Here is a 133,816-nt window from a genome sequence, read left to right as displayed (position 1 = left end):
ACTAAAGACCCTCCATAACACGGCATACCATACAACAAACAATATCACCTCAGAAATTACTATAGACGAAACAGCACACGTGTCCACAGCTCACCACACAACACTACACACAGCATAACTCCAAACAACACATGCACAAGTGCAAAATACACATCACTGCATGCTATACGACACGTAACACTACAGACACACACTACAATATTACACAACACTACAGACAGTATAACTCCAAACAACACATGCACAAGTGCAAACTACACATCACTTCATGCTATACGACATGTAACACTACAGACACACACTACAATATTACACAACACTGCAGACAGCATAACTCCACACAACACATATACAAGTGCAAACTACACATCACTGCATGCTATACGACATGTAATACTAAAGACACACACTACAATATTACACAACACTACAGACAGCATAACTCCAAACAACACATATACAAGGGCAAACTACACATCACTGCATGCTATACGACATGTAACACTACAGACACACACTACATTATTACACAACACTACAGACAGCATAACTCCAAACAACACATATACAAGGGCAAACTACACATCACTGCATGCTATACGACACGTAACACTACAGACACACACTACAATATTACACAACACTACAGACAGCACGAACACGCCACACCGACAAAATCAGACATTGTACTCAGTCTCATTCAGGATATTGTCCTTGATCTTCAGGGGAGAAGCAGAATTCTATTTGTAAACTTCCTTCGTTCCAAAACGGGAAAGAAGAATCTGCCGTGAGATTGCATCCCAAAATGTTCGCTAGACAGTGTGGCTGTCAGCAGACAGAGGTGTTGGGAAAAGAATTATCAGGATCCTGTTTTTTTCATAACAAAAGTGCAGTGCTCGAAAAAACACCACAAAAAACAATCGGCAATTAGGCGGAACGTATTATGGGCTATACATTATTCATTTCAATTTGAAACTTCTCACAGTGTCCTAGCCATGTTGAATGTGATCGACTGACACTGTGACTCACCCATGTTGAATGTGATCCACTGACACTGTGGGTCATCCATGTTGAATGTGATCCACTGACACTGTGGCTCAGCCATGTTGAATGTGATCGACGGACACTTTGGCTCAGCCATGTTGAATGTGATCAACTATCGTCCTGACAAAATATTATTATTTTTCTTTGATGACGTTAAACGTTCACATGAGATAGTTCTGCTCTCTGAAAACGGAGCAAGTGTTTTCAGAAGACTAATAATTCATAAATGGGTCATTACAGTACAACCGGAAATTATTGAGAATTTAAGATTGTAATTTATTTTTTTTCACTCATTACTCACGTATTAAATGTGAATAGTAGCAGAACATAACTCCAGATTCAAAGACAGGTGAACAGTTAGTATTTTGTCAAGTCACCATGGGCAGCAATGCAGGCTTCAATGCGGCGGGGCATACCACTAATCAAAGAAGTTAGAAAGTCGTGGTCCATGCTGTCCCAATATCGGACCACCTCTTCTTTCATTTCAGCCATATTTGTCAGATTTTTCTTATTGACACTTTCCTTCATAAGTCCCCAAACATTTTCTATTGGATTTAGGTCAGGGCTATAGCTTGGCCAATCTAATAATGTCATATTTTGGGTCCGAAACCAGGCCTGTGAATGCTTTGAACGATGTTTTGGGTCGTTGTCCTTCTAAAATCCAAAACTTTCCATAGAACACGTGAGCAGATGGAAGTAAATGCCCCTCGAGAATATCTGTGTACCGCTCACTGTTCATATTCCCTTCAAATACACAGAGGGGTGTTGCCCCTAACACAGATATGCCACCCCATACGTTAAATTTCGGACTGTACTTTGGGAGCTGATACAAAGGTTTTTCAGTTTGTTTGGTCCAGAATTTCAGTGTATTAGGAAACAGCCACACAGAACTTTCATCTGAAAAAATCACATTGTCCCAGTTAATATTTCTATGCTGTAAGCACCAGTTCAACCTTCGCTCCTTTTGTTTAGGTTTAATGATCGGTGATGGAATTCCTCGACTTTTCTGCCAACCCATTGCATGCAACTCAGTTCTAATTGTCTCCTTACAGACAGCCACAGTTCCTCTATTAATCATATCCAGCCTTAAGTTTTCTAAACCCCTTCGTTTGTTTTTAGAAACAAGAATACCAAGCCGTCTCCTGTCACCGACAGTCAATTTTCTGGGCCTACCTGCGCCTCCCTGGTGCTCAATGCCATATCAATTTGCAATATTTTTCAAAACACGATAAACAGTGGACAAAGGGATGCCTGTTCTACTTGAAATCACTTTAGCTGATCTGATGTCCTTGTTATAACACTCTAAAATCAACTTCCCCTTCTCTAAATCACCAATACTGAGGATCACTGAAAATGTCGTCTGCTAGCAAATAAAGAAAGGGGGATAACTCTTCACAAACTAATGAAAAAGGATTAACGGAGTTGTCTCTTGAATGAAACCAAACACTTGATAGCTGGTCAAGGTTGTTTATACTAGAAATCCAATTAAACATATTCCTAATATTCTCAATAATTTCTGGTCATACTATATATACCGTCTGTGTTAACATAATGTAACGGACAGCGCAGAAGAAAGGATATATATAAATATGTAGTCATTGGTGGTGTGAATGTATTCCAACTTTGTATTGATGTGACCATTCATTATTCATATATCTGTGATTAGTAACATAGCCTACTTCAAAGGAATATTCCCTACGTTTGTTACCGGGTCTGGCAGCAGCTTTAATCAGTCGGAATAATTCCTGAGACCAATATCATGGCCTTCACTGAAATGTCTCGCAACATGCAAGGGTGTTTCTTTTTCCGATATTAAAAGCAACAATTTGAATGTATCAAAGGTTCCCTGTGAAATACTGGATGCTCCAATTCCGGTTATTTATAGATTTCTTTCAACTCTGTAATAAGAATGTGGTAATATTACAAATAATTTAATCTTTTGGTAAAACCTAGCTCAGAACAGAAGATTGTTTTCCGCCATTACACTGATTGAATGGGTGGGTTTTTGGTATTCCTTCGTCTGTTCAATTTCCCAGAGTGGAATTGGATGTGCGGATTTTATCACAGGATTGTGTAATATTTGCTATGTCCGTGGTAATATATGTAATTATGTCAATCTTCCCGATTATTTTGGAATGCTGGATCAACTCGCAGTGTAATAGCACTGGTTTTCTGACTTTTAATAGTACACCTGATTTAGTTATAGCAATAACACTGGGTAGTAGTAAGATATCAAATATAACTGTAAATATCTTCTTTCAACAGGGCTAAATATGATAATTTCAACGTTTTTAAAAGCCTTCTGGTAGACCCTGATAAATGACTCTTTCTATTGTCAAAATGTGAATGTCGACAGGTGTGATAGGTGAAGTGTGATTTATCTGGAACATGGCTGACAGAGATAGCAGATAAATATTCCAAGTCGAGGAAATACAAAGTCACGCTAAAGCCACCATGTCAGAGATGCGATAGTGTCATTACGTTTATCAAATCAGGGCATCAACTTGCATTCTTCAAACTCTTTCTCCCCTCCTTGAAATCCCAACTTCCAACATTCAAACTCTTTCTCCCCTCCTGGCAACTATCACTATCACTCCCTTTCTTCAAATCCCGCTCCCTCCTTTAAAACCATTTTCTCTTCACCGACAATCCTGCCATGGTACGATGCCTGCATCTGGGAGAGTTAATGCTAGAAGTCTATACATAAACAGGGTCGGTGAGGTATTATTGAATTCATCCTCGCGCAAACAAAATTATTTCAATATTAATGGAAACTGCTATCTTACATGACGCATTAGGATTTTTAATGATGAAACATCGTCTCCTTTGTGACATGAATGCACCTAATAATGCTGTTTGTTATGTTAATCATAACACACCCAAAACAACCTAGTGATTAAGTGTGTGCAAATGTTGATAATCAGCGAACGTGGGCCTTTCATTTCCTTTCATCATTTGGTCGTCATTTAATAATCCTCTGTGTGTCTCAACCAATATGAAGATAAAGCAATGTCTTCCGTCTTATCTCAACTCAACCAGAACCAGATCGATAAAATGCCCTATTTATGAAATCAATTATCATTTGTACTATTCTTTCTGAACATCGTAAAATCCATAGACACGGATGTTGACGCTAATCAGGACACTGCCTCCCGCTGGGGAAGTAGAAGCAGTAGAAGTTGAAGTGGTGACAGCAGCAGAGGTAGTGTTAGTAGTAGCAGGAACAGGAGCAGTAGTAGTAGTTACAGCAACAGTAGCAGTGGTGGCGGTGGTAGTAGTAGCTACAGCAACAGTAGCAGTGGTGGCGGTGGTAGTAGTAGTTACAGCAACAGTAGCAGTGGTGGCGGTGGTGGTAGTAGTTACAGCAACAGTAGCAGTGGTGGCGGTGGTGGTAGTAGCTACAGCAACAGTAGCAGTGGTGGCGGTGGTGGTAGTAGTTACAGCAACAGTAGCAGTGGTGGCGGTGGTAGTAGTAGCTACAGCAACAGTAGCAGTGGTGGCGGTGGTGGTAGCAGTAGTAGCAGGAGCAGATGTTGCAGTAGAAGGAACAGTTACAGCAACGGTAGTAGTAGCTAGTAGTAGTAGCTTGGACAATAGTAGTAGTAGTAGTAGTAGTAGTAGTAGTAGTAGTAGTAGTAGTAGTAGTAGTAGTAGTGCATGCTCAAAGCGCTAACACATTATTGTCAGGCATAACCCAAGCTGCACGTTAGGCGCTAGAAGGTTATAGTCACATGATTTATCCCACCGGGTACCCACTTTCTGCTGGGTGAACAGAGGCACCCATCCAAGGGCTCTCCGCGCCTAACGTTGCTTAACTTCAACTGATTGTGACCTGAGCTCTATGCACGTACATTGCCACACATCGCCACAGATAGTGTATGTACGCAACGAGAGGTGTAGCATATTCTGACGATGTGGAAGAAGTGTGCGTGATAGAAGTGGTAGTAGCGTCAGTAGAACCCACAACATGATACGAAAGCAATATCAAATATCCTGATCATGGGGAAGCGTCCCTCTCATGGAAGCGCCCCGTGTCACTGGAACACATTTTCCCCACAGAGTGATTATCTATGAGGTGCCTCACAGACCGGCGTTCCTATATACTGTACAGTGTAAATAGAGAGCTAAACGTCACCATCTGTTTCTATTGGCTATCGTCCTGCTAGCCTCCGTCCACCTTAGTCTGTATTTCATTCGTTATCATCACGATAACATCAAATATAATTAATACTGGGACTGTTATGTCAATATGAAGTCACGCACGGCCGGTGGCACCGGTTCGTATTGTTAGCGGTAATAGTAATAGTAATAGTAATAGTAATAGTAATAGGTGCAGTAGTTTCAGTAGCAGCAGTAACACCAGCAGTAAGTAGTAGCTGTAGTAGTGGCGGTAGCAGAAGCAGCAGCTGCTGTAATAACAGCATCAGCAGCAACAGCAACATCACATACCTGGTTGATTGAACAATCAATTTCGTAAATAACGCGGGACAATAAAAATCACCGTCATTCTCGTTGTACATACCGGTTGTATTCACTATTACTACAAGATTACATTTTCTATAAAATCAAATCTACATGTGAGAACACTGACGGAAGAACTTCCAGTCTGACATTAACCTCACCCCCAGCGGATCGAACAGGAGTGGGTAATGTCGAGGGACAATGTGACTCCTTGTCACCGCTGAAGCTCAAGGACAGAAGTTCACCAAAATGTGGGGAAACATGCTCTCTTTCGCCACCCAGTAAACCAGCACGGCGTGGATAATCCTTTGTTATCCAACAATCGCTGTTGCCAAACACAACAATTAATCGAGACTCGCGGAAAATTTTAATTAGATCGCCTCCGGAGACTCTGTTCATGTTAAGAGTTTTAATGTTTCATGACAGTTTTGAAAGGTTGAACAAAGCAATCCTGAGCGGCTTCGCTGAGTCACACACTCATTAATAATTCGCCCGAGAAAACTAGTCTGTTTACTGGAGTCTAAGAACGCAGCGCTGTACTAGGGACAGGAGCGGGTAAGGTGGAAACAGAAACAACTGAATATATTCTGGCAGATTGGTGGATACGATTTTAGGGGTGGGTACGGACATTGGGGTGTGGTCGGATACAGACATGGGGTGTGGGTAGGGTGTGGGTGGATACAGACAGGGTGTGGGTGGGTGGTAAGGAGGTCGAGGTGGGTGGATACAGACAGGGGATGTGGGCGGGTGGTAAGGAGGTCGAGGTGGGTGGATACAGACAGGGGATGTGGGTGGGTGGTAAGGAGGTCGAGGTGGGTGGATACAGACATGGGGTGTGGGTCGATGGGTGGATACAGACATGGGGTGTGGGTAGGTGGGTGGATACAGACAGGGGTGTGGGTAGGTGGGTGGATACAGACAGGGGCGTGGGGAGGTGGGTGGATACAGACAGGGGTGTGGGTAGGTGGGTTGATACAGACACGGGGTGTGTGGGTAGGTGGGTGGATACAGACATGGGGTGTGGGTAGGTGGGTGGATACAGACAGGGTGTGTTGGTGGTCGAGGTGGGTGGATACAGAGAGGGGTGTGTTGGTGGTAAGTCGAGGTGGTGGATACAGACAGGGATGTGGGTGGTAAGAGGTCGAGGTGGTGGATACAGACAGGGGTGTGGGTAGGTAGGTTGATACAGACATGGGACGTGTGGGTAGGTGGGTTGATACAGACACGGGGTGTGTGGGTAGGTGGGTGGATACAGACATGGGGTGTGGGTAGGTGGGTGGATACAGACAGGGTGTGTTGGTGGTCGAGGTGGGTGGATACAGAGAGGGGTGTGTTGGTGGTAAGTCGAGGTGGTGGATACAGACAGGGATGTGGGTGGTAAGAGGTCGAGGTGGTGGATACAGAAAAGGCTGTAGGTAGGTGGGTTGGGATGTCGAGGTGGGTGGATACAGACATGGGCTGTGGGTAGGTGGGTGGATACAAACAGGGGTGTGGGTAGGTGGGTGGATACAGACAGGGGTGTGGGTAGGTGGGTTGATACAGACAGGGTTGTGTGGGTAGGTGGGTTGATACAGACAGGGTGTGGGTGTTCGAGGTGGGTGGATACAGAGAGGGGTGTGGGTGGTAAGGAAGTCGAGGTGGTGGATACAGACATGGGGTGTGGGTAGGTGGGTTGGGAGGTCGAGATGGGTGGATACAGAGAGGAGTGTAGGTAGGTGGGTTGGGAGGTCGAGATGGGTGGATACAGAGAGGGGTGTGTAGGTAGGTGGGTTGGGAGGTCGAGGTGGGTGGGTACAGAGAGGGGGTGTGTGGTAGGTAGGTGGGTGGGGAGTTCGAGGTGGGTGGATACAGAGAGGGGGTGTGTAGGTAGGTGGGTTGGGAGGTCGAGGTGGGTGGATACTGAGAGGGGTGTAGGTAGGTGGGTTGGGAGGTCGAGGTGGGTGGATACAGAGAGGGGTGTATGGGTAGGTGGGTTGGGAGGAGGTCGAGGTGGGTGGGTACAGAGAGGGGGTGTAGGTAGGTGGGCTGATAGGTCAGAGATGGGTGGATACAGAGAGGGATGTGTGGGTAGGTGGGTGGGGGGGAGGTCGAGGTGGGTGGATACAGAGAGGGGTGTAGGTAGGTGGGTTGGGAGGTCGAGATGGGTGGATACAGAGAGGGGTGTGTGTAGGTAGGTGGGTTGGGATGTCGAGGTGGGTGGGTACAAGAGAGGGGTGTAGGTAGGTGGGCTGTTAGGTCAGAGATGGGTGGATACAGAGAGGGGTGTGTGGGTAGGTGGGTGGGAGTTCGAGGTGGAGTGGATACAGAGAGGGTGTGTGGGTAGGTGGGTTGGGGAGGTCGAGGTGGGTGGATACTGAGAGGGGGTGTAGGTAGGTGGGTTGGGAGGTCGAGGTGGGTGGATACAGAGAGGGGTGTATGGGTAGGTGGGTTGGGAGGTCGAGGTGGGTGGGTACAGAGAGGGGGTGTAGGTAGGTGGGCTGATAGGTCGAGATGGGTGGATACAGAGAGGGATGTGTGGGTAGGTGGGTGGGGAGGTCGAGGTGGGTGGATACAGAGAGGGGTGTAGGTAGGTGGGTTGGGAGGTCGAGGTGGGTGGATACAGACAGGGGTGTGTAGGTAGGTGGGTTGGGAGGTCGAGGTGGGTGGGTGCAGAGAGGGGGTGTAGGTAGGTGGGCTGTTAGGTCGAGATGGGTGGATACAGAGAGGGTGTGTGTGGGGTAGGTGGGCTGTTAGAGTCGAGATGGGTGGATACACAGAGAGGGTGAAGGTAGAGCAGGTTGGGAGGTCCGAGGTGGGTGGATACAGAGAGGTGGGTGGGTAGGTGGGTTGGGAGGAGTCGAGGTGGGTGGATACAGAGAGGGGTGTGTGGGTAGGTGGGTTGGGAGGTCGAGATGGGTGGATACAGAGAGGGGTTTGTGGGTAGGTGGGTTGGGAGGTCGTGGTGGGTGGATACAGAGAGGGGTGTTGGTAGGTGGGTTGGGAGGTCGAGGTGGGTGGATACAGAGAGGGTGTGTGTGGGTAGGTGGGTTGGGAGGTCGAGATGGGTGGATACAGAGAGGGGTGTAGGTAGGTGGGTTGGGAGGTTGAGGTGGGTGGAAACAGAGAGGGGTGTGTGGGTAGGTAGGTTGGGAGGTCAAGGTGGGTGGATACAGAGAGGGATGTAGGTAGGTGGGTTGGGAGGTCGAAGTTGGTGGAAACAGAGAGGGGTGAAGGTAGACGGGTTGGGAGGTCGAGGTGGGTGGATACAGAGAGGGGTGTAGGTAGGTGGGTTGGGAGGTCGAGGTGGGTGGATACAGAGAGGGGTGTAGGTTGGGAAGTCGAGGTGGGTCAGATAATGTGGTTGAGTGGTTGTGACATGAGTTGGTGTGGGGATGGACACCGAGATGTGGTGTGGGTTGATGCGGTTAGTGTATCCGAATTCTGAGGAGGATGGATACAAAGATGGGGATGGACGGATACGAAGGGGCTTGGCTAGAAAGTCACGATGGTGTAGGTTAAACCGAAGATTGGGTAGGGTGATAAGATGATGATGAGGTTTTGCGAAGAGGAGAGGGTTGGCACAGACATCATAGTGGGGTTTGTTTGGGGGTTGTTGTTGTTTTTGTTTTGTTTTGTTTTGTTTGTTTTTGTTTTGTTTTTTGTTGTTGTTGTTTGTTTGTTTGTTGTTGTTTTTTTTGGGGGTATTTGTTGGTTTTGTGGGTTTTGTTGGGGTTTTTTAATACTAGCGGGGAATTCCTTTTCCTATGCATTGTTTGAATCAGACACTAACATGTACATGATTGCATGTAAAGACAACTGGATACCACTCCAAAGGACATTACATCTAGAAAGATTTGTCATATTCAAAATATTCACATAAGTTTCTACTGTACGCTCTGAATACAGGTTCGTTATAATTGCATCAGAATTCATTTTAGCAAGAAACGATTTTCGAAAAGAACAGGTCGAAGATAATTATTCGTCTGTGCTAACATAGAATTACAATCTGATATAAATATTTCACAATAACATTCTATTAATGGTGTATTTTACGTGTTTTTGTCAACTCTTTTTATCGTCCACTGTATCGTCACATCTGTAATTATCTTCGATTAGAATATAAAGTATGTATGAATACAAAATATGGTATCGGGAGATTATTATGCTTCTAATTTCCTGCAGCTTCCATCAATAAACCACTGCTTAGGGCTATAACTCTCAGACATTGTCAGGCGCCGTTCCCAGACACATCGGACAGCCACGAGCACCTGCAGGCAATGACGTCATAGCTTGAGCGTCAAACAATAGACAATGATTCTTGAAGCATGATCTCCAGATTGCTTTAGATGATGCCAGTGCAGAGGTTAGGAAATTGAAATGTGAACATTGCGGATAAAAATCAGTTAATGCTGTTTTAATCTAATTGTATTAACAATGAGATCAGAATTATATTGTTTTTATCCAAATCTCTGATAACAGTTTTCCGTTTCAGAATACGTTCAGATTCCAAAACACAGTTTTATGAGAGAAAAACATAAGGATATTAAAGGTTAAGTCGTTGATATGATAACTGTAGGCAAACATTAGATCACTATTAAGTATTTCATTAATAGGGTATATTTCTTGAAAACAAAATTACTTTGCGTTCACTAACCGTCTATGTAATATACGCTTTGAGATTTAAAGGCACGAAACATACACAAAATGCATCTCAAAGACAATTATGGTTATACTACCAAAAGACGTTACGAATATCCAAAGATTAGCGACAGATCCATCAAGACACCTGATCTGGCTTGACCATCAACACCTGGACCTGATCTGGCTTGACCATCAACACCTGGAGCGACTGGACATCGTGGTTAACGTTTTGGCTGGCCAAACCTTGTGCAATTCCCAAAAGGATTATTCTGTGTAAAGCCCATTCTTGGTGTCCCGCTCCGTGATATGTACTACCAAAGTTTGCTGAGGATCACTGTTGTAAGACGAAATACGTCAAATTGTGTACATCTGTTGAAATAGCAAATACAAAGGCACTCACGGAACAAGTCCGCTGACATATGGCACACAATACCCAGTAACACGATGAGACCAGTGGTCACTTAGACCACCCGTCACATTGAGAGTATCTCACATTGTGACACGACGATCTGTGAAGACAGTATCTAGATTCATCAGCAAAAGCCGCTGGAGCCCAGACCCGGTCTGATGTGACCTTCAGTCCACCTGCCTGCCTGCCTACATAGCAGTGGGGTGCACGTGTACTCCGATACCAATCACTTGCTGAGTGTAATCCAGTGACTGACAGTGTGAGCATGGATTTGATTCCCTGTGTGGTAGAACTCAGAATCGCTGAGTACCAGATCCAAACACCTGGTGTTTATTCTCTGCCCTGCCAATCTCACTTTGACTCACACCAAAGACGTTTGTAAGTTGGCGTAATGATGACACAGTTTAAACATCCCTTGTAATCTTCGGTCGTCGAACGTCGACGCGGAGGGACTTTATTGCATGCAGTTGCTGAAATCCTCAGCATCTATATGTCGTGATTTCTGATAATGATGAGCAATGATTCTGTGACGATACGTCCAAACATAGGTTTTACAACAGTTGGTACACGCCGTGTCCACGACTGTAGACATTGGCCCAGTTAACATTGGTATCATATTGTGCTTACCCATCATGGAGTACCGGGACATTTCAATCATTATTTATATAACATTTGTTTTCCTTTTGTATTATCAACTGATCATGAACTTGATCCCAAGCAAACTTTGAGTAGAAATATTACGAAAAGAGGTGTAAAACTCACTCACTCATACATCAACAACTAAGTGTTGCTGCCGCTTCAGCGGATCCTGCAAAAGAGGATGCAGGATGCTCATCCCAGTGTTGAAGCACAATCATCATGTTGGCGTATAAATAGATACAACGAAACCCATTAATACAGTTACGCATATTGTGCTAACAAACCAAGAATGTCTTCTGAACAACGTGCTGACATTTGGGAGTTTAGTGCAGCCATTCCACTAGGCTAACGCTTAATCCCTGAATATATAATTATAATTTTGATAGCAACAAATAAACCCATTTAAATTGAAAGGGGCCGAAGGCAGACCAGAGATTCAGAACCTGTGAAAATTTAGACTTGCTTCATTTAGGGCTTTCATTGCAGGGAGGGCTAGGCATAAGGGAAAGTAATGTGGTTCAGGGACTGTGAGACAGACTACCATTCCACCATCCACACATCTACTCGCCGCCCCCATGCCCAGTCCGTCCCTTCACACTTGTTGCTGCTGCTGTTGGTGTTGATGCTGACGGATCAAATGACGACGTAATTTAATCTGTTGCATATACATTTACACAGTACATGGCATGTTATACTGTTCAGACCACTAAACAATAAATCCTGAGTCTCATTTTATAGATTGCCGTCATGAGTTATCTGTCTAGTAGCCCAAACAGTGCCATGTCTAATTGTCTGTGTCCGGGATCACAGCACAGTACACAGTGTCTATCAGTAAATCGATTTATTACAACAATGTGGCAACAAAAATATATCAACCAACTGGCCTCGTTAGTAAATTAGGTCTTAAATACTGGTCCCGTTGGAGCAACTATCCACTGAAGTGGATAACAGTTTATTTATTTCACGGTATAGTTTTGAAATACGTTTGGCGGACATATTGACACTGACGATCCGCCTACAGCTGATGATATCACACGGGTTTGCTTTGGAACTCAGCCAGAAAGAAAACCCTTCGTGGCCTATGTGTGATAACCCCGCTTCCTGGGCCAGAACTCCAGTAATAAAAACATCCTCAAGATGGATTAGTCTTAGATTCGGCAAGACATTCAGTAAAAGTTGTAACGCTAGTTTGGACATGACGTACCCACCCCCGGCAACATAAGGGGGGAAGGTATCTGCCGGGAAGACGGTATAAGGCACTGACCACTCGTCCCTAGGGTCTCTTATGACCCGAGCACTTGAACTGAGAGCCCCCAATATTTGTTTTGATCCGATGACCCCCCTCCTCAGCTCACTCAGTAAATATGGCACATTTAAATAAATGTCATCATCACACTTCATGTAATACCGAGTCCTGGGCACGTTCTGCACGACCCAATCCATTCCTTTAATTACTTTCCGTGAAAGATTCCTGTAGTCTTCGACAACATCAACTTGGACTAAATCCCCGTGTATTACAACTTCCCGTCTTATTAATTCCTGCCAAGAACCATCAGTCGTCGTCCCGACTAGAAACACGATTGCCGCACCACCCAAATGTTTGACATCGTTGCCCCATGTTGCCCTTATCGTCTGCCTCAACTGCACGTGCTCTGGATGCGAGCAGACGACAATTACCACAGTCAAACTAGACGCAAATCGAAGATCAGTATGGGAGTCAGATAAGGAGTGATTTTTCTTTTTATCGATTTTGTGTTTGGTATCATCGAAACCGAGGTAATTCCGTTTTTTAAGGAAATCCCCATCCTGTAGAGAATGGCGAAATAACAAATGTCTGTCATCGAGTTCCGATATGCCTTCGTCTACCGCCGTTTCCTCCACAACGCTCCGGATCGAACCCAGCTGGCTGTCCATTAGGAAAAAACACAAAATGCACAAAACAATTACACAGATATTTTTTGTCTTCCGAATCGACAGTTGTGGCCTCCGTCCCTTAAGAAATAGGCACACTTTCATTTCCAACTTGGTAAATAACCTTCGCACCAATCGATTAAGTAGATCCAAAACGCCTCTCAATGGACACAGACAGGCTCTCTTCAGCATGTACAGCATTGGGAAAAACACACGGATAAACATCCATTGTCAGGCAGGAGATAACTTCACTAAAGTTCACACACAAAAAGTAAGATTACTCTCTCCAATCAATTAAACCAATCGATCAGCCCCACAACCTAAGTTCATGCCTTGTGAACTCAGAACACATCCAGGATATAGTGGGGCACATGCTAATACACAGATGACATATTCCAAGTTCTTTTAAAAGCTATAAATATTTGATCCTTGTACACCAATTCAGTCCAGTTCAGGGAATTAAATATCTCCCAGTTTAAAATCCGTGAAAATGGCAAAAGGACATCCCTGTAAGCAATGCACTGATCTTGAACATTCACTTTGAATTATGTCGGTTAATCAAACACATACAAATCCCATATCGTTTGAAGCTGACACAGTCATTCCCGAAGTAAAGTCGCTGTGTAGTGTTGTTGCCGCCCCGTCAGTGATGTAACTGCAGCCGCCGCATGTGCAGTTGTCCTACTCCGTCACAACTCGAACAAAGCACCAGGCAAAGGGCACCTGCTATTAACTGCCTTTGTTCACCTGTGATCGGCCAAACGTTTTGCCGGTGAAGCAGTTCATCCTTGTATTAGCGCCCACCGATCCGTCAAACAACAGCTGGTCGTGGTAGATGAATACTTCTCTTTTCTTTGCAGACTGTGCATTAAATATGACTGAGTTCTAAGGAGTCCTTGAGGGTTTTTTCACACCACGGTCGATTTAAAGGCTGTATTTGCTTTTTCTTACACGCAAACATCTCCAAAGCACATTTAGCTGTTGTTTAATGGTCCTATGACAAGTCATAAAAATGGGACTTGTCTTTTCCAATACTGCCCTTTTTATTCGAGTGTACTTGGATAAAGCTTCTTGTCCGACTGCAAATCCTAGAAATGTGCTTCAGCCCATGTTCTCGGGTTTAAATGGACACATCAATCGATCCAGCTCTTCCAAAGTAATTCTGTGACCGATATGTTCGGCCCTGCCTCCATTGTCTATCTTATTTCATATCCGATACATTTGTCTTCTAACGTAGCAGATGGACTTGCAGCTAATCCTCCAAGCAGGCCAGTAAATCAGACTCAAAAGTATTCCTTACTTTTCCAGCACCCCGGGACAACTGCCGCTTGTCCTGCCCCTCCGCCTCCGGCTTACATATGAATCACTCAGTCCTCCGTCTTCATCCAAACAATAGTAATTAGCAACAACCCAGTGATCCATGACTTTGCTTCGATCAATGAGAAGACTCGGTATAATAACTGGATGTCAAACCAAGTTAGCCTAATTGCTTCCCCTGCAGTTGATGCAACAGTTCCCCTAGTGGCCGCTCTTTAACTAATCGATCTGAGCGTGTTGCTCGAGATATCAAAGATTGCATGGACAGGCTAGATTTTCTCAGTGAACGCTCGGCGCCAAAACGCGGTCTCAGGCATTCATCAGAATCGGACTTTTCCAACTTTGATCCATCAGCTTGCCCCATCAGTCATAACTGTTGGAAGAATCTTTGTCGTCTGCTCGGCATTAAAGGCGGGAACTGCAGCAAGCACTGGAAATTTATGTTGTACATATCGTGGAATTCCCTTCACGGCATTGAGCATATGGGAATCGATTATGTGTGAACGGTGGATTAATGGTCTCAAATGTCGCCGAGTCTGTACGGGGAAGCTTGCCAGTAATGTATCCTTGAACTGTGTCTTTCTGACACGTTTCCCTGTGTGTCATTGGGTGACGCCCGATAAAAGTTCAAATCTTTCGTTTTCATTGTTTACGTGGATTTAGTCATATTCGAATGGACTTTAGCAAACGTTTAATAGGTCGATCCTTTTCGCGTCTTTTTTAAGACTGTTAAAGTGTACACTAGGATAAAATTAATACCCTGAAATATCTATAAGTTGTTATCATGTCAACCAATCTCGGATCACCGAAGAGGCGCGAGGACTGGAGGCATATATATATTAAGCTCTTTCTTCAGTTTTTAGTTTCTATATGCCGTGAAAAGCAGTTCAGTTATGACTGAACCATACATAGCGGATATTATAGGTTGTAAGACTGTCATAATAGCTCAGCATACATACCAGATACTACAGTCAGTTGCCATAATAACACTGTGGGCATACCAGATACTACAGTCAGTTGCCATAATAACACTGTGGGCATACCAGATACTACAGTCAGTTGCCATAATAACACTGTGGGCATACCAGATACTACAGTCAGTTGCCATAATAACACTGTGGGCATACCAGATACTACAGTCAGTTGTCATAATAACAACTGTGGGCATACCAGATACTACAGTCAGTTGCCATAATAACACTGTGGGCATACCAGATACTACAGTCAGTTGTCATAATAACACTGTGGGCATACCAGATACTACAGTCAGTTGTCATAATAACACTGTGGGCATACCAGATACTACAGTCAGTTGCCATAATAACACTGTGGGCATACCAGATACTACAGTCAGTTGCCATAATAACACTGTGGGCATACCAGATACTACAGTCAGTTGCCATAATAACACTGTGGGCATACCAGATACTACAGTCAGTTGCCATAATAACACTGTGGGCATACCAGATACTACAGTCAGTTGCCATAATAACACTGTGGGCATACCAGATACTACAGTCAGTTGTCATAATAACACTGTGGGCATACCAGATACTACAGTCAGTTGCCATAATAACACTGTGGGCATACCAGATACTACAGTCAGTTGCCATAATAACACTGTGGGCATACCAGATACTACAGTCAGTTGCCATAATAACACTGTGGGCATACCAGATACTACAGTCAGTTGCCATAATAACACTGTGGGCATACCAGATACTACAGTCAGTTGTCATAATAACACTGTGGGCATACCAGATACTACAGTCGGTTGCCATAATAACACTGTGGGCATACCAGATACTACAGTCAGTTGCCATAATAACACTGTGGGCATATCAGATACTACAGTCAGTTGCCATAAAAGTGAGTGAGTGCGTTTAGTTTTACGCCCCTTTTAGCAATATTCCAGCAATATCTCGGCGGGGGACACCAGAAATGAGCTTCACACATAGTACCCAAGTTGCCATAATAACACTGTGTGCATACCAGATACTACAGTCAGCCATCATTATATACCACTATGGGCATACGGATTTGTCTGGCAGAGGCTCCAACATTGCTACCCAAACCACACATACCCTTTTCCTCTCTGAATAATCTGATCAGGGCCCTCCTGGGGCCTTCTTGATCTTGAAGACCTAATGTACATAGGTACAGACTGCCTAACAACTTAGTCACAACAAGATCGGTACGGAAACGAATGCTATTTCCATCAGATGAGCCCGTTTTTGTAACAAACACAAGGTCGAGCTGAATTTATATTCAGTTGACGCGAGAAACAAGAGTAATTGCAGCTGCCCCAACCCTGCTAACTCTTCGGTCAGTGTTTGTATTAATAACTGAACCTTCACACCCCGCGAAATTGGTCATCGGAGATTTGAGATGAGGGATCGATTTGGATACGCGCATAATTTAGGAACACAGTTATTCCGGCTAGTACTGCTGATATTTGCAAATGATCTCTCTGGGATGGTTTAAGGGGCTATATAAGGTACCATATTACGCTAATGACAAATGCCCCCATTTCAAGACGCGGAATGCTACTATGGCGTGGTTGAATTTCAAATGGAAGTAAGGTTGGCAATTTTGCATCATTCCCCTTAAGATGTTTTTGAGTGGAATAATTTTATTCTGAAAATATCAGATTTCACACAGAGACGGAAATATGGAGCTTAGGGAATTCAATTCCTTGAAGATGCAATAAATTGTCCTTTCTGAGACCTGCCTGCAAGTGATCAGAGGAACGGTTCTCATGTCACTGTAATGAATATTCCGATTTTTTTTAAATGAAAGAAAACTCTGCAGCACATCGGTTCTAATTATGATTTACCGTCTGGATTTTTGGCATCTGTCGTCTTTAAATTATAGGACATAACATCTTTAAAAGACAGATCTGTGCCTTTGGGAGAAGCCACTGTAAATTAATGTCAAACAAAACTTTGGTGGTCATGCTCGTCATTAACCCCCACGCTGTTGATAAAGTACAATTTTTAGGGGAAGAGCTTTTCCTGGACTACACACCAGGCCCCGATTTCTCGAAACAAACTTAACTTTTTACTCAAATTTCAAACTGAGTTTGACAATTTGAAACAGCTGAATTTTTAACTCAACTGCATTTTTTAAATTAAAAAGCCCAAACAACTGAAGTAATCTAATTACTAAACTCAAATTGTCTACTATGTTTGAGTTTTAGTATTGATTTCAGTTTATTCTGGGAAATGCATTTTTCTGTGTTTTCTCAAATTTTAGTAAAAACTCTAACTTAAGTCAAAACTCAGACTTAAGTTTGTTTCAAGAAATTGGGGCCAGGTCAACACTGAACATTGCGCGTCACGGTGCAAATAGACTAAAGACTAAAGACAAAAAGGCGGTATTATAGGCGGAGTTCGATTGAATTAAATATCGGCATGTTGTTTGTAAATGTGCGTGCGTGTATGTGTGTGTGTGTGTGTGTGTGTGCGTGCGAGCGAGCAAGCGAGCGTGCGTGCGTACGTGCGTGCGTGCGCGCACGCACTTAACAAGTGTGTGCATATCTCAGGGTTTCATCTTGACCAACAAAATTAGGGGTCCACAGTACCCCCACTTGCTAATTTCAAGAGTCTTCACGTGAAGTCCAAGCGTCCTGTAAGGTTATGCAATGATGTGAATAATTCAGTGAACAGTGAAAATTATTGTCCGCCCCACATTGCTGCGTCGCGTAAAACCATAGTACCTGTGTCTCCCTTTGTGTGTGAATGTCTGTGTCTGTATCTGTGTCTCTATGTGTGTGCCTGTCTGTATGTGTGTGCGTGCGGGCGTCTGTGTCTCTTTATGTGTGTGTTACAAAATGCGTGCGTATCTGTGTCTCTATGTGTGTGCCTGCATGTGTGTGTGTGTGCGTGCGTGCGTGCGTCTGTGTCTCTTTATGTGTGAGTTACAAAGTACGTGCGTATCTGTGTCTCTATGTATGTGCCTGCCTGTATGTGTGTGCGTGCGTGCGTCTGTGTCTCTTTATGTGTTTGTTACAAAGTACATGCGTATGTGTGTGTGTGTGTGTGCCTGCCTGTATGTATGTGCATGCGTGCGTCTGTGTCTCTTTATGTGTGAGTTACAAAGTACGTGCGTATCTGTGTCTCTATGTATGTGCCTGCCTGTATGTGTGTGCGTGCGTGTGTGTGTCTCTTTATGTGTGTGTTACAAAGTGCGTGCGTATCTGTGTCTCTATGTGTGTGCCTGCCTGTGTGTGCGTGCGTCTGTGTCTGTATCTGTGCGTGTTACAAAGTGCGTGCGTATCTGTGTCTCTCTCTATGTGTGTGCGTGTCTCTCTCTGTGTGTGTGCGTTCGTGCATCTGTGTCTGTGTTACAAAGTGCGTGCGTATCTGTGTCTCTCTGTGTGTGCCTGTATGTGCGTGCGTGCGTGCATCTGTGTCTGTGTTACAAAGAGCGTGTGTATCTGTGTCTCTGTCTATGTGTGTGCCTGTCTCTCAGCGGGTTGGTGTGTACGTGTGTTGAGTGAACGCAAGGGAAAGGGCTAACCATGTAGAACAGCGACATGACTCTTGGTTACTGCAGATAACCAGAAACGATTCGGTAATGACGAACATTGATTCACGGAGTTCACATGATATACCTATTTTGAACACAACGGTAGATAAACTGATTGTATATTTTACATGACAGAAGTGGGTGAAGTTTTCGGGAACAAAGTGCAGTCGGCCGTGAGATTGTTTGATTAACTAAAGCGACGTAAAATCTTATTCTGTTTTCTAAAAGGATAGGTACGTGCGATTTTTACGTCCCCTTAAGCACAATTCCAGCAAATAATTGACTCCAAGAATGGAGTTCACGCCTTCGACTCATGCGAACATATGGAACCCGGATGGTTGAACGCTCCAACAGCAAGGCTACCAAGCTGCACAGAGTAAGATAATGCTTTTTTTCCAAAGGTTTAAATGTAATAATAATAATAATAATACACAAGATTTGTATAGCGCCTTAATTGCTTATTTAAAAACACTCTAAGTTAACATATAAAATACTGTTATACAGGTGGTATACAAGTGATGCTAAAAGATGAAACATCTAACACATGGTAAAACACATACAAGGAGTAACATTCTACAGCCAGGGATTCATTATGTGGAATAAGCAGCTTTAAAAGATGAGTTTTAAGAGCTTTCTTAAAATGTCCAGTGAGGAGAGAATTTCGGTCATTGTAGACTGTTCCAAAGACTGCTGTGTTGTCAAACATCTGTGGCTACGTTACTGTGCGTGTCTTTGGTTGACAGAGTCGGGATTCAGATTCTGATCTGAGTACCTGGCTGGATGATATGTAAAGCCTGAACATTGCATACTCAAGATCTTATGATGACAAATACAGCTGGGATATTTAACTATACCCTGAACATTGTTGATGACAAAAGCTGGGATATTTAACTATACCAGTTGTAATCACTTCATTTCCTGGAGAGCACAGGCATACAATCAATCAAGTCGACACTGGTTGAAGCAAATCAATATTGTCTCGTAATTAATCCTCCATTGTTATCGATACTAATGTCATCTGTGTTTTTATAGCAAATGTCTTCCGAAAATAGTATTATGCTGCGAGCGGAATTTGTCAGCTATCAGCAAAATACACAGCCTTGTATTTTCAATAAAAATAAATTAGGACAATGTTCCTCATCAATCAAGAATATTTATCATTTCCCATTTTGCCCGATTTGATGCATCCTTCAAAATTTTCAGATTTTAATCATATCTTTTAGATATTTAGATCCTCTATAAGGTATTTTTCTAAATTTATGATCAGTCGACAATCCCGATTTAATGTTTCATATCGTGACATTTTAGCATCTTTTTGAAACGCTTCAATCATATTTGAATATTACACGTTACATCTTTTTTAAGATTCCTTTTCAGATGTGGATCTATTTATACTCGAAATGAAAAGCGTTTTGCCCGCACGCCCTTAAGCCAGCGATAATGTCAATATGATGTTCATAACACTTAACGGGACGAGCTTGTGGAGTTGATGGACATTCCCTCTGAGAGTATAGCTAAGTGGTCAGAAGAGGTCAGTCACACTGAGTATATAGTGGTCAGAGATACTTGAGCTGATACCGAAACGGCTGTCATGGTAACCATAACTAAAATTGCCATTTATTGAGTTATTCCACAGTTTTACAACACCGCGTTGAAGCTGACTATACCTTTAACAACATACCTCACTGACCCCAACATTGTTCTGACACGTCCTTGGAGCATTGATTCTGTCTATTGTTAATATATAGTACTGTGTAAAGATAGGGGCTGCAAAGCCGCGATTAACAGTATAGCTATATCTATGTTTTGTACTTATATCACGATTCTAGTTGAAAAAGACAACGTATTAAAAATTCCGGACGGTATAAACGTCAAATGTCAGGTAGTCTTTTGCTTGGGAAGGTAACTGAACCCTGTCTGGGCAAACAGACATGATCGCCCACACCGCTCCGGGCCTGAACGATGGGCGTGTATTCCGGGAGTCGCCCACACCGACTCCGGCCTGTAACAGGGAAATCATTGTTTGGCATTGTATTTGACAGGTCATAGAGCATACGTTTAGTAGTTCGTGACGTTCATTCGGATTCCCAAATCAAAGTCCATTGTTTAGATTTACCGACGTTATGTGCTTCTATAAGAGGAAAATGATACCACACAACACCACACCACGCCTCACATCACACCTTATATCACACACTGCACACCACACACAGAACCTCACACAGCACATTACACATTACAGACAGACAGACAGATTTTATTCAGTAATATTGGCCAACTGGCCCATGTTACAATTGTTGTTACAACACTTTTGTTGTCACGTCGTAAGAAAATAGAAAAGCTATATTTAAACACTGTTTCAAACATTTTTGGAGAATACACATTTCAGAAATGTTGCTATTGCTTTAACAGTATGTCTGTTTTGTGAATTAAATACATTTATCATTTGGGATTTACATACATATTTGCCATCGAGAAATCTTAAATACTTTATTCGCAAAGCATTAAATTCTGGACATTGTAGTAAAATATGAAATTCATCCTGGACTTGTCCGCTGTTACAATGGTTACATGAAGTGTGCTGTCTTTCAGCATCCTTATTTCGTCTGGTTGCAATTACATTCCAATTATGTAGAGAAATTCGGAATTTACAAAATACCTTCAGTAACGTCTTATCATGAAACAGGTATGTAATATAAGCTTCAGGGTAAAATCCTAATTTTACAAGACTATAATTACTCACAAAATGTGAAGCTTGTACCTTGCCTTGCCAATTTTGGACATAAATATCCACTAATCTTTGCTTGAACACATACAAAAACAATTTTTCATCTCCAACATTTTGGTATAACCATACGTGTGAATACCCACAGGCAAACAGTAAGAGACGGATATCTGAAACCCAGTTCCTTTTACCTTTGTCATCCAGTTCTTTCAACATGTTATAACATTGATGTGGATATCTGTTTACACCCATTCTAACCAATTTAATCCAATATTTAACAGCTCTGTGTCTACTTAAAACAAACAAATTGGTACGACCAATTTCGCCTAATATTGCCTTATTCGATGCGAATTTCCCAACACACAAGAAACGTTTGAAATAGGATGTTTGCACCTTTTCAATACAGTCATGATATTTAAGGCCCCATATTTCCGATGCATACAACAAAATAGGTGCCATTTTACCATCGAAGATATTACATGCTGTCGAAAAAGACAAGAACTTGTTGTTATGAAACAGTCTGTATACAGGGAAAAGAGCTTTAGAAGCCTGCAATGCAAGAGTACGCACGCTGTTGACCTTATCAGCCAGTATGAGAAAATGATGCCTAAATATTTATAATACGATACAATTTTTAATTTTACACTACCAAATGTCCATTGTTCATTTTTGGCAACTATTCCCCCGTTTCTGAATACGTCTACATTTGTCTTATCCAAATTTAATTGAAGTCCCCATTTTAAACAAAATGAATGCAGGGCATTTAATTGCCTTTCCAAATTTACAACAGTATAGGAGAATAGAACAACATCATCGGCAAACAGAAGCAGCATAATATCAATTATATCCTGAGATACAAATATACCTTGGGAACATATTTCATACAGTTCATGTACTAATTCATTTATAAAGAAAATGAAAAGAATGGGGCTGAGAATACAGCCTTGACGAACACCACTGGCGGTAGAAAATGACTGTGTTTGGCAAGTTCCAATCTTGACGGAAGCTTTAACAGATGTATACATATTTTCCAAAATCCGGAACATTTTGCCATGGCAACCTTTACTTAATAACAAGTACAATAACTTTTCCCTGTCCACATAATCAAATTCTTTCTTTACACCACACATTGAGTCTCAAACAGCACACCGGACATATCACACAACACCTTATACAACACACTGCACACATCACACCACACCACACACCGAACTTCACACCACACATCACTCCACACATCGAACCTCACACAGCACATCAGACACATTACATCACACCTTGTATCACTCTGCGTACCACACTTCACATCACACACCACATACCGAATCTCACACATCACATCACACACCAAGCGCTAATCACATACCACACACACACACAACACAACACACATTACACTACACACACACAGCACACCACATCACACCACTCCACACCAAACACCGCACCGAAACACAACACAATCAAGTACATCATGAAGCACCTGACCCGCTACAACAGACAATTAACGAATACAGAACACCCAGAATACAGAACCTCTGCGCCAATAGCACAACTGAGGTCTGTTTCAAATGAAATCGTCCAAAACTCTGAAAGCAACGAACTTTTGTTAGGAACTCTTTGTAAGATCGTTCGCACGATATCAAAGTGTGGTTCTTGTATAACGTCCTTTGTACCCATTTCAATCAATTTGTTTCAATACTTGTTTTTGAACACTGATCTTCATACCAACCTTTGTGATTAAGTATCGCTTTCATGTAAACTAGAAGCTTGATTACCTAATAGATCAATATAGCTCCTATTTGCAAGGTAAAGGTACAAGGATTAGGTACTCTCATCCGTATAATTACGTTGAGATAGCAATTTCAGCCGACTAAATATGTCTTGTTTATTCCACTATGACACATGACATGTTAACAGGGAATCAATCTCACATGGACACGTCGATTACATGTTCACAGTAAAGCAGAGGTTAGCCTGGAGATTGTCTATACCGGGGTGTCATGAGGCACTGACTCTACTGGCCCATTTGACCTTTAGATAAGGCTGATCACACCTTTAGAGATCCTATTGGATATCAAGCACGATGAAAATGGCTATTTCCTCATTTATCGTGGCTTGCCCGCAATAACCTTCAATTCGCTGTTCTTTTGAACTTCACATAAAAAACTATATTGTTTAAAAAAGCCCGATGGTCATGTTGTATCTGAAAGAGTTGTCCTGGTTTTAGCTAATCTTATGTGTCTCGTTTTAATTCTTTAATGAAGATAATTTAGCAACTGTTACAAAAGGTAATTTCAGAGTGCATACCCCTTGTACTGTATCCTGGCGTGTGCTTTGGCCAAACACGGAATACACAGGCTGGCCCCACCCTAGCTGTGTACGGCATGGCAAATCTACTGTTCAATACTTATACCGTTTCCCGTTTACTTTGCAGTTCAGACTTCCTGGATTTGAGCATTTTCGATCGTAAGCAGCTACTGCAGCCTCGATGGGGTGTTGTCATCGCACTCACTCAGTTTCTCTTTCAATACGCTTGCAAGCATCTTTAAGGCGGTGTATTAAGATAGAAAGATGGCGTGTCAGTCCGTTCTGTCGGCAATCACGAGTTGTTGTAAGGTTTTCTGATGAATCTGCGCCGATGTGCAGCACTGATTGTTTATTACTTGAGATCTGTTTTATCTAAACATGTGTACAAAGGTAAAGGTGACTTCGCAAGCCTATAGACTGATTACTGTTTGTATAGGATCAAGGTCAACGTTCTGATACATGTTAACAAGTATATCTTAAACACTCACTCACTCACTGCATGTTCAATAATGCGTTTTTGTCAGGGGGACGGTGAATGTTACGTCAACATTTAAAAGTGTATATTTATAACAAGATATTCACTGAGCAAAGACGCCTCATGGAACAGGATTCAAGATCAAAGGTTAAATTATTCTAAGGGATGAGAGTAGAACATACACGGATGTCTTTTTTCAAGATCTGACAGAAAAAAATATTTTTCTAAACCACTACAGCTCATATTTTCAATATGCCTCGAGTCCGTCTAGAGCCTTTACAACTCTTGATGATATTCAATCCATGATCCTATTCTTACGGGTATTTTCAGCCACTCTGGTCGCTGGCTTTTACTTTTAAACCGCACGTAAGTTAAATGAACTTTCGGAAGTGTGCCAAGTCATTTCAGTTCTCTCCCACGAACCACTTTGGTAAATGAAGCATCACACAGCTGGCCATTCCATGATCTCAATTTCTGATTGTGTGACTCTTGATTTCTACCGAAAAATCGTCGACGGCGTGGAATCAATAGTAGAGCGCCGTAAGAAGCGGCGAAAGTCAATAGCATTTCCTTCTAAGCACTGACTTAGAAAACTCCCTTATTGATCGGGAAATCACGGACGGAATTGGCGCACCCCTCCTGGAGTCGTTGTTTTCATGAACCGAGCTGATCTGCCCGTGTTCCACTTGATTTGACGAGGGGGCAGCAAGGGGTCGATCTCCTTAACCATAGAGGAGGCCATATCAAAACCCTGTCAGGGAGCCCGTTGGCGGTATTTAAATATGAAATCAATTCTGTATTGATTTTTTATCTGTCATGTTGAAATACTTTGTATTTTCGTATCTGACGCGTAACACGAGCTCGTTTATTTCTACTCCATCTAAGGGTCGTCAGATCCTCGTCATATTTAAGACCTTATTAAAGGAAAAGCCCATACGTTTATAATGGGGAAAGATGGCGGGCATTTTCTGACAATGAATGTTAATGTAAATACTGGTATTTTAAATACAATTATAGACCGCGTAAAATATACAAAACACGCACCGTGTGCTCCAAGTGTTTTAGAAACATGTTAGATCTTTAGGATTATTTTGAGATAACTAAACTCCGTTAAATCAGGCAGTGATTCTGTATTTCTGAACTGTTGACCGAGACCCGTAGTACAAGTAAACACGGTTATAAGGGGTGATTGGTTCAAGCATGTAACGTACGTTTTGACATGCATCGTGTAAAAACGTAGCATATATTCTGTAGAAGCTGTACATTTTCGATTGACATTAGTATACAGAACTTGTAAAATGTGGGACAGGACGTGTACTTAGATGGGATATAATGGCTTAGATCTTTATACTGTGAACAGATTAGAAGGACATGGTATTCATCTTCAGTATTGCCCCTGTCGCTCATTTTGCAGAATTGATTCTCAGTAGCTTGACATAATTGTTTAATATATATTAGATTATAATAACCATTAAATCAAAGTAGATGGTGTAGTAGTCGTCAATGGCATCTATATAAGCAAATCCCTTTAAATGAACAGTCAAACATAATTATATATTTAGATGCGCGTATTTGTCACTAAAATACAGCCATAAATGTCTTCGTCACTTTACACACTAAGGTGGTTAAGTGCAAGAAATCCTCTAGACACTTGTCTCATCCTAAGAGGGACTTCAAATATTTAGAGGCAAACAATTCTGTGGGTAACATCTTTACCAGTTGTTATAAAGTTCCAGTAAAGGGGTGTTTTCGTGATTATATATACTGATATCCCAACACAGAGGCAGTGACAGAAGAGTGGCCATCCTTTGGTCAGATTGTATAACAGGACATGTCTGTTCGAGATAAGCTGAGTTCGAGATAACTATACATGTAGGGTATGCTGGCCCAGTGACTTCACTACTTCAGGGATTAGGGACCGTTCATAATTTATGGCTAAGGTGGGTGATGATGATTTTAATAGAGAAGCATGTACAATGTGAATGCCCCCTAAAGTTTATGTACAAAATAAGTGACCCCTGTATGTCATGTACAAATCAATTACCCCCTTCCCATAATTTCTAAGCATAATTTTAAACATACTTTTATGTACAAAATTGCTGACCCCGAGTACGTGTGTACAAAATTGATGCCCCCTTTCTCCCCAGAACAAAATGGGTGACCCCCTTAAAATCATCATCACCCCCCCTAGCCATAAATTATGGACGGTCCCTCAGTATGAGAGTCTGGGTCCTACGAATGTTTGCTCTCGGGTAGTTTCGGCTTCTTCCCCTACGGTTACATTATAACAGTTATTGCCGCGACGAGTATTGCGGTCCCATCGCTACACTGGAGTCACGTACCAGTTCACGGGCGTTGCTCCACGTGAGCTTGCAGTAGTCTTCTCAGTGAAATATTATTTGTTTCTGAACACTTGCCCTAATCTCTCAACCTGGCAGACATTTCATCCCTGTTATCTCAGTCGTTTGTGTATTCATAATTCAGTTTGTATAAAACTGATATCTTAACACAGATCTGAGAACCACTATGACTCATCATTCACATCATCTGGAAGTTTTGTGATCAGATGAACAGCAAACAGAGGCATTGTTACCAAGTTGATCAATATGAGGTGATTTTTATCTCAATGTTTATTGTGTGTGCACTGTGTCAGAGGGTTCTGACCCGCTGTTGTGTCAATATAGTTAATGAAGTCTCTAAATCAAAACGACTGAACTTTGATGTCGTGGTGAAGCAAACGGAAGAACGTTTAGAGAGAGCCCTCTTCCAATATGCAAGACCAGAGCTCGGCGCCCTGAGGTTGAGCTGAGTTCCAGGCGCCCTAAGGGTGTAGAACAGTTTGGTTTATATACTTCCCCGTGTTAACGCCGCAATGAATGTACCAGTAGAAGTCGTCGGTCATGTTATTGTCCCCTCAGATTATGCGCATATTTTAATTAAACTTTTTCTGCTTGAGGATTGACAGTTTACATAGTCTTTGGGGATGATGTTTTATTCTTAGGCGCCTCAATCAACACTCGAACAGCTGCATGCTGGTGGCCTGTAATTAGTTTACACAAGGCAGTCAGTGGTTGATATTAAGAGCAACATCGGAGCATGATGGCACGCAAATGTGGACCACTCTCTATCTGTACTTGCCTCTTCCAGTAAGGGTATACAGATGGACGGGGAATAAAGTCGACACGAGACTGCTTGTTAATGGGTGTCAGCAGGCATCACGTTACAAGAAACAGCCGACTGACTGACTGACTGACTGAGTTTGGTTTTACGCCGCTTTTAGCAATATTCCAGCAATATCACGGTGGGGGACACCAGAAATGGGCTTCACACATTGTACCCATGTGGGGATTCGAACCCGGGTCTTCGGTGTGACGAGCCAACGCTTTAACCACTAGGCTACCCCACCGCCCAGAAACAGCCGAACTGGAAGAAGCAGCGTGGTAGGTGTTGACGCAGCAGAACACGCAGTGGTCCTATTTAGAGAGTACTGATAGCGACAGACGCTTTGACAGTACATGCGTAGCAGCAGGAGTATCATGCTCACTAGCAGTTGCTGTAACTGCTACAGTCAGTCGCAGTGGTCGCACAGCTGCAGTGGACACAGCTGTAACAGCGAAAGAAAACGTTGTTCTAAGGAATAACAGCGCCATCAGTTTAGATAACAACTTCGGCAGCAGATATGTCAAATGCGTAGAAGTTAGCAGACGTAGAACTTAGAATAGCACCCAGAAGTGATATCAACAACATCAGCAGAAGTCTACGTCATGAGAATAGCAGCAGACGTAGAAGTGATATCGACATCTGAAGAAGGCTACGTCATAAGAACAGCAGCAGACGTAGAAGTGATATCGACATCAGAAGAAGTCTACGTCATAAGAATAGCAGCAGACGTAGAAGTGATATCGACATCAGCAGAAGTCTACCTCATAAGAACAGCAGCAGACGTAGAAGTGATATCGACATCAGAAGAAGTCTACGTCATAAGAACAGCAGCAGACGTAGAAGTGATAACAGCAGCAGTAAATGTAGAATAGTTGAACATCTCATCATGTACATCAGTCATTACCTGTGACTCATTTCATACCACATATTCCTACGATGAATCATGCGCGTCAATTAACTAAACGACGCGTTATCAGGCGCAGCATCACTTCAACGTCATCATTACAATGAAGTGACAATGGGATTAATCAAGTTCAGATGAACTGTTGTCCGTTTTCCGCGCTAGTGTGAGCCTTCAAATGTTTTGTTTTGTCTCTTGGAAAATCACTCGTATCTTGAACAGAACATTCGCGTTAATAGTTGCAAAACGATGTCCTACGATAGGCTTCAAGGTGAAAGAGAAACATTGTCCGCGTCATATAAACGTTTTTAGACATTGGAGTGCTTACAGAATACCCACCACTTTCGAGTGAAAAAGAAAATATGCTACGAGTGAAATTAACGTTTAAAGTTCGAGCTTTAGGAAGTGATTTAAACGTAACGATGTTACTTGAACACCTGACTAGTGACTCTCTTGTACTGTTCCTATTACCGGGGACCATCACAGGAGGAACTCTGTGTACATGCGATCCACGGGATAGACGTAGGAGCCAACCCCAACCACTGCAGATTCTAACCGTAACGTATAAGCTGGCGTGTTCCTACATCACGCTCTATGATATATCTGTACTAGTCCCAGCACTGGTAATCCCATCTCGCTCTCTCATTCGCTTCAGCTAAAGTAACGACTGATCTTCTAAACATTTTGCTATTTTGTGTATTTTGTTTTTAAAAATACCAGTGTATAATGTGGCACCAACATGAAAGTCACCATACCGCAGGGTGATAGGAGTTCTGACTGACTGACTGACTGAGTTTGGTTTTACGCCGCTTTTAGCAATATTCCAGCAATATCACGGCGGGGGACACCAGAAATGGGCTTCACACATTGTACCCATGTGGGGATTCGAACCCGGGTCTTCGGCGTGACGAGCCAACGCTTTAACCACTAGGCTACCCCACCGCCCATAGGAGTTCTGAACTACGGTCAGTAAAGTAATTGCAACTTCCGCCATTTAAGATCTCAGTGTTCTGAAAGGACATAGTAGCATGTAATTAAAACATCACGGACGTGTTGACTCACCGTCCCACCCTGGGAGAGGCCATCTGGCGTGTCAATATGGCGGCCATTATAACGCCGCCATGTTTGCTTTCTTACGGAAACGGGTGTACAGAAACACAAGCGACCCCACGCAGACAGGGTTGGTCATGTACTTCCGACTAAATCGGGAATTATCGGGTCAAGTTCCAGGAAATTGTTGATTTATGTCATAGTGGTAATTCCAAACGGTTACGGAAAGAAACGCAACAATACTCCAGGAACAGATCGATATCGGTATTGTCAGCGTTATTGTGAGGAGAATTGATACCTGGGGCTGTGTACTGTGCAATGAAAACTGTACAAAGGTGTACGTTTTTACGTCTTTATTACTGCATTGTATGCGTTCAATGTTTAATTCTGCCCGCAGACGTTGTTTAATGAGTGTTAGACGTACACCACGGATCGAATTTGGATCGATCACCCGCGTTAAGAACAAAATGGTGCCCGTTCTGAGTGCAGTTCATATGGAACATAGACCTATCACCATAAGCAAATTGTATTACAAAAACATAAATGAAACCAAGATACTGAATTACCGCTAAAGCCAATTTCAAGGACGCCATTCAAGGTGGATCTATTTTCAATTAATTATTGCTGTAGAATACATGTTAGAATTTGGACATCTAAGCTGCTTGAGGATGTATTGCTCAATTTAATTTGCTGTTCAATAATTTGGAGGCATCATCTGTGCTGTCATCATTCATTTTACACTAAAGTAATACAGAGACTTCACACTTGCGTATTGAGCAAGGGATCAAGTGTTGGCATGACCTTGAGGGAACGTGTCAAGGTCTGTTTGTATTATACGTTGTTGTGAGCATATTCAATACACGGCGTATCGATCCTTTCCAATGTGAAAAAGTGGATATTACATGAAATAATGCACTAAGTATGACACCGGGACGGGCGCATTATCCACGTAACTGCAATCAAGCCCTGGGTCGAACACAAGAAACAGCTTTACGCACGGCCACACATGGAGATGTTCATACTGTCTGGTCCTGATTTGAACATATACCAGTATGTGGTATCGATTGATCTGCCTCTAATGATGGCTCAGCTAATGAATGTGAATGGCAAGTACAATATGATGTGCGTCATACATAAATCACTTTCTAATTATAATAGGATGTACATGGGTTTAATCATTCTACACCAATTAGTTAAGATTTATAACCAATGATGAATTACTGTGACAAGATAAAGATAGTTGGTGTATACACGACCACTCTATACACACGTTGTTCTTCATACCCACTAGATGGCATATTGGTGAGCGTGGTACTGCTTCTGGCACGTACGTCAATACATGCGTCAAACGGACGCTGTGGTTTCACATTATCACTATAATGCTAATGTTATCAGAATCTTAAGATGATTTTGAAGTAATAATAATAATAATGGTTCATTTATAAAACGCATATTTCCATGCACAATGCATGCTCAAGGCGCAGATGTCAGGACGAAAAGGCTTTTTGGAAAAGGTGGGTCTTTAGCGATGTTCGAAAGGTTGAAAGTTCTGTCATTTCTTTCAAATGTTGTGGGAGATGATTCCACAACATGATAATAACTGGTTGTCATTGTTTTCAAATCATAATGTCAATTTATAACACTCCAGAACGTATTTCGACTCTACATCTTTTACTCAATTTATCCTATATAGATACTAGTATCGGGACTAATTTATTTGACAGGTGAGCTTCGGCAGGTGCAAATGAATACATGAGCAGATTGCATGTGCAGCGCATGTAAATATGTTGTGAGTCACGCAATCTTCCAAGATTTAATTATACATGAACACATCTGTTATTGTTTCTGTCACTGTCAACACTAGGTATTCGCCGTGTGTGAAGTATCGGTAATTACCCAACCCGTCCCTCAGGTTGGTTTTCCAGAGGTCACTGACCCCTACATAGTTTACTGACTTTGTCACAGAAAACCAATTAGCTCTGATGACTCATGTTTCTGTGGATAGATATAAAAGGTTCGGACATGATGTTATGTCCACAAATAAGTCTTTCACAATTACACAATAGACCGATCCAGTCTGTCAATCAAAACTGGCGCATGCGTCAATTTTGGCCAATCAGCAGGCCGGGCGCGTTGTGTGGATTTGTCAGACTTATTTCCGGGGTCAAACGATGCATCCGAAGCGATGTGCTTCAAATTATGCCATTTACACTCGCTATATTTATTACATATTGCTGCGATTTGATGTGTACCTTAACAAAACCATTACGGTCAAGACAACAAAAATGGAGGCGGATCAAGAAACGCGATAGGCCTGACGATCAGTTAAATGTCTGCACCATCGTTCAGGAAGCCTACGTCTGCCTGCTGATGAGAATTTGCACGAATTTGCACACTTTTGCACATGTGCAAAATCATTACCAATTGATGACAACAAATAGCAGTTTAAGACTTTGCAAGTGTTATAAACACGGACAATTCTTGTAACTACAAAATTGTTTTTGCTTCACGTTTTTAGTCACTACTAGGCATTGAGTTGGTACGCCACAAAGCTCAAGAGAGACAGGCGAGAAAGCCGTGACACAATGTAAACAAATTTTCATTTCGGTTAGGTTCAACCGAAATAGCAAAACATGTTACATGAAAGAACAATGTGGCGGATATTGTCCCGTTCGCTCTTAGATATTCTTCAATTTGTCACACATTTTAGGATGTTTTAAGTTTCATAAGCACAATCTGAAGGCCTACAGTATCTTGTTAACAGAGCAAAATATTCGAGGAGTAATATTTTTTATTCAAACGGAAATATTGTCAGTGTCAGCAGTTGCCTATCATGCAATATCCAAGTATCAAAATTAGTTCATATGAGTGCCTATAAAACCATGCTTTAAATATTTCAGATTTTTTATAAAGAATTGCATGGGACTTTGACCTGAATTACCATCCTCCAGGTTGATCGAATACGAAAACTATGTGAGAAGAATAGTGACTTTCTGGAGTATTGGACAGAGTGAAATAAAGTGTATATCTTAATTATGAGAACATTATTTGAAGTTTTGTTACCACATAAATTATTCACATATAATGGTACATTTTAGGAGTAATATTACAACTGTAATTTTGATTAATTCACTGGAAATGATATCAAGGTACATGTTTTCAGAATCTTGCTTTTTTGAGTAAACGTGGAAGGGAAATAAAATTAATAATAATCTAATCAATAATAAATAATTATTTAATTGATTGACATATCAGATTTTTAGATTTTAAGGCAGAACTAGGCAAACAAACACCATACATATCAAGGCAGGACAATCACTTGGTATAACTTAGTTTCTTGGCTCCTGCTTTTAGATGTTTTTTTTTAAATACTACATTTACTAATAAGATAATTCTGAAAGTGATTGCAAGTATCATAACTCATTAAAGTTATTTCAACATCCAGAATATTTGAAAAAGCAAAGGCTACATTTTGGTCAAACCCTGGACAGGCATTATCTAGTCCTGGAACAGAATAACTTTCAAAAATCTCAGGTGACTTTTCATGTAATGGAATAAAGATTGAAACATATATTAAACCCATATTCGATGTAATTCTTCTGATTAATCATAAGTTTTTTAGGAGGTTACTTCTATTTGAAGACTGAGCCAAAGCTAGTGTTTATTAAGATGGTGGATTTGGACAAATTGTTCAAGGTTTGTTGATGGTTATTTGCAAAATGAGCTTCATATTAAATTGCACACAGGTTTGTAGGAGGTGAACGCTTCAGGACATTTTCATGTCTGTTTTCCTAAACCTTTGTTATGACTTTTACCAAATTTTGAATCAACTTTACTATAATTTTATGACACCAGTAAGTATCTCAGAAAAGGAAATAGATCAAAATCAGTGTTATGTCCTCTAGGGATATGGTCTCAGATCTAATAAAACAAAGATTATCATTGTTTAATTAAGAAGCAATAATTGTATTGACAGAAGGCTTTGAACATAGGATATATTCTTTGCACCTTATTTACACTAGTAGTTAGCAGTTAAACATCTCTGATGAAAAACAATAGATCTACATTTGTATTTTGTGTAACATTCTATTTCAATGCTAGTTAATTGTTCGAATAACTGTGGATTCTCTGTTCCAAAATTTTGCATCACATGTTTCCTATTTCTGGAAGATGGGTCAGCTAGTGTACAGGTGCAGACTGTATCTTGGATCTTCTTTGTGTTCTGGTGCTGTGACATACCTGTACATAAACGCTGGCAGTTCATGAAGTCCAGTATTGTGGAAGTTTGTATGTAAATTAGAATTCCACAACAAAGTACATATAGAAAAATTAAATGGAAATGATGATTAAAAAAATGATTTCCTTATATTCAGTGTCATTTTATCATGGTGTACAGAGAGAAACTCTACTGAGAGTTGCTGCAGATCAGCTGTTGAATATTTGCTTCTGGGTATGTCCAGATACGTCCATGGAAACATATTGTTTACAAGCCCAATTACCTTTTCCAGATTTCCAAATAAGATCAAATAGGTTATGCTGTGATTGATTTGTTAACATTAATTGTACAGACAAATAAGGTGCATGAAGCAGTAGACGGGAAATATTTTCTGCTTTTTATTTACCATTCTCTTAATTCATTAAAAGATAGAAACCCATGTTTTCAGATTATTGAACTAAATTTGAACAACGCAAACGGATAAGTAAAGGCGCCACGCGCAGTGTTGATAATCTATTTATAGATACCGAAACGATGTGCAACATGACCATGTGGTTGTGTTCACGAGTTTTAAAAAATTATAAACCCAAACAACAAAATTCAGTTATCCTTTCCCTGCTAATATCTGTGACGGAGGTGAATTGCCAGATAGATTAATTGAGTCGAAAGAAATTACGCTTCCTACAGTCTCAGCAGCTAGTCGAGACGCTTTTTTCAGCGGGCATGTAACTCATTTTCACTCGCCAGTTGTAATCTGCCAGCTAAAATATATTAAAAATCACATACGTATAACTTGCCTCTCTAAATAACATTCACAAACGACGGATACCAAAGTATCACAAGCAGAATTCATCAACAACGTTCGCAATCACGTAACGTTTCGCCGGCGGTGACGCCATTGTGATTTGCCAGTGGTTGTCCCCCCTAACGTCAAAAACGAAGTGGGCGGGGCTTATCGGCCGAGACTGGATCGGTCTATTCTTTCTGGGTACGTTTCAGACTTCAGTAGCCCACCCTCATATGGGATCATATTTAGTTCACTTGAACTGTGGAAATACATCTGTGACGTCATGTGATATCCACAATTACGATTAGGCAATCCCTTTTGTCTGGGACTTACCACATATCAGTCGTAATCAAAGCAGTGAGTCAGTGAAAATAAGTGATGCCCCCGGATGCTCAAAAAAATGATTCTCACAATGGAAGCAGAGACCATATAACAGATTATATTATTCTATTATATGGTCTCTGATGGAAGCGAACCCCACACAGCTGCTGGCTGCTCTTTCAGATACGACCTGATCTACGTTTCAATATAACGACTGCTTCTTTATCGTACCGTCTTCCACATCCCAGTATACATGAAGTCACTTTCTAAAGAACTTCGTTATTCCCACAATTGACATTATTCGTAAGAATCTGTAGATTGTCAGACAGACTATGTCCTGGATTAGTTCTTCAATAGGGTCATTGGAGTAAACAGCAGCGAACTGGAGAACTACGTAACTGGTAGACGAATCATTCCAGTCAGAATCCTTCGGGGACTTTGAGCCAGTTTAGCTTCTCATTGCTACCGATGTGTGCGTGGAATAGGGCACTGGCACGGCGCCGTGTCGTCGTTGTCGTCGATATGGAGATATTGTTATGCAAGCGATCGCGTTTATATGATAACTGTCAAACTGCAAAACGATGACGCAGAACAGACTCATTTACTCCATCTCAACAGATTCCTTGGAAGACTCGAGAATCGTATCTTATATAATTAGATGTTTTTGTAGTTGAGACAATATCAGCAGCACAATATAATGCCTGTGAATACAGTGCTGCCCTGTCCATGAACGACAGTGCCCCTTGTGATGACGGAGGGGTCTATATACACTATCGGACAAAGGATTGTATACTGTTATGACTTAATTTGCCGGAAATATTACCAAAGACAACAGATAGGCATGAATAACATGCTTTATCATCCAAAACTGTGTTCCACGGGAGATATTGCTTGTGTGAGATCAGACGATATCTCCTAGGAGATATCGCTTTGACAGTAGATTTTGTACAATGCTATGACGTCATGAACTTGATGACGTCACAATGCTATGACATCGCTGCACTGCAAGTCTAATGGTAGTACAGTGTTCAGAGATGTACATTTTTCATTCAAAAGTAATGAAGAATGATATTTGATGATAAATAGAATCTCACCCTCGTGTCTACTGATATCAATTATATCAACACTCGTTGATAAAGGTAAAAATATTCTCGGCAAGCCTCGGATATTTGTAACTTTATCAACTCGTGTTAATATGATTGATATCAGTAGACACTTGGGTGAGATTCTCTATTTGTAAAGTTCTTCATTCTAGATATTTCTAAAACGTAAAATTGGGCATGGGCAAGTAGTCTAAGTTCCGCAATTGTCTACGCAGAGTTACCTTCCTTATCCGTGTCCGTATCCGCTGCTCAGGGAGTCGGGTCCAAAGCTCGTCCTGACAACACCTTTGTTTTGTCAGTACCATATCTGTGTTGGTATGTGTCAGCCAGAGTACACTTCAAGAGGACACTCCCTGATATTCCTGGGATACGTGGTCTTGTGTACTGTTTACAGGTCACACATTACGCGAAGGGGAGCGCCGTTGGTCACGGGTAGGTGAGTGGGTGACAGCATGACCCCGCTGACTTTCTGGTGGTCAGGTATTGTCTATTGAGACTTTGTAAGAAACATCCGTCTTTCACCCTGCAGTGAACGGGTACCAAGTAGGATGAGATGCGGTGTGGTGCCCCATAGGGAAGCTTGGTTTGTGTGCTTCCGGGATACTGAGAATGAAATTATGACTGACAATTGATGCAAGGACTTGATCTAATACAAGTAAACAGCAATATTGATAAAATCGTCATCAAAAGAATAGGTGTAAATGTCTGTTATCAGACATAAGTCAGTAATGGTTCAGTCTGTGATGACTTCAGTTCAGTTGACGTGACACTAACTTATTGGAACCATGTTATGTCGTAAAAGTCCACCTAAGTAGCGACAACAGTGAAATACCCGCGTGTGTAGACGAGATTTTATCTCCACGTGTGGGATTAGCCTACACTGAACACTGAAATGACATGCAACTGAAACTCCCACACTCCAGCACAGGCCCTCGTGTCTTTGCGAGGATTAAAGATTAAAAAAATATCGTTTTTGAGATGACCCTGAATCAAAATGCTTCACAGAACAATACATCATGATGTATTGTGCTGTGAAGCATTTCGAGTCGAGGGTCATCTCAACTTTTTATTTAAAAAAAATATTTAATCCCCGCAAAGACACGAGGGCCTGTACCCTCAAAGCCGTCAGATGGAGTCGTACCAACATATCTTTGTATCTATAGTGAGTGAGTGAGTTTAGTTTTACGCCGCTTTTAGCAATATTCCAGCAAAATCACGGCTGAGGACAGCAGAAATGGGCTTCACACATTGTAACCATGTGGGGAATCGAACCCGGATCTTCGGCGTGACGAGCGAACGCTTTAACCATTTAACTACCCCAGCCCCCCTTGTATCTATAGTACAAACAGTGGTTGATAAATCACTGCTCATGATTACCCCAGAATTGCGCATGGATATTGCAAACAATTCTTCCGTTGTGCAGGGGCGGATACAGCTTTTTGAGAAAAAAAAAAGGGGGGGGGGAGGTTGCACACTATTGAGAAAAGGGAGGGTGCAAACTTCATTTTCCCCCGAGTTTAAATGGTCATTTAATAAACTTTCAGGACAAAAGGGGGGTGCGCACCCCTGCACACACACACACCCCTGGATCCACCTATGCTGTGGCCTTTTCGTTGAAATGTTCACAACATGAACAGAACGGTTAACAGTTTCATATGGTGCGATTTGACCATAAACGATAATTTTGTTAATATCATTGTTACACCTTTTCTGAACAGGAATTAAAACTGCCTCTTTCCTTACAGCCTATTTTGAGGGTGAGTGCTATGTGTTGGAGTAAGTTGGGTTTATTAGCCGAGTATTCTGTGTTGTGTCGTAAGGTATAACGGTTGTTAAGTAGTAATTCACGAAATGTGAAAATACGTGAGTGAGTTTAACCTTTCATTATCATAAAGCAGAATGCACCATCAATATGCCTCACAGCTGACAACTCTCCCTCAGCATGGATCGACTGGTGGAACGCTCCAAGCTAACTACACAACCAACAAGGCTAACCTGAAACCGAAATGGAAGTCTGTCTGGTTTGGACAGCATTGAAATTTGAATAATCAAATGATGGCAAAAGGAATAACTGTAATTCATTTTCAAATCGTTTTTCATATTCATAACATACAAACCACGTTGAAGCAAAAACTAAGTTTGAACAGTCATCACAGGTCGAAATGCATTAGTGCTCGTCCTCAAACTGGTGTCAGAATCCAATCCAATTGGAACAGAAAGACATGTGGCGCCAGTATTTTCGTGAGCCATGCATTCGCGTCATTAACGGATCCCTTTCCTGGCTTGTGTAATTCAGAAGTCAAAAATAAACCTGCCGCAGTCTTTCTGATCTTCTTCCAAATAATTATTTCATAAAACACCGACTGAAATGTGTCCTTCTTTACTTGACCTAATGCAGCTTCCACATCTCCCTGTGTAGTTTTCGTAATCGATCACAAACTGTTCATCACCTTTTTGACTTACTACACCTGGTGCTATTTCCACTGGAAAGTGATACGCCAGAAATGGGAGTGAAAGTGGTCAATGGCGCTAAGAGACTATATATATTAGTGATATATAGAAGTGATTGCTGCAGGTGTATAAGCAATAAATAAATAAAAGAGTCCAAATATTTCTTCTTTCCAAAAATCCTCTACATCTTTCGCCGTTCAACGGCTCTTCAAACAGGTGGACTGGTGGTGAATCTGATGTATTTCTCTGATGGTTTAGGGATGCGTTTTTACGAGCTCACCAGACTACAACCAGGCATCACTAAAACCCATCTGAGACGCCAATTTACAACCAGGCATCACTAACACCCATCTGAGACGCCAATTTACAACCAGGCATCACTAACACCCATCTGAGACGCCAGTGTACAACCAGGCATCACTAACACCCATCTGAGACGCCAGTCTACAACCAGGCATCACTAACACCCATCTGAGACACCAGTGTACAACCAGGCATCACTAACACCTATCTGAGACGCCAGTCAACAACCAGGCATCACTAACACCAATCTGAGACGCCAGTGTACAACCAGGCATCACTAACACCCACCTGAGACACAAGTCAACAACCAGGCATCACTAACACCGACCTGAGACACCAGTCTACAACCAGGCATCATTAACGCACATCTGAGACACCAGTCAAAGACCAGCCATCAATAACACCCATCTGAGACGCCAGTCAACACTCAGACATCACTAGCACCCATCTGAGGCACGTCAGGAATCATGCATTACTATCACCCATCTGAGGCACCAGTCAACAACCATATATCGCTAATATTTGTCTGAGACACCAGGCAAGCATCATCTATAACATATATTCTTCTGATATACAAGTCCTCAATCCTGTATCGCTAACATTCATCTTGTATGCACAAGTTGATGAGGATCCTGGTCTGATACATCAGACAGTGATCATGTTTCACTCACGGACGGATGATATACACAGCAACTACTTAGCGTCTGTGGCAGCTACCATTGGTATACAGAACATATCTTTACATTTTCTCTCGGCGATCCCATTAACCTTCGGATCAGACAAAATTCTGATGAGGTTTTTTTTCTCTTACATCTCCCGGGACCCATCGACATGAGAAGTGGAAGGTATCTACATAATTCCGGTGCCAATTCCCAGCCAAAGATTATTTCTGAGTTTTAGGCTGACATTTTATTAAACCTCTGTCGTGACGGGCATGTAAGAAATATTGCCAACAGAGGGACTTTCTCCAACTTTCCTCTGTGACTGAGACGAGAGGCGCCGTGGCCCACGCTGATGTAATAAATAGACCTTGGCTGAAGAACAACTCTGTCCCAACACAGCAGTCCTACAGGAAGGTTGTCTGTCAGTAAAGATACAAATGTCATACAGGAAGGTTATCTGTCAGTAGAGATACCAGTGTCATACAGGAAGGTTATCTGTCAGTAGAGATATCTGTCAAATGAGATACAAATGTCATACAGGAAGGTTACATGTCAGTAGAGATACCAGTGTCATACAGGAAGGCTATCTGTCAGTAGACATACAAATGTCATGCAGAAAGGTTATGTGTCAGTAGACATACCAATGTCATACAGGAAGGCTATCTGTCAGTAGAGCTACCGATCTCTTCTGTTAGTTGGGCATAGGTCTGTCTCAAAGAATTTCATGTCTGTTTCAGCATTTCTGTAAAACAGAATTTAGGAAATTCACGCTGGTTAAACAATAGACAATGTTGGTTCGTTCTGTCTCGTGGGAAGCATATTAGTTTTGAGATAGTATCATAGTAGCTAGGTCACTGCGTCTTGGGTTGACGAGACCAATACTGCCGGACTTCGTGGTAATAGTCGTGCTTGATTTCGAGCTATCAGATTGTTGTTTGTCTGTTGTATTGGTGCGTCAAGGCGGCACATCAAGCGGATTTCCTTTCAGCTGAAAAGTTCAAATTGTTTCACAGAGTGTGTAATGAGATACTTATATGGAATTGTTTTCCAAAGTTAACTGATTCTGCCTTCAAGCGATATTACATTCTGCTGACAGATTTCACAGCAGAATACTGTTGTGGTGTGTTTCTGTGACAGGTTGTGGCTACATCTGGACAGGTTGACCATAATGACTTGGAGGAATGGCTGCCCACTGAGACATCACAGAGCTTGGTTTTCACAGTGAATTTGGCTTAACGCCGCCTTGTACAATAAGTCAGATCAGAACAGACACACTTTGTAGACGTTTACCATACTAGTGAAACCAGTTATATTGTGTTCCAGTTAAGACATTCGCATCGCAATATCAGCTGTTGAGAGGTAGAGTACCTTGGTGTAACGTGTTCCTTCAGATACCAACATTGGAACAGTCTGAGTACCCTCGGTCATGGTATTGCTGAAATATTGTTAACAGGGTCGTAAACAATACTCACTCACTAGTCGTACAAGTCGATCACGTAACTGTAATTTAGAAGGATTTAATCAAGGATTATATGTAATTTATCAAGGAAAGGTGCACTCATTCACTCACTCACTCACTCGCTCGCCTGCCCGATCGCCCACTCACCTATCCAGTCTGTCAACCACCCACCCATTCACTCACCCACTCACTCACACACACACGCCCACCCATCCAGTCACTCACTCACGCACTCACCCACCCACTCACTTACAGACACGCCCACCCATCCACTCACTCACTTACTCACCCATCTACTCACTCACTCTAACAGTGCATCACACCATTAATCAGCACCAATCCTGACACCCTGCCAAATGTTTATTCCCGGAACAGTCAATAGCAGACTCGAAGACTGATGCTTCATTAAACCTAAATATGGTAAATCGTCCCTGAAATAGACAGATGGAGGTTGAGACTATAAGTGGGCCTACAGGGCCAGTTACAGCGCCCCCTGGAGTTGGGTCACGTGGGTCCCAGATCACAGCGCCCAAAGGCTAATCAACCCATTGCATTTTAAGCTGAAAAAGGAAGAACTTATTCTCTGGGGAGTATGAGAGAATATTGCAGTGCCACTAATTAGTTCTCGGTGAGATTTGCTCCGTGTCAGAGAGAGGTGTTTTTTTCTTGTTCATCTGTTACTCACTTGGAATATTCCATACAATATCATGACGGTTCCCGGGCCAAGTTCCGGTGCCGCTCTCTGATATTTGCAAAATCTATTATCCAGTGTGTGTCAGTGTTGTATATTTCAGTCCCGGCATTGTGGTATAATCCATGCTTGACACGTCAATTGTCCCTCCAGGTTTCGCTGGACTGAGTTTGGCATTTTGTTGCCAGCGGAAGCTGTCGGAAACATTGCGTGGGATATTTTTTAGATGATCCGCAGCAACAATCCACACCGGTAGTGCTCACGTGCACATCACAAGATGTGATGCCTGCTTCCGTTGTTTGAGTCGTCGCTGATGTAGCGTGCCAAAATATCCCCTCACTAACTCTTTCCCCATCTTTCTATGGATGACGTAACAATGATCCCTTTACGTGCACTTATTTCTTTTCATTAAATAAATCTGTGTGTTTACGATTATGTATTCCAAAGCAGGGATTACGTGTTTAAAAGGTTAACACTGAAAATTGGACATGTTTCTGTTGGCTGAAAGTGAAACCTCGAAATCTATTGAACACCTATGATCCGATTGTATTTTTTTAGTAATTATTTGCTAAGATTTCACTTAGGCCAAACGCATTTGTGAAACCCGTTAGCACAGAAGAAAAGCGGTAAAGTATCGTAATCTGAACTAGTTCGATTCATGCCGAACAACACGTCCAGTGCATGATTAGGTGAGTTTAATTTGTCGCCTGTTAGTTGCAGTGTGAATGAAGCAGGATAACCCAATATGAAGCAGTTAATATAAAGGAAGCATCCCCTACTGGACACCGAACCCTGTTGAGGTGTTCCACATGCTGCAGTGAAGTACGCCGGACGCCGAGCTTTGTTGAGGTGTTCCACATCCTTCAGTGTAGTACGCTGGACGCCGAGCCCTGTTGAGGTGTTCCACGTGCCACAATGAAGCATGCCGGATGCCAAGCTTTGTTGAGGTGTTCCACATGCTGCAATGTAGTACGCTGGATGCCAAGCCCTGTTGAAGTGTACCACATGCCACAGTAAAGTACGCCGGACGCTGAGCCCTGTTGAGGTGTTCCACATGCTGCAGTGTAGTACGCTGGACACCAACCACTGTTGAGGTGTTCCACATGCTGCAGTGTAGTACGCCGGACGCCGACCACTGTTGAGGTGTTCCACATGCTGCAGTGTAGTACGCTGGACACCGACCACTGTTGAGGTGTTCCACATGCTGCAGTGTAGTACGCTGGACGCCGACCACTGTTGAGGTGTTCCACATGCTGCAGTGTAGTACGCTGGACGCCGACCACTGTTGAGGTGTTCCACATGCTGCAGTGTAGTACACCGGACGCCGACCACTGTTGAGGTGTTCCACATGCTGCAGTGTAGTACGCTGGACGCCGACCACTGTTGAGGTGTTCCACATGCTGCAGTGTAGTACGCCGGACGCCGACCACTGTTGAAGTGTTCCACATGCTGCAGTGTAGTACGCTGGACGCCGACCACTGTTGAGGTGTTCCACATGCTGCAGTGAAGTACGCCGGACGCCGACCACTGTTGAAGTGTTCCACATGCTGCAGTGTAGTACGCTGGACGCCGACCACTGTTGAGGTATTCCACATGCTGCAGTGTAGTACGCTGGACACCGACCACTGTTGAAGTGTTCCACATGCTGCAGTGAAGTACGCCGGACGCCGACCACTGTTGAAGTGTTCCACATGCTGCATGCTGGACAGTGAGGTATTCCACATGCTACGCTGGACGCCGACCACTGTTGAGGTGTTCCACATGCTGCAGTGTAGTACGCCGGACGCCGACCACTGTTGAAGTGTTCCACATGCTGCAGTGTAGTACGCTGGACGCCGACCACTGTTGAAGTGTTCCACTGCAGTGCTACGCCGGACGCCGACCACTGTTGAGTGTTCCACATGCTGCAGGTACGCCGACACCGACCACTGTTGAGGTGTTCCACATGCTGCAGTGTAATGTTCCAGTACGCTGGACACCGACCACTGTTGAGGTGTTCCACATGCTGCAGTGTAGTACGCTGGACGCCGACCACTGTTGAGGTGTTCCACATGCCTGCAGTGTAGTACGCTGGACGCCGACCACTGTTGAGGTGTTCCACATGCTGCAGTGTAGTACGCTGAACACCGACCACTGTTGAAGTGTTCCACATGCTGCAGTGTAGTACGCTGGACGCCGACCACTGTTGAGGTGTTCCACATGCTGCAGTGTAGTACGCTGGACACCGACCACTGTTGAGGTGTTCCACATGCTGCAGTGTAGTACGCCGGACGCCGACCACTGTTGAGGTGTTCCACATGCTGCAGTGAAGTACGCCGGACGCCGACCACTGTTGAGGTGTTCCACATGCTGCAGTGTAGTACGCTGAACACCGACCACTGTTGAGGTGTTCCACATGCTGCAGTGTAGTACGCCGGACGCCGACCACTTTTGAGGTGTTCCACATGCTGCAGTGTGGTACGCCGGGCACCACTAAAATTCATTTGGTACTCAGTAAGTAATGGTCATGCATTGTGTAACTCCCAGACAAATTCCTTCTGACAAGACTCGAGAGTACTTACATATTGCAAAGACGTGTTGAGTGGTATACCATATGCCCAGAGAACCAGCACCCGACAAGACTAGAGAGTGAGTGAGTGGGTAGGTGGGTTGGTGGGTGAAGGAGTGAGTGAGTGAGTGCATCTCTCCTTGATGCCCAGCTTGACAGATAGATAAACCAGATCGGAAAGTACCTTCCAGCATGCATTCTAAATGACAACAACGCGATCGACTTACACGCCGAAACGTCGTTTGTTTACGTGTCTTCGGTGGAAGTCATTTGGAAAAAGTTTTAAAATGAAAATGTTCTTTCAGTGGAAGTATTTTCAATTGGTGCCCGGACATCTTATACACGGGGTCTCTGGAGTCCACGCAGTAAATGTCACCGCCGCAGAGCTGGCCCTGTGATGTTGGACTATTGTGTTACAGATCGCCTTTTGACACGGTTATAACTCAATCAGCTGTGTTATGTTGTGTGGGAGGGCACTGTAGAATATCTCCTTGAACATGAAGAGAGGACAATTACCTCATGGAGACCCGCGGGACTTGTCATTTGGCCTATAGAAGGACTACAAAGTGTATTTGGTGGTGGAAGGTGTCTTATCACTTGTTTCCGGAACCGCCAAATAGGAAGAATTTCTTTATAACTGACTTCTAAAATACATTGAAGTGTCTTGAATAAGCTGTAATATGTATGGACTCGCTTTGAAATACCCCAGGAATTATATCACAGACGCACTTGCTTCATGAAACATCAGCAATAAAAAGCAAAAATATTCGTACCATCTTTCCCGAGATGTCTCACTGATTTGGGCTTTCTTTGAAACCATTGGCATGTGTTAGAATTGGTTGTGTTTTGGTTGGTTTTGTCTTTGGGTTGTCGTTTTTAATACCAATGTATAATTGATATTTATGCGTTGTCTGGTTGTACCAAGTGAAACATGCAGGTAAACATCCAAGGGCGGATCCAGGCGGGGTGCGGGGGTGCGCACCTCCCCAACACACACGCGCACTCACGCACGCACACCGATAAAATGTGCATAACCTTTGAACATTATGATTTATGTGCACACGCACACGAGCGCGCGCACACACACACACACACACACACACTTCTAAACAAATCCTGGATCCGCCCCTGACATGGCGTCTGTAGATTTTGGTCAAGGACATCCACCTCACATAGAACACTTGATTATTTCGGAAAAGGGGATCGGGAGCGTCAGCAAATGACTCAGTTAAAAGGAATTATGTCAAAGCCTGTACCCACCTCTGTGTCGTATTTTAGAACGCCATGTCCGGTGTTATCTACCCTGTTATATACGTGAATAACAACTGGTTTAAAGCTGACCACATCCATAGAGCGGTCAGCCAGCTATACATACATACACACACCACAACAACAGTTGATCCAGCCACAGGCAGATGTTGTCACCAGACCAGCTTCTCATAAAGTGGGTTTGGTAGATAAAAGTCGACACTATGAGTGTGTAATATGTCCGCCCCCTACACGTGTACACAATGTAATGAGTGAGTGAGCATACTTTTACACCGCTCTTACCCAAGGGTCTGAGACGTGGTGGACAGCGCTGTAGACCTGCCACGACTGTATATCAATTTACCTGGGTCCGACTACATCGTCGTCATGTAACTCAAATAGAACTGAACGTAGGGTTAAACACACTATAAACATTACCGCTCGTCTTGTCCCGGGAGGTAAGGTTCCTGCTCAATGGCTCTAGGACTGACTGACTGAGTTTGGCTTTACGCCGCTTTTAGCAATATTCCAGCAACATCACGGCGGGGGACACCAGAAATGGGCTTCACACGTTGTACCCATGTGGGGATTCGAACCCGGGTCTTCGGCGTGACGAGAAAACGCTTTAACCACTAGACTACCACACCACCCCTCAATGGCTCTAGGAAGAGACACGGACACACATTTCGGCACACCAGTCATGTGTTTGTTCTAGCAAAGATATACAGAAGTGTACAGCACATTGTTACTCTCACCAACAGACACTTACACCTGCTCTTCTTCATTTGACATCATGACATGTGAACATGCCAACCACCTCCAAAGTCGCATCTCCTTTTAGGAACCAGCACAACATCCCATAAAGATGGCAGTTTGGGAGCCCTTAAAATAAGATACAGGCAGCTATTCCGATAGGCAATTATGTTATTTATAATGTACGCAATTATACCGACACAAAGCCTAGCAAACTGTGTATGTTAAGAGAAATCGATAAAAAATCTTCAAAAAATGTTTATATGTTGAGGAGTCAACCACAATAATGTCTGCCAGGTAAAGAAACACAATATTCATGACATTTGTTTCCAAACACAATTCCTAGGGGCTTTTCTCAGATTAAAATGTATAAGTTCAAGTGGTGTTTTGTCGATTTGTTGCGGTTTACTAATTAGTCACTGTAGCCTGGAGTAAACATGGCAGACAGTGTAGTCTGAACCTGTGTAGGGAGGATACATTACAAGGGCAGGAACACCAGGCACCTTCCACAAGGGTCTTGTGATGCTCTACACTATGATGATGTATATTTTATGTACGCTTCAAATAATTGCGATATTACAAGAGAGACTTCCCTATGCAGTATTGGCAGCCCCAGATGACCCAATTTAGTCTGGGATGGAGTGTAAAGTTTCATACGGTCATACACCTCCGACACTGACAACATCACACAATGTCTGTGTTGTAAAGCTTGGTTTATTAGGCAAGTGGTGCATGTGGTCTCCAGCCACCCACACCAAACACAGATACAGAGGAATAACAAGGCAACAGTGTTTGTGTACAGGTCAGAGGCCTTCAATACATTAAATATACTGGAAGTGACTAGTAAAATCAATACTTCATGGTTCTCCTGTGACAGAGTATAATGACCACATGGGGTGCTATGAGCCTTCACCTGCCAGGCAAGAATGGAAATGGTTGTTTTGTGTCTTTCTTGACAAATATTACCCTCAGCAATATTCAAGCTATATGGCATGGTGAACACATTCCCCCCAGACAACCTAGTGACTGATATAATGAACAACAAGCTAGGTCATGTGGTGACATGCAATCAACCAAGTTCACCTGAATGGTTGTAGTGCCTCGTATGACAGGCATACTGACTGAGGCTCTGTCTCAGCCTGGTGAGCGGCCCTCACTCTGTAGCCTGAGCACCATGTATTCTAGTCTCTCGTACAGACCCTGAAGCAAATATATCCAAGAAAGCCCACACAAGTCTAGAAATGTGGCAAGTCTAGATTTCCTCAGCTTCAGGTCTGAAAATGAAGAAGGTCTCAGGGCTCCTTTTCATTATATTTCATATTTTTTTACTATGAACTTTTTTCAGTAAAATATGTTCGTTTCAGAGACTAGTTGTTAGTCTACATGTATTCCACACCTAGGTGTATGATAAAAGGACAAGTAAAATCACAGAGACAGACTGAATACACAAAAGTACAACATGAACTCAGTTTCTTGACTGGATAAATATACAAAAATCTTTCTTCATGCATCAAATAAATAACAGAAAATACAGGGTGGGAAGTTTGGTTGGAAAAGTGCCACTGATTAGAAAGAGCACACAATCCTGAAAGTTATATAAATGCTATCCTTGGTTCTATATCGCCATACTGATGAGACTGTTTCATTCACAGGTGAGATATATGGTGGTGGAAGTGACTATATCACACCAGGGCATGTAGGAACCAGCAGTCAAACCTCAGCTTTCAACAATGTGATGTTTTCAAATATGCAGTCAGTAAGATAGTCCCAATTAAAAAATCATATTATTTAAAACACAAATAACTGTTTCCATGGTGATGGTGGCTGCCGAGACTATCTGACAGCTTGTGCAGCTCTGGGGTAGGGCTGGATGAATTCCTTGATTATGAGAGAATCAATCCAACTGACTGGCAGGATCGTTTTCAAGTAGATCAAAATCTGGAAAAACAAACATTCCTAAAATGTAACGAATTATATCTAATATTTGGCTGAACTGAAGCTAGTCAACTCTGATCCAGGCAAATAACAGGGTTGCAATAAAGTACAACTGCACAGGGAAGGATACCACACCATCAGGACAGGTTACCACACCATCAGGATAGGTTACCACACCATCAGGATGAGTTACCATACCGTGTAATGAGGACAGGTTACCACACCATCAGGGCAGGTTACCACACCATCAGGGCAGGTTACCACACCATCAGGGCAGATTACCACACCATCAGGGCAGGCTACCACACCATCAGCGCAGGTTACCACACCATCAGCGCAGCTTACCACACCATCAGGGCAGGTTACCACACCATCAGGGCAGGTTACCACACCATCAGGGCAGGTTACCACACCATCAGGGCAGGTTACCACACCATCAGGGCAGGTTACCACACCATCAGGACAGGTTACCACACCATCAGGGCAGGTTACCACACCATCAGGGCAGGATACCACACCATCAGGGCAGGTTACCACACCATCAGGACAGGTTACCACACCATCAGGGCAGGTTACCACACCATCAGGGCAGGTTACCGCACAGTCAGTCTTAGCACTCATTTCATCCAACCTATGGCTCCATCACCACAGTGAGTGAGATGGGTTTAAAGGGGCACTGATCCAGAGCTATTAATGTTTCCAGCCAACAGTCTAATTACAAAACCTAACTGCAAACTGGTCAGCCCCTGCTCCCTCGACCATGACAGACACAGGGACTGGGCTACTGTCCACCTTGGCAGAATTTCTTTCACCTAAACAATGGGGCATTAGGAAGGGTGGATGCCCATCAGATGCTTTTATTTGAAAATATCCCCAGTAGTTCTTGTCTGATTGTAATAAAGTATCCCAGCAGTGTAGGCTTTTTCAGATTTTCAAATGCTTGGATGGTATAGTGACTGATCCAATTTGATCCTATTTCTGTGTTTTTTACTTCAATATTTAATCATGTAAAAATATTATGTCTATTACCTATAGAGCTGTGTATCGTGGCCTAAGTGGCGAGACGATATATCCCGATACAAGTTTAATGAGGCGAGATGACATATCATGAAAGTATTTGCAAGGAACCTGCGAGATGATTATCATCACGATACAATGGTGGTGATACAATACGTATCCCGATACTTTACAATTTCTAATAACAGAACACATATGATAGATAAAATGACTGAAACTTTATTTGTTATACAGCAGAACATTCACACACACTTAAAAAGCTGTTCATCTAATAAAGTTTCAGTATTTAATGCTTAAGAAAGTCAAACATATTCAGTATACCTTGATTTAATATATATAAATCTGAAAGTGAAGTTTCCCTTGGGAAATAGTGTTTCTACACTAATGCTTTCACAAACAACTCAATGTAATTTATATCAGCATTCAGAATCACTTAAGCCTGCTTACTAAATTTTCTCTTTGTTCTCTTTCTTAACAACGCTAAGACATCGTTCATAGTTGTAAATAAATGGTGTTATTTGTCAAACAACTAAAACATAGCTGCATATTTCAATTACTTGAAGACAATTATTCTGTGGCCTATACACCAACTCCTTTGTTCATGTAACAGAGATAACAGACACAAACGAATTCCTTTAAAGTTCAATTTGTTTTTAAAATTCAGAAGAATTTCAAAGAAACTCCTTACCTATTCCTAATGCAATACACCTTACAACTTTAAGTAGTATTTAAGTTGTGTCGGGATATATCGTCTCTGTGGCGATACATCGATGTATCATGGACCCTCGCGATATAAATATCCTGATATATTGCCTAAATGTGTTTTGTATCGATGCACTCGTACCGCGTAGTTGACGATGTAAACAACGATACTATCGATGAATCGTTACACCACTAATTACCTAAGCTATGATATCAAAAACACACTTTTGAGGTATTTGAATCCGTAAACTAAACAACCCCACTTTGCCATTGCTAAAAAAATCTGAAATTTTACTTAGGTACATAGGTTTATACAATTTTTAACTAAGCTAAACCTACACATGTTATTTGTCATCATTCACTTGATGGTCAGTTAATGAATTTAAAACAGGTATAAGTAGTGATAACACCACTCAGAGTACCCAACAAAGGTTCCCATTTGGCATTTCTTGTCTGGAGTATAAATACTCATCATTATGAATTGAGGTCTGATGTGGCAAATGTATTACATCTTATGTAATACGCTCATGGAAGTGCAGTAAGAGGAATTGTCAGCTGAGTTACAAAACAAACATCGGTCAAAGGATAAACCGATAACACGCTGATTGAATAATTGCTTTTATCCTGCACAGCAGATTTGTCAAAAGGTAGTGTTTATGTATGTAGATTTACTAATTTATACTGAATATTTGTCAAAAGGTAGTGTTTATGTGTGTAGATTTACTAATTTATACTGAATATTTGTCAAAAGGTAGTGTTTATGTTTGTAGATTTACTAATTTATACTGAATATTTGTCAAAAGGTAGTGTTTATGTGTGTAGATTTACTAATTTATACTGAATACACCCTGTCATAAAGTGTCTGTGTAAAAACAATGTCCTTCCTTCAATGGATTAACCGCCAATACATTGATTGATGGCTCATTATTGGCTAACTATACTTTCTTAAAGAATGGGGGACATCGTGCAATTAGTTGCCAGGTGTGCTATCTTGGGTGACCAATGGGAATATACACCAATGTGAAAAACCTGAAACAATAGATCACTTTTTCGCATATTAGACTGTTAAAAGACACATGACATGGAACAAGATTCTTTGTCAGCTGCAGATGAATGGCATCTCAGTCCTTTATGTGGATATTGATGGATACATTCCCCGAACAAGGTAATAGCCTGATATTGTTGCTATAACTTTCGTCTGTTTTAATTTTAATATTTGCAGGTTTTTTTTATTAATTTGTTATAGCATTCAACAGAATCATTTTTTTGCCGAGAAGTGTAATGAGACAGACAACATACACTAGGTCGCACTTAGGGCGTGTGTGTGAAATATGATTCATGTTCGCAATCTATAAAATGTCTAGATATTACAGTCATGTTATAAATTCACTAAGTATAAGCAGATTGTGTGCATTTTATTAAGTTTCAAAATGCATACAAATATGCATAAACTAATTAGGATTATAAGACAAAATATATAGATGTACATTGACTTCATTATTTCAGTCCTAACATTTCTTCCACTGGCAGATTGTTAATCTTCAAAATGTTTTCATTTGTTACGAAAATAATGAAGATGGAAATATTTTCGAGTAAAAATGATTTCATCTTTGTTGATTTGTTTATACTTATACTATCAATTGCGCATGAGGGTGACGCAGCAGAGGTAATGAACCAGTCATGAATTCTGGGATATCATCCGGGTACTCACGGGAGAAAAACAATAACATTAGCAACAACCAGTCCACGGAAATTGCTCTGGATCAGTGCATCTTTAACAGCCACCTAAATCTGACATTAAAACTGTTCATCTATTCCTTCATGCTGTGGTAAATACATCTCCTTCACCACAGTAAGTTCCTGCATTATCTCATCTCTATTAAAGATAGTGGTCATTTTCATAAGAGAAATAATTCCAAGCTAAGAAAAAGGGGACATAATTAAAACCCATTTTTGCTAAGGGAGGTAACTCTAGAGAGTTGTTGAAACGGAGCATGTCCAGATGGGTAAACAAACCTGTGTAATGTAATTCATGAAAAACGCTGATGTGTAGCAGCATTGGTCAACAGGTATCATTAATCCGATATGTACACATCATGTTTTACAACAAACATGAGGAGGTGAGGTGCCCTGAAGCCACAGTTCGTGTTATCAGAAAAAGCCTGTATTTCTAAATCTCTAGGCATGGAACAAAATGTGAGAGGAAAACTGCAGCTGCAGTTACAAAGATGATGCAAGGCTGCCACAGGAAGTCTCCAACACATTACACCAGGATACTTACAACAAAGAAGTCAACCCACTGGTTGCTGCCGCTGACAAGATATCTGGTGAGGGGATTGACATTACACACTGAGTCCTCCAGGGCATCAACGACAGGTGCCAGGGTGGAGCATGTGGTGGAGGCAGACTGGGCGATTGCATCATATTTGGCATCTAGGTACGCCTTGCCGTACGTCTCCTTCACATCACTGGAAGCCTTCTCCCACATCTCGTCATATTCATCTCGCATCCTCGTCAACTGCAAAATCAAGTAACATCCATTCTATCTCCTTATGTCTGCTCTTTATAAGAGATTACCGAGATAATATAGGCAAAGATTACCGAGATAATATAGGCTAAGATTACTGAGATAATATAGGCAAAGATTACTGAGATAATATAGGCAAAGATTACTGAGATAATATATACTAAGATTACTGAGATAATATAGGCAAAGATTACTGAGATAATATAAGCTAAGATTACGGAGATAATATAGCCTAAGGCTACCGAGATAATATAGCCTAAGGCTATCGAGATAATATAGCCTAAGGCTACCGAGATAATATAGCCTAAGATTACTGAGATAATATAGGCTAAGATTACTGAGATAATATAGGCTAAGATTACTGAGATAATATAGGCAAAGATTACTGAGATAATATAGGCAAAGATTACTGAGATAATATAGCCTAAGGCTACCGAGATAATATAGGCTAAGATTACTGAGATAATATAGACTAAGATTACCGAGATAATATAGCCTAAGGCTACCGAGATAATATAGTCTAAGGCTACCGAGATAATATAGGCAAAGATTACTGAGATAATATAGCCTAAGGCTACCGAGATAATATAGCCTAAGGCTAACGAGATAATATAGCCTAAGATTACTGAGATAATATAGGCTAAGATTACTGAGATAATATAGGCTAAGATTACTGAGATAATATAGGCAAAGATTACTGAGATAATATAGGCAAAGATTACTGAGATAATATAGGCTAAGATTACTGAGATAATATAGACTAAGATTACCGAGATAATATAGCCTAAGGCTACCGAGATAATATAGTCTAAGGCTACCGAGATAATATAGGCAAAGATTACCGAGATAATATAGCCTAAGGCTACCGAGATAATATAGCCTAAGGCTACCGAGATAATATAGGCAAAGATTACTGAGATAATATAGGCAAAGATTACTGAGATAATATAGGCAAAGATTACTGAGATAATATAGGCTAAGATTACTGAGATAATATAGACTAAGATTACCGAGATAATACAGACTAAGGCTACCGAGATAATATAGTCTAAGGCTACCGAGATAATATAGCCTAATAGGCTACCGAGATAATATAGCCTAATAGGCTACCGAGATAATATAGCCTAAGGCTACTGAGATAATATAGCCTAACATTACTGAGATAATATAGGTTAAGATTACTGAGATAATGTAGGCTAAGATTACTGAGATAATATAGGCTTACATTACTGAGATAATATACACCAAACATACAAAGTTGTGCAAATGACTGAACCAGTAACCAGCAACAAGATCATTCACAATGTTGTAATTCTTCTGACAATAAATTACCAAAACTTCCTGTATTAAACTACAGTCAAATCCCGATGAGTCGAATCTCTGGGGACCAAGTAATAAATTCGACTTATCGATGTATTCGAGACATAGGTATGTCTATGAGGGTAGAAAAAAGATGATCCAGTCCTAATTCCTCCGCCTAAGCATTTGTTTATCTAATGATTTCCCTATCACTAATAGGGGCACCTTATCAGTTCCAGTCTGATTAGCACAGACAGTGATTTCCGTAAAATCACTAATCTGCCTTTTGAACTCACCCGTCAAAGGCGGAAAGGTGTGAGCCGCGCTGGTTTGTTAATTGGATCAGTTTGCTACACCAATCAACTTCTCATTGACTGACTTATGTATACAAGATTGCTGTTGTTTGAATCTCATGGGACCAAATTTTCTGCTCGAGTCATCCTGTGTATTTATGAGACGAATTCGCGTAACCGGTATTCAAATGATGACAACTATAACAGGGAATGGTCAGGGCCTACAGGTACTTCGAGTTATGCATAATATTCGAGACACCGGCATTCGACTCATCGGGATTTGACTGTAATTGTGAATTTGTAAATGGTTTTGCACATAATAAACTTTACTTCAACAGTGATGAATGATTAGGCTTTTCCTGAGTGGCTCACTCTTCCAGATCAAAGTATCAGACTCCATTGATTCCTTACCGTGGGTTTGCTAAGCATGCCAGTTGCACCACCAAAGTTGCCAGGCTCCACAACCACAACCTTCACGTCAAACTGGCTCAACTCTAGACGCAAAACATCGGACACTGATTCCAGTCCAAATTTGGAGACACCACAGACAGAGTTGCCGGGGGCAGCAAGCTGACCTTTGGCACTACTCACATTTATGACCCTACCTGGAAGACAAGCAGTTTGACCATGTCAGAGTTCATCCACAGCAGTGCTCACATCAAACAGTTCACCCAGATACAGTGATCAAATAATCATTGTTTACCCCAGTTGCAACATTCATCAGACAATATTTACATCAGTGTTCACATCAGACAATATTTACATCAGTGTTCACATCAGACAATATTTACATCAGTGTTCACATCAGACAATATTTACATCAGTGTTCACATCAGACAGTGTTTACATCAGTGTTCACATCAGACAATATTTACATCAGTGTTCACATCAGACAATATTTACATCAGTGTTCACATCAGACAATATTTACATCAGTGTTCACATCAAACAATATTTACATCAGTGTTCACATCAGACAATATTTACATTGGTGTTCACATCAGACAATAGTTACATCAGTGTTCACATCAGACAATATTTACATCAGACAATATTTACATCAGTGTTCACATCAGACAATATTTACATTGGTGTTCACATCAGACAATATATACATTGGTGTTCACATCACACAAATTCGATGAATAGAGTCCTCCTTGGGGAACATATAAGCATTAAAATGTCCATTTTAAATCCCTACGACAGTTGTAACTATATTTTGAGTAAACATATTTACAAAACAAAAACTTGTCTTGTGAGACCACCCCTAGGGCCACACGGACCCCTGACGGCCAACAGCATGTAACTCTAGGCTATAACCGCATACCTCACTTTCCATGCTGTCGTTCTTGTTATCAGACGTGTGTGATGTCCTTTCCTTCTAATAAGAGTTGGACTCTCTATGAAAAAAACATCTAACCCGAAGACAAATACCCCTGCTCAAGGCAGATCCCCAACCCATCCATCTTCCAGATACCTTTAACAAATATAGTTGACCTTAACTACTCTGCATAGGAATCCTTTATGACATGCAAGTTGAATCAGTACCTGGTGCATGTATCCACTTTCAGTAGAATTAATGTCTCACCTTTAGCTCGCCTAATGAGAGGAAGAAATGCTTTGGTCATGCGAATAGTTCCGTAAAGGTTGACCTCCATCACCTGTCGGTACATGTCCAGTGTGCAGAATTCAAAGTCCCCCTCAAAGTTGATGCCAGCATTGTTTATCAGTGCCCACAGTCCTGCATGTACAAGTAACAAATCCAGATGTTGGTGCTGCTATCACAGACAGAGTGAGTCTAGTTTTACATCGCTTTTAGCAATATTCCAGCAATATCATGGCGAATGACACCAGAAATGGGCTTCACACTTTGTACCCATGTGGGGAATGGATCCCGAGTCAATAACAAAAACCAATCATTGACGGAACTGATTCACTGGAACAAAAACTATTCAGTACAGAAGTAACCATATCAAGCAAACAAATCTATCTGTAAACATTACCACACCATGGTAAATGCAGTCAGGAGACAGCAGCTGTCCATGTGTTTATTACAATTTATCTTACCTTCATGTAAAATACTTTCATTTCATTGGTCAATGACGGTTTAACAAGTTTCCGAGGCACCCTCACAGGAGGGTGACAACTGGAAGAAATATTATCCGCTGCCACGGTAACCGCCAAGAAGCTGAAGCACTAACAATCGTATGACGTCATAATATGACGCATGCCGTGCCCGGAGTTCGAAAACCGTTCGATCAGCTGTTTTTGTGTTCACTTTGTACAGATTTATTTGACCAACTTTCACTTCATTATTTAAGCTATTTTATACATTAAGCGGTTTGCAAACTCAGCTTAAACATAAATAACAAATTTCATAACAGTTTTATGCTTGTCAGAATATGCTTCACTGATGTTAAAAATCCAGTCGAGAGGCAGATGCCATTTTGTTTGCATGTCATATAGTCGGTAGTGATCTTTAGCATAAAATAACATTATAATTTGTACATTTAACATGGCGGTAAGATAAATTTGTTGTATGCTTCTCCCTCGGGTAATACGGTCTGATGTACACCTCTTTGTAGCAGTGTTATCCCTCGCATACCGGCTCGGGTGACACTGCTTCAAAGAGGCGTACATCAGACCGTATTACCCTCGAGAGAAGCATACAACTTATATTTTAAATGCTGGAAGACAATTATTTATCCACGAGTTACAAATCCTTCAAATATTATCTGGTTTCCTCACAGAATAAGAGTTGTGAGTCTACAGTATGAACTGACCTCTCTCACTGGTCAGCTGATTGACCATCTCCAGACAGCTCTCCACGCTGTAGTCACTGGTTACATCGAGCTCAAACACATGGATCCGGCCGGACGCGCTGGCCTGGAGTCTCTCAGCACCACTGCCCTTTTCATTCAGACAGCCAGCCAGCACCAGGAAGCCCATGCTGTCCAGTCTTCTTGCAATGGCATTGCCAAATCCTGGTAAGAATAAGTAATCAATCAGTAAGAAGCAAGCAGATATGGAAATATCAATGCAGTTAGGCAGGGAAATATGCTGAATATCTTGCTATCGCTAAATGACCAGTCAGGTGGTTATTGTCTAACACTGCAACTTTCCAGAGTGTGACTGCTGCATATAAATAGATAGACCAGACAATTCACTGATTGATATCATGAGCAACAATTATCATCCTGGATGAGTTAATTACACACAATCAAGCAAGTTTGACCATCTATTCCATTAAAGGAGCACTGATCTAGTCTCACACTGTCTCATTGATCTCATTAACTGCCATGAGATGTTTTGCCAACGGAGTGTGACATGAGACTGGGGTTGTCCTCCCATAAGAACTACAGCTTAAAACAACACATGTTATGATCCAGTGCACAGATTAACTACATGCTGTCACCTGCGTCTGCTTAATGGATTTGCCCAGCACAAAACAAATAAAACATATATAACATATTTTGCTGCAGCAGTTCATGTTGGTTTTGACAGTAAATAGTTTGCCTTCACAAAAAAGTAAATTTGCAGTCTTCAGTTATGATTGAACAAGTTCCGCATCGAGGTGTTTGACATTTTGTTACACTGACAGTAGTAGTAGAGGGGGGGTTTTGCCACACATGCGGCTTAGAGGCTTATTTGTGTGAATGAAGCCTCCCAGCCCCCCTTAAAAAAATAGCAAGAGACATCCTTCGATGTCCCATCAGCCTAGACCCAAAGTTCCGAGCACTGAGTTACCAGCCGGCTCGCCAGTGTGATGGTTAGAGCGTTGGACTCGTAATTCAGGGTTCACGCAAGGTAATCCGTAATATTGAGGGACAACTTTGTGGATGGGGTCTACCATTAACTCGTCCAAGTAAGCTACGGAGTAGGTGGAGTACGGGGCGATGCGTTCCCTGGTTGTCAGGCTATAATCGACTAATGTATCCATGAGACGTTGTAACCGTTCGGTGCCCACGAGACCTAAACTATCGTACAGGCTGGTGAATTTCCCTCGACTTATGACTCGACGCAGGGCAGCGTAAATATCAAGGCCACTGACATCCACCCCTACGCGTCTGAACAACCGTTTCTCGATCAATCTCCACATGTTGATAATGAGATACATAAGAACGTTAAGATGTTTTGATGTTCTCAAGGCATGTCGATTCGGACGACCGTCTCTCCCACACCTCGGCAATCCTAACGGTGCGCTTCCAGCAGCGTCTTCTCGCTTGAAACCGTGCAGGCATCGTTCGCAGAAATGTTTCTTTTCCTTGTGGTTTGATTGGTCGTACAACAGTAGGCTCAGACTTTTGATCCATGCGTAGTGAAACGGGTCGCCTCTTTCGACGAGAAATAAATTGATTCTGCGCACATCATCGGGCCTGGAGCTGATTCAGTGCACGATCGTCGTACTGCCTTCGTGGCCGAAGACGTTGATGGCTAAACGGTTTTGTTTTTCCACCTTCGTCATTTGAGAGATGGGTTTGGGTGCGTCTACACCGTCCAAGTTCAGCCCATCGTCTGCGGGATAGCTCGAAGGTCTGTTCGCCACTTTAGAATCGGCAGGGAATAAGGCAGATCTCAACACCCATCGTAAGCAGTAATCATCGTTGTTTTTAACGTTCACGATTGATTTCTTATTGTTGTAATACGGAGGCAAGTCAAGGTACGATCCTTCTCTGAACGGTACATAGTTCGCTATATCCAAATAGATGGTGTTGATACTTCCCACCACCCACCCGGGAGCCCCTGTTCGTCCATCGTTCCAACGATTCTTGTATTTTTTGTAGCGAGGTATCGAGGGTCGAAGGGATCGAGTCGGATTGAAGTACGACTTCCTGCCTGCCTCTGAGGTAAGGCTCAATGGAATAACCCTTCAATCCCGTTCTTTAGCTCGGAGTTTGAGGACTCACACGGTAGGTGGCTTGACATATATCATGTTGAGCAAGGTGAGCAGTTGGGGTTTCCACATGCGAGAATAACCCACCAATCCACGACTTTTAGCGAGAGCTTTGAGTTCGCCGACGGTCGTCATGATTGCTATATCCACATGGAAAGTCAAATGTCCAATTGATTGATATATCCACATGCAAAGTCAAATGTCTAATTGGTTGTTTTTTCAAAGGGAGATAATTCCATCAGCCTTCTCTTTTGAAAATGAAGCGCACATAAAATCTTCTTTTAAATTTTTTTTTTTCTGAGGAGTCGGTTACGTTCATTGAGATAATCTTTTTTCTTCTCGTAAATAAAGTTGGTTTCACAAAACCCTTTCCGATAGACATCATGTGTATGCCGCAGTACTCCTCGATCCTGCATTTCTTGCCGCAAGTCTCGGCTTTTCCCAGAAGCACGTATTGACAACGATACGGAGCGGGCCTCATCTTCGCTATATGCACTTAGATATATTTTAGTCTAAACGCTTGGCGACGAATACGGTGGCGGATAATCCTAAGGCCATAAAAATCAGCTCCTGGTTTTGCTGTGCCTTGGGAGGGGTGTAAAACTGAGAGACGGTGGGTTCGCCGCCGAAGGGGACGAGCTGTTTGCCCGTCATCAGGTAGTATTGTTGCATGGCGTCGTCAACGTCCTTGAACGTTCGAAGGGCTTGGTTTTTGCGTTGGAGTTGGGCGTTGATGAAATCGATTCTTTCCATGCATTTTTTTCGCATACTCTCGGCTTGCGCGGCCTGCAGTTTCTCCACGGCCAAATCGTGACGTTTCTGTTCCGCTTGGATTTCGGCCGCGTTGGACGTGCCTAATCGGGAAAAGAGATGAGGAGGAGACCCCCCACCGAGTGATTGATACCGTCACGAAGAAACCCAAGAATAAAAAAAAAGTAGCCGCCGGTAAAAAAGGGGGGTTAGCTAAGCATCATAAACCAAATCCGCCGTGGATTTCGTATGCCGTGGCAGCCGCTGTCGTGGGTATCACCGCAGTCGTATGGCTCTATCAACAAAAGGTGGTGGTGACCCCATCGACAAAACCACAATTAGAGGTAAACCCACACGTTATGTTATAATCATATCTAACCCCGACGAAAAAACGTTCATAAAAGACGAGTATCATGCCGCTGTGGTCAGCGGGCTGGCCATAGGCTAAGCTGGATTGAGCAAAATGATCACCAAACAACCGGCACCCAAACTCGATTTCAACCTGCAAGACATGGGCATGCTCATGCTAGACTTGGGACTGCGATGGCCACCAAAGATATGCTCGTCAAGCAAGGCATCATTCCGGAAAACATATTACAGTAAGAAAGTATAAAATATATAAAAAATGGCCACGGTCGCGATCATGCTCGGCGGGGCTCTCATCAACGCCCTGGCCTTTTCGGGGATTAGGTCAACCCGACCGTAGGCGGTCAGGCGAGAGCAGCTAGGCAACAGCTACTGTTTAGATCAATGCACATCAAGCAAACTGGTTTTTTTAGATTTTAGCAATGTAACTCATATGCTTTCCAAGCTTATGTAACCCGATTTTAAAATAATTGATTGTGGCTTCTAAAAATGTTTTTCAGCGTCTGGTTTCAAACATCCTTTTCGCTACAACCAGCCAGCACCCCTAATACGGCTGTGTGCTTTGCTTTGTATTCAATACACGCGTGACAGGCCACAGCCAGATAAATAGTTAGTTTGTTTTGCCTCCCGGTGTTAGCGCTGTCGAGTTTGACTGTTGCTAGGTTGGATGACCGCTTAGCAACGCCGGGATCGGTCTACTCGCCGTTGCTAAGCTCGGCAGCCATCTTGCTTGGCTTAGCAACGACGGGTAAGGCAGACCTGGCGTTCGTTACTAGGCTGGACGGCGATCTTTGTTTAGCTTAACGACGAGAAGACTGATCCCAGCGTTACTAGGCTGGACGACCATCTTGTTTAACTTAGCAACGACGGTGCTTGTTTCACTTGCAAAAGTTTCCACCAATACCCCATCTCGAACTCGGCGTCGCTTGATTACGAGTCCAACGCTCTAACCATCAAACTGGCGAGCCAGCTGATACTTCAATGCTCGGAAATTTGGGTCTAGGCTGGAGGCACATCAAAGGATGCCTCTCAATAGACCATCGCCGTTTTTAAGGGGGCTGGGGAACTTATTTCATAAAAATAAGCCTCTAAGCCGCATGTGCATCAAAAAAAGACCTCTACTACTACTCTGACTGATAAACCTTTTTTCATAGTATCACTTTAATACAAAATTGGAAGATTTGCTTTTATAATGGGCATAATTGTACAGTTATTAGGATTGTAGGTACAACAAATGGAAGAATGTCCATCTCTGTATTTGTTTCTGTTGTTTAAGTGTCTCTCTTGGGACTTTTACTGCTTTATGAACAGCATTTCAACTCCCTAAGAATATATGTCCTATATATCTATTACATATTACATATTGTCACTAACTGTAATGTCATACGCATCATGATGACATAGCTACTACCGTTATGCGTCGCCCATGACGACGCTTACTTTTCATTGTACGCATGAAGAACCATTGACCGGCGAAAGATCTTGTGCAGATCAAGTCTGTAGTTTTATATGTAGATGTATAGATAGTTCATCTATAGATAGGCTTAAATATTTAGTGTGATAATTTAGTGTCACTTTCATCCTCAGTGTTCAATCTGATCCATGTAGAACTAGTTTAGCCCAGCTTCAATAAGTAGCCAACTGCATCAAGGTCCTGGGTTGCAGTCTACAACAATACTATTTTAACTTAAAAACTCATTCGTTTATATTTTGCCTTTACTACAATATACCTTTACCATTACTCCAATGTACTAAGCTTGGCGTGTTTTTATTCCTATCATATGAATACAAGAACATTCACTAACTACAACATACCTTTCTCTCTTGTCCTTTACTTTCTGGTTAATAGATTACCTTTACAACAACATAATTACTGGTCAATAAGAGTTTAAGCATGTAGTTCTTTTGAGATGATGGGCTGAACTCATTACATACCATGGGGGGTGCCTCTACTCAGATAATTAATTCCTAATTAATCCCTGTAGTTAATTTGGGATGTAGTTCAAATGGGATGTAGTTCTTATGGGAGTAAACCAGACTGAGCTACTGTTTGTTGTCTTCATAAACTTTGAGACAATGTTCATATGCATACGAAAGGGCACATGTTCATTAATCTCTTCATCTTAAACAAGCACAGAATGTGTGCATGCCCATCAGATGCCGTTAGTCAGTCTGATTTTAATAAAGTATCCCATTAGTACTGCAAGCATTTTCGGATTTCGGATGTATGAATGGTATGACAACTGTTTTGAACCTTGATATGTCAATTGACCTATCATACTAAAAACACACATGATATATTTGCAGTTGAAGCACCTGCAGTCAAATTCCTTGCATTTACAGATCTGAATTTCTTTTGTTCCCCGAAGGCCTGGCCAGTGAATTCAGTTGGAACATCAGTGAAACCCTCTTCCGTGTCGTGACTGGCACGATTAACCCACCTGAATCACAACCAGTAATGAGAACAGCCTGTCCTGTGATTTCAATAGTCTTGTTCATCAACCTCTTGAAGAGATAGTAGAAGCCGGACACTCCAATAACAGTGAGGATGATAAGACCTACCACCTTCTGGGCCACAAAGAAGGGCAGGAAGGCGAGGACAAGGAGGTAGATGAGTTCAAACACCTGATGCTGAACAAACTGCTTCAGCTTCATGCCGCCTCTGAAAAATGTGGTAGGTCTTGGTTGAGGAGGATCGGATACTTGACACTTGGTTTTGGTGGCTGTGTAAATGAAAAATGAGATTTGCATTTTTCAAAATTCCTTAATACTGATTACTCTGCAAATATTTAGATTAATGAGAATGTGTTTTATGAGCATGAGTAAAGGAGATGAGCGATGGAGTGAGTTTGGAAAATATGCCACTTCAGTCGGTCGATCATGAGTACAGGTCCCCACTGCAGCTTAGTCTCATCAATATTTAAAGAAAGAACATTTGATGTTCCAAATTCAGATGTGATCAACAATAATCACAGAAAGTTTAAAACAGCTGATGAATATTGTGTCAATTAAGGCACAATGAGAAATTATATAGAAAGATGAAGAGAAAAAGAAACGTACACAAAAGATGCCGAAAGGGTCTGTGTATCTCCAGTTGGGGCTGCAGTCGAAACATTAATCAGCCCTAATATCAGCAGAGACCATATAATAGACTCTGGTATCAGTCAGTCTTCACCTGTCTCCGGCTGACGTGACCTCGCTCAGCTACAAAACTATCTGGGCGATCGACCTGATAAACAAAATAGGTAATAGAACGATTATTGAACTATAAATGTATAATTTCATAGCAGGTTAATTTAGATGCATGCCAAGCTATAATTAACTGATACAGTTGGGCGTCAAATGATTTAGCCGTTAAACAAATTGTGCACTTAACTGTCGTCATAAAGGAAAGCTTTCCGCCCGCAAGCCCAGTTTTATTTCATCATTCTATACCTAAGAATAAATGGGGTGGGGGTGGGTGGGGTGGGGGTGTTTGTTTTTATAAAAAACCTTAACACTAACCCTTACCCTAAATCTAAACCACACCCTACTAAGACCCTAAACCTAACCCTAAAACCTCGAAATAATCCTAATAAACAGAAAACATTTCAAGCGGGGGTTACAGGCGAAACTCTTACCGTCATAAATACCTTTAGGTATGAAGTATGTGTGTTATCTTTTCATGTTATCAGATACAAAAGATCACCAATCACTCACAATCACATGATCCTGGTCTTCATCTTTGTGTTGACAGGTGCCCGGTAGGGACAAGGTTCCGTCTTAAAGCATTTCGAGCGCACCGAAATAAGCGCCGTGTAATAAAAGAACCGATCAAGAGAAGGTAACTCTACGAAGGCTAAGGCTCACACAAAGATGTGTTTGTGATCGCGTACCAAAACCTCATAGTTCGTATCCTTGAGTGACAGATGACCTGTATGATATTGATACCATATGACATTTATCGAGTGGCCAGACAAAATTACGTCAACACTTACATGTTACGAGATGAGTTGAGCTATTTGTCAAGAAACGACAAATGTTTTATCTTTCATGTAATTTCTTACTGATCTAAACTATCTGACTTCTGCTTGACAACGGTACAAGAATCTGTATCGAAACGTCGCACTCACGAAATAAAAGTTGTTATCCATAAAATTTGTTCTATACTGTACTTCCCAACTTCTAAAATGCCACTCAAAGAAGTGATCTGACTCCGGAAAACCACTCAAATATTCAGCAGACTGAAAGTAGTTTCCATATTTTCTCAAGATGATACAGTATACCACCACTTAATACGTAATAAAAACACATTGAAATTATTGTGAGGCATGAAACAATTAACGGTGTGAAACTTTAATGATTATTTAGGAATGAGACAATCAAACTTCCCGAGATGTTAAAGAACGCGAGAAATGATCTCAGAAAATGATCGTGTGGGAGATTATCTAATCAAATATTAGATATTAAAATATATGTACCACGTATGTATTGATATTAATATTAAAAAAATATAGGATGAATCTGTATGCGTTTTCAATGATATGATAATCAATGATGGATTTTAATTATTATCAAAGAAAGTTTTAAAAATGCCATAATTCAAAACAGGATGAATTCTGTCAAGTACTGTTCCTCGTTACAGGGAAAGGGCGGAGACATTTTCTTTCTCTTACTATATTTTCTTCTTCTTCTTTTTTTTTTTTTTGACAACTTCTGTCAATTTCATCTCTTCTCCATCCCTCCCCAACCACGCCCTAATGATATATGACAAGTCCCTTGAACAAGGGGGGTAGTTCTGTGGATATACAACTTCTTTATTACGATATATGACCCGTGAAAATCCGGGTTAGAATTGATCTTCAGTAACCCATTCTTGTGTTACTAAGAGGCGACTAACGGGATCGGTCAGGCTCGCTGACTTGGTTGAGCCACATGTCATCGTTTCCCAATTGCGTTGATCGCTGCTCATGCTGTTGATCACTGGATTGTGTGGACCAGACTCGATTTAACTACAGACTGCCGCTATATGCTGCAATATTGATGAGTGCGGCGTAAAACTAAATTCACGCACTTATTGCGATATATGCGCCGTTTCGGCGTAAATGCTATTATGCTAACATCGTTATCAAGCAAGTGTGAGTAACTGTTAGCATCTACAGCACAAGTCATATATCAATAGAACGTTCATCACCGCAGCGACCATTTTCTATATGGTGTCTGATCACACCAACGTCTAAATGCCGCTGTATTTAAAAGAAAGGTTATCAGTTCCTCAAGATGATCCTTATCTACTTCCAACATATCTTACACAGGGTATTTCAAGCTTAGAAATAAGAATCCCGTGTAAGCTAATCGGGGCAGCTAATTGGTGTGGATAATAATGACATGACCCCAGCGTCAAAGCGAAATCAACCTATCACGTTGAAAAGCGCGCATTTCGGTGTTTTACGCGTCAAAATTCCCGCCCTATAAATAGTACTGTCACGTGGGAGAAGGAAATCCTGAAGTTATTTTTAGAAATACTAACATCGAAACGAGGTTCTGAAGACTTCCTGTTTCAGCGCTTGACTATCACATTGAGAAATTGTGGTAAGTTTCCTGGGTTTGTTTATCTGTGATATGTTATATACGGAATACAATATATAGGGTAAGTTCTCTAGTAGCAAAATAACTTTAATGTGTTTGTTTATTGTGATTTGAGATCGAGAATAAGATATATCTATTCGTCAGTAAAAGCAAAATCTCCAACTTTGATTCTATGGCATCGTTGCTAGTGTCTTAGGAAACATGTTGAAAAGGTACAGACGGATCTTTGCGAATTAGCATAAACATTCCATCAGCATTGTCACATAGGAGAATGTCAGTGAGACACAAAATGCTAGATCTCCTCACCATCCCATTAAGAAACTGTACCTGATGATCAGTGATTTTAGTTTAGAAGGTGTCACTGTTTCTGAAGGGGCTACCACAGATATGTACCCCTAGTTTCTGGGAAAGAATTCCGCCCATAACCCCCGTTTTTTTATCATTCTATGCCTAAGATTTATAGTAAGAATAGATGTTTTTTTTATAGAAAGCCTACCCAAACCCTAACCCTAACCCTAACCCTAACCCTAAACCTAACATAATGCTAAATCTAAATCCTAAACCTAAACCCTACCCCCATCAGGGGTTACGGGTGGAACTCTTACCTGTTTCGGTATATATACAAATGTTTCTGTACGTTTCAGGTAATCGTAACATAATCAAAATCTGAATACATAAAGTACCCTAGGACGAGTCCATTCGGCATTGTGACGGTTTCTTGATCGGAAAAGTCATACTGTGGTATGAAATGCGTTTGATTGGGTTATATAAGACACGGGCATACACAGTAATGTATATTTACCACAAACGCAGTCAGGCATACAGTAACAACTACATACGGTTTGGGTTTGGGTTGCAGAATATGGACTCGTCCAACATTTAGGATACTCAGTACTTTTCTGTATTTCGACTTTGTTTACGGAACATCTCAGTATACAGAAACAGATATGGATTACATATCAGTACCTGTGCTGAAGCGTCAACTTCATCGTTATGCCACAAATGGTACAGATTCAATTGTTTTTTGCTTTATGACCACTTTTTTTTACATTGAAATTATAAATGATATTGAGAGCTGAAATGCAATCAGTGACAATAAGTATTTTGTCAATAGTGTTCAGTCAATTTGGGTTTGAGTTATGTCCTTTGTAACAGGTCCAACTGCACCTGTAATAGTGTACAGTGTACCATGTCAGGTGTTAAAACTCTCGAAAAAGTGGAAGAACAAGAACTGTTTTTTGTACATGTTCGGCCATGACTAATTCTGATGTGTTCTTGTTATTTAAAAGCATTTTGGCTTTAACTGAATCAAATTGCTTGTAGCTGATATGTATTTGTTAAATGGTAGTTTATGAACCTTTGTGCCCACATTCAGCTCATAACTTCTTGTATCAGCTTTAGGCTGACGTCTGTGAAGCAGTCTACAAATATGTTTCTACCTGTCACACCAGATGGGGGGCTCTGATTTGTGGGTGGAAATCATGATTTTTGAAAATTGCTGGTTTTGTTACTGGATGCTATTTGGAAAATAACCACTATCCGGGATCATTTGTTTGCATAAAATTGCAGCAAAAATAGAAAATACCGTAATTGACAACATTTAAAATGCCTTTTTATCAATTGCAGCGGGGCAGTAGGTTTGGGGCTTCAGTGAGCTCATTTGGTGCCATGAGTCAATTTGTGCGATAGCACAGCTGAGTGTGACAAGAAACTGGGCTACTGTCTGCAAGGACAGTGAGAAGCAATATCTGTAAGCATTTCTGAATCCTAATTGGTTACCTGTGAATGTGATCTATTGAATGTAGTTAAGATAAAAGGATGTATGTTATTAATGTTCTTTGCCTAAACAAACAAAAAGAAAGGGTGAAGCTCATCGGAAATACTGCTGATGGTTATATATTTTTTTTATACAGTCAACTGACACTTAAATTATTCAATCTGAATCTGGGTTTTTAACCTTACTTGTCCATACAAAATCAGTCTTTGAAGATATTAGATACCTCTCAGTCTGAGCTTTGTTTACTATACTACATCAATAATCTATGTGTGTTTTGTAATTTGTCGTGTTTTTGTATGCATGTTATCATCACACAGTGGCTACTTCAAGTTCTGTCCAGTTCCTTAGATCAAGCCCCATCTGGGAATGGTCAGATATGTACAATTTTGATGCTCCCTGGGATGAAAGCAAAATATTTAGATTTCCAATTTCTTGATGTACACTCTGAACATTTCCTGTGATCCTACATGTATTATTGATTGAACGTAGGTTTTGGAACAATACATTTAACATTGAATGATATATGTAACTTGAAACAGATTTATTCAAGAATTAATTAATAAGGCCAGACCAATTTTATTCTTGTTTGATGGATGTTTGTCGTCAGGAAACCTAAAGGCGGGAGGGAATGGGGCAGGAGGGAATGGGGGTTTTATCACCAATCTAAGCAAACACCCACATGAGTTTCCATGTTAACTCTTTTGGTTTGTTTATATCAACTAACAATAAGTTGAGTGAGTTTAGGTTTCACACTGATTTCAAGAGTATTTCACGTATGTCACAGTAACATTAGGATTTTATTTTTTGAGCATGGAATTTATTTTTCTTATTCTTGACAACTCTTGACCTACGGATCCTTAAAACAAGAAATAAAATTGGTCTGGCCTCAGTAAATGAAAAAATCAAATGAATACCAGAAGGAATCTGTTTGTCCAAGTCGCTATCCAACTTCACCTACACACACACATACAGGAGTTATAGGTATTTAACACCAGTTGAAATCATTCTATGTACTTTCAACCCACCTATATTGAACTTTTGTCCAAAATATTTTGAAACCAATTATTCAAAATTTGGGATGTCTACCAAGCTATTTTACATGAAATCTCAACGTGTTACAAGTGGGAGCAACCCAACCAACAGTGTTTATGATTGGAGCATCGTGTGAAGAAATCAATGGGAAGCAAAGATAATTTGGTAAATCTTTACAACCTCACTCATACTGATTACCATGGTTACTAGAAATTGCACAAACGTTGAACTCCGTCTGTGCCACAACCACAACTGAAAATTTCTCAGATGCCATGAGCAAGGAAATGATGTGAGACTTTGAAGTGCAAGTTTCCCAAAGGAAATGGAGGATGTGTAATACATATCTATGTTAGCATTGTAATCATGGTAATAGGAAACTGTATTTTGGTCACATTGTATCCATGTGTATATCTATTTCATATCAACAGATTCTATATACTGTCAAAAGTCATCCTTCCAAATTAACAGTTTGTCGTCAGTGATAAGTAATGTATTGAGTGTAAAACAGTCACCCAACCATCTTTAGTGGCAGAGACACTGGTCGTTGGATTGTGGCATAATGGTAACCAATGACATCACAGTGGTCCGCAAATTACTGAGTGTGATACAGCTTCATTGTAACAGTATCTTGGAGGAGCTATCCCTTGAGCTAGTTCTGGAAGACAATAGCTGTAGGAGTTTAGGTGTTCATTTCATATATCACATGGCAGCATATCTTTCAGCTGATTATGACACATGGTGGCATGTATTTCAGGTGTTTATGACACATGGTGGTATGTATTTCAGGTGTTTATGACACATGGTGGTATGTATTTCAGGTGTTTATGACACATGGTAGTATGTATTTCAGGTGTTTATGACACATTGTGGCATGTATTTCAGCTGTTTATAACACATGGTGGCATGTATTTCAGCTGTTTATGACACATGGTGGCATGTATTTAAGCTGTTATGACGCATGGTGGTATGTATTTCAGGTGTTTATAACACATGGTGGCATATATTTCAGGTGTTTATAACACATGGTGGCATATATTTCAGGTGTTTATGGCACATGGTGGCATGTATTTCAGGTGTTTATGACACATGGTGGCATATATTTCAGCTGTTTATAACACATGGTGGCATATATTTCAGGTGTTTATGGCACATGGTGGCATGTATTTCAGGTGTTTATGACACATGGTGGCATATATTTCAGCTGTTTATAACACATGGCATATATTTCAGCTGTTTATGGCACATGGTGGCATGTATTTCAGGTGTTAATAACACATGGTGGCATGTATTTCAGCTGTTTATAACACATGGCATGTATTTCAGCTGTTTATAATACATGGTAGCATATATTTCAGGTGTTAATAACACATGGTGGCATGTATTTCAGCTGTTAATAGCACATGTCGGCATGTATTTCAGGTGGTGAAGTGTCTGGCATGACACAGCCTGTGAAGAAGGGAAGCTGGAGGGAAGTTAAAACACTTGGGTCAGGTGGTTTTGGGACGGTGGTGCTATGGGAGAATGAGGTGAGTATGTGTATTCCTTGTAATTGAAACTGTGAAATGTTATAGATGTACACAACTGGGTATAATCCCACCGTGACATCAGCAGTATGAACCTGTGCTGCTGTTTTTTATTGCCTTTAAGATAAATTTGTAGAATTCTGATTGGTCAGTAGCCAAAGCATACGAAACCATGTAGGCGGATTTACCAGGGTGTACAAACCCTACACCTCGGCAAATCTGTCACGTGACACAATACACTAGCTGTACAGATGACCTTGACCATACAATGAATGTGGCTGCCAACGGCTGATCGCTTCGAAATTTTAGAGTTGTTGTATACAATTATGAATATGAACACAGTAATAAAATTGTTGCCATAATTTCTGATTTGTTTATGTCAATAAAAATATCCAAAGAATCAAATGTTTCTGTATTTCACATGCCATTTAACAAAAACCTCAAATACGCTCATTTTGGCACGAACTAAGCCATCACGATTTATCTCCCTTTATGAGCGTGACCATTCACTGCTTAGTGAAACATACAATTTAAAGTTTCTTGTCGTAAAAAATGAGATAAGGGTAAAAAAAATTGTCTTAGCGTTTTGAAAGGGTGTTAGGGACTGTAAGACCCTTGTAAATTCCGTACTTCCTGAGGCGCAGGGTCGTACACCTTTTCAAAACACTGTGTAACAAATATTATCTTATGACCATTGGACTGTCAACTAAGGCTGAGGTTTAAAATGTTTTTACCTTATCTACAGAACACATCAATATCAAGTAGTTTCTGGATCATAATGCCCAGCTCAGAACACAGCAAGTCAAGACAAATACTGTTAAAAGTTTGGATTTTTTTACCATGCCTAGTGCCAGGGAACACAAAACAAATAGAGTTGATAGATGTTTATACCATACAAAGCAAATAGGGTTTACAGGATTCAGTTTTATGTCAGGAACTACAGAAGACAAAACAAATGTTGTTTACTCAAGTTTACACCAGCAGTTCAAAGAATCAAAAGACTTAATCTATGTATGTTTGTCTGTTAGTTTACGTCCAGCCAACAAGATTTATTTGTAACACCAATACCTGTGAACCAAGAAATAGAAGTATGGCGGATAGCTCCATATGCCGTGGTTACAGATAATTACAGATGCCGTTATTACGGATAGCTCCATATGCCGTGGTTACAGATAATTACAGATGCCGTTATTACGGATAGCTCCATATGCCGTGGTAAAAGATAATTACAGATGCCGTTATTACGGATAGCTCCATATGCCGTGGTTACAGATAATTACAGATGCCGTTATTACGGTTAGCTCCATATGCCGTGGTTACAGATAATTACAGATGCCGTTGTTACAGATCGTGCCTGTCATCTTACATCTGGTTATGTTAAGAATATTAGAAACTGAAACAACTTTAAAGAATTTAAAGGGTTTGAAATACTCATTATGCCCATGTGTCTATAACCCCCAAAACATTTGGACTGTGCCGCTCATTCAAGGTTATGCAGGTCACAACTCCAGTATCAGCCACACTTCTGTGGAATGGATAGTGTTATCAATGTGATAAATCAGTTCGGTAAACTTGATGTCACATTTGCGATAAATACCAACAGGGTCAGGGAGCAGACTTAATCTATATACCTTGATACAAAGTCAATAGTTCATTCAGCAGGCAGTGAACGTGCCCAATAATAAGTTAGAGATAGGTATTTGATGTGTGTGTGATGATGTCCACAAACATTGCTGGAAATCAGATGGCACGTTATGCTCAATCAGATGGTATACTCACCTACAATGTCTAATAATAATAATAAGTGCATTTATATTGCGCTATTTTCCATCCGTTGTGGTTGCTCAAAGCGCAGGTATAAAGTTACTTCATTTTGCATTATTGTAAGGATGCTTTAGCCTGGTCTGTTTCTAATCTAATTCAGACATTAGGTATATAAATATGTATTGTGATCCTATTTGTATTCCTAGTGTATGATGTTAGGATGTTGCAACAAACTCAGCTAAAAGACTTAGGTACTTTGAGGTAGCCAAGTGGTTAAAATGTTTGTTTGTGAAACCTATTTCTGGTGTCCCCCTCCATGATGTTAGTTATCAGTCTTGTTATCAATATCTAATCATTATACCTTTAATATGACCACTAGTAAACTTCAGACTTCCTTCTGTAATCACAAGACCGCCTCCGTGGTGTAGTGGTTAGAGTGTCTGCCCGGGAGAGCGGAAGGCCGCGGGTTCAATCCCCGACCGTGTCATACCAAAAGACGTTAAAATATGGTGCTTGTTGGTCCCTGCCTGGCGCTCGGCATTAATGGGTACAACAAGGACTGGTCGGCTCGGAGTCAGTATACTGTGTCTGAGTGGGGTATTCATGCTTCACTGCGGCATGGTATCTCAGTGAGCTAGCACTATCAAACCAGCTTAAGTCTTGTCTAGTACAAGCAGCCGCACATACACATACACACGCATGCACGTCGTCATATGAGCGAAATATTCTCAAACACGACGTTAAACCCAATTTCACCTCACCTCACCTGTAATCACAAGACCGCCTCCATGGTGTAGTGGTTAGAGCGTCCGCCTCACCTTACCTCACCTGTAATCACAAGTTTATTGTTTTTGTGTTCCCTGATGAAAGGTTGTGATTGAAAAAACTGAATTTATGCAGTATGTATTTTAACATTCTTAATATTTTGGTTGCCTGTTTCAGACATGTTTATTTACCTGCCTCTGTCATAGATTGTATGTGTATCTAAGTGGAGCTCTATACAACACACACATATACTATAGTATGTTTGCAGTAAAAACGTACCGATAAATTTCACTTTTAACAAAAAAAAGTAAATCAAATAAAGTGAAATTAAGATTGCTAATCCTCGTAATTTTACCTTACCAAGTGAACATTTAAATCTCAGAATTATATTCAACTTAGGATAAAAGTTGTTTAACAAACGATCATAGATTCAAATCACTATTATTTTTCCTTACCCTGACTCATGATCTTTTGCTTATCTCCCTTTCCCTTTCGAATGGTAGTGGAACACTTGAATCCCTTGAAAGGGGTAAACACAGTAGTTAGAACACTGAAACAAATGCACATGCGGTATGTGATGAGCGTTAACTTAGACCAACCCTACTTGTTCTTGGTGTTTCATTTAATGTGCATACCACAAACCGGCTTTCTGACCCACTGCTGTCTTTTCACTGGATTGTGTGGTCCAGACTCCAGAATTATTTACAGACCGCCACCATATAGCTGGAATATTGCGGAGTGCAGCTTAAAACTCACTCACTCACTCCACCCAACACTTCCAACTCACTCACTCACTCACAATGTGTGAAGCCCATTTCTGGTGTCCCCTGCCGTGATGTTGCTGGAATATTGCTAAAAGCAGCGTAAAACCAAACTCACTCAGTCACTCACTCACTCACTCACTCACTCACTCACTCACTCACTCACTCACTCACACTTTATTATAAACACAACAAGAGTCTCAAGTCTGTGTTCTGTTTTTCCCCTTTAATGAAGCAACTTGATCTGATGGTCATTGACATAATTTGCAAACAGAAAACATTATTCAGTAGGAAAATAAAATTGTACATGTTTTGCAATATATTGCAATGCATATTGCAATATTCATGCTAATATCGCAATTTATCGCAATGCAAGGGTTTGGCAAGACCTAACACCATGAGTAAGACAGTTAGGTTGTATTAATTAATATTCAGTTACTACAAAAAAATACAATGTGGTCTCTCAGTCTCTGTTCAAATATCAAGAGATCATTGTATCATATGCTAGGATTGGATATTATGAACATATTATGTTGTATTGTGCCCTCACTACTCAGGTTTATATAACCTGAGGCTCTGTATCTGTTGCACTCCAGTCTTAGCACAACAATAATCTTGTTTCTTGTTTGGACTTGTTTTTGTTTTGGATTTGCCATATTGAAAAGGGATGTAAAATGCTAAATACTGAACTTTAATTACTAGGAGAATGGAGAACAAATCGCCTTGAAGCGATGTCGGGTACAGAACGAAATGTCACCCAAGCATCGGCAACGATGGAAGATGGAGGTCGACATCATGAAACGACTGTGTCATGATAATGTGATCGCTGCCCGGGAGGTCCCTCCACGACTTGATGTCACAGGTGATGAGGTCCCTCTCTTGGCCATGGAATACTGCGCTGGGGGAGACCTTAGAAGGGTAGGTAACTCTGTCAACATTCTCATTTTTATTGATTGAATAATCGCAGCAGTTTTAAACTGCATTTATTGTTCTTAACCACATCTGAGCATGTGCAGATTTCAGCATCAAAACTGGTCACAAGATCAAGTAAAAGTTGTAAATAGGAACAGGCTTTAAATCACAATCACCAATAACCTAGAAGGGGAGATAATTCACTGGATACATGAGGATTTGACCATTTTACTGAACATCATAGCTAATGTTAAAGTATACTATAGCTTAACTAAGGATTATATGATTATGTTAAGTGGTGTTTGTTTTTCTGATATTTCTATTCCTTCAAGATGATTTTATGAACAAAAATCTGGTTGAGAAAACATCCTGTTATTGGGATATCCTTCATCCAACAGGTGCTGAACAAACCTGAAAACTGTTGTGGGATGCGAGAGTACGACACTCGATGCTTGGTGCGAGACATTGCACAGGCTGTGGAGTACCTCCATGAGAACAGGATCATCCACCGGGACCTCAAACCTGAGAATATTGTACTGCAGCAAGTGGAGGAGAGGGTAGGAATCAAACTATATTGTTATATCATTACTGTTTCCTTTGCTTGATCTTTGGCTGTACTATTCCAAGAACCAGTCACATGCATACTTGGAACCTATCCCTATAATGATTCCAGGGTTGACTGGTCACCAGAAACCTATACTGGTCAGATTTGCTGCCTTGGCTAATGGAGATCCAGTGGTGTGAATCAATGCTCAGCTCCTGTTGACTGCCTTATGTTTGGCGGACAGGTTTTAACAAACCTCCTTGAAATACCTGTAATATTGGTGACTGTGATGTTGGATGACACGGATTCACTGGAGGCAAATAGCTTCAAGTTAGGGACAAAGGAAATCTCTACCAACATTGGTAAACTGTTCTTGGGAATTGTATGCAAATAACATTTATACTGGAATCATGTGAGCTCATGTTGTGTTTTGTGTTTCAGATTGTATATAAGCTGATAGACTTGGGCTATGCCAAAGAGCTTGATCAGGGAAGTGTGTGCACCTCATTCGTTGGAACTCTGCAGTACCTTGTGAGAATCTTTTGGATTCATTATTATTTTCATCTTACACAATATACAAAAGCTTGCCCTGAATGCTTATTCCAAGAGTGGTAGTTCTTCTGTATCATTCCCTACTTGTCAGGTGTCTGCCCTAGAACTGACTCATGCAAATGTTCTGTTAAACATGACTGCTATAATGTTTGACAAGAATTATTTTGAGTGAAAATTAAATCAAATTTGTGTCTTCAGAGGCCCAGATAAGCTGCATATCCAGGTAAAATAGGCATAGAAAATTTCCAATTACGCATTGAAAAATAATTGTAGCGTACCAAATACGCATTTAAAATGTTAGATACACAAAAAGTTTAAAACAAATGCGTACGGAATATATTTATAAAAATCGCTTGTGTAATGAAAAAGACATTGAATGCTATCAAGTTGTACTGTTAGTATAGGACTAGTGTTGTACTGTCAGTATTGGATGAGTGATTTTTTTATGAAATCATTTTCATTATATTTAAGTTGGTTTTGATTAGGTATGATATAAGGCAGGACATACCTGGTTAGTAAACTTACTCAATGACATAATACTTAGGTGAGTAAAATGACTGAAATACGCACATATGTGAAAGCAGTGGGTAACGGAAAATGAAATACCCACTCAACATTCACAATACCCACTCCAAAAAATTACAGTGGGTACAGTACCCACATGAGCTAAATCTTATCTGGAGCTCTGGTCTTTCTGTTTCCGGTTAAATCCTGTTATATACTGATGACCAGGATATTTGCTCACGCTATCAACCACTAGGTTCAAGGTTGAAACAGCTGACCGCTCTATGTCCTCAGGATATTCTAACAGTCTGCTGTGACTGCTCCTACCTTAATCACAGACATCTTTAGAATCTGTAGTCAGTTTATCAGAACTCGACTTTAGGGCAATCTCATGCAGTTAAAGTATAAAATAATAAACTTAATGTGTTTAGATGTGATAAAGAAATGTTCACATCTTGACACACATGAAAGAAGTCTATTGTTTGATTTCTGGTATCTCCTGCCATGATTTTGCTGGACTATTGCTGAAAGAAGCGTACAATTATAGTTGCCCACTCCCATTGATTTCCTAGTTCCCACTAAGGCCAGTACACTGGGGTTTGTTTGCCAGAAAGCCTGCTGAGTACAGGCAATACTACTATGTCAGTGTCTGATAGACAACTGCTGTCATCCAGTTATTTCTTCCAGAATAATCACCACTGATCCTGAACATTCAAATCAACCAAAGGAAAAAAACTGACTTTGACATTTATTCATGGTTGGAACAAATTTGTCAGTGGTATGTGGCATGTCTTCTATGGATGGTTTCCTCCCTTAGTTGTGCAGGGTAGGCTGATTGTGGTTTTACATCCCAAATTCCAATGTTTTCATCACTACTTGTGTCACTCTGAGTTGGCCTCCCAAGCTTGGTTCCCATGCTGCAGTACTGTTCAAAACAGAAATAAACCCAGTTCACTCACTCACTCACTGATTGTATCTTCCCCAGGCCCCGGAGCTTTTCGCATCCCAGAGATATACGTGCACTGTGGACTACTGGTCATTTGGAACAGTTGTGTTTGAATGTATTGTGGGATTCCGGCCTTTCCTGCCCACTGTGCCTCCAGTCAGATGGTGAGTAGGGTCACGGGGGTTCCATTTGGGATCAAGATCCAACGCTGTCTAAAGCACATATACAGTGTTCACTGAGAATGTCTGTAATGACATTAAGACACCAAGTATATACGGTCAAGGCCGTCATTTTGTTGCCTGATAGACTAGAGATCAACATGTAACAGCCATTTTTAGCTCTCATCAATAGAACTAGAACCTTGAAAATTGTTGAGAGTTTATATCTATGCAGTGGATTGGTAGTTATCAAACAGGGAAGAAGTTCAGAGTTTGAAGGATGCAGAAATGTGTGTCCAGTATGTTTACATGTCTGGATTGAATCCAAAGAACAAAAATATCTTGTACCCTGGGGACGTGCCAAAATAACCACTAAACCAAATTCTTGACTAGAAATATACAGGTCCTGGATGTAAAATGGTCATGAAATCGTACAGAATACCTAATAATTTTGTTGCTTTATGGGATGCTCATATTTCGTGTAAAATCCCATGAAATTAATGATTAGGGTTCCACTAGTCTCCATTTTTTCTAGGTTTTGGTTCTACCATATATTGTTTTGGAACAATATGCATACTGACTTAATAATCATCCTTATCATAGATTCGTAGTACCTCAGTGATTGACTGTGTCAGATTGTTGATTGACCTGAATCTATTCCTCTTATAAAAGCACAGCATTTATGACTGTTGCAGGGCCCAGTTTACTTAGGACTATTAATTATTAGGGTCCCCATTTTTTGTAGGTTTAGGTTAAACTATTAAATGTTTTGGAATAATATGCATACCATTTATAACTGTTGCAGGACCCAGTGTACTTCAAACTAGGATGAATACGTTGTGAACAGGATAACACATCTGTCCAGATGGTTAAGTGATAAATGTTTTAGATTATGTTATGGTACATATCTCGTGAATATTGGTACAGCACCAGCAGTTGAGGGGTTGATGTGTTGTGAACATGTGTATCTTGCTGCAGGCACAAGGAGGTGTGTCAGAAGTCGCCAGAAGACATCTGTGCCGAGATGACCAACACAGGAGAGGTGAAGTTCCACAAGAGGCTTCCAGCTCCCAACCATCTATCCAGGTAACAACTCATTGTTGTCCAATCACTGCGGGTAAAATGTAACGGTGTGGAATCAGGAAGAACAATCGCCTCTCTTCAACCTCCCCTGCACAACCCTGGGAATAACTGTGTATTTGTCCTCTGGTCCTCCTCCTCTCCAGGCCCCAGGTCGTCCTCTTCCTCTACAGGTCCCTGGTCCTCCTCCTCTACAGGTCCAGGCCCCAGGTCGTCCTCTTCCTCTACAGGTCCCTGGTCCTCCTCCTCTACAGGTCCAGGCCCCAGGTCGTCCTCTTCCTCTACAGGTCCCTGGTCATCCTCCTCTACAGGTCCAGGACCCAGGTTGTCCTCCTCCTCTACAGGTCCCTGGTCCTCCTCCTCTACAGGTCCAGGACCCAGGTCCTCCCTTCCTCCTATAGGTCCCCTGGTCCTCCTCCTCTCTCCAGGTCCCAGGTTGTCTTCCTCCTCTACAGTCCCAAGTTGTCCTCCTCCTCTACAGGTCCCAAGTTGTCCTCCTCCTCTACAGGTCCAGACCCACGGTCGCCCTCTTCCTCCTCTACAGGTCCCTGGTCCTCCTCCTCTACAGGTCCAGACCCAGGTCGCCCCTCTTCCTCTACAGGTCCCTGGTCCAATTCCTCCTCTCTACAGGTCCAGGACCCAGGTTGTCCTCCTCCTCTACAGGTCCCTGGTCGCCCTCCTCTACACGCTCAGACCCCAGGTCGCCCTTCTTCCTCTACAGGTCCCTGGTCCTCCTCCTCTACAGGTCCAGACCCCAGGTCATCTCTCTACAGGTCCCTTCGACCTCCTCTACAGGTCCAGGACCCAGGTTGTCCCTCCTCCCTCTACATGTCCCTGGTCCTCCTCTTCTACAGGTCCAGGACCCAGGTTGTCCTCTTCCTCCTCTATAGGTCCCTGGTCCTCCTCAACAGGTCCAGACCCCAGGTCATCCTCTTCCTCTACAGGTCCCTGGTCCTCCTCCTCTACAGGTCCAGGCCCCAGGTCGTCCTCTTCCTCTATAGGTCCCTGGTCCTCATCCTCTCCAGGTCCCAGGTTGTCCTCCTCCTCTACAGGTCCCTGGTCCTCCTCCTCTACAGGTCCAGACCCCAGGTCGTCCTCTTCTTCTACAGGTCCCTGGTCATCCCCTATATGTCCCTGGTCCTCGTTTACAGGTCCCAGTCTTCTAAAGGATGAATGATCCTAGTTTTCTACAGATCCCAGGTCTTCCTCTTCTACAGATCCCAAGTCCTCTTCTTCTACAGATCCCAGGTCTTCCTTCACTACAAGTTGCTAGTCCTCTTCCTCCACAGGTCCTTTGTCCTCCTCTTCTAAATGTCTCAAGTCCTCATCCTCAACAGGTGTCAGTTCCCCCTTCTTCAATAGATTGGATCCATCCCAATTTACAGTATGTGATCTCGACTACCAGGTATCTGACTTCCATCTAAGTGGAAGCGGCATTGGCTGGATGGATTAGATCGCTGACTTTGTGTGCTGATGATTAGGTGGACTGGATTGGACCACCTCCTATCATGTAAATGTCAAAAGGAACGGTGCAGTGAAAAGTTTGGTTCCGATTTTCAAATTTTCAAATTTTGAATTTTAAATAAACAAAGCGAACTTTTCTTCAACCAGTAACTTGAACACATTTGAATGCATTGTTTAGAAAACGACAACATATGTTTGAAGTGAGATATTGTCTCCATCAGGACAATGCGAGGTTACTTTGAGCAGTGGCTCAGGAAGATGTTACGCTGGGATGCGAAGGCAAGAGGAGGTGGTATCACGCCGGACAAGAGACCCAAGTGTTTCAACATGCTGCAGCATGCGCTGGACTTGAAGGTCAGTTTAGACCTGATTTGATCAGGCTGATTGTGATAAGGATATGATCTTGCTCAACATCCTGTATTTCTGTAACACTTCCTGTATTTCTGTCACATGTCCTGTATTGAATGAATGAATGAATGTATGATAATTGATTTGTATAGCGATGGTTTCCAGATTAAACATGACTGCTTAACCTAGCTTGATGAAGTGAGAGAAAAAAAGATAAGTCTTCAGATGAATTAGAAAAGAGTTTTTTGTTGGACAATTTCTGATTCCTAGTGGTAGAGGATTCCACAATTTTGGAGCTGCAAAGCGTAGAGCCACTTCACCCATCGTATTGTCGTCACTCATCCTATATTTCAGTCACACATCTCTATTTCAGTCACACATCTGTAATTTTTCCTTATCCCGACTCATGCTTAATTGCTTGTCTCCTTCTTCTTGCGAATGATAGTGGAACACTTTAATCCCCTTTTGAAGCTTCCTTTAAAAAGCGGACGAAAATCACTCACCCAGTGTTATCTCCCTTCAGCTGTTTTAAGGGAAAACTGCGTCCACATGGCATCACATGTTTTCACTCTCTCCTTCTTCTCCCCAGAGGACGGTTGTAAGAGCCCCTGGGTCCCCTATATACGGCGCTATATCCTTTTATATTTAGCCCCTTTAGCTCATCAAGATCCCAGTCAACTCAGACTGCAGCTAGACTTCACAATCAGGCTACTCACTCAACTAGGATGGCTAGTAAATCTCCCCTCAAGTCGGAACTAGGACCCACACAGGATCTTCAATTCCTAGGAATACGGCTCATCACATCGCAGAATCAGATAGTCGTCCCAGAGGAGCATTGGGTGAAGATACAACAAATGATATCTCAAGCACTACTCTCTCTGTTAACACTACTAAGTTGGCAGAGCCTACTTGGTCTCCTCCACGTCAGCACAAGACATGACATGCAGAGGAAGGCTACAACTGCGCTTCACTACAAGTGTTTGTGAACGCTCATCTAGACAGTCTGGACTCCTTCGACTACCGGAAGGACTGAAACCATATCTCCTATGGTGGACTCCAGAAGTCGATTGTTTGGAGGAGGAACCTACTCATCAGAGCCGAGAACAACACTCATCTCTACGTAGATGCTTCACTTCAAGGATGGGGAGCCCACCTCGACAAATGAAGTGGCAGCAGGGAAATGGTCAAATCAGGAGCAAAGTCAGCACATCAACATGCTCGAGATGAAGCAGTAATAAATGCCTTACTACACTGGTCCAGCATACTAAGGAACGCGCTGGCTGATGATCCATACGGACAACTCCACAGTGGCGCTTCTACATCAACAAATAAGGATCAACAAGGTCAAGGAATCTTCTAGACCTCAGCTTTCATCTGTTCAGTATAATAGACGATGAAGGGTTGCTTCTCCTCTTGATGCAGCATCAAGACATGGAGTCGTATAAATCCACACTTAATGTCAGGAGAAGTGGTTCCAGAGAAATCTGACATGTTGTGGTCCCCCCAACTTATCAGAGGAAGCTGGAAGGAAGGATCAGTATAATACTTTAAGAAGTTCCCACAGGGGGTATGCAGGGCGTAAATCAGCATGGAATCCAGAGTGGCTTGACCCACCACCTGTTCCGCTGGATTCTACAAACAATTAAGCATGAGTCAGGATAAGGAAAAATATGTAATATTTTTATTAAAATTGATATTTTATACTTATCCTGACTCATGAGGTAAGTTCCTCCCAACCTCCCCTCATGGCACTCTGGATTCCCTGTAATCCAGGTGTCGGGCGATATAATCTCGGAGAGAGTGAAAACATGTGGGGTCATATGGACGCGAAGTTTCCACCAAAACAGCTAAAGGGAGATAACACTGGGTGAGTGATTTCACGTCCGCTTTTTTGAAGGAGCTTCAAAAGGGATTCAAGTGTTCCACTATCATTCGCAAGAAGAAGGAGACAAGCAATTAAGCATGAGTCAGGATAAGTATAAAATATCAATTTTAATAAAAAATTACATTTTCTGTCACCCTACCATAACACATTCTGTATTTCTCCAACAGACCATGCACATCCTGTATTTCTGTCACAGATAGTGCACAATTCAGTATTTCTGTCACTCAACCATCACACTTCCTGTATTTCTGTCACTCAACCATCACACTTCCTGTATTTCTGTCACTAAACCTCCACACTTCCTGTATTTCTGTCACTCAACCATCATACTTCTGTATAAGAAAACATGTTTAACAAGTTAACAATGATGAGGAAAGAATATGTAATAAAACATGAGGGCAGTGATACACTAAAACAACATGGTAATAGATTTGGTGGGATATAGAAATACAAACACGAGGGGTCAGTGATACACTAAAACAACATGGTAATAGATTTGGTGGGATATAGAATACAACCACGGGGGGTCAGTGATACACTAAAACAACATGGTAATAGATGGGGTGGGATATAGTACAAACATGGGGGCAGTGATACACTAAAACAACATGGTAATAGATGGTGGTATATAATACAACAAACACGGGGGTCAGTGATACACTAAAACAACATGGTAATAGATGGTGGTATATAGAATACAACCACGGGAGGTCAGTGATACACTAAAACAACATGGTAATAGATGGGGTATAGAATACAACCACATGAGGTAAGTGATACACTAAAACAACATGGTAATAGATGGGGTATAGAATACAACCACATGAGGTAAGTGATACACTAAAACAACATGGTAATAGATGGGGTATAGAATACAACCACATGAGGTAAGTGATACACTAAAACAACATGGTAATAGATGGGGTATAGAATACAACCACATGGAGGTCAGTGATACACTAAAACAACATGGTAATAGATGGGGTATAGAATACAACCACATTTGAGGTCAGTGATACACTAAAACAACATGGTAATAGATGGGGTGGGATAGAATACAACCATGGGGAGGTCAGTGATACACTAAAACAACATGGTAATAGATGGGGTATAGAATACAACCACGGGAGGGTAAGTGATACACTAAAACAACATGGTAATAGATGGGGTATAGAATACAACCACAGGAGGTCAGTGATACACTAAAACAACATGGTAATAGATGGGGTATATAGAATACAACCACGGGAGGTCAGTGATACACTAAAACAACATGGTAATAGATGTGGTATAGAATACAACCACATGAGGTCAGTGATACACTAAAACAACATGGTAATAGATGGGGTATAGAATACAACCACGGGAGGTCAGTGATACACTAAAACAACATGGTAATAGATGGGGTATAGAATACAACCACGGGAGGTCAGTGATACACTAAAACAACATGGTAATAGATGTGGTATAGACTACAACCACGGGATGTGGAGGTAAGTGATACACTAAAACAACATGGTAATAGATGGGGTATAGAATACAACCACGGGAGGTCAGTGATACACTAAAACAACATGGTAATAGATGTGGTATAGAATACAACCACGGGAGGTCAGTGATACACTAAAACAACATGGTAATAGATGGGGTATAGAATACAACCACATGAGGTCAGTGATACACTAAAACAACATGGTAATAGATGGGGTATAGAATACAACCACATGAGGTAAGTGATACACTAAAACAACATGGTAATAGATGGGGTATAGAATACAACCACGGGAGGTCAGTGATACACTAAAACAACATGGTAATAGATTTGGGGTATAGAATACAACCACGGGAGGTCAGTGATACACTAAAACAACATGGTAATAGATGGGGTATAGAATACAACCACGGGGAGGTCAGTGATACACTAAAACAACATGGTAATAGATGGGGTATAGAATACAACCACGGGAGGTCAGTGATACACTAAAACAACATGGTAATAGATGGTGGGATATAGAATACAACCACGGGAGGCCAGTGATACACTAAAACAACATGGTAATAGATACTCATCCTGTATTTCTGTCACACAACCTGTATTGTCACTCATCCTGTATTTCTGTCACACAACCTGTATTGTCACTCATCCTGTATTTCTGTCACACAACCTGTATTGTCACTCATCCTGTATTTCTGTCACACAACCTGTATTGTCACTCATCCTGTATTTCTGTCACACAACCTGTATTGTCACTCATCCTGTATTTCTGTCACACAACCTGTATTGTCACTCATCCTGTATTTCTGTCACACAACCTGTATTTCTCTCATCCTGTATTTCTGTCACTCATCCTGTATTTCTGTCACACAACCTGTATTGTCACTCATCCTGTATTTCTGTCACACAACCTGTATTGTCACTCATCCTGTATTTCTGTCAACCTGTATTGTCACTCATCCTGTATTGTCACTCATCCTGTATTTCTGTCACACAACCTGTATTGTCACTCATCCTGTATTTCTGTCACACAACCTGTATGGTCACTCATCCTGTATTTCTGTCACTCATCCTGTATTTCTGTCACACAACCTGTATTGTCACTCATCCTGTATTTCTGTCACACAACCTGTATTGTCACTCATCCTGTATTTCTGTCACACAACCTGTATTGTCACTCATCCTGTATTTCTGTCACACAACCTGTATTGTCACTCATCCTGTATTTCTGTCACACAACCTGTATTGTCACTCATCCTGTATTTCTGTCACACAACCTGTATTGTCACTCATCCTGTATTTCTGTCACACAACCTGTATGGTCACTCATCCTGTATTTCTGTCACTCATCCTGTATTTCTGTCACACAACCTGTATTGTCACTCATCCTGTATTTCTGTCACACAACCTGTATGGTCACTCATCCTGTATTTCTGTCACATCCTGTATTTCTGTCACACAACCTGTATTGTCACTCATCCTGTATTTCTGTCACACAACCTGTATTGTCACTCATCCTGTATTTCTGTCACACAACCTGTATTGTCACTCATCCTGTATTTCTGTCACACAACCTGTATTGTCACTCATCCTGTATTTCTGTCACACAACCTGTATTGTCACTCATCCTGTATTTCTGTCACACAACCTGTATTGTCACTCATCCTGTATTTCTGTCACTCATCCTGTATTTCTGTCACACAACCTGTATTGTCACTCATCCTGTATTTCTGTCACACAACCTGTATTGTCACTCATCCTGTATTTCTGTCACACAACCTGTATTGTCACTCATCCTGTATTTCTGTCCTGTATGGTCAACCCTGTATTGTCACTCATCCTGTATTTCTGTCACACAACCTGTATTGTCACTCATCCTGTATTTCTGTCACACAACCTGTATTGTCACTCATCCTGTATTTCTGTCACACAACCTGTATTGTCACTCATCCTGTATTTCTGTCACACAACCTGTATTGTCACTCATCCTGTATTTCTGTCACACAACCTGTATTGTCACTCATCCTGTATTTCTGTCACACAACCTGTATTGTCACTCATCCTGTATTTCTGTCACACAACCTGTATTGTCACTCATCCTGTATTTCTGTCACACAACCTGTATTGTCACTCATCCTGTATTTCTGTCACACAACCTGTATTGTCACCACTCATCCTGTATTTCTGTCACACAACCTGTATTGTCACTCATCCTGTATTTCTGTCACACAACCTGTATTGTCACTCATCCTGTATTTCTGTCACTCATCCTGTATTTCTGTCACACAACCTGTATTGTCACTCATCCTGTATTTCTGTCACACATCCTGTATTTCTGTCACTCATCCTGTATTTCTGTCACACAACCTGTATTGTCACACATCCTGTATTTCTGTCACACAACCTGTATTGTCACTCATCCTGTATTTTTGTCACACAACCTGTATGGTCACTCATCCTGTATTTCTGTCACTCATCCTGTATTTCTGTCACTCATCCTGTATTTCTGTCACACAACCTGTATTGTCACTCATCCTGTATTTCTGTCACTCATCCTGTATTTCTGTCACACAACCTGTATTGTCACTCATCCTGTATTTCTGTCACACAACCTGTATTGTCACTCATCCTGTATTTCTGTCACTCATCCTGTATTTCTGTCACTCATCCTGTATTTCTGTCACACAACCTGTATTGTCACTCATCCTGTATTTCTGGCACACAACCTGTATTGTCACTCATCCTGTATTTCTGTCACACAACCTGTATTGTCACTCATCCTGTATTTCTGTCACTCATCCTGTATTTCTGTCACTCATCCTGTATTTCTGTCACACAACCTGTATTGTCACTCATCCTGTATTTCTGTCACACAACCTGTATTGTCACTCATCCTGTATTTCTGTCACACAACCTGTATTGTCACTCATCCTGTATTTCTGTCACACAACCTGTATTGTCACTCATCCTGTATTTCTGTCACACAACCTGTATTGTCACTCATCCTGTATTTCTGTCACACAACCTGTATTGTCACTCATCCTGTATTTCTGTGACAGATCGTGCACATCCTGTATGTGGAGGCTAGAACCAACTGATCACATACCCTGTGCCAGAGGAGCACACGATGCAGAACCTGCAGCTGATCATAGAGCAGGAGACGAAGATCCCAGTGGCGGAGCAGGACATCCTCCTGGCCAGCGGCATCCCTCCGGACCCCAGTGCCCCGGCATACCAGTGCTGGACAGAACCAGTGCGTCTCTACCACTCAGCTTGTACAAGTAGCCAAGCTGAGAGGCACAATAAATGATTATTTTGATCAAGTCTAATAACAAGTACAGTTGACAGCCTGGCATCTTTCTTTCATGAATAGACACTTCAACTAAATATTGTGAAACATTGAACTCTTCTCAATGCTGTCAGTGCAGGTATATACCAGGTGAATTAGCTGATTGTTTGCGTACACAGATTTCACTTGTTAATTGGTTCAAATGACTTCCAATTGCAGAATGATGAGGAATGGATTGTATTTCTGTTCCGGAAAGGAGATTCTTCACCAGGCCCTCGAAAACAGAAGCAGCTACCTAGGATGGTCCAACTGATTGTGAAGGAACCAAACACACTCCTCCCAGCCCATGTAAGTCTGCAGATGTATCTACTGGTCTGTGTTACTTAGAGGTCTTCACCTCAATCCATCTGTGATGCGATGTTCACTCGTCACGCCAAATACCCAGGTTCAATTCTCCACGTGGGGACAATGTGTGAAACCCACTTCGGGTGTCCCCAGCTGTGATATTGCTGGAATATTGCTAGAAGCAGCATAAAACTAGACTCACTAATTAGATGGTGAGATTCCTTACAAGAACCCCGAGCGATACTCGTCTGTGTTACCCACCATTGGTTCTTATCAGTTTTATTCAGTGTTGTTACCCAACTGTGGTACTTAACCTTGGTACTTAGTGTTATTCAGTGGTGTGCTGTGGTACTCAACTGTGGTACTCAACCTTGGTACTTAGTGTTATTCAGTGGTGTACTGTGGTACCCAACTGTGGTACTCAACCTTAGTACTTAGTGTTATTCAGTGGTGTACTGTGGTACCCAACTGTGGTACTCAACCTTGGTACTTAGTGTTATTCAGTGGTGTACTGTGGTACTCAACTGTGGTACTCAACCTTGGTACTTAGTGTTATTCAGTGGTGTACTGTGGTACTCAACTGTGGTACTCAACCTTGGTACTTAGTGTTATTCAGTGGTGTACTGTGGTACCCAACTGTGGTACTCAACCTTGGTACTTAGTGTTATTCAGTGGTGTACTGTGGTACTCAACTGTGGTACTCAACCTTGGTACTTAGTGTTATTCAGTGGTGTACTGTGGTACCCAACTGTGGTACTCAACCTTGGTACTTAGTGTTATTCAGTGGTGTACTGTGGTACTCAACTGTGGTACTCAACCTTGGTACTTAGTGTTATTCAGTGGTGTACTGTGGTACCCAACTGTGGTACTCAACCTTGGTACTTAGTGTTATTCAGTGGTGTACTGTGGTACCCAACTGTGGTACTCAACCTTGGTACTTAGTGTTATTCAGTGGTGTACTGTGGTACCCAACTGTGGTACTCAACCTTGGTACTTAGTGTTATTCAGTGGTGTACTGTGGTACTCAACTGTGGTACTCAACCTTGGTACTTAGTGTTATTCAGTGGTGTACTGTGGTACCCACCTGTGGTACTCGACCTTGGTACTTAGTGTTATTCAGTGGTGTACTGTGGTACCCAACTGTGGTACTTCAACCTTGGTACTTAGTGTTATTCAGTGGTGTACTGTGGTACCCATCTGTGGTACTCGACCTTGGTACTTAGTGTTATTCAGTGGTGTACTGTGGTACCCAACTGTGGTACTCAACCTTGGTACTTAGTGTTATTCAGTGGTGTACTGTGGTACCCAACTGTGGTACTCAACCTTGGTACTTAGTGTTATTCAGTGGTGTACTGTGGTACCCAACTGTGGTACTCAACCTTGGTACTTAGTGTTATTCAGTGGTGTACTGTGGTACTCAACTGTGGTACTCAACCTTGGTACTTAGTGTTATTCAGTGGTGTACTGTGGTACTCAACTGTGGTACTCAAACTTGGTACTTAGTGTTATTCAGTGGTGTACTGTGGTACCCAACTGTGGTACTCGACCTTGGTACTTAGTGTTATTCAGTGGTGTACTGTGGTACTCAACTGTGGTACTCAACCTTGGTACTTAGTGTTATTCAGTGGTGTACTGTGGTACCCAACTGTGGTACTCAACCTTGGTACTTAGTGTTATTCAGTGGTGTACTGTGGTACCCAACTGTGGTACTCGACCTTGGTACTTAGTGTTATTCAGTGGTGTACTGTGGTACCCATCTGTGGTACTCGACCTTGGTACTTAGTGTTATTCAGTGGTGTACTGTGGTACCCAACTGTGGTACTCAACCTTGGTACTTAGTGTTATTCAGTGGTGTACTGTGGTACCCATCTGTGGTACTCGACCTTGGTACTTAGTGTTATTCAGTGGTGTACTGTGGTACCCAATTGTGGTACTCAACCTTGGTACTTAGTGTTATTCAGTGGTGTACTGTGGTACCCATCTGTGGTACTCGACCTTGGTACTTAGTGTTATTCAGTGGTGTACTGTGGTACCCAACTGTGGTACTCGACCTTGGTACTTAGTGTTATTCAGTGGTGTACTGTGGTACCCAACTGTGGTAGCCAGGTGTGGTCCCTGTCTGTGGGGCTGAATGAACAGTTGTATCAGTTGGGTGTTTCAAACACCCTGGTCATGTGTTCAAGTCTTGGATTCCTACATTTATATTCCTTATTGCAGCATCAGGATATCTCAGGAGCGGAATAATTCCATCACCTGCATCACTGCTGTGCTCTTACGGTAGTTCTATCCAAGTGAATCAAACCCTACACACTCACTCACTCGATGCTCTGGCTAAATTTGGGACTGTATCCGTTACCTAGCAGATAGAATGTAACATCCGTTACCTAGCAGGCAGAATGTAACATGCGTTACCTAGCAGACAGAATGTAACATGCGTTACCTAGCAGATAGAACGTAACATCCGTTACCTAGCAGACAGAATGTAACATCCGTTACCCAGCAGGTAGAATGTAACATCCGTTACCCTGCAGATAGAACATAACATCCGTTTCCCAGCAGATAGAATGTAACATCCATTACCTAGCAGATAGAACATAACATCTGTTACCTAGCAGATAGAACATAACATCCGTTACCTAGCAGATAGAACCTAACATCCGTTACCTAGCAGATAGAACGTAACATCCGTTACCCAGCAGATAGAACGTAACATCGGTTACCCAGCAGATAGAACGTAACATCCGTTACCTAGCAGATAGAACTTCTCCCCAGAGAGTGGAAGGTTGGTGGGACCTATAGATGTTAAAACATGGTTCTACTGATTACTGTGCCTGGTGCTTAGCTCAGAGTCAGTGTACTTGTTTTTAGTGTTTCACAACTGCTTCACCTTGCATCAGTTGTAATGTGCTGTGAATTGTCTTCTTTGTGTACTGAACTGTTAGGATGTTGTTCTCTATAGCCTGTGGAATGTTGTAGGGATCAGTGTGTGATATCATGAATTGCATTGTGTTTTGAATGACATGATCTCCGACTCATCTGTAGACTGATGTTTCCAACAGAGCATGATGTTTTCAGTGTCAGTTATGTGTTGCAGGAACAGCGGCGTGCCTGGGCACATGCCGTCTACTTCTGTCATGAACAGAATCTGGACTTCAAGAGGTTGATACTGAGTCAGCGAGCGGCCATGTAAGTTGCAGTTCTTCCATTGTAATCTTCTCAACACGGATACTAATAGTTATGTAATGTAATAGCCCTTTTCTCGATACATTCACTGCCTCTTTCAACCCATGTTTGTCATAAGAGGCCACTAACGGGATCAAGTGGTCAGGCTCGCTGACATGGTTGACACATGTCATTGTATACCAGTGGCATAGATTGATGCGCATGCTGTTGATCAATGGATTGTATGGTCCAGACTCAAATATTTACAGACCACCGTCATATAGCTGGAATATTGCTGAGTGCAGCATTAAACAACAACCCTACCAAGCCAATCCTTGCCCCTCTCCGCTCCCCACTGTGCTGGTGCTGACTGTTATGTTGACAAACAAGACGTGATGGCTGTCATGATGCCAGATACTGTCCCCATAGCTAAATCATTTTGTTTGTTAGTCAGTTTGAATTCCTATTTCATTTCAACTACAATTTGATTAGCTTAGTGAGAATGTAAGGGTGGTGTTTCATTAGTCTTGCACCTATCTGACCAAGCAAACATGGTTTCATCAGTGAAAAATAAAAAGTCATTGTGTAATCAACACAACATATGTTATATTTGTAATTACACCGATGGTACTGATTATAGGACCATCAGGGATTCGAACCCACACTCTCAGGTTCAGGCACCTGATCATCAGCACACAAAGTCAGCCATTTAACCCAATCAGCCACCGTGGCTTCCACATTTGCCTAGAATGGCAATCTTAAAGTGATGCACACAAACATACATGTCAATACATGATTATTGATATGGCTGCTTGTACTTTTGTGGCAGCAATAATCCTGAGAGTATAACAGAGTGCCGTCCCATGGAAGCACGGCATGTGTTTGTGTGCCCAACAGTGACCTTGCAGCAGTGCCTCAGTGCTCTCCCCTTAATGGGGACAGTTTGCGTGCCCAGGTTGCACAAAACCAAATACTTTCCAATTGGATTCCTGAGTAATGTTATTAAAAAAAATAAAATAAATTAACAAAGCCATCAACAGCTATTACATATATGTGTGCATAGTCTAGCCTTCAAACAGCAATAAAAACTTAAAATAACTATCTCAGCCTATTACAAAAAGCTGACCATACAAACCCCAGTTCCACACAAAATGTCAACCGCGTGAAAATATCTGTGGTCACATTCAGTAAGAAGTGTTAAGAAAGACAGCACTGAATATTCAAATGTGTGGACAGTTTTATTTACTGCATGGTCGTACATTTAAGAAACACAAAAACTTACACCAAAACACGCAATTACAGCTGTGTGGTGAATCCATCTGCCCTGAAGGCTCCCTACAAAAACTGGTTGTAAAACTATGGATTCTGATTTGGTGTAGTGTAACCTCCACAGTGACCCTGCCACAGTCAATGTTCTCCCATTCATTGGGACAGTGTGGATGCATGTGTGCATGCCTGTGCCCTACAGTGATTGTGCAACAGCTCATAAGTACTCTAGGATCCGGGGATTTAACCGGAAGCTGGCAGGGGTAGTGGAGGCGAAGAATGATTTGATAGACAACGAGCGGTGCTTAAAATGTTGAATGAAATAAAGTTTACGTGAGTAATTATTAAATATGAGGTTGGAAATCTGAGAGGACAACCCTGTGGCTCGTCACACTGAAGACCCAGGTTTGATTCCAGAAGTGGATACAATGCGTGTAGCCGAGACATGGCTGGAGTAGTGCTAAAAGCAGTGTAAAAGCACTCTCACTCACTCACCCCATAAGGGCTTTACCCTTAATGACGACAGTGATCTTGTTTCTATGTCCGACAGTGATCTTGCAGCGATCAATGTGTGGTCTCCCCTTAATGGGGACACTGTGTGTTTCTATGTGCCCTCCAGTAATTCTGCAACAGTACTTGTCAGACAGCAGTGTTCAAAATAATTGCCGGGCCCAGAGGCCCAGTGCCGGTTGTTATTGTATCGGACCAGCAGTTTCAGATATTTGCAGGCCCTTGTGGCCTTCAGTAAATTATCTGTCAAATTTTTTCAACTTAAATCTTTCCCATAATTGTTTTCGTTCGGGAATCATCCATGATCCATCATGTTACGATAACTTACAGTTTCACTTTCTGGTAATTCAGCGCTTTGCGCATAGGAATGTCAACACCAGTCTTCAACAAATAGAAACTTCTAACCTGCGCCATAGGCCTCGCTAATTGATTTTGTAGAAACAGTGTGAAACTGTGTACAATACAACTAGTGTAGTCTATTTTGTTTTTACTGGTTTGACTTTAACAAAATGGGCCTGCAGATTTCATTCAGGGCCTGTAGATTTTAAACCTGCAGGCGGCAGCAGGCCCTGATGGCCAACTGGCAAATTAAAGTATTGCAAACACAGTAAAATACACTGGATATTTACAAGCATCAAACATAATCAGTTTTGTTATATTTTTTTGGCAGGCTCAACTTGTTGCGAACAAATTCTACATTCCTTAAATTAAAGAACAGGATGTTGAATGAAATAGGGAAGCTGATAGCAAGAAAGGAACACTTTAAAGAAAGGTAAGTCATACAGCTATCAATTGTTTTCAAGTCAACGGCAATATTCATACATTTATACATTCAGAGATTTCTACTATCATGAATTGTCATAAATCATTATGATTTCAAGCTTAACGTTCTGGGATTATCATGATTATGTAAGGGTTGGGGGGGAGCCTAGTGGTTAAAGAGTTCGCTCATCACGACGAAGACCCGGGTTTGATTCCTCACATGGGTACAATGTGTGAAGCCAATTTCTGGTGTCCCCCATCGTGATATTGCTGGAATATTGCTAAAAGCAGCATAAAACCAAACTCACTCATTCATGATTATGTCAACTATTGAATTATTTATACAAATACTATTTTGAATATAAATGACGTGCACCGTGTACTGCGAAAAATACAATTGATTCTGATCACAGTGGCAGATGGAAACAAAGATAAAAATTGGAATAAAAATCCATGCTTCACAGCAGAGGTTCCTTGGGTAGCTACTGATGAGCAAGTCAAAAAGCTGAAAGTTCCTCCTATTTTATCCAGATATTACTTATAGTCATAAACAGGGTAGGTACCCCAAGGTACAACAGACGAGATCCTACATATTATTTAGCCCACCAATAGATTCTGTTTACCCATGTGCAGAAGGGACACATATTTAAGCTACAGTATATCAACCATTGCATTGTACAGAGATGCCAGCCCTTACGCTTTTTTCATAATTATTACGATTTTAACCATTAAATTACGCCATTACACTTAATCTGCGAAAATTACGGTTTTTCTACTCATTTTTCGAAAATCAATAAAGCGGATATATTTTCACAGGGAAGTGTTTCATAACGCACAGCTGCAGGGTTGCAGAAATGGCCTTACACCGATAGGAATCGCTTACTCTTAGCATCACGCTCATTCCAATTAACTTGTAAGGAATTAAAGTATTTTGTGTCACATGACCAACAATTTTCAATGTATGTCGCTTCATAATGATTGGTCACATGTGTTTCTGTCCAGAATCTTCCTTTCGTGAAAACGTGCACCATGTCGAAGCGATCGGCAGACATTTTATAGGTCCAAATTACACTTTTTGACCTCCTGTATTACACTTAGGCCCCAAATAGGGTTGGCATCTCTGCATTGTATGTAAACAATAGACAATAGCCAATGCTTTAGCTCCGTTTGCGTTATTTTGTGAAGTTTCAACTTCAGTGACATCATCACAGGTGATGCATATTTTTTTTAAATGAGAATAAGAGGCCTTCTGTTATCCCATTGGCGTGCTTCACGTATTGTTTGCCTAATTTTGTGGATATATTCCGCCAACTGTGACAACAGAGCTTTAAACATCAAAGTGACTCTATTGAAGACACGTGACAGCGCACAAAGGCTAAACAAACAGAAATATATTTACAGGTTTTAGAAATATTTTCTCAATGAATGTTAAACATTTGATGTCATCTGTTATCTGAATGTGTTGACTCATTAAATAAGAAAGAGATCAATATAAAACACGTGAATGGTGTGTAAGGTGTGATGATCTGACAGAGGTACGAGGCTGCCTCAAGGAGCTCTGATATGGAGAGTTGTAAGCTTTCACACAGCCATGGCATGTCTCTATTCTAGTTTAGTCTTTCACAAACACTGGCTTCTACTCTAGCCAAGCTGACAGTTACTATTTTGTTGCTCATCCTTAAGAAAAACACACAGTCTTTATCTCCAATTTGCCTTCATTGAAAAGCATGACTCACGCCAGTTTACTCGGCTTAGCACTTTCCTATCATCTTGACACAGAGCTCTATTGTTCTAGTTCAAGAATTGAATTGGCCATTAACTAAGTGTGTTGTGTTAAACTCGAAAAGAAAATTTTTTGCCTTGTTTTAAGATACACAGGTCGGTTGACACACTGGATCCATCAAATGTTCATGAAGTTAATGGTACGAGTGTAATGTTTGTGTATGCTTCTTGTAAATTTACCTCCAATTTACAGTAAGATAAATCTAAACCCTGTAACCATGGCAGCATATTGAATTTTGTGAAAACTGGAACCATGATGCATGATGATAAATTAGTTCAATCTGTTCCCCTTGTTACTGCCATGTTGTTTCCTCCCCAGCCTGGTGTTCGACATGCAGCACTACAAGGACCAGGCGTCTAATGGCGGTATCAGTAAGTACCTCGCCTAGTGCTCTCATTCATAACACTTGCTGTGTGGTTGTCTAACCGTGTGTTAACATGGGATCTAGATAAGTCTCATAAGTGGGAAATCTTGGAAAATGAAAAGTTATACATAGGGATGTCATGATACATAAGTTTCATGAATCGATAGTATCATGATACCGATGTCACGATTCGATACATATCACGTTACCTATTTTCGCTATTGCATAAATTTAGTTTCATTTTGAACATTAATATTAAATATTTTATAATTGTTCATGAAAAGATCAACATTTTTTATTCTCAGAGATTAAAAAGATCTAATTTCCCATCTTTGTGCCTGAAAAATAATCATTTATAACTCTCATAACATCAAAAAAACATGGTACAATTGCAAAATGTAAACAATACATAAACATATTGAAACCAATACTTTCAAAACTAAATATCGATACAGTTTTTAATGTATCAATAATTGTAATCGTCTTAGAAAAAGTATTGATGTATCGTGTCATCCCTAGTTTATACAATGATCATGTGTAGTTACTGTGTGTACAACCTGCTCCAGTGAATGGGCAAGAATTCCTCTTCTTCTTGCATCACTTTCCTTATTCATATTTTATTCAGGTGTCAGTCTTTGCCAATTTCATGGTATCACACTCAACTGAAGGTGGAGTTTGTTTTCAAAGTGGAATTGATAAACAAATGATTCCTTGTTGGGGAAGAATTTGACATGTTTAGGAAACCAGTAGGAATGAGTATGCGGCTGTTTCTAAGAGCTTATCAAGATGTGCCCATATGATGGGAATACAATAGATATCCTAGTATTAGTGTAAGGTTGCCAAATACTCTAATTGTGGAAGCCATTAGGGGTAATGTCTTCATCATACCCTACCCCTGGACCCTGAAAACCCTGATGTAGTGCCCAGTGGGGATTGCAGGTTAGAATTATTATTATAGGATACCCCAGCAAGCTGTTCTGGTCAAAAGAGGCAAGTTGATGGATGACGGGTTCAGGAGTTGTCTAGATAACATATGTCTCTATCGTTGCAGTTTGGATGGTGATCATTATATTGATCACTGGTTTGTCTGGTTCAGACCAGTCAGTCATAGGGTCTGTGGTTGTTCGTGTTGCTAGTGTAGCAGTTTACTTTTGTAATAACTTTTGTCTTCTTTTTCTTTTCAGCATCTGAGAAAATGTTTTCAAAATGGCTGAGAATGTCTGAAGAAATAGAAAGGTATTCAGAACTGGTAAGTGACAATAAATATGACATCAGACTGCTACCACAGTAGCCGAGTGAGATCAGTCCGTACAGTGTCAGTCATAGTCACGTACACTGTTGTTGACCCAGAGTTTTGTGGGACACAAGAAGCATGATTCAGTGGTTTAGTTAAGGGAGTCTAGGTCCTCATCCTGATCATCCAGGAACAGAGCCTGAGAGCCATGGTGGAATATGCCAAGTCATGGCAGAATGTGCACTGTCATAGAGTGAGAACAATACTTCTTGAAATTCCCTGTGCCAAATGTTTACTGCCTATTATTGAGGTCACTAAGCCTCCTCAGCGCCTGTAAAATCATGACCTAGATAGAAGCGAGGAATGTAGGTGTTTTCTTCTTACCTGACTACTCCCTGATGCCCTGCAACGTGTTACACAGGAACAACTGAAGTGTCAGGAGGGCTGTAGCATACCCCCTATCCAAATGTGGAGATTTTACCAAAATCAGTAAATATGGTACACCCGGCCATATCACTCACACTGCGTATCTTGACTATATTGAACAACAGAACATGTCACCCTCCATTAGACCAGGGGGTCAGTATTCGTGCAGTTGGTCAACACAGCGGCTCAGTCAGTAGGGTTTGCTCAAACAAAGGGCCGGTCAGAGTTGAGAAAGACTATTATAGTTACATGAAGTCACTCTCCATTATCTCTCTTTGCTGTCTCCTCTGATGGTTGAACTAAAATTATTTTTAGATCAACTACACATTACCAAAATGTTCATGCAAAGGAAATATGCATCTGCTGCATATATATCTTTATATAGCATTATGTCAGTTATCTATATCAAAGATATAAAAAAAGATACCAGAGTTAAGTGATGAAATATACAATTGCTACAATTTCATGCAATTAATACAATTACTGGCAGTCTGGATATTCAGTGTGTAACCTACATTGTCATCGGCTGCATGTAACGCTGTATCTGGGTCGTGTGGGCTGTGCGGGTCAAGATGTGGGATAAACGCTGGGTTAAAGTAACCTGATACATTCTGTTCCCAGTTCAATATTGACATGGATTTCTGGAGGGTGGGAGCTGTCATACTAATTACTGGATAAAACTTTTACTGCTGCTGAGGGATCCCGAAAAGATAGGCACTTTTCTAGCATTTGGCTAAGGACTTAATACCCCAACATGTTAGCTGTACTCTTGTGAGAACTCAAATCCAGCAGAACCTGCAAAAGCTGTCACCTGGAGCCATCCAATATGGAAAGCCATGACCTTTTGTAAATGAGGATTTCAGAGAGCAAGGAGACACATTAGATCAGATGAATGGGTACCGGTAAATAGGAGAATGGATAAATATTTTGTCCTTTAGGGAACAAGGTTAAATATTGGGTTCAGTAGGAAATAAGGATAAATATTGGGTTCAGTGGGAAACAAGGGTATATATTTTGTCCTGTAGGAGAATGGGTAAATATTGGGTCTTGTATGAAATAAGGGCAAAATCGGTCCAGTAATAAACAGAGCTGACATGGATTTCAATGTCTTGTATTGTTTAATTGTAACTATTCAGTACAGGTACTTGTTTTGTTAGCTTTCTTGAAGATGGTTGTACAACATGTAGTAAAGCCTTTCACTGAAACAAAGCAAGTTGAAATCTATACTTCCGTCATGTCTTCACTTATACCTTGGCTTGTAAGATCTTGGAAGATTGACAGGTATGAGTGAGTGTACTGGGTTCTGCGAGGGTCAGTATTTCCATTCTATCAGCTTGATGCTGGTGACCAGCCAGAAGGGATGCAGGTTGTACACATTTACCATTGAAACCCTTGAGCAAGGGTATGGTGTGCCGAGAATCCTGAAACAGGATGAAACCTTGGATATCAATATCCATGGTCAGAGAACTGAGGCGTGTTCAGAACCGTGAGTGCCAACGAACACTAGCGAGCGCTCGATCCTGAACGTCTGTGCCCGTTCGAACGCCCACACGCGCACGCGAACCATCCTCACAGGTGCCTCACCAAGCGAACCAAGATGGCGACCATGTTTAATGTCATTCGTCACCACTCGCCCCTTTCCGTAACCTCCAACAAGAAGACATTTTTATTTTCACTGGTATTTACAGTATTTCACCCTTAAGAATCTAATAAAAGAAGCTATTCAGTTTGTCCCAGAATAACACGAGTTGGTCACGAATGGTTAAGTGTAACCAAGTGTTCGCATCCGTTTAGGGCCGATGCGAGCACTCTCGGGAGGCAATAGCGTGGGCGTTCGCGGTTCTGAACACACCTCTGGTGTATGCTAAAGGGAAGTAACTGCGCACAGTGAATTTTGGCACTTAACTGACTTGGCTCATGCTGCCTGATGATCTTCAGCCAGAACTTATGATTCATGTTAACCATTACATCAAATAACTATGACCTCAGGAGAAAAGTAATGGTAAGTGTAGTTTGAGTTTTGTTACAGTTGTTTTGTATCTGCACTTCCTCAGAAAGACAGAGTGAACACCTTGGACCAGCAGTCTACAGCCCTGCAGACAAAAATTGTGGAGCTGCAGCGGAGTCCATTTGCCAGAATAAAACAGAACGATGTCCTGTGTGATTGGTAAGCCGCCGCTAGTAGCAGAAACATAAATACATTAACACACAAACAAAACAGAAACCTAATGAGCTATGGCACCAGAAATACGACCCTGACTAGATACACCACCTGAGACAACCCTGACTAGATACCCCACCAGAGACAGAGCCCTGACTAGATACCCCACCAGAGACAGAGCCCTGACTAGATACTCCACCAGAGACAACCCTGACTAGATACACCACCAGAGACAGAGCCCTGACTAGATACTCCACCAGAGACAACCCTGACTAGATACACCACCAGAGACAGAGCCCTGACTAGATACCCCACCAGAGACCAAGCCCTGACTAGATACACCACCAGAGACCGAGCCCTGACTAGATACACCACCAGAGACAACCCTGACTAGATACACCACTAGAGACCGAGCCCTGACTAGATACACCACCAGAGACCGAGCCCTGACTAGATACACCCACCAGAGACAGAGCCCTGACTAGATACTCCACCAGAGACAACCCTGACTAGATACCCCACCAGAGACAACCCTGACTAGATACACCACCAGAGACAAGAGCCCTGACTAGATACACCACCAGAAACAGAGCCCTGACTAGATACCCCACCAGAGACCGAGCCCTGACTAGATACACCACCAGAGACAACAGCCCTGACTAGATACCCCACCAGAGACAACCCTGACTAGATACACCACCAGAGACAACCCTGACTAGATACACCACCAGAGACAGAGCCCTGACTAGATACACCACCAGAGACAACCCTGACTAGATACACCACCAGAGACAGAGCCCTGACTAGATACACCACCAGAGACAACCCTGACTAGATACACCACCAGAGACAGAGCCCTGACTAGATACCCCACCAGAGACAGAGCCCTGACTAGATACACCACCAGAGACAACCCTGACTAGATACATTACCAGAGACAACCCTGACTAGATACACCACCAGAGACAACCCTGACTAGATACACCACCAGAGACAACCCTGACTAGATACACCACCAGAGACAACCCCTGACTAGATACTCCACCAGAGACAACCCTGACTAGATACACCACCAGAGACAACCCTGACTAGATACACCACCAGAGACAAGCCCTGACTAGATACACCACCAGAGACAGAGCCCTGACTAGATACACCACCAGAGACCGAGCCCTGACTAGATACACCACCAGAGACCGAGCCCTGACTAGATACACCCACCAGAGACAGAGCCCTGACTAGATACACCACCAGAGACAACCCTGACTAGATACACCACCAGAGACAGAGCCCTGACTAGATACACCACCAGAGACAGAGCCCTGACTAGATACCCCACCAGAGACAGAGCCCTGACTAGATACACCACCAGAGACAACCCTGACTAGATACACCACCAGAGACAACCCTGACTAGATACACCACCAGAGACAACCCTGACTAGATACACCACCAGAGACAGATCCCTGACTAGATACTACACCAGAGACAACCCTGACTAGATACACCACCAGAGACAACCCTGACTAGATACACCACCAGAGACAACCCTGACTAGATACACCACCAGAGACAGAGCCCTGACTAGATACACCACCAGAGACAGAGCCCTGACTAGATACACCACCAGAGACAACAGAGCCTGACTAGATACACCACTAGAGACCCAGAGCCCTGACTAGATACACCACCAGAGACCGAGCCCTGACTAGATACACCCACCAGAGACAGAGCCCTGACTAGATACTCCACCAGAGACAACCCTGACTAGATACCCCACCAGAGACAACCCTGACTAGATACACCACCAGAGACAACCCTGACTAGATACACCACCAGAAACAGAGCCCTGACTAGATACCCCACCAGAGACCGAGCCCTGACTAGATACACCACCAGAGACAACCCTGACTAGATACCCCACCAGAGACAACCCTGACTAGATACACCACCAGAGACAGAGCCCTAACTAGATACACTACCAGAGACAACCCTGACTAGATACACCACCAGAGACAGAGCCCTGACTAGATACACCACCAGAGACAACCCTGACTAGATACCCCACCAGAGACAGAGCCCTGACTAGATACCCCACCAGAGACAGAGCCCTGACTAGATACACCACCAGAGACAACCCTGACTAGATACATTACCAGAGACAACCCTGACTAGATACACCACCAGAGACAACCCTGACTAGATACACCACCAGAGACAACCCTGACTAGATACACCACCAGAGACAGATCCCTGACTAGATACTACACCAGAGACAACCCTGACTAGATACACCACCAGAGACAACCCTGACTAGATACACCACCAGAGACAGATCCCTGACTAGATACACCACCAGAGACAGAGCCCTGACTAGATGCACCACCAGAGACAGCCTGACTAGATACACTACTAGAGACAGAGCCCTGACTAGATACACCACCAGAGACAGAGCCCTGACTAGATACACAGTCAGAGTCAGAACAACACTTGCTTTGCCACCAATACTTGATACACCACCAAAAGCTGGAATGTTGGCAGCATTTTAATGAGCATGAATATAAATATCAGTTTTGTTTTGTTTTTTAGTGAAGAGTCAGCCAAAAGACTATACCAGGAACTAATGCAGACACCAAAGGGTAAGTCAGTGTAACCTGAGACAACTGAGTGACACCTGAGACAACCCTGACAACCCTAAATTAGTGTGACCTTTGTCTGTGTGACTGGTGACTGGTGTCCAATGTCCTTCTGTTTCACCATTTTGCCAACAAGATACAGTCGAGCACCGTTGTCTCGATATTCATGGGACCAAGAAAAAATATCGAGTTATCCGGACTTCGAGACATCCGACCAGGGCATATCATCACATATCACTATGAAAGAAAACAAAACAAAAAGTAGATTTCATGTATATATATTTGTATATACATTTTACTCACAGGCATTGCAGTCACACACGATACAGCTCTGATACAGTGTCCATCTTGAATGATACGTCATCTCGCCCTCAATCTCTCGATTCCACAAATCTTGTGAACGCATCTGCTGTTCTCAACTGCGATTACACAAAACCCTCAGTGTGTTTGGATTCGTAACTATAATCCGTTATCAGTAGTGTTTAGTCGTAACAGTGAGTACTTCCTAATTAATTCCTTCTTAATTAATCCTAATGAAATAACAAACATGTGACACCTTCAACTCAATTAGCCCTAGTTAGTTTACACTACCGCATCCCTTTGATTCACGCCGCACAGTGTGTAAACGTGTGGAAACAAACTCAGTTCAGAGGGATACTTGCCCATGAAAGGTAGGTGAATATCGAGTTGCTTTGTAAATATCGAGTTAAAAGTCTAATTTTGCTTGTTGGGACCATGAAATTATATCGAGATATCCGAAATATCGAGACATCCGTATCGAGTTAAAAGAGCTTGAATAATGATAAATTATGAAGGATTCTGCCGGAACCGAGATGTTATATGGAGACAACTGAGATATTGAGTTATCAGAGTTCGACACAACGGTGCTCGACTGTACACTCTGTATGTAAGACATTGCCAACACAGATGAATGATGAGGCACACGATGTCCGGGAGGTGTTGTGTAAGACACGAGTTATGAAGGACCCTCAATGTCTGCTCATCTTTGTTCACATATTTCACAATTTCTAAGATAGGTATTTATAAATATAACTGATTTCATCTGACATTCAAATTAGAGACAAGAGGTTCAACATGTATTCTAATGTGCTGTGCACGCTCATTAACTACCACATGAATCTGCTGCAGAGAAATGTAGGTAAATCACTTTGTTAACAGATCAAATAAAAGCAGAATTGATAGTATGTGGAGGCTACTCCGATATTATCAACATTGTCTGTATTATTGTCACTAACCTCTGGTTCCATATGTTAATGTTTGCTTCAGAAAACCGTGGCAACCTGATGGACCACACCAAGATGGTGCAGCCTGTTGTCAAGTGTGTGCTAGTCAGGGACAAGTCCATTGTGGATCTGTACACTTACCTGGGGTGAGAACCAACATCTTTCCATCAGGACAAATATTCAGATTACATCAGCCCAAGTCTTTAGTGGGCTAAATATACCATACCTTAGATGAGAGGATCCTATTTTGATGATTTGTACCCTGATAGTTAAAAACAGGGATATCAGCATGATATAAAGGTATCCAGTAGCAATATACCAACACTTGGGTGTAAGCAGTATAACTGAATTTACAAGCTGAACAAGTTCAAGTGGATATATAATCTCTAGAAAGCTCTTGTCATTTCTGTTACAGCTGTAATAGAAGTATTAGGTAACTCTTCCATGATTCACCATTTTGTGCTCCAATTCTCCATCTAAGTATCTAGCATGGCACACTTATTTACATCAATTCATCATACATATGTCATACAGAGGTTGGGTAACTAAGGGTTCAAGACTTGTCCCAGGGACGACCTAGGTTGTATAAAGCACCATGTGGGTGCAAGGTTGTGGTTCTTGGTGACGTCCATGATATTTCTGGAAAACTGCAGCAAGCAGCATTACTCCCAATTCACTCCTTGCCTCACACACGTTTTTTCTGTCAGTAAAGTGTCGCAGTGCCGCTACGAGCTGCAGAAGATCATGCCATCCCTGGACCAGTGCTGTGAGGAGATTGGTGCGGCGAGTAGACAGCTGATGACCAATCAGCAGAGTCGACAACAAGACATCTGGAATATGCTCAAACTTGTGGTGAGTCACACTTCTAAAATTTCAACTAACATTTCTTATGTTTTAATTTCAATTTCTCCTATCAATGTAAGAGACACCAAAATATTACGCTAATTACGAATATGTTTTCTCAAAGTATTTCCTACATGCACCCAGGATCACCAATCTTCCTGAAGCTGCATTAGTGAAACATAATGGTACTTTGGCTGAAGGCTTACAGTGTTATGTATAAACAATGTTTCTTTGGTACATTTTAGGTTTTCTATATGATAGAGTTTTTTAGTTATCAATAACATTTTGTGATTCTCCGACAAGTATGCATACTGTGGTGTTTGCTGGGCAGCGTGTCTATGAATGACTTGTTGTAGGTGAATAAAAGCTCTCCGACATGTATGCATACTGTGGTGTTTGCTGGGCAGTGTGTCTATGAATGACTTGTTGTAGGTGAATAAAAGCTCTCCGACATGTATGCATACTGTGGTGTTTGCTGGGCAGTGTGTCTATGCATTCTGTGGTGTTTGCTGGGCAGCGTGTCTATGAATGACTTGTTGTAGGTGAATAAAAGCTCTCCGACAAGTATGCATGCTGTGGTGTTTGCTGGGCAGCGTGTCTATGAATGACTTGTAGGTGAATAAAAGCTCTCCGACATGTATGCATACTGTGGTGTTTGCTGGGCAGTGTGTCTATGGATGACTTGTTGTAGGTGAATAAAAGCTCTCCGACAAGTATGCATACTGTGGTGTTTGCTGGGCAGCGTGTCTATGAATGACTTGTAGGTGAATAAAAGCTCTCCGACATGTATGCATACTGTGGTGTTTGCTGGGCAGTGTGTCTATGGATGACTTGTTGTAGGTGAATAAAAGCTCTCCGACATGTATGCATACTGTGGTGTTTGCTGGGCAGTGTGTCTATGGATGACTTGTTGTAGGTGAATAAAAGCTCTCCGACAAGTATGCATACTGTGGTGTTTGCTGGGCAGCGTGTCTATGAATGACTTGTAGGTGAATAAAAGCTCTCCGACATGTATGCATACTGTGGTGTTTGCTGGGCAGCGTGTCTATGGATGACTTGTTGTAGGTGAATAAAAGCTCTCCGACATGTATGCATACTGTGGTGTTTGCTGGGCAGTGTGTCTATGCATACTGTGGTGTTTGCTGGGCAGTGTGTCTATGCATACTGTGGTGTTTGCTGGGCAGTGTGTCTATGCATACTGTGGTGTTTGCTGGGCAGTGTGTCCATGAATGACTTGTTGTAGGTGAATAAAAGCTCTCCGACATGTATGCATACTGTGGTGTTTGCTGGGCAGTGTGTCTATGAATGACTTGTTGTAGGTGAATAAAAGCTCTCCGACAAGTATGCATACTGTGGTGTTTGCTGGGCAGCGTGTCTATGAATGACTTGTAGGTAAATAAAAGCTCTCTGACATGTATGCATACTGTACTGTTTGCTGGGCAGTGTGTCTATGGATGACTTGTTGTAGGTGAATAAAAGCTCTCCGACATGTATGCATACTGTGGTGTTTGCTGGGCAGTGTGTCTATGCATACTGTGGTGTTTGCTGGGCAGTGTGTCTATGCATACTGTGGTGTTTGCTGGGCAGCGTGTCTATGCATACTGTGGTGTTTGCTGGGCAGTGTGTCTATGAATGACTTGTTGTAGGTGAATAAAAGCTCTCCGACATGTATGCATACTGTGGTGTTTGCTGGGCAGTGTGTCTATGAATGACTTGTTGTAGGTGAATAAAAGCTCTCCGACAAGTATGCATACTGTGGTGTTTGCTGGGCAGCGTGTCTATGAATGACTTGTAGGTAAATAAAAGCTCTCTGACATGTATGCATACTGTACTGTTTGCTGGGCAGTGTGTCTATGGATGACTTGTTGTAGGTGAATAAAAGCTCTCCGACATGTATGCATACTGTGGTGTTTGCTGGGCAGCGTGTCTATGGATGACTTGTTGTAGGTGAATAAAAGCTCTCCGACATGTATGCATACTGTGGTGTTTGCTGGGCAGTGTGTCTATGAATGACTTGTTGTAGGTGAATAAAAGCTCTCCGACATGTATGCATACTGTGTTGTTTGCTGGGCAGTGTGTCTATGCATACTGTGGTGTTTGCTGGGCAGCGTGTCTATGGATGACTTGTTGTAGGTGAATGAAAGCTCTCCGACATGTATGCATACTGTGGTGTTTGCTGGGCAGTGTGTCTATGGATGACTTGTTGTAGGTGAATAAAAGCTCTCCGACATGTATGCATACTGTGGTGTTTGCTGGGCAGTGTGTCTATGGATGACTTGTTGTAGGTGAATAAAAGCTCTCCGACAAGTATGCATACTGTGGTGTTTGCTGGGCAGCGTGTCTATGAATGACTTGTAGGTGAATAAAAGCTCTCCGACATGTATGCATACTGTGGTGTTTGCTGGGCAGTGTGTCTATGGATGACTTGTTGTAGGTGAATAAAAGCTCTCCGAAATGTATGCATACTGTGGTGTTTGCTGGGCAGTGTGTCTATGCATACTGTGGTGTTTGCTGGGCAGTGTGTCTATGCATACTGTGGTGTTTGCTGGGCAGCGTGTCTATGAATGACTTGTAGGTAAATAAAAGCTCTCTGACATGTATGCATACTGTACTGTTTGCTGGGCAGTGTGTCTATGGATGACTTGTTGTAGGTGAATAAAAGCTCTCCGACATGTATGCATACTGTGGTGTTTGCTGGGCAGCGTGTCTATGGATGACTTGTTGTAGGTGAATAAAAGCTCTCCGACATGTATGCATACTGTGGTGTTTGCTGGGCAGTGTGTCTATGAATGACTTGTTGTAGGTGAATAAAAGCTCTCCGACATGTATGCATACTGTGTTGTTTGCTGGGCAGTGTGTCTATGCATACTGTGGTGTTTGCTGGGCAGCTTGTCTATGGATGACTTGTTGTAGGTGAATAAAAGCTCTCCGACATGTATGCATACTCTGGTGTTTGCTGGGCAGTGTGTCTATGCATACTGTGGTGTTTGCTGGGCAGTGTGTCTATGGATGACTTGTTGTAGGTGAATAAAAGCTCTCCGACATGTATGCATACTGTGGTGTTTGCTGGGCAGTGTGTCTATGGATGACTTGTTGTAGGTGAATAAAGCTCTCCGACATGTATGCATACTGTGGTGTTTGCTGGGCAGTGTGTCTATGGATGACTTGTTGTAGGTGAATAAAGCTCTCCGACATGTATGCATACTGTGGTGTTTGCTGGGCAGTGTGTCTATGGATGACTTGTTGTAGGTGAATAAAAGCTCTCCGACATGTATGCATACTGTGGTGTTTGCTGGGCAGTGTGTCTATGGATGACTTGTTGTAGGTGAATAAAAGCTCTCCGACATGTATGCATACTGTGGTGTTTGCTGGGCAGTGTGTCTATGGATGACTTGTTGTAGGTGAATAAAGCTCTCCCGACATGTATGCATACTGTGGTGTTTGCTGGGCAGTGTGTCTATGAATGACTTGTTGTAGGTGAATAAAAGCTCTCCGACATGTATGCATACTGTGGTGTTTGCTGGGCAGTGTGTCTATGAATGACTTGTTGTAGGTGAATAAAAGCTCTCCGACATGTATGCATACTGTGGTGTTTGCTGGGCAGTGTGTCTATGAATGATGGATGACTTGTTGTAGGTGAATAAAGCTCTCGACGCCATTATGCATACTGTGGTGTTTTGCTGGGCAGTGTCTATGGATGACTTGTTGTAGGTGAATAAAAGCTCCCGACATGTATGCATACTGTGGTGTTTGCTGGGCAGTGTGTCTATGAATGACTTGTTGTAGGTGAATAAAAGTGTTTGCTGGGCAGTGTGTCGACATGTAGGTGAATAAAAGCTCTCCGCATGTATGCATACTGTGGTGTTTGCTGGGCAGTGTGTCTATGCATACTCGCTGGTGTTTGCTGGGCAGCGGTGTATGCATACTGTGGTGTTTGCTGGAGCAGCGTGTCTATGCATACTGTGGTGTTTACCGCTGGGCAGTGTGTCTATGGATGACTTGTTGTAGGTGAATAAAAGCTCTCCGACATGTATGCATACTGTGGTGTTTGCTGGGCAGTGTGTCTATGGATGACTTGTTGTAGGTGAATAAAAGCTCTCCGACAAGTGTACTGTGCATACTGTGGTGTTTGCTGGGCATGGATGACTTGTTGTAGGTGAATAAAAGCTCTCCGACATGTATGCATGTGGTGTTTGCTGGGCGGTGTGTCTATGTGACTTGTTGTAGGTGAATAAAAGCTCTCCGACATGTATGCATACTGTGGTGTTTGCTGGGCAGTGTGTCTATGGATGACTTGTTGTAGGTGAATAAAAAGCTCTCCGACATGTATGCATACTGTGGTGTTTGCTGGGCAAGCGTGTCTATGCATACTGTGGTGTTTGCTGGGCAGCGTGTCTATAGATACTTGGTAGGTGAATAAAAGCCTCCGACTACGTATGCATACCCTGTGGTGTTTGCTGGGCAGTGTGTCTATGGATGACTTGTTGTTGTAGGTGAATAAAAGCTCTCCGACATGTATGCATACTGTGGTGTTTGCTGGGCAGTGTGTCTATGGATGACTTGTTGTAGGTGAATAAAAGCTCTCCGACATGTATGCATACTGTGGTGTTTGCTGGAGCAGTGTGTCTATGAATGACTTGTTGTAGGTGAATAAAAGCTCTCCGACAAGTATGCATACTGTGGTGTTTGCTGGGCAGTGTGTCTATGGATGACTTGTTGTGGAATGAATAAAGCTCTCCGACATGTATGCATACTGTATGCATACTGTGGTGTTTGCTGGGCAGTGTGTCTATGCATGACTTGTTGTAGGTGAATAAAAGTCCTAATATGTATGCATACTGTGGTGTTTGCTGGGCAGTGTGTCTATGGATGACTGTGGTGTAGGTGAATAAAAGCTCTCCGACATGTATGCATACTGTGGTGTTTGCTCAGTGTGTCTATGGATGACTTGTTGTAGGTGAATAAAGCTCTCCGACATGTATGCATACTGTGGTGTTTGCTGGGCAGTGTGTCTATGCATATGACTTGTCTGTAGCATACTGTGGTGTTTGCTTGGGGCATATATGCATACTGTGGTGTTTGCTGGGCAGTGTGTCTATGGATGACTTGTTGTAGGTGAATAAAGCTCTCCACGACATGTATGCATACTGTGGTGTTTGCTGGGCAGTGTGTCTATGGATGACTTGTTGTAGGTGAATAAAAAAGCTCTCCGACATGTATGCATACTGTGGTGTTTGCTGGGCAGTGTGTCTATGACGACTTGTTGTAGGTGAATAAAAGCTCTCCGACATGTATGCATACTGTGGTGTTTGCTGGGCAGTGTGTCTATGAATGACTTGTTGTAGGTGAATAAAAGCTCTCGACATGTATGCATACTGTGGTGTTTGCTGGGCAGTGTGTCTATGGATGACTTGTTGTAGGTGAATAAAAGCTCTCCGACAAGTACATGCATACTGTGGTGTTTGCTGGGCAGTGTGTCTATGGATGACTTGTTGTAGGTGAATAAAAGCTCCCGACATGTATGCATACTGTGGTGTTTGCTGGGCAGTGTGTCTCATGAACGACTTGTTGTAGGTGAATAAAAGCTCCCGACATGTATGCATACATGTGGTGTTTGCTGGAGCAGTGTGTCTATGAATGACTTGTTGTAGGTGAATAAAGCTCTCCGACATATGCATACTGTGGTGTTTGCTGGGCAGTTCATGGACCGACATCAGTATGCATTGCGTGGCTTTGCTGGGCAGTGTGTCTATGGATGACTTGTTGTAGGTGAATAAAAGCTCTCCATTATGTATGCATACTGTGGTGTTTGCTGGGCAGTGTGTGCATACTGTGGTACGACAAGGTAGCTATTCATGCATACTGTAGGTGAATAAAAGCCTCCATTACTATGCATACTGTGGTGTTTGCTGGGCAGTGTGTCTATGGATGACTTGTTGTAGGTGAATAAAGCTCTCCGACATGTATGCATACTGTGGTTTGCTGGGCAGTGTGTCTATGCATACTGTAATGGTGTTTGCTGGGCAGCGTGTCTATGCATACTGTGGTGTTTGCTGGGCAGCGCGTGTCTATGCATACTGTGGTGTTTGCTGGGCAGTGTAATCTATGGATGACTTGTTGTAGGTGAATAAAAGCTCTCGACATGTATGCATACCATTCGCATGGTGTTGCTGGGCAGTGTGTCTATGGATGACTTGTTGTAGGTGAATAAAAGCTCTCCGGTGACATGTATGCATACTGTGGTGTTTAGCACAGGCGGTAAGCAATCTATGGATGACTTGTTGTAGGTGAATAAAGCTCCTCCGACATGTATGCATACTGTGTGGTGTTTGCTGGGCAGTAATGTCTGTAGTTGACTTTGTTGTAGGTGAATAAAAAGCTCCCACATGTATGCATACTGTGGTGTTTGCTGGAGCAGTGTGTCTATGAATGACTTGTTGTAGGTGAATAAAAGCTCTCGACATGTATGCATACTGTGGTGTTTGCTGGGCAGTGTGTCTATGGATGACTTGTTGTAGGTGAATAAAAGCTCTCCGACATGTATGCATACTGTGGTGTTTGCTGGGCAGTGTGTCTATGAATGACTTGTTGTAGGTGAATAAAAGCTCTCCGACATGTATGCATACTGTGGTGTTTGCTGGGCAGTGTGTCTATGGATGACTTGTTGTAGGTGAATAAAGCTCTCCGATGTATGCATACTGTGGTGGTTTGTGGGCAGTTGTCTGGATGACTTGTTGTAGTGTGCTCTACATGTATGCATACTGTGTCTATGTGTGTTTGCTGGGCAGCGTGTCTATGCATACTGTGGTGTTTGCTGGGGCAGGCGTGTCTATGCATACTGTTGGTGTTTGCTGGGCAGTGTGTCTATGGATGACTTGTTGTGGTGAATAAAAGCTCTCCCGACATGTATGCATACTGTGGTGTTTGCTGGGCAGTGTCTATGGATGACTTGTTGTAGGTGAATAAAAGCTCGACATGTATGCATACTGTGGTGTTTGCTGGGCAGTGTGTCTATGCATACTGTGGTGTTTGCTGGGCAGCGTGTCTATGCATACTGTGGTGTTTGCTGGGCAGCGTGTCTATGCATACTGTGGTGTTTGCTGGGCAGTGTGTCTATGGATGACTTGTTGTAGGTGAATAAAAGCTCTCCGACATGTATGCATACTGTGGTGTTTGCTGGGCAGTGTGTCTATGGATGACTTGTTGTAGGTGAATAAAAGCTCTCCGACATGTATGCATACTGTGGTGTTTGCTGGGCAGTGTGTCTATGAATGACTTGTTGCAGGTGAACAAAGGCAAGCAGGCGGGTACTCTGATGCGATCCAACTCGCGCTCAAGCTCATCTGGACCATCAAGTCTTGGCAGCCTGTTTGGTGCTGGAGCGCCGATGTCCTTCCAGACCAGTGGGAATCAGGAGTCACTGAGGGTCATGGAGGAGTCGAAGGAACACCAGAAGAAGTGAGGGATCCCTCTCCATACCAGTGTACTTGGTGGAGGCAGTGTAGAGGCTTTACTGGGTTGGCAACATAGGAGGGCAATATCATCACTGGAAGGTATAGGGAATACATAGTAGGAGCAGAACAGTGTAGAAGACTCCTGCCAAATGAAGCAAACGGACACCTTCAAATGAGGCAAATGGAGATGGTTTAAAGCATACCAGACAGTAATGTGAACAATAGGTTTACTGTAATCTCAACAATAGGTTGACTGTAATGTGAACAGTAGGTTGACTGTAATGTGAACAGTAGGTTGACTGTAATGTGAACAGCTTGACTTTAATGTGAACAGTAGGTTGACTGTAATGTGAACAATAGGTTGACTGTAATGTGAACAGTAGGTTGACTGTAATGTGAACAGTAGGTTGACTGTAATGTGAACAATAGGTTTACTGTAATGTGAACAGTAGGTTGACTGTAATGTGAACAGTAGGTTGACTGTAATGTGAACAGTAGGTTGACTGTAATGTGAACAGTAGGTTGACTGTAATGTGAACAGTAGGTTGACTGTAATGTGAACAATAGGTTTACTGTAATGTGAACAGTAGGTTGACTGTAATGTGAACAATAGGTTTACTGTAATGTGAACAGTAGGTTGACTGTAATGTGAACAGTAGGTTGACTGTAATGTGAACAATAGGTTGACTGTAATGTGAACAATAGGTTGACTGTAATGTGAACAATAGGTTGACTGTAATGTGAACAGTAGGTTGACTGTAATGTGAACAATAGGTTTACTGTAATGTGAACAGTAGGTTGACTGTAATGTGAACAGTAGGTTGACTGTAATGTGACCAGTAGGTTGACTGTAATGTGAACAGTAGGTTGACTGTAATGTGAACAGTAGGTTGACTGTAATGTGAACAGTAGGTTGACTGTAATGTGAACAGTAGGTTGACTGTAATGTGAACAGTAGGTTGACTGTAATGTGAACAGTAGGTTGACTGTAATGTGAACAGTAGGTTGACTGTAATGTGAACAATAGGTTTACTGTAATGTGAACAGTAGGTTGACTGTAATGTGAACAGTAGGTTGACTGTAACTTAAACAGGTTGACTGTAATCTGAACAGGTTGACTGTAACTTAAACAGTAGGTTGACTGTAATCTGAACAATAGTTCAATGGCTAACCTGCATGTTGATCTGTTCCAGATTTGAGGAGATGATGCACAGTCTCCGAGAGGAACAGGAGGAGAACATGTCGCTCATGACATCCATCAACGATGTCATTGATATTGCTGACCCTGGCAGCTAGGACTGCCCCAACTTATTCCAGCTTGACTTAAGGGACACCGTGCATTAGTTTAGCGTTGAGTGAGTGATGTGGGAGGAACACCTGTCCCAGGGAGGCAGCGGCAGATGGTACTGGGTCTTACACACGTCATTCATCTTCCGTCAGCTATAGTTTCTAGAGGAATCAACAACCGGCTTCACATGCTGCGTTATCCCACTGGCTACAAGTGTTAGGGAGATGTGGGGACAGACACCAGGTGTCATGATTGGTGTCAAGTGATTCCACATTTATGGCTGATGTTATCAGATAACCATTAATGGACTTCATCATTGTTTTATCTAATGGCCAAGGTTTTAAGTACTGAGCTTTGTAACATACATGTATACATGAGAGAGTATGAATGAGAGTGTTTCATGACTGTGATTGTGTGTGGTATCTTCAGGCTAGGGTTAGTGTTGTTACCATTCTTATAAGATTCTGTGAACATTGTGTGATTTTTATGTTAATTGTCCCTATGCCTGAAGTATCTGTAAGAAGCTATGAATATAAGTGGATTAAGGGTCTGTTTAGTGTTCAGTGAAACTGTCCTTTGGCAATTCAAGGGTAGGACTGGCCCCAAGTACAGGGAAACATCTGAATTTAATGGTCATGCTCTGTGTTGCATGTGTATTGTCACAGGTGAATGTCATGCGTCATTATATATATGTGTGATGAGACTCAGCCTTGTACAGGCCACCAGTATATGGCTCAGTGTTCAGGGAGGGAATCAACCAGGTATGTCTGCTCAAGCCAAATAGTGATCCAACAAAATGTTGGAAATTCTCCTAGCCATCAGGGATCCCTTTAACATTATCAAAGCTAGCAGCCAGTGAGCTACTGCTTGTTTTCAATGCATGAATGATTAAATACAATTAAAGATGCATGTTCACATGTACATCCAGTACATCCTCTGCTTGCATCCTGTACAAGGGTACTAAGTGTAGAACTCCCGTGGAATATTGCCCAAAGTGTTATAAAACTATATTCACTCACCTTGTTGTTTCTTGCAAGTATATTACAAGTTATGACTTCACACACAGGCCCATTTCATTGGCTCCTATGGACATGACTGTCACCATTCTGTGCCTACACAGATATTGTTCATAACGGCGCGTCGGTGTGTCTGTGATGAAGCGAGGGATGTGAGATGTGGAAAAGTGTTGACTCATCAATCCAAAAACTCATAGATCATGATGTGTTAATAAAACTGTTTTGTTTATGTTTTGAGTTAAAATCGATTTGTTACACCATGTTTTAACCACCACTGTGACGTCTCGGTATATGAGATAAACAGGGTATCAGCTATGTTATAATACAGGTATCAGATATTGTACATTGAATGCAGCCTTGGCTTGGTTCCAGATTATTTTGTTAATATGAATTTGAGGTTTTATGTCTATTAAATATTTTAGTTAGACTTGATGAAAGTATGCATTCAACAGACTTCTTTTATGTGAGTGTGACGTTTCGATACAGATTCTTGTACCATTGCCAAGCACCTGTGTCAAAACGTTGCAGTCATGAATAAAAGAAGTGGTTATCCGTAAAGTTTGTTCTATATTGTACTTCTCAACTTCTAAAATGCCACTCAAAGAAGAGACCCTTGTTCAGTTAGTTGATGCTAGACTTGATGAAAGTATGCATTCAACAGACCCTTGTTCATTTACTTGATGTAAGTATGCATTCAACAGACCCTTGTTCATTTAGTTGATGAAAGTATGCATTCAACAGACCCTTGTTCATTTAGTTGATGAAAGTATGCCTTCAACAGACCCTTGTTCATTTAGTTGATGCTGGACTGGCATGCATTCAACACTTTTTCAGTTAGTTGTGACAGTGTACAAGAAATGTTTTATCATGCAGTTTTGAATCTACATTGTTTTTTGTACAAAGTGATGAATTGTTGAACATCTTAGCAATGAAATTTGTAAAAACTAAAGAAAATATGGTTCAAATTATGTTTAATTTCAAAATATGGTAGTTTGCCTTTTTTAGCTTTTGAATAAAAGCCTTCTACTGCTTTTATGGAGAACTGCTTTAGAACTAACGCAGGGATTTATCTAGAGCTGCTCACACCTGAGAACTATTCCTCTAGGCGGCTGAAAACTTGCGTTTAAGTACTGACATTACAGTCACCTCAGTTTCATTGATTTTTGCCCCAGATCAGCAGGATATTTCTGTGAAAATTCCCAGTCCCAATTCCCCTGCCAAGAGCACTTTGTCCTAGGTAAGTCCCTGGGGGGGATGTGTTTTGTCATGAACCAAAGGTACCACTCAAACAACAGATACCACATCTTAGATTAAGGTCGGTTGAGTAAAAGGAACGATATCGCTTGTGGCACTGTGACAATCAGTGATTCATGTGTTGTCTTTGGTGATATCAATTCAGCTTTGTTAATTTCAAAGAAACTTGCACATAAAACAGCAATGCAAAGGTTACGTGCAAATATTCACCCGAGACTAGCTTCCACCCGAGCGATGTTTGTAATAGTGACACATCTCTTTTTCTGTCATTACTTCGACCCGTGAAGGTCCGGGTTAGAATGAATCTTCAGTCACCCATGCTTGGCATAAGAGATGACTAACGGGATCGGGGGTCAGGCTCACTGACTGGGTTGACAAATGTCATTAGTTCTCAATTGCGCAGATCGATGCTCATGCTGTTGATCACTGGATTGTCTGGTCCAGATTCGGTTATTAACAGACTGCCGCCATATAGCTGGAATATTGCTGAGTGTGGCGTAAAACTAAACTCACTCACTCACTGTCATCACTGGCGGCTGACTTTGTGTGCTAGCGATTAGGTGCCTGACTCTGCGGGTGTGGGTTCAAATCCCGGAGGGGACTCAACCCAACAAAAGTACTAGTACTGTACTTTACTAACAAAGCGTAATCCCAAATATAACATATGTTACATGGTGTACAGAGTTGTGGCCCTTGGCATGTTCAGCAGGGCCTGCATTAAGTAACAGGTTTGAATCCCATCTTCAGTCTGGTTATGATCCATGGTTTTAAGTAATGTCAGGTTGCGTACAAGTTCTGTGTAAGTCAGTTTACGTGACTCATTTGATGATGCTCTACAGTATTATGTACTCTGTATTCCTCCATTAGGCTGACTGACTGAGTTTAGTTTTACGCCGCTTTTAGCAATATTCCAGCAATATCACGGCGGGGGACACCAGAATTGGGCTTAACACATTGTGCCCATGTGGGGAATCGAACCTGGGTCTTTGGCGTGATCCTCCATTAGGAATGTGTAAGTTGGGTCTACAGTTAACAGTATTGCTGTTATGTCGTGAATTGTCAGCGTAATTTGGTAAAGCATACCAGCATTAGTATTTCACTGACGAACCTTGAAACATTATTGGAATGAACTGGGGTTCAAACCCACAATCACTGGTTCCTGGCAAGCACAAGGGATGCAACTCTGTCCAGCGAAATGTGTCGGCCTGACAACTGGGCCAACCATGTGCATTCCAGGAGGAAGGTATAGTGTTTACCAGACATGAGGATGCTAAATATATTGCATACATTTGTATCCATGGAACAATGTTTAAATATTCAGTCCAGTGCTTCGTACAATATGTTATTTATTATCCTGTGTATATAACTTTGTTTGTTGTACATATACAGATGTTGCCTGACATTGTGAATATAGACCAGTGACGAGTCGTGTGTACATAATGTATGATATATATGTTAATAATGATCAGCCCTCACCTCCCATACCAGCTGAATCATGTCGCTTTCAACAGATCACAAATCATGAAAGCTTTCAACAGATCGCTAATAATGTAGCTCTTTACAGATTACAAATTAAAAGTTCATATTTGAAATTGTACATAAGCATTTCTCAGCTGATGCATGTACACACACACACACACACACACACACACACACACACACACACACACACACACACACACACACACACACACACGCGTGCACACATACACACAGACAGAACAAACACATGCATAAACATGCATGCATGTGCACTCCTTGCTAGGTAAATTTTGATAATGGTGTATGTGACGATAATCCCAATTTCACCTACCCCTTTTGTCTACCACTGATGGGTCAGTCAGAGTCAAGGTAGGACAAACATGGATGTACTGGTAATGTCTCAACTTCACTGGCTCTGGGCCAGCTGATTAGGATGTGTATTGAGTAGAAATGTGTTAAAGACAGATACCGGTACTTTCAATTTAAAACAGTTTTTCACAATTAACAGTTTCTACTGTTTTACATCTTACGAGATATACACGCTATGGTTTCACTATAGAACTTGGTTGCATTTTTCCTGATTAAAATCAACCAATGAGGCCTGATTCTGTGCTTCAAGTTCCAAATTCATTGTAGGTAATTTACAATGGAAAACAGGATGTCCATCTCCTTCAGTGTATGTTCAGTTTGGAGTGACCACACCAAGACATGAACACACTATGCCTTGGACATAAGTGAGATGTAGCAAATGTTAGATTTGGGTCTACACCAGCATTTGTACTTGACAATATGTTTTACTTATTAAGGTGGTCAAATTACAAATGTAAGATTGACCTGAAACTTATGAATGTAACCTGGCCTATGTATCTTGTATTGGCATAGATTACTTACCTATACTCCGCACAAAAAGTTAAGCAACACAAATGTTTAGTCTCATTACAATTAACAAAATAAAATGAAATGGTATTGAGCAATAATAGACTTACAAATCATCAAAAGCATGTACCATGAAACAGTCGTGCAAAATGTGCTGCATTGATGAAGTAAAATGTTAACATGAAGGTTCAAGTCAGTTTTGGACAGTGAAGCAGTGTTCAGTAACGCGTATGACCACCATGAGCACAAACGCAAACTTCTACACTTCTTGGCATTGACCAAATGAGCCTTTACAGTTGCTGTCTAATGTTCTGCCATTCACTCTGTAACGCCTGCTCAAGGTCATCCAGAATCAGGGCGGTGGGGTAGCCTAGTGGTTAAGGCGTTCGCTCGTCACGCCGAAGACCCGGGTTCGATTCCCCACATGGGTACAATGTGTTAAGCCCATTTCTGGTGTTCCCCCGCCGTGATATTGCTGGAATATTGCTAAAAGCGGCGTAAAACCAAACTCACTCACTCCCTCATCCAGAGTCTGGCTGTGAACATGGAGACCGCAAACACAACTTCCAATAATGTCCCAAGCATATTCAATGGGATTAAGATCAAGTGACCTGCAGGCCAGTCCATGTGTGATGCTGTTGATCTAAACAACATCGTTAACAACTCTTTCTCAGGCATTATCATCCATGGACGGGCATTATCATCAATAAGAATGAAGTTAGGACCCGTTTGTTGTACCAGACGAATGATTACAGGTAGGTTTACACCGATCAGGGTGCATGTGTGAAGAGTGGAGGACATTCATGCCACACATTTTGCATGTTGTTTCTTAGGGTGGTTGTGTTCGGGTGTTGTCAACGTTATCAGATAAATCAATTTGACAGTCACTAAAGGTTATGTATTCTTTGAATATTTACCTTTCAGTAACATGTCGGCAAAAATCTCTATCGGGATTGATAAAGATATTACACTGAAAATACTAGTTGCTTAATTTCTTGTGAGGAGTATATAAATATCTTTTATTGATGGTTGAAACATGGTTAAACCTTTATCCTCTCTAAAGATATTCACAGTTTGAGAATATTGAAGTTTTCTCTCATCATGTATGCATACATTTGTCTCCAAGGCAACAATAGCCTCGACATGTTGGATGTGAAATCATATTAAATTGTTTCATATTTTGACAGAATGTATTGTTGTGCTTGTTGTGTGATGCTGACCAAACATTAGTAGTCCAGCATAGGAAAAGTCTACTGGCCCTGTAGCATCTCCTCTATGTGCACCCTAAAATGGCGGTACTAACAGACAGCTGGTGTACTTCTGTCCACAGACAGTGTGTGTAACATGTCTATTACTTCCTGTCCATGTTCATAGATAGTTTACCAGGCATCTATAACAAGTAACAATAAGGAACCACTCAAGAAGGTAACCACTGTCCCACACAGGGTTGTTTTGGTAGCTTGTCCTGCTTAGAGTTTCGAGTCAATCTAATACTGATAATTCTGCAGAAACTGATATTACTCTGTCACCCAACCACTGGAACAGAATCTATTACATTTCACTAGTAACAGTGTGTGAAATAAGCCAAAAACGCAACCAGACATCAGGACTGGTAACTTCAGCCCAAAATGGATTTAACCAGACCAAACAATCTAAAGAAAATAACTCAATTTTTTACTCAGGTGTATGGAACATGTTATCTAAAATATTTACCAGACCATTTGGCTGGCTGGCGGTAAATTTAGACCGTCCGTCAGATATCTATTCTGTCTTGGGCGGTCGGACAGGCCTTACTTCATACACTGCTCGTACCCACTGTGGTAGTGTCAAAAACTGCAAGTCAGGCTGTTGGTTTGACAGTAATCTTAGAGACTGACAGACAGATAGACAGACAAGTTTATTCAGTAAAAGGCCACAGGCCCATCATACAGTCATTTGCATATGATATAGATAGTTGAGTGCACATGCTGTGTAAGAGGAACATTTCTAATGCGCTGAAGTACATGATACAGAAAAATACTGACATCTTTTATGATACAGTCATTATGTGTTTTCATAATGTTAATAAAATTGGCATTTGGATCAAAATCAGTCAAATATTTCTGAATATATCTTAACCTTAAATCAGAAAAGCGTTCACACTTAAGGAGTATATTAGAATTTTGAATTGAAGTGAACCAACATTGTTTAAGATTATCCGAAAGTCTGTTTAAACAAGGATATGAAATAATCAACATTGCCAACATCCTGACTGATCATGCATAAGATTCTTGAGAGGCATTTAGAAGTTGGTGAATATATAACATTGCCAACATCCTGAGTACATGATTCTTGAGAGGCATGTCATGGACGGCACGGCAACTTCTTGTTTATTGTATATCACAACGTTTCTGGGCTACTTCTTGCCCCATCTTCAGGTGATTTAAGACAGATGTAGAAAACAAACTATATATGCCAGATTTACAGGAAGCCAGATATGTACATGTCATGCCATAGCCAAAACCATACTTAAATAAAATATTTCTGACACAAGTTGCCCAAGTAGTGTGGCCAACATCATCTAAGGACTTGGGCATAATATAACAATGTTTTGGCACTCTACTATCAGGCATATACAATAGGTGACACCAGTATTTAATTACTTTAGTCATATAAGTAATTTGTAAATATTCCTGCAACATTACGGTGGAGGACACCAGAAATGGGTTTCACACATTGTACCCATGTGGGGAATCGAATGTGGGCCTTCAGAATGACGAGAACGCTTTAAACACTAGGCTACCCCACCGCCTGGATGTGCTACTGAATCATACTACAGGAATCCTTGAGTGTGTTCATAAGGGACCAGTTGCTTTGTGTATTTCATTCAGATTGCAAGTAAATTGTTACCAAATTTCAATTTCAGTTTTGTTTTAATCAGAATAAAATATGTTACAGTTACCATTTCAATTAGCAGAATTTGTTTTTCAAAGCATATACCACAACATGTAATGGTTTCATAGTTACATCCAAAACAGTGGTTGGTACTTATTTAATGCTGAATGTATTGCAATTTTCTGCAATGAAATGACAGCACCAGTATGTCTTTGTATCACTTTGAAACTGATACTGATGGATGTGCCTCTAATTATGCCAGATGAGATGTTCTTTAAAAAATTGTTTATGATTAATAAAATATTTTGCTGTCCTGTTGCATATTAAAAATCTATTGAACCAATCAGACATTCCCAGTGGTGTGCAATATACACAAGCAGTATAAGCTGCAGCAGTATCACCAAGGGTATATAGGGTTTTATTCATCCTGCGGGACTTCTATATCACATGCAAGAGGCTTGTCCTTTGTATGGACAATATACACTAGCAGTATAAGCTGCAGCAGTATCACCAAGGGTATATAGGGTTTTATTCATCCCACGGAGTTCTATATCACATGCAAGAGGCTTGTCCTTTGTGTGGACAATGTACACTAGCAGTATAAGCTGCAGCAGTATCACCAAGGGTATATAGGGTTTTATTCATCCTGCAGGAGTTCTATATCACATGCAAGAGGCTTGTCCTTTGTGTGGACAATATACACTAGCAGTATAAGCTGCAGCAGTATCACCAAGGGTATATAGGGTTATATTCATCCTGCAGGAGTTCTATATCACATGCAAGAGGCTTGTCCTTTGTGTGGACAATATACACTAGCAGTATAAGCTGCAGCAGTATCACCAAGGGTATATAGGGTTTTATTCATCCTGCGGGAGTTCTATATCACATGCAAGAGGCTTGTTCTTTGTGTGGACAATATACACCAGCAGTATAAGCTGCAGCAGTATCACCAAGGGTATATAGGGTTTTATTCATCCTGCGGGAGTTCTATATCACATGCAAGAGGCTTGACCTTTGTGTGGACAATATACACTAGCAGTATAAGCTGCAGCAGTATCACCAAGGGTATATAGGGTTTTATTCATCCTGCGGGAGTTCTATATCACATGCAAGAGGCTTGTCCTTTGTGTGGACAATATACACTAGCAGTATAAGCTGCAGCAGTATCACCAAGGGTATATAGGGTTTTATTCATCCTGCGGGAGTTCTATATCACATGCAAGAGGCTTGCCTTTGTGTGGACAATATACACTAGCAGTATAAGCTGCAGCTATCACCCTTTGTGTGGACATATATTCACTAGCAAGAGGCTTGCCCTTTGTGTGGACAATATACACTAGCAGTATAAGCTGCAGCAGTATCGCCAAGGGTATATTGGGTTTTATTCATCCTCTTGGGAGTTCTATATCACATGCAAGAGGCTTGACCTTTGTGTGGACAATATACACTAGCAGTATAAGCTGCAGCGGTATCACCAAGGGTATATAGGGTTTTATTCATCCTGCAGGGAGTTCTATATCACATGCAAGAGGCTTGTCCTTTGTGTGGACAATATACACTAGCAGTATAAGCTGCAGCAGTATCACCAAGGGTATATAGGGTTTTATAGTCATCATGCTTGTGGTATTTATAAACGCTCACGATAGATGCATAAAACCACATATTCCCATAGTAATTCTGCTCCAATGAATTTATCTTGCCAACATGTTTCAATCTGCCATTGAAAAAGAATTTAAATTGAAAATTGATAAAAAAGAAACAGCAGTTTGATTGAGCTGAGGTTAAATGGTGCTGTGTCACATGACTCTTATTGACTCGGAAACAACGTGCAGCTGTTTGCCTAGTAGCTGGGTATGTAAGATTTATTCTCAGAAATCAACATGAATCTGGTTTTCTTCATGCTGGGATATAAGGGATATATTTTAATGATCAATAAAAGAAGTTTTGAAGTGTAAATGCCCATCCTTCACCCACAAAGCCATTCTGAGAGTTATTTTGGGTTACATTCATGAACTCTGTTCTGCTATCCAAATATGAAATTACAAGTGTGTTGTTTCAACATATACTGAAGAGCAAAAGAAATGCTAGTCTGGCTTTCTGTCAAGTTTTTGAATAGAAGACAAGCAAAATTATGTTTAATCATTTATTCTATAGAGAACACTGTCAATTTAACAACTAATAGTTGCTGTTGACATTGAATTGCAATAAGTTCAAATTGATCACAGTCCGTCAAATGGAGATACCCTGAACGAAAAGTGTTCATTAGTGTATAGCCCCTTTTGCAGGCCGTGGTAGTGGCCTCATTGAGTTCACTAGAGTCTGAAAGGATGCCTGACAACTGGTTCTTAATCTCTATTCCAATTGTGCAAGTGTGAGTGGCTGTCTACCTGCTGCTATCTTCCATCCAATTTTGTCCCAGAATGTTCAATCGGAGCCATATCCGGGGAAAGAGACGTTAATGTTGTTCTGAGCCAGATAATCCATCGACACCCTTGCTGTGTGAGGGCTGCAAATGTCGCTGGAGTTGTTAACGTGCCAAAATTGGCCCCACATATGGCCTTCGGCAGTGGATTCCAGCAGGCCGAAGCCGACGCCTAATCGCATCGCTTGGCACTTGCTCCCCTTGACCCAGGAACTAAGGCTGCTGTTACTGTTGCTGCTTGAGTTCGGTTCCTTAGATGAGTGACCTGGATGAACCGATCTTGCGCATGAGTTGTCACTCGTTGCCGTCCGGTACGGGGACGATCAGCAGCAACCCGCTTTGCTGATGACGTTGAGCAAGTCGTGTAATGGTGGTAAGATGATAGTCCAATTGTCTAGCTACAGCGGTTGCAGAGTTACCTCCGTGAAACTTTCCAATGGCCATTCCCTTCTGCTCTGTCTTTAGTCTAGGCATCGTTTGTGTGGCGTGCACACCTCCTAGCGTCAATACTGAACTGTTTTTTTGACATAAACCTTTATAAAGGATACCTCAGAGTGAAATGAATGCTTTTCATCCATAACCGTCGTTGCACGTGCTAACATTATGGTTTTGCTGCACTGTTGGTGTGTTTGTGCGAATGGTTCATATGGACGTCAAATTGCATGACATCATCTCATCTGGGATCATTACGTCACTTTACCATGAACGTTCCATAAACCTGAACGCTTACCTTCATGAGATTTCATTTTGTCGAAACTTACGTTTCTTTTGCTGTTCAGTATATAAGGTGTGCCTGTTACAGCAGCCTAATAACTAGAAAAAACTGGAACAGATGACAAGGGAAGTGAAAAACTTATCTGTGACCAATATTCAAACATTGAAGTTTTGACAAAGTATTGCAACTGTTTAATTGTATATTATTGAGCATCTGTTACTAAGAACCTTGGGGTTTGTTCTGACATCCTGAATTGATTACATTGAACATACTGGATGAAATCTGAATTGATTTAAAATGAAATAATTTACAGGGTAAAAACCTATTGCAGATGTCAGCGGTATCTGAGACTGTACCAGCTGGCTGAGTATTTTCATTATTCGGTTGGGATATTGTTGATTGCTAAAATGGTCAATACATACATTAAAGCTTCCCCTTTTCAAGAGCATGTTTATCTTGACAATAGACATTTTGTTATTTGTTGTGAAAATAAGTAAAATATGAATAATTACATCAAATCAAGAGAAAGGCATAATGAATCTACCTTGAAATTTACATTGACATGCAAATGCTCCCATTGAAGTGCAGTCTATAATCTTGAATATTTTGTCCTATATTATTTCAATAATGCCAATTTTGGAATATTCCCAGTTCAGTTAAAATGTAACCTCAGATTTAACCCAGATGTATTGTTCTAGGTCATGTTTTCTGCATGATTTTCTCGACGCTGCTAAACACATCTTGACATCAAAAAGAATGTCAGTCCCTAAGAGATAATGAATGAAATAAGATGTGAGAGGATTAACACGTGGTTCAAACACACATTCTTAAGGACAAACTGTCTTGGTTGTAGCAGACGTGCACCAGATTACAGGTACACAGATTTAAGATTTACTTCTCATTGACCTTTGTCAATGTCATCAAATGAAAGGGCCTGGCCATTTAATGAGGGGTGGGTTTGAGATTGTTCTCAGGACTCTATGTTATTTTGCTCATCCATTTTCTTATTTCACATTTTTCAATCACTTACCCACTCCCCTCCTCCTCCCCCTCATTTATGGAGATTTGAGATTTATTCATGACCTCCTCCATAAGCCCAATACACAAATATCAGTTTCTAAACACGTGTCGCTTGCCAATATTCTCCTGACAAATTCATTATATATTTTCATTTACCTTTCATTGAATTGAATTGTCCTGTCAACATCCAGTGTATCTAGTGTCCTGTCACAGTTTCATGTGTTTAGGCTTTGTTTGTAAGTGATGTAGTGAGGTGTTTCGGTCAGTATTTGAAGCATCAAGTATTTGAACCCAAACAGCAGTTTCTTGTTTAGGTTTATAATTCCAATTATTTCCTTGAAATGGAAGCCAGTCAGCTCTGAAATGACAAGTTGTTACTTGTGGAAAGAGAACCAGCTACCAGGAGAGACTTAATCTTCCCTGAAGCCAGGAGAGAGCTGGTTTGCTCTAAAAATGCGAGAGAGTTGAATTCCCCACAAAGCCAGGAGAGAGTTGGTCTTGTCTGAAACCAGGAGAGAGTTGGTCTTCTCTAAAAATGCGAGAGATTTGAATTCCCCACAAAGCCAGGAGAGAGTTGGTTTCCCCTGAAACCAGGAGAGAGTTAGCTTTCCCAGAAGCAAGGAGAGAGTTGAATTCCCCAAAGCCAGGAGAAAGTTGGTCTTCTCTGAAAATGGGAATGAGTTGGATTCCCCACAAAGCCAGGAGAGAGTTGGTCTTCTCTAAAAATGGGAGAGAGTTGGATTCCCCACAAAGCCAGGAGAGAGTTAGCTTTCCCAGAAGCAAGGAGAGAGTTGAATTCCCCAAAGCCAGGAGAAAGTTGGTCTTCTCTAAAAATGGGAATGAGTTGGATTCCCCACAAAGCCAGGAGAGAGTTGGTTTCCTCTGAAAATGGGAGAGAGTTGGTCTTCTCTAAAAATGGGAGAGAGTTGGATTCCCCCAAAAGCCAGGAGAGAGTTGGTTTCCCCTGAAGCAAGGAGAAAGTTGGCTTTCCCTGAGGCAAGGAGAGAGTTGGTTTCCCCTGAAGCAAGGAGAGAGTTGGTTTCCCCTGAAGCAAAGAGAGAGTTGGCTTTCCCTGAAGCAAGGAGAGAGTCGGCTTTCCCTGAAGCAAGGAGAGAGTTGACTTTCCCTGAAGCAAGGAGAGAGTTGAATTCCCCAAAGCTCTCTGAAAATCATCCTCGATAATCTCCAGGGTATACATTACGATAACTCTCCACTATACCCTGGATGCATCCACGGCTTGGGGCGATGATTATATTACCTCCCTTGGCTGGCTTTTTATCCAATCAGGTGCCTACGCTGGGAAGTTGAGCATACCAATCACTACTCACTTTCACTTCTTAAATTATATAACCATTTAAATTTGGCAACACAATTGTAATGTATACCCTGGAGATTATCGAGGATGTCTGAAAATGGGAGAGAGTTGGACTCCCCACAAAGTAGGGAGCTTGTTACAGTGTTGTGTGCACAGAAGGAGCACCTGTGCACATTTGTGCATTTTATGGCACAACTTCAGTTTGTTTGAGAAGGAACATATTTGTCACCTCTTCAATATAGCAGTCATTTGTTTGAAAAGATAAGCCTCTCAATGTTGGGAAACTACCACACAATAACATCCATTTCTAAAACACTATGGTAATGATTCTTCTGGAAACAATAATCAGCAAGAATATTTAACTTTCCCAGTATGTAATGTGTGTCTATCCGTCTTTTCATGGAGTCTGTCAAAGTATATAAACACATAACCTCCTCAAACAAAGGCAGAGACTGATTGGTGCAGTACCGGTATATATACTACCACTGTTGTGTTGTCTGTTGCAATCAGCACCATCATCGTATCCAGCAACGATGCGACCTGATCGGTAAAATCATTTGCTCTCCGTTATCTGTCTGCAGGAGGTGCTAGTCTTGCCCATATCTAGATGATGTTGATGCCTCTGCTTGTTGACTGCATATCCTACATTGTGAATTGAACTTGGATGAATAGGAACATGAAATTAGGCATCCTGATAGTCTATGCTTGTCATTCCATGTCCTCATCTGTGGGTATTCCTGTTTTTCTTGACTGACTCCATTTAGAATTTGGTCGTTCTAACTGGATAATCCTTGTTGTTTACTTTCCAGCAATTATCATACATAATAATTATGTTCTTTTCTTTAGAACAAGGAAGACTGGTGAGTACAATCTCAAGGAAGGTATCAGATTCTTCTAATGCTTCACAAGTTCTCTACAGTTCAAATTGTTTAAAAAACAATAATACAATAAATCATGGAGAGGTTTGCTTTCTGAGAAGTTTTGTTCACATCTTACTACTTAAAACAGGAATTTCTGTAATAAAAAGATAATTAACAAAATAAATTTAGGAATATTTCCCAGTTCAGTTAAAATGTAACCTCAGACTCAACCCAGATGTATTGTTCTAGTTCATGTTTTCTGCGTAATTTTATCAATGCTGCAGGAAGTTAACTTTGGTTTAATTAAGAGTGATCTAGCTTCACTGAAGTTAACACTGAAAAACACAAAATGACGCTGATTTCAATCACTGATCAGTTGGGATGATCCAGTCTCCAGCCATGACTTTACAACCAATTTCCATGACTACTCTTCACAGAGGAGACTACACACAAGTAGTCAGTTTGTAGCGGCCTCCCTGCAGGAGGGACACATACAGCGATCGAAGTACACCAGGTGGCAGTCTCTCCGTCGGCTGTAACAGCTGCGGCAAACACTTCTATGACCATTCACACAAAGTGCATCCACATATTATCATGATGATCCTAAACCTATCATTCAGCCTGCAATATTGTGATGGCACATTGATTATAATGCATATTGTATAGCTGCTGCTGCTGCTGCAGCAGATGATGATGATGATGATGATGATGATCCTTCTGTTTGTTGTTTAACGCCACAGTCAGCAATATTCCAGCTATATGGCAGCGGTCTGTAAATAATCAAGCCTGGACCAGACAATCCAGTGATCAACAGCATGAATAGATCTATGCAATTGGGATACCATGACATTAGTCAACCATGCCAGCGAGCCTGACCACCTTCTTTGTCTTAATTTTGCTACCCATGAAGAGGCAATTACTATCTGGTGTTTCATTGAAAATATGATTATTTGAAACACATTTCACATTTCTGTCTTAATCTTATTTTTTTAATTAACATCACATCTTATCTGGGGCTTTTAAGACATTTTCTTACTCTCTGTTTTATACTGTCATCTGCACCAAACATATCCATGAAACAGGAAATTCATTTGATCAATTAAGAAATTTCATACACAAGAAAGCACAATTATTCAAACAAGATGTTCCATTAGAGGAAACCTTCCATTACCACGATCACCATCATAAATTCAATTTTACAGTGATCATTCAATTAAATGGCAGAATAAACTCAGCAGACTGGGCAGGACATCCCCAGCTGTTGTTCCAACATGGCCACACAAGTCAGTCATCAGTGTCTGAACACAGCCCAGCTTTCAAATAAAAAAGGAAATAATGAATATGGATAAGTGTCTGTTTGTTTATTGCTGTACTCAGCAACATTCCAGGTATATGACAGTGGCCTGCAAATAATATAGCCTGGGTCAGACAATCCAGTGATTGGTATTGTGAAACTGATCCAAAAACATCTGGGTTTGGTTACACGCTATCAACCCAGTCACAGCCCACCCTCTAAGTTGCTTCACAAGACCATCAGTTCTTTCCCGGATGTACCAGGTAGGAAAGGATCAGCATGACAGACACAAAACCAGTCAAGTTGAGCATCTGATGACTGGGATCAGGCAAACCAATGGATAACATCAAACTACATTTTGGTGATCTTTTTGTCGATATGGGCAATGGATCTTGTGTTGAAATTCATCAGTGACAGTCCAAGTGGGAACCTTTGCATCATATGTGCACTTCAACAACTTGTGACATAATAGAGACAGAGCTAACACATTTCCTTGTTGTACTAACAGTTGTCTACAGCTGATGACAGGAAACTAACTCAACCTGTGACATGTAGAGACAGAGCTAACACATTTCTGTGTTGTACTAACAGTTGTCTACAGCTGATGACAGGAAACTAACACAACCTGTGACAAGTAGAGACACTAACTCAACCTGTGACATGTAGAGACAGAGCTAACACATTTCTGTGTTGTACTAACAGTTGTCTACAGCTGATGACAGGAAACTAACTCAACCTGTGACATGTAGAGACAGAGCTAACACATTTCTGTGTTGTACTAACAGTTGTCTACAGCTGATGACAGGAAACTAACACAACCTGTGACAAGTAGAGACAGAGCTAACACATTTCCTTGTTGTACTAACAGTTGTCTACAGCTGACAGGAAACCTGTGAGACAAGTAGAGACAGAGCTAACACATTTCTGTGTTGTACTAACAGTTGTCTGTGATGACAGGAACAAGCTGATGACTGACACTAACAGTTGTCTGTGACAGGAAACTAACTCAACCTGTGACATAAGAAACTAACACAACCTGTGACAAGTAGAGACAGAGCTAACACATTTCTGTGTTGTACTAACAGTTGTCTACAGCTGATGACAGGAAACTAACAGAGCAACCTGTGACATTGTCTACAGTAGACAGAAACTAACTCAACCTGTGACATGTAGAGACAAGCTAACTACTACAGTTGTCTACAGCTGATGACAGGAAACTAACACAACCTGTGACATGTAGAGACAGAGCTAACACATTTCTGTGTTGTACTAACAGTTGTCTACAGCTGATGACAGGAAACTAACTCAACCTGTGACATGTAGAGACAGAGCTAACACATTTCTGTGTTGTACTAACAGTTGTCTACAGCTGATGACAGGAAACTAACTCAACCTGTGACATGTAGACAACTCAACCTGTGACATGAGAGACAGAGCTAACACATTTCTGTGTTGTACTAACAGTTGTCTACAGCTGATGACAGGAAACTAACTCAACCTGTGACAAGTAGAGACAGAGCTGACAGCTGATGACAGAGAAACTAACTCAACCTGTGACATGTAGAGACAGAGCTAACACATTTCTGTGTTGTACTAACAGTTGTCTACAGCTGATGACTCAACCTTTGACATGTAAACTAACTCAACCTGTGACATGTAGAGACAGAGCTAACACATTTCTGTGTTGTACTAACAGTTGTCTACAGCTGATGACAGGAAACTAACACAACCTGTGACATGTAGAGACAAAGCTAACATATTTCTGTGTTGTACTAACAGTTGTCTACAGCTGATGACAGGAAACTAACTCAACCTGTGACATAATAGAGACAGAGCTAACATATTTCTGTGTTGTACTAACAGTTGTCTACAGCTGATGACAGGAAACTAACTCAACCTGTGACATGTAGAGACAGAGCTAACACATTTCTGTGTTGTACTAACAGTTGTCTACAGCTGATGACAGGAAACTAACACAACCTGTGACAACCTCAACCTGTGACATGTAGAGACAGAGCTAACACATTTCTGTGTTGTACTAACAGTTGTCTACAGCTGATGACAGGAAACTAACTCAACCTGTGACATGTAGAGAAACTAGAGACATGTAGAGACTAGCCAACCTACACATTTCTAACAGTTGTCTACAGCTGATGACAGTTAACTCAACCTGCTGATGACAGAGAAACTAACTCAGTTGTCTACAGCTGATGACAGGAAACTAACTCAACCTGTGACATAATAGAGACAGAGCTAACACATTTCTGTGTTGTACTAACAGTTGTCTACAGCTGTGACAAACTAACACAGAACACTAACTCAACTGATGACTGTGACATGTAGAGACAGAGCTAACACATTTCTGTGTTGTACTAACAGTTGTCTACAGCTGATGACAGGAAACTAACTCAACCTGTGACAAGTAGAGACAGAGCTAACATTTCAACCTAACAGTTGTCTACAGCTGATGACAGGAAACTAACTCAACCTGTGACAAGTAGAGACAGAGCTAACACATTTCTGTGTTGTACTAACAGTTGTCTACAGCTGATGACAGGAAACTAACTCAACCTGTGACAAGTAGAGATAATACAGAGCTAACACATTTCTGTGTTGTACTAACAGTTGTCTACAGCTGATGACTGGAAACTAACTCAACCTGTGACATGTAGAGACAGAGCTAACACATTTCTGTGATGTACTAACAGTTGTCTACAGCTGATGACAGGAAACTAACTCAACCTGTGACATGTAGAGACAGAGCTAACATAGAGACAGAGCTAACACATTTCTGTGTTGTACTAACAGTTGTCTACAGCTGATGACTGGAAACTATCACATGCCTTGAAGTGATCATCAGCTTAGAATAACAGAAGTTTTTCAGCTGGAAACAAAACCATGAGCTGACACTATGGAAGGTAATGGTAGAGAGGCCATGAAAACTGTATTCCCCAGCTTTTGTGCATCTGAATATGAGTCATGCTGTCAGTCCAGAGTATCATCACACCAATGTTACAAGTTGTTTTCATACTACCATGGAAACTAGTTGGCCTATATTTCAGTGAAATGGCGGAGATAGGCCTACATCTGCAGCAACTTACTCAGGTTCTCTTGTTATCATTCATCTTTCTAATAACCGAAAAAGAAAACAAATGTTCAGAACAGAGGAGGTGGTTTTATGTTTTACATCAATATATACTCTTACATCTAATATCATTTTTAAAACAATTTGTCAATGATCAAATATCCTAAATGCATTCCAGCATTCTACAGCCATTCAACTGTAACAACCACATCAGTCATTGTCGTTAAACCATCCATGCAAATCATTATGTCCCTAAAACATCAAGTCCATTATACACTACCCTGAATCATCCCATGTGTAAACTGACCCATTTATTGTAAAATCAGATATAAGTACACATACTCCTAAAATAGTAGTAAATTATAGATTTGTCCCAACAAGCAATAAATTAAGCTGGTGTCTATATCTGCAGATTCCTGATTTGGCAACATGTGTTCACTAGTATGTTCACGTGCATCCTGCTACAGCTTTACATCCTGAATTTCATTCACATTCAAAGACAACTATAGTTTTAAGTTTATTTATTGGACATGAAAAAGCAAATTTGATTAAAACTGTGTTCGTAATCAATGGGTTTTTTACAAATACAAAATAAAAATTAACTGCCAAATAATTCCATCCAATATGCCTAAAGTTTACATTTACTGATAAAATATTCTTTTTAAATATTACAGATTATACTGATACATCATGACAGCTCGAAGGTCATGCATTCGCAACAATACAAAGCTATATGATTAAATTATGACACTGCAATTTGCAGATACTTACTGATGTGGAGAAAATACTGATGAAAAATAGAAAAGCATTTTTTATTTGTTTGTGTGGGAATTTGAAAAATCATTTGAGAATAATAAAGCATAAAACGGTGAGGTCTTACAAAATTATTAATGAGCTATCTATTGTAATCATTTTATCATTGTCAAAATGGCTGTAACTAAAATGCATGCGGATAATATGACATACATATAGATAAATTTAAATATAGTACATGGTCAGATCCTCTTGAGGTGTTCCTCCCATTCCATGGAATGAAATGATGGTATCATCAACACCAACTCACACAATTTTACTGGTAATGTTGTTCAGCAGATGAGGTGCTTGGAGGTTTCTTGAGCCCAAATGGCATAACTTTGTATTGATAGAGTCCATCTGAAGTCAGAACAGCTGTAACCCAGTTGGTATGCTCTTTCAGTGGAATCTGCCAATATCCCTTTGTTAAGTCAAACTTGCTGAAGATGCAGTCATCAATACTTGGTGTTGGGTAAGAGTCTGTTTAAGAAACAGTGTACACACATTTTATGTCAGTACAGTATCTATAACTTTCAACAGGCTTTGCCACAAGAATACCAGGCATCTGTATGGCCAGGTAAATCCAGAAACAAGTGAGTGAACTCTTGAGTTAACTGTGACACTTGAGCTTTTCACTCAGGTGGTAAATGACCCTGCTTAACATCAAAGTATGTTAAAATTTCAGATATGCATAGCTTAGGACTAGCATAGTTAGCAATGCCATCAAACTTTACAAAGTCACATTTCTCATCTGCGCAACATAGACAGTATGACTGAATCTCACATCAATAACATAGTTGGCAGGCAATGGTTGACCAGGGATTCTGATTTGATGGAATCTCTCAACAAACTTATTTATACCTATCATTAAGCCATTGTTCTTTCAAGTACTTTAAAGGTCCACAAACAGTGTGTCCAATGACAAGGTCAAACAAACTGAAACCTAAGGACTCTGAACTGACTCCCTCATGACAAATGAATGCCTTCCTCCCAGTCCTTCTCAGCCTCACATATTCCATCCAGCCCTCATGAGATTCAGGATCATATGCACTAGACCCAACCTGCCTAACTGATGCATAACCTGTTGGAAAACACCTGACATGAAATTGAAGCCATGATCTGATTGACGTATCTTAGGTAAACTAAACATAGTGCAGAACTTCACCAAAGCCTTGATGATGACCTGGGCTTTAATTTTACGACAAGGAATAACTTTGGAAACCTTGTGGAAGCACACATGATAGCAAGCATCAACAGATTGCCTGACCTAGTTTTTGACAAAGGACCAATGCTGACCCTGCTGAAAGGCTGGAAATTTGACTTTTAAAGGTGCAGCAGGAATTTTCTGATTAGGTTCGCCAACCATTTGACACACATGGCAAGTTTTGCAAAATTCAGGCGCAACATGGCGCAAATTAGGCCAAAAGTTATGGGACAATCCTACCAAAGGATTTTCATAAGCCAAAAAACCCAATGTTTTCTGTAGTAACTTTTAAGAACAGTCTGACGAAAAACCCTTCATTATCAGTAGGTACATTTGGCGATCTCCATTACCTCATCACAACACTATCCTTGAAATAATAGCAAACTTGAATCTTGTCAGTTTCTTCTGAAGAGAGTGCCCTTTTGCCAAGAACTGTGAATTCTTGGTCTTCTCCCTGAAACTTAACCAACTGCTTCCTGTCCAGGACTGGTTCCTCAAAAGCCAAATCATCCGAATATTTAGTCAATTTAGAGTTCCCTAAAGGGTTTAGACAGGTCAAGAAATTGATTCATGAAAGTGAATCATTCTCACAAGAACCTGTTTAGATCCAGGTTAGAACTGGTTTTCAGCAACCAATACTTGTCGTAAGAGGAAACTAACAGGATCAGGTGGTCAAGTTTGCTGACTTGGTTGACACACATACCATATATTACTGTTGATAAGCCGAACCCCTAACTTGACCCTTACAATCAGTATCAAAATGGTATGTTCCGTAGATAAGCCGAACAATCAACCTTCGCTCATCTTTTCGTTGTGGTCAGTCATCAAAATAGAGTGTCAACAAATCCATATTGAATTATGCAAGTTAGTACCGTGGTTACACTATCTTGTAATAAAATATGTTCTTTGCATATCTGGACTTGAAATCTAGCTTGTTAATTTAACTCAAAATGTCCAAAAAGAATAATAATAACTGCAGTGATCTGACAACAATTGAGGTTCCATGAGAGAGATGATTTCTTCTCTTCAATCAAAGCCAAAACGTCAATCTTCTCTTCAATCAAGGCCAAACGTGAGTTTCTCTTCAATCAAGGCTAAAAAACATCAGTCTTCTCTTCAATCAAGGCCAAAACCGTCAGTCTTCTCTTCAATCAAGGTCAAAACGTCAGTTTCTCTTCAATCAAGGCCAAAACGTCAGTCTTCTCTTCAGTCAAGGCCAAAACGTCAATCTTCTCTACAATCAAGGCCAAAACGTCAGTTTCTCTTCAATCATGACCTAAACATCAGTCTTCTCTTCAATCCAGGCCAAAACCGTCAGTCTTTTCTTCAATCAAGGTCAAAACGTCAGTCTTCTCTTCAGTCAAGGCTAAAACGTCAGTTTCTCTTCAGTCAAGGCCAAAACGTCAGTTTCTCTTCAATCATGACCTAAACATCAGTCTTTTCTTCAATCAAGGCCAAAACGTCAATCTTCTCTTCAATCAAGGCCAAAACGTCAGTTTCTCTTCAATCAAAGCCAAAACGTCTGTCTTCTCTCCAATCAAGGTCAAAACATCAATTTCTCTTCAATCAAAGCCAAAACGTCAGTCTTCTCTTCAGTCAAGGCTAAAACGTCAGTTTCTCTTCAATCATGACCTAAACATCAGTCTTTTCTTCAATCAAAGCCAAAACGTCAATCTTCTCTTCAATCAAGGCCAAAACGTCTGTCTTCTCTCCAATCAAGGCCAAAACGTCAGTTTTCTCTTCAATCAAGGCCAAAACATCAATCTTCTCTTCAATCAAGGCCAAAACATCAGTCCTTCCTTCAATCAAGGTCAAAACGTCAGTTTCTCTTCAATCAAGGTCAAAACATGTCTCCTCTTCTATCAAGGCCAAAACAAAAGCCT

General features: G+C 41.6%; 3 protein-coding genes and 1 long non-coding RNA gene across 6 annotated transcripts; 1 reads left to right on the top strand and 3 right to left on the bottom strand.

The window, feature by feature from the left end:
- Window positions 1-11,999: 11,999 nt before the first annotated feature.
- LOC124286698 (beta-1,3-galactosyltransferase 5-like) lies at window positions 12,000-14,807 on the bottom strand. The gene has a single exon (XM_046723113.1). It carries the CDS (start codon window positions 13,307-13,309, stop codon window positions 12,077-12,079), a length of 1,233 nt encoding a protein of 410 aa, XP_046579069.1. The 5' UTR covers window positions 13,310-14,807; the 3' UTR covers window positions 12,000-12,076.
- Window positions 14,808-47,481: 32,674 nt separating this feature from the next.
- LOC124286705 (17-beta-hydroxysteroid dehydrogenase type 6-like) lies at window positions 47,482-63,669 on the bottom strand. 3 transcript variants are annotated; one of them, XM_046723124.1, is made up of 8 exons: window positions 63,579-63,669; window positions 62,940-63,108; window positions 62,321-62,602; window positions 56,653-56,853; window positions 55,458-55,610; window positions 54,281-54,474; window positions 52,032-52,268; window positions 47,482-48,034 (listed from the first exon to the last, which is right to left on the bottom strand). In XM_046723124.1, exons 2-8 carry the CDS (start codon window positions 62,992-62,994, stop codon window positions 47,930-47,932), a joined length of 1,227 nt encoding a protein of 408 aa, XP_046579080.1. In that variant the 5' UTR covers window positions 62,995-63,108; window positions 63,579-63,669; the 3' UTR covers window positions 47,482-47,929. The 3 variants fall into 3 exon arrangements, with proteins under 3 accessions (XP_046579080.1, XP_046579081.1, XP_046579082.1); XM_046723125.1 differs by having other exon boundaries at window positions 63,512-63,589; XM_046723126.1 differs by having other exon boundaries at window positions 63,500-63,580.
- Window positions 63,670-65,377: 1,708 nt separating this feature from the next.
- On the top strand, window positions 65,378-113,771 carry LOC124286694 (inhibitor of nuclear factor kappa-B kinase subunit alpha-like). The gene is given in 21 exon segments (XM_046723111.1): window positions 65,378-65,450; window positions 69,676-69,782; window positions 73,772-73,987; window positions 74,380-74,538; window positions 74,967-75,056; window positions 76,567-76,691; window positions 77,664-77,771; window positions 79,451-79,583; window positions 86,017-86,043; window positions 86,046-86,210; window positions 86,466-86,594; window positions 89,686-89,777; window positions 92,200-92,301; window positions 94,393-94,445; window positions 95,623-95,687; window positions 98,153-98,265; window positions 100,849-100,898; window positions 102,183-102,285; window positions 102,847-102,991; window positions 110,268-110,440; window positions 111,630-113,771. Coding segments are annotated over 20 exon segments (2,241 nt in total). The 5' UTR covers window positions 65,378-65,450; window positions 69,676-69,692; the 3' UTR covers window positions 111,733-113,771.
- Window positions 73,226-93,076, bottom strand: LOC124286696. The gene is made up of 3 exons (XR_006901091.1): window positions 92,971-93,076; window positions 73,785-73,791; window positions 73,226-73,238 (listed from the first exon to the last, which is right to left on the bottom strand). It is a non-coding gene; the product is annotated as an uncharacterized LOC124286696 (long non-coding RNA).
- Window positions 113,772-133,816: the final 20,045 nt, after the last annotated feature.

This window comes from Haliotis rubra, unplaced genomic scaffold (assembly GCF_003918875.1).
Source record: "Haliotis rubra isolate DU_JTF1 unplaced genomic scaffold, ASM391887v1 Scf39, whole genome shotgun sequence".
Lineage (NCBI taxonomy): Eukaryota > Metazoa > Mollusca > Gastropoda > Lepetellida > Haliotidae > Haliotis > Haliotis rubra.
Note: the sequence above shows the minus strand (reverse complement) of the source record. Positions and strands in the feature narration are given on the sequence as shown.

Coding starts and splice junctions, on each gene's coding strand:
- LOC124286698 (XM_046723113.1), bottom strand. CDS start 13,309: ATGTTTATCCGTGTGTTTTTCCCAATGCTGTACATGCTGAAGAGAGCC.
- LOC124286705 (XM_046723124.1), bottom strand. CDS start 62,994: ATGTTTCGACTGCAGCCCCAACTGGAGATACACAGACCCTTTCGGCAT. Junction 56,854..62,320: donor CATTACTGGTTGTGATTCAG/GTGGGTTAATCG, acceptor TATTCTTACCAG/GATTTGGCAATGCCATTGCA. Junction 54,475..55,457: donor TCTCATTAGGCGAGCTAAAG/GTGAGACATTAA, acceptor CTTGTCTTCCAG/GTAGGGTCATAAATGTGAGT.